The 127,926-nt window shown below is 46.1% G+C and overlaps 1 protein-coding gene across 2 annotated transcripts; it reads right to left on the bottom strand.

Moving 5' to 3' along the window:
* Window positions 1-22,472: 22,472 nt before the first annotated feature.
* Window positions 22,473-76,199, bottom strand: LOC141129508 (T-cell surface antigen CD2-like). Of its 2 annotated transcripts, none has more exons than XM_073617587.1 (5): window positions 75,846-76,199; window positions 53,734-54,057; window positions 39,240-39,485; window positions 30,586-30,846; window positions 22,473-24,142 (listed from the first exon to the last, which is right to left on the bottom strand). In XM_073617587.1, the coding sequence occupies exons 1-5, from the start codon at window positions 75,916-75,918 to the stop codon at window positions 24,105-24,107; spliced, it is 942 nt and encodes a 313-aa protein (XP_073473688.1). In that variant the 5' UTR covers window positions 75,919-76,199; the 3' UTR covers window positions 22,473-24,104. The 2 variants fall into 2 exon arrangements, with proteins under 2 accessions (XP_073473688.1, XP_073473687.1); XM_073617586.1 differs by having other exon boundaries at window positions 22,473-24,132.
* Window positions 76,200-127,926: the final 51,727 nt, after the last annotated feature.

The raw sequence follows: 127,926 nt of genomic DNA, 5'->3' as shown, positions 1-127,926 counted from the left end.
TTGTGCACAGTGCTCGTTCCTGTCCGCAGAATGATCAGATGACATTGTGCACAGTGCTCGTTCCTCTCCGCAGAATGATCAGATGACATTGTGCTCAGTGCTCATTCCTGTCCGCAGAATGATCAGATGACATTGTGCACAGTGCTCGTTCCTCTCCACAGAATGATCAGATGACATTGTGCTCAGTGCTCGTTCCTCTCCACAGAATGATCAGATGACATTGTGCACAGTGCTCGTTCCTGACCACAGAATGATCAGATGACATTGTGCACAGTGCTCGTTCCTCTCCGCAGAATGATCAGATGACATTGTGCACAGTGCTCGTTCCTCTCCGCAGAATGATCAGATGACATTGTGCTCAGTGCTCGTTCCTGTCCGCAGAATGATCAGATGACATTGTGCACAGTGCTCGTTCCTCTCCACAGAATGATCAGATGACATTGTGCACAGTGCTCGTTCCTGTCCGCAGAATGATCAGATGACATTGTGCACAGTGCTCGTTCCTCTCCGCAGAATGATCAGATGACATTGTGCTCAGTGCTCATTCCTGTCCGCAGAATGATCAGATGACATTGTGCACAGTGCTCGTTCCTCTCCACAGAATGATCAGATGACATAGTGCTCAGTGCTCGTTCCTCTCCGCAGAATGATCAGATGACATTGTGCTCAGTGCTCGTTCCTCTACACAGAATGATCAGATGACATTGTGCTCAGTGCTCGTTCCTCTCCACAGAATGATCAGATGACATTGTGCACAGTGCTCATTCCTCTCCTCAGAATGATCAGATGACATTGTGCACAGTGCTCATTCCTGACCACAGAATGAACAGATGACATTGTGCACAGTGCTCGTTCCTCTTAGCAGAATGATCAGATGACATTGTGCTCAGTGCTCGTTCCTCTCCACAGAATGATCAGATGACATTGTGCACAGTGCTCGTTCCTGTCCGCAGAATGATCAGATGACATTGTGCTCAGTGCTCGTTCCTCTCCACAGAATGATCAGATGACATTGTGCTCAGTGCTCGTTCCTCTCCGCAGAATGATCAGATGACATTGTGCACAGTGCTCGTTCCTCTCCGCAGAATGATCAGATGACATTGTGCACAGTGCTCGTTCCTCTCCGCAGAATGATCAGATGACATTGTGCTCAGTGCTCGTTCCTCTCCGCAGAATGATCAGATGACATTGTGCACAGTGCTCGTTCCTCTCCACAGAATGATCAGGTGACATTGTGCTCAGTGCTCGTTCCTCTCCGCAGAATGATCAGATGACATTGTGATCAGTGCTCGTTCCTCTCCACAGAATGATCAGATGACATTGTGCTCAGTGCTCGTTCCTCTCCACAGAATGATCAGATGACATTGTGCTCAGTGCTCGTTCCTGTCCGCAGAATGATCAGATGACATTGTGCACAGTGCTCGTTCCTGTCCGCAGAATGATCAGATGACATTGTGCACAGTGCTCGTTCCTCTCCGCAGAATGATCAGATGACATTGTGCTCAGTGCTCATTCCTGTCCGCAGAATGATCAGATGACATTGTGCACAGTGCTCGTTCCTCTCCACAGAATGATCAGATGACATTGTGCTCAGTGCTCGTTCCTCTCCACAGAATGATCAGATGACATTGTGCACAGTGCTCGTTCCTGACCACAGAATGATCAGATGACATTGTGCACAGTGCTCGTTCCTCTCCGCAGAATGATCAGATGACATTGTGCACAGTGCTCGTTCCTCTCCGCAGAATGATCAGATGACATTGTGCTCAGTGCTCGTTCCTGTCCGCAGAATGATCAGATGACATTGTGCACAGTGCTCGTTCCTCTCCACAGAATGATCAGATGACATTGTGCTCAGTGCTCGTTCCTGTCCGCAGAATGATCAGATGACATTGTGCACAGTGCTCGTTCCTCTCCACAGAATGATCAGATGACATTGTGCTCAGTGCTCGTTCCTCTCCGCAGAATGATCAGATGACATTGTGCTCAGTGCTCGTTCCTCTCCGCAGAATGATCAGATGACATTGTGATCAGTGCTCGTTCCTCTCCACAGAATGATCAGATGACATTGTGCTCAGTGCTCGTTCCTCTCCACAGAATGATCAGATGACATTGTGCTCAGTGCTCGTTCCTGTCCGCAGAATGATCAGATGACATTGTGCACAGTGCTCGTTCCTCTCCACAGAATGATCAGATGACATTGTGCTCAGTGCTCGTTCCTCTCCGCAGAATGATCAGATGACATTGTGCACAGTGCTCGTTCCTCTCCGCAGAATGATCAGATGACATTGTGCACAGTGCTCGTTCCTCTCCACAGAATGATCAGATGACATTGTGATCAGTGCTCGTTCCTCTCCGCAGAATGATCAGATGACATTGTGCTCAGTGCTCGTTCCTCTCCGCAGAATGATCAGATGACATTGTGCACAGTGCTCGTTCCTCTCCGCAGAATGATCAGATGACATTGTGCTCAGTGCTCGTTCCTCTCCGCAGAATGATCAGATGACATTGTGCACAGTGCTCGTTCCTGACCACAGAATGATCAGATGACATTGTGCTCAGTGCTCGTTCCTCTCCGCAGAATGATCAGATGACATTGTGCACAGTGCTCGTTCCTCTCCACAGAATGATCAGATGACATTGTGCTCAGTGCTCGTTCCTCTCCACAGAATGATCAGATGACATTGTGCTCAGTGCTCGTTCCTCTCCGCAGAATGATCAGATGACATTGTGCACAGTGCTCGTTCCTGTCCGCAGAATGATCAGATGACATTGTGCACAGTGCTCGTTCCTCTCCACAGAAGGATCAGATGACATTGTGCTCAGTGCTCGTTCCTCTCCTGCAGAATGATCAGATGACATTGTGCTCAGTGCTCGTTCCTCTCCGCAGAATAATCAGATGACATTGTGCACAGTGCTCGTTCCTCTCCACAGAATGATCAGATGACATTGTGATCAGTGCTCGTTCCTCTCCACAGAATGATCAGATGACATTGTGCTCAGTGCTCGTTCCTCTCCGCAGAATGATCAGATGACATTGTGCACAGTGCTCATTCCTGACCACAGAATGATCAGATGACATTGTGCACAGTGCTCGTTCCTCTCCGCAGAATGATCAGATGACATTGTGCTCAGTGCTCGTTCCTCTCCACAGAATGATCAGATGACATTGTGCACAGTGCTCGTTCCTGTCCGCAGAATGATCAGATGACATTGTGCTCAGTGCTCGTTCCTCTCCACAGAATGATCAGATGACATTGTGCTCAGTGCTCGTTCCTCTCCGCAGAATGATCAGATGACATTGTGCACAGTGCTCGTTCCTCTCCGCAGAATGATCAGATGACATTGTGCACAGTGCTCGTTCCTCTCCGCAGAATGATCAGATGACATTGTGCTCAGTGCTCGTTCCTGTCTGCAGAATGATCAGATGACATTGTGATCAGTGCTCGTTCCTCTCCGCAGAATGATCAGATGACATTGTGCACAGTGCTCGTTCCTCTCCACAGAATGATCAGATGACATTGTGCTCAGTGCTCGTTCCTCTCCACAGAATGATCAGATGACATTGTGCTCAGTGCTCGTTCCTCTCCGCAGAATGATCAGATGACATTGTGCACAGTGCTCGTTCCTGTCCGCGGAATGATCAGATGACATTGTGCACAGTGCTCGTTCCTCTCCACAGAATGATCAGATGACATTGTGCTCAGTGCTCGTTCCTCTCCGCAGTATGATCAGATGACATTGTGCTCAGTGCTCGTTCCTCTCCACAGAATGATCAGATGACATTGTGCTCAGTGCTCGTTCCTCTCCACAGAATGATCAGATGACATTGTGCTCAGTGCTCGTTCCTCTCCGCAGAATGATCAGATGACATTGTGCTCAGTGCTCGTTCCTCTCCACAGAATGATCAGATGACATTGTGCTCAGTGCTCGTTCCTCTCCACAGAATGATCAGATGACATTGTGCTCAGTGCTCGTTCCTCTCCGCAGAATGATCAGATGACATTGTGCTCAGTGCTCGTTCCTCTCCACAGAATGATCAGATGACATTGTGCTCAGTGCTCGTTCCTCTCCGCAGAATGATCAGATGACATTGTGCTCAGTGCTCGTTCCTGTCCGCAGAATGATCAGATGAAATTGTGCTCAGTGCTCGTTCCTCTCCTCAGAATGATCAGATGACATTGTGCACAGTGCTCGTTCCTGTCCGCAGAATGATCAGATGACATTGTGCTCAGTGCTCGTTCCTCTCCTCAGAATGATCAGATGACATTGTGCACAGTGCTCGTTCCTGTCCGCAGAATGATCAGATGACATTGTGCACAGTGCTCGTTCCTGTCCGCAGAATGATCAGATGACATTATGTTCAGTGCTCATTCCTGACCACAGAATGATCAGATGACATTGTGCTCAGTGCTCGTTCCTCTCCGCAGAATGATCAGATGACATTGTGCACAGTGCTCGTTCCTCTCCGCAGAATGATCAGATGACATTGTGCTCAGTGCTCGTTCCTCTCCGCAGAATGATCAGATGAAATTGTGCTCAGTGCTCGTTCCTGAGCACAGAATGATCAGATGACATTGTGCTCAGTGTTCGTTCCTGACCACAGAATGATCAGATGACATTGTGCTCAGTGCTCGTTCCTGACCACAGAATGATCAGATGACATTGTGCTCAGTGCTCGTTCCTGTCCGCAGAATGATCAGATGACATTGTGCTCAGTGCTCCTTCCTCTCCGCAGAACGATCAGATGACATTGTGCTCAGTGCTCCTTCCTCTCCGCAGAACGATCAGATGACATTGTGCTCAGTGCTCGTTCCTCTCCGCAGAATGATCAGATGACATTGTGCTCAGTGCTCGTTCCTGACCACAGAATGATCAGATGACATTGTGCTCAGTGCTCGTTCCTGACCACAGAATGATCAGATGACATTGTGCACAGTGCTCGTTCCTCTCCGCAGAATGATCAGATGACATTGTGCACAGTGCTCGTTCCTCTCCACAGAATGATCAGATGACATTGTGCTCAGTGCTCGTTCCTCTCCGCAGAATGATCAGATGACATTGTGCACAGTGCTCATTCCTGTCCGCAGAATGATCAGATGACATTATGTTCAGTGCTCATTCCTGACCACAGAATGATCAGATGACATTGTGCTCAGTGCTCGTTCCTCTCCGCAGAATGATCAGATGACATTGTGCACAGTGCTCGTTCCTCTCCGCAGAATGATCAGATGACATTGTGCTCAGTGCTCGTTCCTCTCCGCAGAATGATCAGATGAAATTGTGCTCAGTGCTCGTTCCTGAGCACAGAATGATCAGATGACATTGTGCTCAGTGTTCGTTCCTGACCACAGAATGATCAGATGACATTGTGCTCAGTGCTCGTTCCTGACCACAGAATGATCAGATGACATTGTGCTCAGTGCTCGTTCCTGTCCGCAGAATGATCAGATGACATTGTGCTCAGTGCTCCTTCCTCTCCGCAGAACGATCAGATGACATTGTGCTCAGTGCTCCTTCCTCTCCGCAGAACGATCAGATGACATTGTGCTCAGTGCTCGTTCCTCTCCGCAGAATGATCAGATGACATTGTGCACAGTGCTCGTTCCTCTCCGCAGAATGATCAGATGACATTGTGCTCAGTGCTCGTTCCTCTCCGCAGAATGATCAGATGAAATTGTGCTCAGTGCTAGTTCCTCTCCACAGAATGATCAGATGACATTGTGCACAGTGCTCGTTCCTGTCCACAGAATGATCAGATGACATTGTGCTCAGTGCTCGTTCCTGTCCACAGAACGATCAGATGACATTGTGCTCAGTGCTCCTTCCTCTCCGCAGAACGATCAGATGACATTGTGCTCAGTGCTCGTTCCTCTCCGCAGAATGATCAGATGACATTGTGCTCAGTGCTCCTTCCTCTCCGCAGAACGATCAGATGACATTGTGCTCAGTGCTCGTTCCTCTCCGCAGAATGATCAGATGACATTGTGCTCAGTGCTCGTTCCTGACCACAGAATGATCAGATGACATTGTGCTCAGTGCTCGTTCCTGACCACAGAATGATCAGATGACATTGTGCACAGTGCTCGTTCCTCTCCGCAGAATGATCAGATGACATTGTGCACAGTGCTCGTTCCTCTCCACAGAATGATCAGATGACATTGTGCTCAGTGCTCGTTCCTCTCCGCAGAATGATCAGATGACATTGTGCACAGTGCTCGTTCCTGACCACAGAATGATCAGATGACATTGTGCTCAGTGCTCGTTCCTCTCCGCAGAATCAGAACACAAGCTTTTCTTATTGCTACAAACCCCAAATTTTATGGAGAAGACCTTTATCTTCCAAGTGCTGCACCAAAAGCAAAGAGCGCACACAGAGCCCAACGTTACATATCAGTTCTGGCCATTTCTGGGCTGATAGGCAAGGATTGTAAAACAAATGCCATGGGGGCTGGGCACTGCCCTGGGGAACAGACCCCGCCTTTGTCCTTATTAGGCCGTATAAATTTGAATAAAATGAAAATTCTCCCTTTAATTTACATGTGTCGCTTTAACTGACAATGGCGCGGTCGTGTGACGTGGCTCCCAAACAAAATTGACGTTTTTTTTTCCCCACAAATAGAGCTTTCTTTTGGTGGTATTTGATCGCCTCTGCATTTTTTATTTTTTGCGCTATAAACAAAATAGGAGCGACAATTTTTTAAAAAAATGCATTATTTTTTACATTTTGCTATAATAAATATCCCCCAAAAATATATAAAAAACATTTTTTTTTCCTCAGTTTAGGCCGATCGTATTCTTCTACATATTTTTGGAAAAAAAAAAAAATCGCAATAAGCGTTTATTGATTGGTTTGTGCAAAAGTTATAGCGTTTACTAAATAGGGGATAGTTTTATGGCATTTTTATTAATAATTTTTTTTTTTTCTAGTAATGGCGGCGATCAGCGATTTTTTTTTTTTTTTTTTTTGTGACTGCGACGTTATGGCGGACATGTCGGATATTTTTTACACATTTTTGGGACCATTGTCATTTCTACAGCGATCAGTGCGATTAAAATTGCGTTGATTACTGTGTAAATGACACTGGCAGTGAAGGGGTTAACCACTAGGGGGTGGGGAGGGGTTAAGTATGTCCTAGGGGAGTAATTACTAACTGTAGGGGGGATGGGCTAGCAGTGTCATTACTCTGATCACAGCTCCCGATAACAGGGAGCAGAGATCAGTGACACTGTCACTAGGTAGAACGGGGAGATGCTGTTTACATCAGCATCTCCCCGTTCATCCTCTCTGTGAGGCGATCGCGGGTATCCCCACGGCGATTGAGTCCGCGGGACCCGCGACCCGACTCACGGAGCTCCCGGCCAGCGCGCGCCGCCGGCGGCGCACACGCAATGGCACGGCGGGGAATTCAAATGAACGTACCTGTACGTCCATTTGCCCAGCCATGCCATTCTGCCGACGTACATCGGCATGCGGCGGTCGGGAACCGGATACAGTGGAACCTCAGATTACGCGCATAGTCCGTTCCAGGAGTATGCTCGTAATCCAAAGTACTTGTAGATCAAAGCGAGTTTTCCCATTGAGAGGCGGGGCAGCGCCGGAAAGCCTCAGGAACGGCCAAAAAGGCCCAAGCACACTTCGGCTGACCTCGCCAAAACTCGGAAAGACTCCGTTCACGAGCCTTTCCGAGGTTTGCCGAGGTCAGCCGCACTGTCCTCGGACCTTTCCGTGCATTTCCGAATGGCGACAATTGGCTCCAGCACCCCCCCACCTCAGGCCAAAAGCGGTACTGCCCACCGCTTTGGCCTGAATCCTGCTCGTTTTGCGAGACAACACTCGCAAACCGAGTTAGGATTTTTAGAAATACAGTGCTTGTATTGCGAAACGCTCGTTAACCGCGTTATTCACAATCAGAGGTTCCACTGTATTTTGGTTGTTCCTCAGTTATGTTAATTATATTTCTGTACACAGTTTCCTTTGCATACGATAATGTGATCAGCCTCATCTGATTGTGTAGTATATAAATTCTGTGCTTTCAATAAACAGTTCCAGTTTTCATACAAGTTATTGTCGGCTAGTCTTGTATGGTCAGCTATAATATCTGGTTCCTATGTCCAGACTGGAGGAAGCTGTATACTGACGGAAGCACTCAGGCTGTGTGCTGGACAGTTCCTTCACATGTCCATCTTCTCCTGGTCTCCCTGCCTGACATGGAGAGGCTCCGGGCCTGGTGGCTGCGAGACATCCCAGAATTAGATAATGATGATTGGGAAGATATCTGGGACCTTCCTTTCCGTGTTTTGGTCTCCTTGCGGAATTGGCTTATTCAATTCAAAATAGGCCACAGAGCCCATTATACTTGTAGTCCTTATAGACTCCATAAAATGAGGTCCTCAAATTCGTAGAAATGTTGGAGATGTGGTCACTCTCCTGGGGATATCTTCTGGGTATGTCCCTTTATCACTAATTTTTGGAAAGAGGTGCTAGATATGATCGATGCTGTTACATCTATCTGCCTGAGGCCTATTATGGCAACTTGCTTATTAGGGCTGGTGGAAAATGTCATCCCCATGGTTGCTAGGAGAACTCAGGTCTGCTTGCTTCTCTTTTATGCTAGAAAGGCAATCGCATGTATTGGAGAAATCGGCCCCTCCTACTCCTGATTTTTGGAAACAATTAGTAAATACTAGTTTACCATTATATAAGGATACTTACTTTAATAGGGCCTGTCCCAAAAAGTATGACAAGCTGTGGTCTAGTTGATTAGGTGAGCTCACCACAGCTTCTGTAATGTCTGTGGCTTGAGTTAGTTCCATGTCTGAGGTTTTTATTTATTTTTTTGCATACAGACACATCTATAAGGCTCATACTGTTATGTACCCTATATTGTCAAAAGTATTGGGACACCTGTCTTTACACACACATGAACTTTAATGGCATCCCAGTCTTAGTCCGTAGGGTTCAATATTGGGTTGGCCCACCCTTTGCAGCTATAACAGCTTCAACTCTTCTGTGAAGGCTGTCCACAAGGTTTAGGAGTGTGTCTATGGGAATGTTTGACCATTCTTCCAGAAGTGCATTTATGGGGTCAGGCACAGATGTGGACGAGAAGGCCTGGCTCGCAGTCTCCGCTCTAATTCATCCCAACGGTGTTCTATCGGGTTGAGGTCAGCACTTTGTGCAGGCCAGTCAAGTTCCTCCACCCCAAACTCACTCATCCATGTTTTTATTTACCTTGCTTGTGTGGGGACCCCACTTAAATCCATTTGAGACTCCAAAGGTCTGGTATGTAAAGACACATGCCATTTTTTTTGGGTGACCTAAAGAAATGGTATGAATTATGGAGGAACCCCCACACCATTTTTTTTTCCCCCCACTCCTTTGCTTATGTGGAATTGGATTTCTGGCCATGTATGTTAGTAGAACAAAGCAGTGTCACTAGTTGTTAAGGACCTGGCGGTGCCTGCATCCGCCAGTATCCTTCACAACAATAGACTGCAGGAAGCTGTCAAGTGTAACAGTATAAACTGCTTTTATACGTGATGTTTGGTTCCCGCTGAATATTTCAATATTCGAGCGATCATCGGAACGCTCAAGTAGCCAAGGTTCGGTCCGCACTTATGTTCGGACCAAATCTTAAGCTCATCCATAATGATGGCTTGTACAATGTTCCTGACACTTTCACTCTATGGCTGAGGAGTCATTGTTATGATGGTTCTCACTCTATCCCTTGGGGGGTCATTGTTATAGTAGCTTTCACTCCTCCCCCAGTGAGTTATTGTTATGACTCTGACTCTACCTTTTGAGGACATATTGTTATGATGGCTCCCACTTCACCCTTGTGGGGTTATTGTTATGGTGGCTCTTACTGCGCTCTTGAGGGACCATTGTTATGGTGTCTCACTCCATCCTTGAGGGTTTATTGTTTTGGTGGCTGTTACTTCACTCTTGAGGGGTCATTGTTATGGTGGTGCCCACTTCACCCTTGAGGGGTCATTGTTATGGTGGCTCTTGCAGCACTCTTGAGGGATCATTGTTATGGTGTCTCTCATTCCACCCTTGAGGATTTATTGTTTTGGTGTCTGACACTTCACCTTTGAGGGTCATTGTTATGGTGGCTCTTATTACACTCTTGAGGGATCATTGTTATGGTGTCTCACACTTCACCCTCAAAGTCATTGATATGGTAGCTTTTCCTTCACCCTTGAGGGGTCATTGTTAAGGTGGCCCTCACTTGACCTCTGAGGGGTAATTGTTATGGTGGCTTTTACTTTAGCCTTGAGGGATCATTGTTACGGAATCCTCCAACCTTAAGGGGTCAGTGATATGGTGGTTTTTCCTTCACCCTTGAGGGGTTATAGTTATGGTGGCTTTCACTTTACCCTTGAGGGGTTATTTTTACAGTGTTTCTCTCTCCACCCTCGAGGGGTTATTGCTATGGTGGCTGCCACTTCACTCTTGAGGGGGCATTGTTAAGGTGGCCCTCACTCCACCCCTGAAGGTTCACTGTTATGGGGCTTTTACTTTACCCTTGAGGGGACATGGTTATGGGAGCTCTCACTCCACCCCCAAAGGGTCATTGTTATGGTGGCTGTCACTTCACCCTTGAGGGGTCATTGTTATGGGGGGCACTCAATCCACTCCTGAAAGTTCATTGTTATTGTGACAGTCACCCACTGACCATCTCTATTTACTGTAGCAATTCTACCAACTATAAGAATTTTTTGACAGTCTCTCAGGGCACATAGAAGTTTGGGAGGGGGTGAACTGACACAGCACCAGAGGGGTTAATGCATTAAAGCTAAAGAACAGAAAATAAAAATAAGCACAAAGTGGAGTTCTCAGGAAAGTTTAATTACTTTTTCTAGAAAATGAAAAGTGAAGCCTGTTCTAAATGGTCGGATCGTAAACATTCTGCAGAATTGCTTGAGCAATACACATCTGTGAGCTTGATTTTGTAACTAACAGAGCCAAACTCTATTCATATCCTAGAACGTCTGCTGTAATGGATTTACTCATAAAAAGTGTCCACAAGAATGTATAGGAAGATTCAAATCAGTTAGACACCTGTAAGTAGGTGATAGAGCAGGCCCCCCTAAGGTGCCCCCTCCTGCTGAGAGGAGACGAGGAGTTTAGGCAGGACCAGGGAAGGAGGTGGGAGTGAGTGGACAGCGAGAGAAGGGAGCAACATCTAGTTAAGTTTTTCTCAACCTTTTTACCCCAAAGGAACCCTTAATTTTTTCAGGTCCTGAGGAACCCTTACTAAAATTAATTAATTCGTGGTCAGTGAAATAAAATGCCCCTTACATTTTTGGTCATGCGGAATAAGGCAACCCTTACAGTGGTGGTCAAAATGCAATCCCTACGGATTGCTTAAAAGATTGTTGGCTTTATGCAACTGGCTCTACCAAGTGGTGTTAACCCCAGAATTATGCAAACACCTTAAAGCGGAGTTCCACCCAAAAATGGAACTTCCGCTTTAAGTGCAGGTGACCCCCTGATATGCCACATTTGGCATGTGATTTTTGTTGGGGGGGAGGAGCAGGTACCATGTTTTTATGGCCACCCAGCTCCCACTTACTCCCCTGGCTCTGCGGCCCCGGAAGGAAGTTCACCTCTCCCCCCTCCCTCCCTGCAAAAGATTGCCCGGCCATTTACAGCACGCAGCGCGGCTCGCGTATGCGCAGTGCGCGCCTGGCTGTGAAGCCACAGTAGGGCGCCCACAGTTAGAATGCCGGCGCCTCAGAGAGGAGGGGGAAAGGAGCGAGGCTTCCTGCACCCGCATTGCTGGACTGTGGGACAGGTGAGTGTCTGATTATTAAATGTCAGCAGCTACACTTTTTGTAGCTGCTGACTTTTAAATGGGTGGAACGCTTTAAGATAGGAGGTCAATCAGCCACAGCTCAAGAAAACCCCTAGCAACCTTTGGAGGATCCCTAGGGTTCCATGGAACCCTGGTTGAGAATGGCTGATCTAATTGGTGTGCTTCTACTCTTCCCCTTCTGGGGAGGGCAGGGTGCCTTGAAGTTCCCCCTGTACAGACCCTGCAAGAGGAGGTGTAGTGAAGCTATAGGGAGCAAGCTAACTATGGAGAAGACTCAAGCAGCCTCTGGCTGGGCCCAGATCAAATGTTCCTAACATGCTCTCTTTGAAACTGTGTTGGGGTCTTCGACCAGAGAAAGAGATATATTGGAGGTTTACAGTAAAGAACTTAACTACACTCAGCCTCAGTGTGCCTTTGTATGGTCATGAATGCAGCTCTGAAGAGACTGCGAGAATCCTACTGATGTCAACCTGGCTGTGGATACCGAGAGGGGTGAGGCCAGCATCTGGAATCCCTGGGTCCAAGGGGATGAAGGCACACAGCCAGGAGCGTGGAGAGGGAGTCCTAGCTCTGGCTGCCACCCACACATCAGGAACAGTCATTGGGCAAAGGTATTGTGTTGTCCAGAAGGTCAGTATATGTTGGGGGTTGGCTCCACTGCTTGCGATGTCCATGCACGAGGCAGCCCACCACCCGCCAACACATCAAGAACACTCCATAATATCCTTCTCCTATTTGGTGTCTAGCAAATCATAATTTCATTGTGTTAAATAATAATAAAAACTTCAGAATAGCTTTTGTCATACCTCTTGAACTTTTTGATTGAATGTAGTTAGTTCTGTACCCTCCCCTCCAGGACAACAAAATGCTGCTGCAATTTGTAGCCTTATCTCTTGTCTTGCCCTCAAAGCTATGAAGTCATTTATGAAGGCCAGTGACTCTGATATATCAGATTGGACCTACTTTGCAAGTGAACCAGACAAAAGACCATGCAAACTTTATTTAATATAATTTAATTTTAATTTAATTTATTTTACTGTTGCTAATGTTTGTGATAGATTTTCTGTGAGGCTCCATGCACACTAGCTTAAAAAAAATGCTAATTCTGAGCGTTTTTTGTACTAGCGTTTTAGGAGTGTTTAGCATTTTTTCTTCCAGAAAAAAAACACTCTAAAAAATGCCTCTACAGTAGACTACCTAATGGACATATGGATAACATTAAGAGGAACTGCAGTCTGCTCACATAATTTGTAATAAAAGCATCTTTGCTATTCAGAAGCTTCTCTCCAACCACTTTGCATATTATTATCTGCAATTCTGTACTTGCCAAATATGCTGTAGAAATCTCCCTCCACTGAGTCTGGCTGCAACCATTTTAACTGTGGGCAGCTGAAGCTGCTGCCTGTTCACTTCCTGGATTTACACAGACACACACCTCCAGCTCTGCGGCCCTCATTGACCCTTTTATGACTCATCCCCCCCTCCCTTGAGAGAGAGAGAGAGAGAGAGCTGTGCATGATGTCATAAGCCTAGGCTTTTTACCAGAAAAGAAAGAGGAAGTGGGCTGTATAAGGTATTTACCGGCAGGAAAAAAAAGTTTTACTAAAACAACAACAAGGGCAGAAGATTTAATAGATGGAAAGTTTAAAAAATGACTAAAGGTCCACTTTAGTTGCTTTTACAGGTAAAAAGCTAAACTCTTCTTCTAGGAGCAGTGTTTTTTTCAAGCCAGTGTGCATGAAGCCTAATGCTGGCCATACACTATACGAAAAATCGGCTGAAAAATCATCCGTATAGACACTTTGTTCATTTTTTGGCAAGTTAATGGGCACAAATCGATAATCGTTTGTGACGTTTTTGTGGAAAAAAAACGAACGGGAAGTTTGGAAAATTTCTGCCGAAAGTACGATAAATTGCAAGGTTAATGTGTTTCCCGTCCGAACTGTCTGCACCAGGTATATGTAAAAAAATGAACAAAAAATTATTTATTCATGTCCACTGAACAATTTATCGGTCATTATATGATGGCACGATTGTTTGCGGTCACGGTCGAACGTTCGTTTTTCGAAAATGGGTTCGGCCGATTTTCTGTATAGTGTATGGCCAGCATTAGTATTACCTGCATCATTTTTCTCATCTTTTCATTAAACCAATATCTGGAAATCAAACTGAATCTCTGAATGCTGCAATGCGAAATTAAAGAACTTTTGCCTCTTTGAAGAAGCTACAGTTATGTAAACTCTGTTACATTCCTATCTGGGTGTGCAAGCGTGTAACAGACATCTTCTTATTTAAAGGTGAGACTTGTAACTGCATATGCTGTGCACTGTTCGTGTTTCTGTTAAATCACATAGTGCCTACTGTTTCTGCATGTAAAAGGTTAACTGCTCAGGTGACCTGCCCCAACGATGAACATCTCAATCTGTTGGTGCTTAGATTGTTGTCCCAGAGCTACACCTATACCTCCTGTTTTGTGTGGCTGATTTGCACTAGAAGAAGCTCCGTGTGATGATTCTGAATCCAGAGACCCTCCCAGAAACTTCTAGCCAAGGAGTTCTAGGACTCTACCTGCTCTGCACTTCCGGTTTGCCAGATTATTGTGCTCTCTCCAGCCAAAATCCCACTTTTGTCTCTCCTGTTGCTGTCCGTATCTTCGCTACCATTCGTTATGACCTTGACTACACTTATGCTTAATCCCGACCTGCAACCACTTGTTGTTACTGACCTTCGGCTTGTTTACTATGCTTCTGCTTATCCCTACCTGCTATATCTGCTACTGGACCCCAGTACTGTGCTACTACTCCCAGATCTAAAGTGTCAATGAAAATGGTGGAAGCGTCACCAAGGAAAACAGTTACAGCTTTTTTTCAGGAATGAAATAGAAGCTTAGAGACCTGGGAATCGGGATCAGTAACAGATTTACGAGTCATGAATAAATCGTGAGATGAATCAGCCAATATTATGAGCAGGCAGGTGCAATACAACAGGCTGATCCTAATATCTCATGAAGAACAATGGTGGCGGTGGATGCTTTGCAGGCTTATCAGTCTTTTAACTGTATTGTCTGGCCCCTGAGGACCAGCTGTGATTCTCACCCATCAGTGACCAACCTGTGATATTATCCTCCTTCAAACTCCCACATAGCTGAGGGAGGTATAAGGCCAGCCACAAATCCTCCAATCCCTGTTCAATCTCCATTAGAGTTTCCATCGACTAGGTCTACTAGTGTGGGTGTCTGTCTGACAGGAGGTTTAAACTGATTGGATTTCCTGAGTAGGCTCTCCCCCATGGAGTTGTTGGATTGTAAAGGGATTAGATGATGAGATTGGAAGGATTGTGGCCAGATGATATCCAACTTTCATGGAGGACCTATAACAAATGTGCTGTAAAGAAAGCCTCTGACTCTGGCAGGTGCCCACTATGGTTCCCTAGAAGAAATAAACTAAGAATGAGGCAGGGCATATCTCTGTCCATTATTGGCCATCTATTGCCAGATAGAGCTAGGCCATGGGGTGGGGAGAAGTGGTGGCCACCTTGGGATCTTCAGCAGGTGGGGGGGGGCTGGACTTGCAATTTTTACTGTTGAATTAGTTCACAGCTCATGGGGAGCACCTTGGTTTTGTCACCTTGGGCGCTAAATGCCAATATTTCAGCACTGCCTGTGAGGTCTATCCCACTGCTGGTACTCTCATGGATTTGAGTAGGGCTGCACTTTACATATATGTGTCATTGTACACAACAGATCTCATCATTATGGTGTTATATACAGGTTGTATTTGGTTCCCCTAGTCGGCCGTCATTGGAGACACACAGACGTGGCAAGTCTCTTACATGGGGATGTTTGCTGTACATTTCAGTTTATTTATAAGTCCTGACTCAGAATCAAACCCATAGTGAGAGGAAGTGAGCGCCTAGCGATCAGAGGAGCGTGTCTACCATTAACTGTGTCCAACTGACAACTTTCACTTCTTCTTAACTCTGTCTGTGCTGCATCCCCCATCACCTTCACTCTTCCGTTACGGAACTACGGTATATATCAGAGTTAAATAAGTGTATCATAATAATGTGTGACTGTGGGGGGACAATAGAGTGTAAGCTCCTCAGATAGAGAGACTAATGTGACTGGCTCAGTGTTCTCTGTACAGCACTGTGGTATATAACAGAGCTATATAAATGTATAATAATTATAATAACATGTGACTGTGGGGGGGACAGTAGAGTGTCAGTTCCTCTGGTGCAGAGACTGATGTGACTGGCTCAGCGATCTCTGTACAGCGCTGTGGTATTTGTCAAAGCTAAAGAAATGTATAATAATAATCGTGTGTGACTGTGGGGGGACTTTAGAGTGTAACCCTCCACCTAAACACACCCTCGGGCTAGGAAACAATTACACACGTAACCCATGCATGCAGCCTTTTTTCAAAAATCCAATCTTATATGAAAATCTAGGGGACGTGAAAGAACAGAAAGAAAAGCCGCACACCCAGAGACTGACAGACAGCAGCTACGGAGACCTGACATTCCTCCATGCCCTTGTCCAGGCCCCCCCGGCTGCCACCTGTCCTTCTCAAGACCCCGAATCTTCCCAACCTCACCCAGAATGTTGTGCACCACCACCTCGACAGGAAGGACTTTTTTTTGAGTGGAAACCTGACACAGTGCATTCTATGTGAAGAAAAGGACTACTAAGCTAACTAGAAAAAGTGTCTCAAAATCAAAATTCCGATGTGTCTCAAAAGCCCCATACGACCACTCCGCATAACTCAAGTGGAAAAGAAAAGGAATACCCAGAGCCCCAACCACCCGCTTATAGACTTCTATATTGAAGGGGCACTGAAGCAAGAAATGATCCATTGTCTCCTCCACCCCACCACACTCCACTCCCAGACAACCACGGTTCTTCGCAGAGCGATGCTTCAAGTTGCCCTTCACATGCCTGCCATGGAGCGAGAGCCAGGCCAAATCCAATAACTTTAAAGTGATTCCCTCCAGATTAATCAAACGCAGACCCTCCCTGATTACTGGGCCTGGGCAATCCTTCAAGGCCAGTGGCTCGCTAAAGGCAGATCCAACAACCCTCCGCTCCAGGGCCTTCCTAGGAAGAGACTTAATTTCCTCCGCTGTCACTCGCCACTGCCGAAGCATTTTCAGGCACAGAGCAATATAAGCTGGCAGCTTAGCATGTTGGACCCTCAGGCTTTTCACTGGCCCACCATTCTCCCAGCTTTGCAGAAAAGGCCAAAACCAGGACTGAAAAATACTAACCCACCCTCTGCCAGCATGTTATCAAAATTCTGTTTCAAAAACATCTGAGAAAATAATACCACCGGGTTGACCATACCTAGGCCACCCATACGCCCGGGAAGGTAGGTTACAGACCTCCTAATGAGGTTCAGTTTGTTCCCCCATAACAGTTGGAAGATACAACTGTAGATTCTAGCATAGAGAGACACTGGCAAAACACAGACAAAGCTGACATACAGAAATACCGGAATCAGGTAAGTCTTAATCGGGTAGATCCTTTCCCTGTAAGAGTTTCCAATCCTTCCAGCTGGCAACGTTGGCATCGGCATCTTGTAGCCTGCTTTCCCAATTTACAAGGCTGTAATCGCCGGGACCAAATTTGATGCCTAAAACTTTAGTTTCCTGCCGGGGCTCTGGGAAGACGTCCGGAAGCTCAAAGCCATTGCCTTCCTCTCCCATCCAAAAAACTTCACTCTGATCCTGATTGATCTTTGAGCCAGATGCCTCAGCATACTTCTCCATCACTGAGACCACCTCCGTCGCCTCCTCTGTCCCAGAGATGAAAACAGACATGTCATCAGCATAGGCCACGACCCTCAGAGGCTCACCAGGAATGCCCAAAGGCACTCCACGCAACGGTCCGCTCTCTTACCTCCGGATAAGGGGACCGATTGCGAATGCATATAGCAGAGGACTCAAAGGACACCCCTGACGCACACCCGAGCCAACCTCAAAGGACCGTCTGATCCAACCATTCACAAACATTTCAGCCTCTCTGTACAAAGTCTTCAGCCAATTGGTAAAGCCCCTCCTCCAATTGCAGCAAGTACTTTCTCCAGCCTGCAGTCCTGCATTGTTCCAGGGCCTCCTGGACAGCTAACACCGCTGAAAAAGTGCTTCTACACTGAATGGAACAGTGCTGGTGGTGAGAAAGCAGATTGCCCCCTACAGACGACAAATGCCAGAAAATTAATATTGCCAGTATCTTCCTACCAACATTGAGAATGCTAATGGGTCGCCAATTCTCAATCCTCAAAGAATCTTTACCCTTTGACAGAAGAATCACCGCAGATTGTCGCATGGAGGGAGAGAGCGAACCCTCTCTCAGACAGCCATTAAAAACCTTCACCAAATATGGGACCAGAGTAACCTTAAAGTGCTTATAAAACTCAGCTGTCAATCCATCTGGCCCAGGCGACTTCTTAATGGAAAGCTTATCAATAGCCTTAACCACCTCATCTCCAGTGATGTCCTCTGTCAAACTCACGAGAACTGTCATTTCCCAGTCCTGGAATAAAATACAGAAAACTTGACATGCCTGCCCGATCGAGGTCCCTCCTGCCCAGAAGGCCAGTGTTCTGTTGAAGTGCCCCCCATCGAATAGTGCCCCGCACATGCGCAGGCCGGCTGATTTGCCGATCAGCTGGCCTGACGTAACCATGGCACAAGCGCACATCGTAGGAGGCATCTCTCAATGGGAGATACCATTTCACGGCCACAATTGAAACCTATACAAACAGCGGGGGGAGACAGTAGTTCTCACATTCTGCTTTGCTGTTGCGGACAGCTTTACAGTGTGCTGATGGTCAGGTTTTGTCTGTGTTGTAGGGCAGGTTTGCTGTGTTGAACATCCGGTTTTGCCTGTGTGAAAGGGTGGATTGCAACACAGAGAAGCCTGCAGGTCAGGTCCAGGCTTGATGTTTCCTCCAACTGAGAGCAAAGCAGACAGAGCCCACAGCACCTTGCAAAACAGCACCACCTGGTGGAGAAGCTCCTCTGGTGCAGAGACTGATGCACTTTCACATACCAATATCCTCCTGATCAGAGAGGAGATAGAGAGATACAAAGTAACATTGTTTATAAACATTGATCAGACGGGAGATAGAGAGATACAAAGTAACATTGTTTATAAACATTGATCAGACGGGAGATAGAGAGCTACTAAGTTACATTGTTTATAAACATTGATTAGAAGGGAGATAGAGATACAAAGTAACATTGTTTATAAACATTGATCAGATGAGAGATAGAGAGCTACTAATTAACACTGTTTATAAACATTAATCAGAAGGGAGATAGAGATACAAAGTAACACTGCTACTTTTGTATCTACTCTGTTTCATCTGTAGATGAGTTTTGATTTAAAATGTAGATGTAAAATGTTTTTATACATTTCAAAATGTTTGTTTACATTTCTTTAACCACTTGCTTACTGAACACTTAAACCCCCCTCCTGTCCAGACCAATTTTCAGCTTTCAGCGCTCTCACACTTTGAATGACAATTGCGCGGTCATAGAACACTGTACACAAATGAAATTGTTTTTTGCTGAAATCCTTTTTTTCACACATATAGAGCTTTCTTTTGGTGGTATTTAATTGCTGCTGGATTTTTTATTTTTTTTGCTAAATAAACCGAAAATGGACCGAAAATTTTGAAAGAAAAAAAAACTGTTTCATAGTTTGTTATAATATTTTGAGAACAGGTAATTTTTCTTATTCACTGATGGGCACTAAAAGGCAGAACTGATAGGCAGCACTGATGGGCACTGATAAGGTGACATTAATGGGCACTGATAAGCACTGATGAGTTGGCACTGATGGGCACTGATGGTTGGCACTGATGAGTGGCACTGAGGGGCACTGATGGGTGGCACTGATGAGCATCACTGATAGCTGACACTAAAGGGCTCTGATCACTGATGGGTGGCACTGATGGGCACTGGTAGGCACTGGTAGGTGACACTGATAGGCAGCACTGATCGGTGGCACTGATTATAAGACACCGATGGGCATTGATTGGCAGCACTGGTGGACATTGATGAGTGGCACTGATAGGTGGCACTTGTAGGTGGCACTGGTGGGCACAGAAAATGCAGCCACGGCTCTCTGTGTGAGGGATCGATGTCCCTCTGACAGAAGCCGGTGATCTGCTTTTTTCTTCCCTCACGCTGATGGAGTGAGGGGAAAAAATATAGATTACCGATCTTCTGTTTACATCACGTGATCAGCGTCATTGGCTGACAGCTGATCACGTGGTAAGGCGTCAGGATCGACCCCTTATTCTGATCTGTGATCAGCCGAGTCTCATAGACTCACTGATCACAGAGCGTGCCAGACAGCGCTTGCTCGGGAGGACCTTCATGGAGGCCCTCCCGGCAATTAAGGCCCACACTATAGCCGTCTTTCGGCTATAGTGTGGACGGGAAGTAGTTAAAAGAGTGTGTGTGTGTGTGTATACATATATATATATATATATATATATATTGTATGGCAGAGCTATATAAATGTATCATAATAATAGTTTGGGATTCTCTGTGGATCTTATCAAAGTAGGACACACACACATACATCATATTACCAAAAGTATTGGGACACCTGCCTTTTCACGCACGTGAACTTTAATGACATCCCAGTCTTAGTCCGGAGGGTTCAATATTGAGTTGGCTCCACCCTTTGCAGCTATAACAGCTTCAACTCTTCTGGGAAGGTCGTCCACAAGGTTTAGGAGGGTGTCTATGGGAATGTTTGACCATTCTTCCAGAAAAGCATTTGTGAGGTCAGGCACTAATGTTGGACGAGAAGGCCTGGCTTGCAATCTCTGCTCTTATTCATCCCAAATGTGTTCTATTGGGTTGAGGTCAGGACTCTGTGCAGGCCAGTCAAGTTCCTCCACCCCAAACTCGATCAGCCATGTCTTTATGGACCTTGCTTTGTGCAGTGGTCTAAATCATTTGGTGGAGGAGGGATTCTGGTGTGGGGTTGTTTATCAGGGGTCATAGGCTTGAGCATACGAAGACATTTTGGACAATTTCATGCTCCCAACTTTGTGGGAACAGTTTGGGGACGGCCCCTTCCTGTTCCAACATGACTGCTCACCAGTGCACAAAGCAAGGTTCATAAAGACATGGATGAGTGAGTTTGGAGTGGTGGAACTTGACTGGCCTGCACAGATGCCTGACTTCAACCTGATAGAACACCTTTGGGATGGATTAGAGAAACTGCGATCCAGGCCTTCTCGTCCAACATCAGTGCCTGACCTCACAAATGCTCTTTTGGAAGAATGGTCAAACATTCCCATAGACACACTCCTAAACCTTGTGGACAGCCTTCCCAGAAGAGTTGAAGCTGTTAGGTGAGCCAACTCAATATTGAACCCTACGGACTAAGACGCTATTAAAGTTCATGTGTAAAGGCAGGCGTCCCAATACTTTTGACAATATAGAGTACTTTATATATTATAATAATTATATGTTATGATGAAATGTTATATCGCATTACAATCACGTCGATTTGTAGTAAAATGTAATAGCGGACTCCATGGAAAGAAGAAATATGAAGGGAGACATTGTTGGTCTCATGAAGTTGCTAGTTCCCCCGGTTGTCTCTGACATTATTGGTTTTCTGAGTCCCTGACCTGAAACAAGCATGTGGCCAGTGAACAGTAAGGTAAAACCTCTGATCTACACAGATATACGGGGTAGCGATTGGGTAAGTATGGAAGCTGTAGGATCACCATGATGGCCATGGAAGGAGCTTTCTCGGGAGGATAGTTGGTGATGGCAGACTACAATGACAGAATACAGGGGAGTAAAGCTGAGGGAGGAGATCTTTCATACTAACTTATTTTCATTTTTAATTTATTAATGACCAAATTTGTAAACAACAAGCTTTTTCAGCAAAGCAGCTAAGGGGAGCCTGGCAAACATAAAACGATAAATACTTTGTAACAATGTATTTGTGTGTCCTGACCATAATAAATAAAATATATACAAATCACTACGGTACATGAAATAACTTGGAAGTAAAGTGTCTCCAGGCTTGGTACATGATGCATGGAAGAGGCACGCCATGGCGTATGATGGCGGGATGGAGAGAGACGGTGTGACAGACTCACCCGGGACAGAGGCATTTGGAAGGGAACTGAATGCCAGCCTCTTGCCTATCGACTATGGGCCCTGGCATTGGAGGAAGTGTTAAAATACCGTTTTTATGGTATTCATATCGATATTCTGTAAATTATATTAGTGAGGAAAGTTCCAAGAAAGTCCGTTCAGTTCTTGTGTAAAGACTCAAACATTGATTTAATAATAAAATAGCAAAATATTACAAGAACAATATCAAAATGTACAATGTAAAAATAAAAGGGCTGGTTTAAGGTTCTCATAGGCCTTGCAGTTCTACAGAAAACAGCGGGCTTTAACCCCTCACATAATGGTGGGAGTTGCTCAGTCTCTATGCATTGGCATTCCTGAGGAGTGGGCAAGAACAATGTGTGAAACCATTTGTGAAACCACTTAACGTATAGAATATAAGTTTCCTTTAACATAAGATCAAATACTACATATACGTGTGTGTGTATGTATATATGTGTGTATGTGTGTGTGTGTGTATATATATATATATATATATATATATATATATATATATATATGTGTATATGTAGTATTCATTGAAAACCCAATATTCGTATTAATATCCTAACCAAGAAATAATGTAGTATAAAGAACTTATAATCTTAAAGTGGTTGTAAACCCTGAAAAAACAAACAAAAAAAAACCAAAAAACCTGCAAGACAAAGGCATAAACTTTTACATCTTAAGAAAATGTGAATCTTTCCTTCTCCATCTGTGATGGGGGGAGGTAAGAACTAATTATTACCATATGTGAGCTCTAAAAAGAAATGCGTATGAAGCTTATAACAACATGTATACTTTCACAAGTATAAAAGTCTATATAAATTCACTTTTTCCATAACTAAAAGAGATATATATATATATATATAGATATATATCTATATATATATATATATATATACATACACAAGTGAATTATCCTGTAAAGATCTAATCCATTCATTAATTTGTTAATATTTGTTAACTGATGTATATTAGATATTAGATTAATGAAACTTTCTAACAGGGAGCTACAAGCATTTAGGAAGATATTCTGTTATTTAATGCAAAAGGACATTATTAAGGAGGCCATGATGGTCTCGGCCAGCTTGGGACTCAGTGGACAGATGTATGTGAAAGGAATGCTGTATAATGAGATCTGGAAAGCCCAGGTCTTTTACCCAATAGTTTATTGTGCTTATTAACACACCTTTGTCTCCTAGCAAACTATTGGGGGATGTGTTTATACTTATCTGTATTGTAAATTGTGAGTGAGGAGACGGCAAGTCTACCCTGAAAGGTCATATCTCTGAGTCACCTCGTCTGGGTAAATGATTAGATAACTAGCTCATGTTAATTAGGTTTCTGGTTACAGGTGTATTGTAATGCTGCGTACACATGATCGGACATTTCGACAACAAAATCCATGTTTTTTTTCCGACGGATGTTGGCTCAAAGTTGTCTTGCATACACATGGTCACACAAATGTCGTCGGAAATTCCGAACATCAAGAACGTGGTGATGTACAAACACGTTCGATGGGACTAGAAAAAGGAAGTTAAATAGCCAGTGTGGCTCTTCTGCTTGATTCCGAGCATGCGTGGAACTTTGTGCATCGGAATTGTCTACACACGATCGTCATTTCCGACAATGGATTTTGTTGTCAGAAAAATTTGAGATCCAGATCTCAAATTTTGTTTGTCGGAAATTCCGACGGAAAATGTCCGCTGGAGCCCACACACGGTCGGAATTTCCGACAACAAGCTCCCATCGAACATTTGTTGTCGGAAAATCCGATCGCATGTACGCGGCATTAGGGTAATATGAGCAGGAGGGGGGAACCTCCTCTTAAACTGTATATAAGACTGTATTCTTGTTCTAATAAACAGTTCATGGTGAGCATCCAAACGAGTATGGTCTTGGTTGTGGTTGTCGGTTGGATTATCTGATATCTATATTCAGACTGGGAGGAAGCGGTATATGATGAAAGCACTCAAGAGGAGTGTGGGACGTTTTGTTACAGATGGCACACAAATTATGTTGAGTCTTCACTGATTGGCTACGGCTGTGTTCCTTATCCAATATATGGTGCATACCAGCAAGGCATTGTACATGACAAAGAGAACCACCTTCACACAGTGCTCAGCGACTCCCAACGTTTTTTCTGGATCTGTAAGACACTGAAGGACATTATAATTAGACTGTCCTCCCTGGACCCTGTACACTCCTATCATGGCCACAGACCTGATTACAAGTGGACCTGTGACCTTATAAATGTGCACATCAGTCTACGACATCCTTTCATTTCAAGGCATTGTGGGTGTAAGGAGGATCATCTTCTATTCTGCATTATATTTTATGTCATGACCCCCCTCAAACATCCTTCAAATGTTCCACCCTTTTATCACCCATGATGCCTACATGCCCAGGACTATTTCGCAACATCATCAGCGTGTATCAGGTTACATTGACAATAACTTGACCAAATAGACATGTGCGATGCGTTTCGTTAAAAAATGTTTGTTATTCGTAGATTCAAATGTATCCGAATTTCCCAACTGCAATAGTAACGATGTTTAACGAATCAGAAATGAATTATGATGGAACATATTGGCATCAGTGCCGATACTAAACATTTGCACAAGTACCTGTACTCATGCAAATGCTCCGACACTGAGACAGATACCTTTGATTCAGGTGCAAATTCCATTGTCATACACTTTGACAATTCGCTCCGGAATCGCACCTGAACAAAGTCGCACCGGAGGGGGCTGAAATACCGCTGTCAATACCAGACCACACATATGTGAACCCAGTCTTACCGTTCTTCTAATTATAAAGAAACGGTAATACTGTCACATGACACTAAAAATAGGTATCGGTAATTGGTATCGGCAAGTACTTAAAGCGGAGTTCCGCCAATTTTTTTTTTTTTAAAGTCATCAGCTGCAAATACTGCAGCTGCTGACTTTTAAAATAAGGACACTTAACTGTCCAGGGCACCCGCGATGTCGGCACCCGAAGCCGATCTATCCCTCAGCCGTCGGGTGCTGCCGCCACCATCGTCGGTAAGGGATTCAGGAAGTGAAGCCGTGCGGATTTACTTCCTGGTTCCCTACTGCGCATGCGCGACTCACACTGCACTATCTCACTGGTCCCTGCTGTTTTCTGGGACCCGTGTGTCTCCCAAAAGACAGTGGGGGGGACGGGAAGTGGCGTAGATACCCACGGGTAGCTCGGGTATCTATGCCTGGAATAGGGATGAGCCGAACACCCCCCTGTTCGGTTCGCACCAGAACATGCGAACAGGAAAAAAGTTCGTTCGAACACGCGAACACAGTTAAAGTCTATGGGACACGAGCATGAATAATCAAAAGTGCTAATTTTAAAGGCTAATATGCAAGTTATTGTCATAAAAAGTGTTTGGGGACCTGGGTCCTGCCCCAGGGGATATGGATCAATGCAAAAAAAAAGTTTTAAAAACGGCCGTTTTTTCAGGAGCAGTGATTTTAATAATGCTTAAAGTCAAACAATAAAAGTGTAATATCCCTTTAAATTTCGTACCTGGGGGGTGTCTATAGTATGCTTGTAAAGGGGCGCATGTTTCCTGTGTTTAGAACAGTCTGACAGCAAAATGTCATTTTGAAGGAAAAAACTCATTTAAAACTACCCGCGGCTATTACATTGCCGACAATACACATAGAAGTTCATTGATAAAAACGGCATGGGAATTCCCCAAAGGGGAACCCCGAACCAAAATTTAAAAAAAAAATGACGTGGGGTTCCCCCTAAAATCCATACCAGACCCTTATCCGAGCACGCAACCTGGCAGGCCGCAGGAAAAGAGGGGGGGACGAGAGTGCGGCCCCCCCCTCCTGAACCGTACCAGGCCACATGCCCTCAACATTGGGAGGGTGCTTTGGGGTAGCCCCCCAAAACACCTTGTCCCCATGTTGATGAGGACAAGGGCCTCATCCCCACAACCCTGGCCGGTGGTTGTGGGGGTCTGCGGGCGGGGGGCTTATCGGAATCTGGAAGCCCCCTTTAACAAGGGGACCCCCAGATCCCGGCCCCCCCCTGTGTGAAATGGTAAGGGGGTACAAAAGTACCCCTACCATTTCACTAAAAAACTGTCAAAAATGTTAAAAATGACAAGAGACAGTTTTTGACAATTCCTTTATTTAAATACTTCTTCTTTCTTCTATCTTCCTTCATCTTCTGGTTCTTCTGGTTCTTCTGGCTCTTCTGGTTCTTCCTCCGGCATTCTCGTCCAGCATCTCCTCCGCGGCGTCTTCTATCTTCTTCTCCTCGGGCCGCTCCGCACCCATGGCATGGGGGGAGGCTCCCGCTCTTCTCTTCATCTTCTTTTCTTCTTCTTTTCTTCTCTTCTTCTCTTCTTCATTTTCTTCTCCGGGCCGCTCCGCACCCATGCTGGCATGGAGGGAGGCTCCCGCTGTGTGACGGTGCTCCTCGTCTGACAGTTCTTAAATAACGGGGGGCGGGGCCACCCGGTGACCGTGCCCCCCTCTGACGCACGGGACATGACGGGACTTCCCTGTGGCATTCCCCATGACGTCACAGGGAAGTCCCGTCAAGTCACCGTGCGTTAGAGGGGGGCGGGGTCACCGGGTGGCCCCGCCCCCCGTTATTTAAGAACTGTCAGACGAGGAGCGCCGTCACACAGCGGGAGCCTCCCTCCATGCCAGCATGGGTGTGGAGCGGCCCGGAGAAGAAAATAAAGAAGAGAAGAAGATTAAGAAGAAGAGAAGAGCGGGAGCCTCCCCCCATGCCATGGGTGCGGAGCGGCCCGAGAAGAAGAAGATAGAAGACGCCGCGGAGGAGATGCTGGACGAGAACGCCGGAGGAAGAACCAGAAGAACCAGACGATGAAGGAAGATAGAAGAAAGAAGAAGTATTTAAATAAAGGAATTGTCAAAAACTGTCTCTTGTCATTTTTAACATTTTTGACAGTTTTTTAGTGAAATGGTAGGGGTACCCCCTTACCATTTCACACGGGGGGGCTGGGATCTGGGGGTCCCCTTGTTAAAGGGGGCTTCCAGATTCCGATAAGCCCCCCGCCCGCAGACCCCCACAACCACCGGCCAGGGTTGTGGGGATGAGGCCCTTGTCCTCATCAACATGGGGACAAGGTGTTTTGGGAGGCTACCCCAAAGCACCCTCCCAATGTTGAGGGCATGTGGCCTGGTACGGTTCAGGAGGGGGGGGGCGCACTCTCGTCCCCCCCTCTTTTCCTGCGGCCTGCCAGGTTGCGTGCTCGGATAAGGGTCTGGTATGGATTTTTGGAGGGACCCCACGCCGTTTTTTTTTTTTTTTTTTGGCGCGGGGTTCCCCTTAAAATCCATACCAGACCGTCTGGTATGGAATTTAGGGGGAACCCCACATCATTTTTTTTTTTTTAATTTTGGCCGGGGTTTCCCTTAATATCCATATCAGACCTGAAGGGCCTGGTATGGAATTTAGGGGGACTCCCACGTCTTTTTTTTTTTAATTTTGGTTCGGGGTTCCCCTTTGGGGAATTCCCATGCCGTTTTTATCAATGAACTTCTATGTGTATTGTCGGCAATGCAATAGCCGCGGGTAGTTTTAAATGAGTTTTTTTCCTTCAAAATGTCATTTTGCTGTCAGACTGTTCTAAACACAGGAAACATGCGCCCCTTTACAGGCATACTATAGACACCCCCCAGGTACGAAATTTAAAGGGATATTACACTTTTATTGTTTGACTTTAAGCATTATTAAAATCACTGCTCCTGAAAAAACGGCCGTTTTTAAAACTTTTTTTTGCATTGATCAATGTCCCCTGGGGCAGGACCCGGGCCCCCAAACACTTTTTATGACAATAACTTGCATATTAGCCTTTAAAATTAGCACTTTTGATTTCTCCCATAGACTTTTAAAGGGTGTTCCACGGCATTCGAATTTGCCGCGAACACCCCAAATTGTTCGCTGTTCGGCGAACTTGCGTACAGCCAATGTTCGAGTCGAACATGAGTTCGACTCGAACTCGAAGCTCATCCCTAGCCTGGAAGTGGGAGTAAAATACCTGTATTAGACAGGTATCTGCTCCCCCCTGAAAGGTGTCAAACGTGACACTGGAGGGGGGGAGGAGCCGGAAAAGCGGAAGTTCCATTTTTGGGTGGAAAAAAAAAGTCAGTACTCGTACTCTGTCTTAAAAACTGGTATTGGTGTGTCCCTGAAATGGATTGTCCGAATTTGAAAATTGATTTGAATTCGAAAATGAATTTGTAATCGAAATGGAAATATATTGCAATAAATACAGTTGGGTATAAAAGTGAAATAAGATAATGATTCCCACTTAGGCTGCTTTATGGAATAGAACAGAATAAAAATTAAATATAATAGACTAAAATAAAAAAAAAATAGAATCAAATAAAACATAATAGAAAAGAAAGGAATATAATATAATATAATAAAAAATAGTTGAATAAAATAAAACAGAATAGAATATAAAAGAAAAGAACAGAATAAAATAGAACAGTCTTCTGAAATTTAACAGCTTTCAATTTGAAAATAACGAATATACAAAAATCCGAATATATGAAACAAATCCCAAAAAGAAATCATTCTAACATATGGAATAGGACAAAACAAAATTACAAACTAAATGAACAAATCTGAAACAAAACAAATTTCTTACATTGTGGGCATCTCTAACGACTAATTTGCAACTATAAGGCTTTTTTTTTATAATTTATAAGTTATACTGTTTTGTTAAAAAAAAAAAACCTTGAGAAAAAAGAACACAATTTGAATGTATTTTTTTTAATACCATAATTGTATCTCATAATTACAGTAATAAACAGATGAACACTACCACCTTCCGGTTGCAGTGGAATTTGCAGACTGAAGGCTGATTTTCCTAATTAAGCTTCAAGGCCCCTTTCACAGTTGTGCGACTTGTCCTGCGACTTGGGACTGCAAAGTCGCATGACAAGCCGTACCCCATGATTTCCAATGGGTACCGTTCATATCTGTGTGACTTCAAGTAGTCCCTGTACTTCTTTGATGCGAGTGGAGGTCCATAGACCTCAAGTTGACACAAGTTGACACAGGCATTGCCTGAAATCACGGCAAAATGTTTTCTTTAATAAAAATAACAAACATGCCTATACTTACCAGCTCTGTGCGATAGTTTTGCACAGAGCAGTCACCGATCCCCCTCTTCTGGGGTCCCCTGCTGGCACTCCAGGCCCCTCCTCTTCATCGGGTGCACTCTTGGGAAACCGCTTTCCCTGGGGGCACCCGTGCATGCTCGTTCCTGAGTCCCGCTGCTGTGTCCATTGACACGGCCAGCAAGTCTCGACCCTGCTCCCCGCTCCCGTGTCACAGGATTTGATTGAATGGTTCCTGCTGCTATAAATCTGTCCAATGAGGAGAGAGACAGTAGCTGAAGCACATCGCTGGATTGGATGGAGCTCAGGCAGGAAAAAGGGGGGGTCTGGGGAGACCTGCAGCATAGAAGGTTTTCACCTTAATGCACACAATACAGGTGAAAAACCTTAACGTGATTGTAAAGTCTACTTTTTATTTTTAGTTAAACATAACAAACATGTTATACTTACCGGCTCTGTAATGTTTTGCACAGAGCAGCCTGGATCCTCCTCTTCTCGGGTCCCTCTTTGGTGCTCCTGGCCCCTCCCACCTGTTGAGCGCCCCCACAGAAAGGAACTTGCTATGGGGGCACCCCAGTCCCAATTCCCTGTGTCCATTCAGACATGGAGCCGTGGCCTGCCCCCCTTCCTCTCCTCATTGGCTGGCTGACTGACTTTGACAGCAGCAGGAGCTAATGGTGCCACGCTGCTGTCTCAGCCAATGAGGAGGGCAGCTGAGACACTCCTACAACATCGCTGCATCTAGATGGGGATCAAGTAAGTATTAGGGGGGCTGAGGGGGGCTGCTGCACACAGAAGGTTTTTTATCTTTATGCATAGAATGCACCTTCTGCCTTTACAGCCACTTTATGTGATCTCTTATGTCATAGCTGACACAGTGATCACATGATCCCTACCAACCACTCAGACCGGATCTCAATCGTCAGGGGGAACCGTGGTTCTCAAACGAGATTCAGGATTAAAAGTCAGCAGCCACACAAAGTGTCAGCTGGTGTCTCACGAAGGTTGGAACTCTATTAATGTATCCCCAGCATAGACATCATGGTAGGGAACGGTAATTTACAAATTGTGGGTAGAAAGGAGTTAAAAATATTTGACACCACTTCTGATTTGTTCCCATTGTGTCTCTGAAGCCCTGTTGGTCCTTTATTAGCCGTTACAAGGTTTTGTGAGTAGTTTTCAGCCATCAAATGCTGCACGAGATGATAAAATAGCACTGTGTTCTACAATACTATTGTTAGGTGCTTGTGAGTTTCTCCCTTATGTCCTGTTTTGGTGACACCCATTATACCCTGACACACAGGGTGTCACCAGAACAGGAAATGAGAAATAGGGACATGGTCAACAATAAAAAGTTTTGTCATGATTCCACTGGAAGACCATACACCCCTGGCCAACCCTCCCACTGGTCCCTCGCTGCCCATTCCTGAACATTACTATCCATATAGAATGAGTCCAACACCTCTCACCTTGGCAGTGAATCACCTGCTGGGGAGTCCACACCTGGTTGAAGACATTCTGGGCCATGCAGCTGACATTCCATGGAGAGTTGGCGTCCCCTGTGATGTGATTCTTATTGACTTGCCATGAAGAATTGGTGTCGCTCTGCAGGGGCTGCCCATCTACAGTCCAGGAGTACAAAGCGTCTGCCCCCGACTTCACCACACAGGAGATGGTCACAGAACCGTTCACGTGGCAGGAAAAATCCAGACTTGGGTCCAAGAGAGCATCTGTGGAACAGAGAGGAAGATCTAAACCTGGATCCTTCACTGGAGAGAATTCATATTACTGCTATTGGTAGGACCTGGTGAGGATTGCATTACTGCTAAACCCTTTGAAAGGATGACCATCCCCTGACAATACTCTGACTGGCTTCAGTACTGTCTGACCCAATGACCTAGGACAAGAATACAGGTCGGGGAACTGAAGTGATCTTTATAGTTGTTCTTTATCAGTGACATAGAAAGTACCGAACCCCTTGGATCAGCATGACAAACTGGGAACTGGTATTTTCTGGAAAGATCAGTAATTAAATACTTCTCCAGGACAGATGTGGTGGGTACCTGCTGTATGACAGAGGTTGCAAGAGAACACAAGGCAACTCAGAGTTTCCTTTAACAGGCTTTTATCCGAAACAGGAACCAGCAATTACAAGAACACCATTTTCTTTTTCACGTACACCCAAAAATAACAGGACATGTTCTACAATGAACAACAATGTAGAGGCATGGGTCCTTAAATTTCAGAGACAGAAGGTTGTGCGAGGCATGTGCCCTAAAAGAAATCCAGGTATGGCAATTTTACATAGTTACATTAGTCCAGCTTGGATCAACTATGTATATACCATACCTGTGGGATGCCTCTAGAAACTGGAAATCACTGTATAGACAAAGCTACTACACTGCTACTCCAGTGATCTCCACTGGCTTCCAGGTTCCTTGCTGAGTGGCCGCCCTGATGCAATGTGAACACAGGAGGTTAGCTGCTTGGCATGGGCTCCGTTCAAAGATCACTTTACATGATCTAAATCAATGCAAATTGAACGATTGGATAAGGTGGGAAGTGTGACATCACTGGCTCACCTCTCCACATCATCCAATCAAAGGACACTTTGCATGCATTGAGAGAAGGCAAAGGGATTTCTGAATAGTGCCCATGCCAAGAGGCTGACCTCCTGTGTTCAGAATACTGCAGGGGAGGTACTGGGCATGGTGAGTGAAGTGAAGATCACTGTAGTAGGGGTGTAGTAGCAGTGTCTACTGTAGTGATTTCCAGCTTCTAGAGGGATCTCACAGCTATTGTATATACATAGTTACATAGTAGGTGAGGTCGAAAAAAGACACAAGTCCATCAAGTCCAACCTATGTGTGTGATTATGTGTCAGTATTACATTGTATATCCCTGTATGTTGTTGTCGTTCAGGTGCTTATCTAATAGTTTCTTGAAGCTATCGATGCTCCCCGCTGAGACCACCGCCTGTGGAAGGGAATTCCACATCCTTGCCGCTCTTACAGTAAAGAACCCTCTAAGTAGTTTAAGGTTAAACCTCTTTTCTTCTAATTTTAATGCGTAGCCACAAGTCTTGTTAAACTCCCTTCTGCGAAAAAGTTTTCTCCCTATTGTGGGGTCACCAGTCCGGTATTTGTATATTGAAATCATATCCCCTCTCAAGCGTCTCTTCTCCAGAGAGAATACGTTCAGTGCTCACAACCTTTCCTCATAACTAATATCCTCCAGACCCTTTATTAGCTTTGTTGCCCTTCTTTGTACTCGCTCCATTTCCAGTACATCCTTCCTGAGGACTGGTGCCCAGAACTGGACAGCATACTCCAGGTGCGGCCGGACCAGAGTCTTGTAGAGCGGGAGAATTATCGTTTTATCCCTGGAGTTGATCTCCTTTTTAATGCCAATATTCTGTTTGCTTTGTTAGCAGCAGCTTGGCATTGCATGCCATTGCTGAGCCTATCATCTACTAGGACCCCCAGGTCCTTTTCCATCCTAGATCCCCCCAGTGGTTCTCCCCCCAGTGTATAGATTGCATTCAGATTTTTGCCACCCAAATGCATTATTTTACATTTCTAAATTGAACCTCATTTGCCATGTAGTTGCCCACCCCATTAATTTGTTCAGATCTTTTTGCAAGGTTTCCACATCTTGCGGAGAAGTCATTGCCCTGCTTAGCTTAGTATTGTCCACAAATACAGAGATTGAACTGTTTATCCCATCCTCCAGGTCATCTATGAACAAATTAAATAGGATTGGTCCCAGCACAGAACCCTGGGGAACCCCACTACCCACCCCCGACCATTCCGAGTACTCCCCATTTATCACCACCCTCTGAACTCGCCCTTGTAGCCAGTTTTCAATCCATGTACTCACCCTATGGTCCATGCCAACAGAACTTATTTTGTACAATAGACATTTATGGGGAACTGTGTCAAATGCTTTTGCAAAATCCAGATACACCACGTCTACGGGCCTTCCTTTATCTAGATGGCAACTCACCTTCTCATAAAAGGTTAGTAGATTGGTTTGGCAAGAGCGATTCTTCATGAATCCATGCTGATTACTGCTAATGATACCGTTCTCATTACTAAAATCTTGTATTTAGTCCCTTATCATCCCCTCCAAGAGTTTACATACTATTGATGTTAGGCTAACTGGTCTGTAATTCCCAGGGATGTATTTTGGGCCCTTTTTAAATATTGGTGCTACATTGGCTTTTCTCCAATCAGCTGGTACCATTCCAGTTAGTAGACTGTCATTAAAAATTAGGAACAACGGTCTGGTAATTACTTGACTGAGTTTCCTAAGTACCCTCGGATGCAAGCCATCTGGTCCCGGTGATTTATTAATGTTAAGTTTCTCAAGTCTAATTCTAATTCTGTCCTCTGTTAACCATGTAGGTGCTTCCTGTGTTGTGTCCTGAGGATAAACACTGCAGTTTTGGTTACTGAAGCCCCCCGATTCACTCGTGAAGACTGAGGAGAAGAATAAATTCAATACCTTCGCCATCTCCCCATCCTTTGTAACCAGATGTCTTTATGGGGCCAATATGGTCTGTCCTCCCTTTTTTACTGTTTACATACTTATAGATTTTCTTTGGATTTTTTTTGCTCTGCTCCGCTATGTGTCTTTCATGTTCTATCTTAGCCGTCCTAATTGCACCCTTACATTTCTTGTTGAATTCTTTATAATGCTGCTGATGATGATGATCCCTCAACTATTCATATGCATTTTTACATTGGAATTAAGCCATCCAGGACCTTTTAAATTTATTACCCAATGGGATGCATTGGCTAATGCCCTTATTTAAAGCAAACCCATCTCTCCTCCGTATTCTTTGTTCCTAATATTTTATCACAATTTATGCCTTTTAGCAAGGTTTGTAGTTTAGGGAAGTTGGCTCTTTTGAAATTCAGTGTCTTTGTGTTCCCTTTATGTTTCCTATTTGTGTGATTTATACTGAAGCCAATTGGCCTGTGATCGCTGTTACCTAAATTGCCCCGTATTTCCACATCCGTGATCAGGTCTGTATTGTTGGTAATCAGTAGATCCAGTAACGCTTTATTTCCAGTTGGTGAGTCTACCATCCAAAATTGTCCTGCAAGACATTTAGGAACTGGCGAGCCTTAGTTACTTTAAAGTAGGGATGAGCCGAACACCCCCCGATTCGGTTCGCACCAGAACTTGCGAACAGACCAAAACTTCGCACGAACGTTAGAACCCCATTGAAGTCTATGGGACTCGAACGTTCGAAATCAAAAGTGTTCATTTTAAAGTCATGGGGAATGCCACAGGGAAGTCCCCGTCAAGTCCCCGTGCATCAGAAGGGGGCTGGGTCACTGGGTGGCCCCACTCTCTGTTATTTAAGAACAGTCAGAAGACGAGAAGCGTCACACAGTGGGAGCCTCCCATCCAATCATGGATGCAGAGCGGCCCGAAAAGAAGATGAAGAGAAGAAGATGAAGAGAAGAAGATGAAGAGAAGAAGATGAAGAGAAGAAGATGAAGAGAAGAAGATGAAGAGAAGAAGATGCCGCGGAGGGAGATGCCGGATGAGAACACCGGAGAAAGAAGCAGAGGATCGGAGGAAGAAGAAGATGGAGGAAGAAACCGAAGGAAGATAGAAGAAAGAAGATAGAAGATGGAAAAAAGAAGACTTTAAATAAAGGAATTGTCAAAAACTGTCTCGTCATTTTTAACATTTTTGACAGTTTTTTTGTGAAATAGTTACCCCCTTACCATTTCACATAGGGTGGGGGCCGGGATCTGGGGGTCCTCTTGTTAAAGGGGGCTTCCAGATTCCGATAAGCCCCCCGCCCGCAGACCCCCACAACCACCGGCCCTTGACCTCATCAACATGGGGACAAGGTGCTTTGGTGGGCTACCCCAAAGCACCCTCCCAATGTTGAGGGCATGTGGCCTGGTACGGTTCGGGGGGGGGCGCTCTCTCATCCCCCCCTCTTTTCCTGCGGCCTGCCAGGTTGTGTGTTCGGATAAGGGTCTGGTATGGATTTTTTGGGGGACCCCACGCCAATTTTTTTTTTTAACTTTGGCGCGGGGTTCCCCTTAAAATCCATACCAGACCTGAAGGGCCTGGTATGGAATTTTAGGGGGACTCCCACGTCATTTTTTTTTTTTTAATTTTGGTTCGGGGTTCCCCTGTGGGGAATTCGCATGCCGTTTTTATCAATGAACTTTTATGTGTATTGTCGGACTGGCAATTCATTTATAGCCGCGAGTAGTTTTAAATGACTTTTTTTCCTTTGAAATGTCATTTTGCTGTCAGACTGTTCTAAACACGGAAAACATGCGCCCCTTTACAGGCATACTATAGACACCCCCCAGGTACGAAATTTAAAGGGATATTACACTTTTATTGTTTGACTTTAAGCATTATTAAAATCACTGCTCCCGAAAAAACGTCCGTTTTTAAAACTTTTTTTTGCATTGATCCATGTCCCCTGGGGCAGGACCCAGATCCCCAAACACTTTTTATGACAATAACTTGCATATAAGCCTTTAAAATTAGCACTTTTGATTTCTCCCATAGACTTTTAAAGGGTGTTCCACGGCTTTGGAATTTGCCGCGAACACCCCAAATTGTTTGCTGTTCGGCGAACTGGCAAACAGCCGATGTTTGAGTCGAACATGAGTTCGACTCGAACTCGAAGCTCATCCCTACTTTAAAGTGATTGTAAAGGATGTTTTTTTTTTTTTTGTTTTAAATAACAAACATATCATACTTACCTCCACTGTGAAGCTCGTTTTGCACAGAGTGGACCCAATTGTCCATTTCTGGGGTCCCCTGGCTCCTCCCCGCATCAGATAACTCCCTAGGAGAAGCGCGCTCCCGGGGGATTACCTTGCGGGCGCGCTCCCGAGTCATTCATTTGGTGTCCATAGCCGTCAAATGTGCGACTCAGCCCCATCCCCGGGGCCCGCGTTATTCGATTGACAGCAGCGGGAGCCAATGGCTGCGCAGCTATCAATCTATCCAATCAAGAGCTGAGACCCTGTGGAGAGAGGGACGGTGCATCCCCGGGAAGGGAAATTCGGGGCTCAGGTAAGTAAAATGGGGAGGGGTAGGGGGCGGTGACTGCAAGGTGTTTTTTCACCTTAATGCATAGGATGCATTAAGGTGAAAAAACACGAGGGTTTACAAGCCTTTAACTACTTGCTGCCCGCCCGCCGTCATATGACGGCGGGACGGTGCAGCTGTTATCCTGGGCCGCCGTCATATGACGGCGCAGCCTTCCAGGCAGCCCAGGTGGCGCGCGCGTGCCCACCGCATCGCTCGGTCCCTGTGTGCATGTCCGGCGGCTGCGATGTCCCCCGGGCACCCACGATTGCCCGGTAACCAAGCAGGACCGTGGATCTGTGTATGTAAACACACAGATCTACATCCTGTCAGATGGGAGGAGACCGATGGTGTGTTTCTTGTACAGAGGAACACCGATCAGTCTCCTCCCCTTGTGAATCCCCTCCCCCCACAGTTAGAATCACTCCCTAGCAACACATTAACCCCTACAGCGCCCCCTGCTGGTTAACCCCTTCATTGCCAGTCACATTTATACAGTAATCAATACATTTTTATAACACGGATCGCTGTATAAATGTGAATGGTCCCAAAAATGTGTCAAAATTGTCCGATGTGTCCGCCGCAATATCGCAGTCACAATAAAAATCGCAGATCGCCGCCATTACTAGTAAAAAAAAAAATAATAAAAATGCTATAAATCTATCCCCTTATTTTGTAGACGCTATAACTTTTGCGCAAACCAATAAATATACGCTTATTGCGATATTTTTTACCAAAAATATGTAGAAGAATACGTATCGGCCTAAAATGAGGAAAAAATTTGTTAAAAAAAAAAAAATTGGATACTTATTATAGCAAAAAGTAAAAAATATTGTGTTTTTCTCAAACTTGTCACTCTTGTTTTGTTTATGGCACAAGAAATAAAAACCGCAGAGGTGATCAAATACCACCAAAAGAAGGCTCTATTAGTGGGGAAAAAAATGATAAAAATTTCATTTGGGTACAGTGTTGTATGACCGCACAATTGTTATTCAAAGTGCGACAGCGCTGAAAGCTGAAAATTGGCTTGGGCAGGAAGGGGGTGAAAATGCCCGGTATGGAAGTAGTTAATCCAAGGTGGATTAATATAAGTATTTAAAAATGACCAAATCTAGAATAAATGTTTAAGCTTCGGACAGGCTAATTCTCCTTGCTTCAGTAACCCTGCTAACAGCTCAACTGCTCCACCAAAACACATCCATAGACTTGGTCTTACATTTTAGGAATCTAGTAGATTAACTCCTAGGGCTCCAAACTGCTCTGACTGAGGAGCAAGGCCTAACTATCCCTAACAAGTAGGTACCTGTCTGTGCCTACTCACTTCCCTGCAACCAAGGACCTTCCTGTGTTCTGTATAGTCCTTCTGCTTCCAAGATGGCCGTTGAAATCTCAATAGAGCTCCTCTGTGTCATATTAGACACATGCTCTCTCAGGATGGGCCCTAGAGCCAAGTCATGTGACCACCTAGTTTACTACAGATTTACAAGACAAATTTAGAAGTAACTTTGTGATCTCCAGATTACTACATCACTTCCTGCACTGCTAGTTGGCACAGTGGTCTCAGCTCTCCCGAGGTTACCATTGGCTGCCGATACCACCTGCCGCACCTGCCTAGCCTGTTGTTTGAAGATTCTCAAAATATTCAACCAGTTCACTCCAAGCCGGGTTCTAACGGAAGTAAAGATTCACTCTATAAAGAAATCCTCAGCAGTTGACTCCAGGCATGCAGTGCAGCTGGTCCATCCCTATTACAACAGTGATGTCAAAGGATCCACATGACATCATTGCCCCAATAAGCAAGTTAGAACAGCATTTAATAATAAGTAAAGCTCTTGCCTATTAGGACAATGACAACATTGAATATGGGGACCTCATGTGCCATGGTGATTAACCTTCACCAGTTGGCCAAAGGGTCTTCTGTCTGGGGGTCCTCTGTTATTTATTTATTTTTTTGTATAGTGCAGTGGTCAGGGGCCCTTTAGACCACTTTTTTTCTGGTTCAATAATATGTCCAGCAGATTGAGTAATGGGGTCCACCCTCCCATAGTTTACAAATACATGTGCATTCATCAAGCATTTTTTTTTTTAGGAAGACCTGTTCACCTGCTTATATATGCCATTATCTAATCAGCCAATCATGTGGGAGCAGCGTGATGCCTAAAATTCGGTCAGGAACTTCAGTTAATGTTCACATCAAACACTAGAATGGGGAAAAATGTGATCTCAGTGATTGTGATGTCATTGTTTGTTTCAGACAGGCTGGTTTTGGTATTTCTGTAACTGCTGGTCTCCTTGAATTTTCACCCACATTGATCACCGGAGCAGCCATTCTCAATCAGGGATACTTGGAAACCTAGGGTTCTTCCAGAGATTTATAGGGGTTCATTGAGCCAGGGCTGATTGATCTTCCATTTAATAGTGCCTTCATGGTTTTGGCCAACATCACTTGGAAGACCATCTGCATGACACCAATAAACTTTGCAGGTGTCTGTAAGGGTGACTTTCTGACAGTAGGGTGGGCATTGTTCCCATTGGCCAATAATATAAGGGTATAGTTTTATCAGCCCTGAAGACTATTTTAAGGGTTCCTATGGGGTAAATAGGTTGAGAAAGGCTACTCTAGAGTTTACTCAGAATAGTGTGAAAAACATCTTGTGAGTGTCAGTTCTGTGGGTAGAAACACCATGCTGATGAGAGAGGTCAGAGAAGAATGGTCAGTCTGGTTGAAGCTGACAGAAATGCTCTGATAACTCAGATAACCGATCTTTACAATTGTGGTGAGCAGAATGTACAATAGGTGGAACCTTGAGGTGGATGGACTACTATAGCAGAAGACCATGTTGGGTTCCTAACAGCTAAGAACAGGAAGCTGAGGCTGCGGTGGGCACTGGATCACCACAACCAGACAGACTGGACAAATGTAGCCTAGTCTGACGAATCTTCATTTCTGCTAAGTTCCACATATGTTAGGCCAGTCAATGGATCTAAATATAAAAGAACACTTTTTGGCTATGTCAGATGTTGGACATGTTCTACTCACCTTGACAGGACTTGGGGAAGACATTGGTCATCTTCTGGCTGACCTTGTTATTTGCAGAGCAGCTAATGTTCCAGGGAGGAGGCAATGACGTTGTCACGTTGATGAGACCCATTTCAGACTCCCTGAACTCTTCTCTATTGATGGTCAGAAGGATTTGGGGTTTTGTCCCTTTCTCCACAGCACATGTGACCAGAAGGCTGTCATTGGAGAGACATTGGAGCTTCACAACAGGATCCGATACAACATCTGAGAGGAAGAGATGGAGGGAAAGATCGGGGAAAGGGAGAACAAGGAGGGAAATAAAGAGAGAAGAGACAATTAAATAAAGCAAAAAAGAAATTCCGTAAGTTGACAAAAGTCTTATGGGCATTGGGCTGAAAGCTGGGGGAGATTTCTACCGACTGTAAATTGGATCAATGTAAGTCACATTTGATCATGGAGAACTAAGAAAGAGTGTAAAAAAGTGTGAAGTTGTGTTGCTGGTCCTCTAGGCAGGAATCAATATTCCCAAAATGCCATCCACAAGGAGATTTTTAAGAACAACAAAACTCAAGAACAAAAATGTCATAAATTGCCATTTACCTGTCCTTAGATCCTAGATTCTTTTTCTTTTTAAGTTTAAAAAAAAAAGTTCAGGTTTAAAAAAAGCAAACATTCATACTCACCTAGGTGGATGCAGCATTGGTCTGATGCTGCATCTGTCCCTTGCTGCCTATAAGACTGAGAACTGAGCGATTAAACACCGCTGATTGCTCAGTTCTTAGTTTGCAGAGAGCCGGTGACTGGTAATCACCAGCTCTCTGCTGTGCCCCTCCAGTGCTCACTGGAGCTCTGGGATTTGGAGGGGGCGGGAGGGGCTGGCTCTGGCTCTCAGTGGCATGCTGAGAGGTTGAGCCGGCTGCTGGTCATGCTTCAGGTGGATTCCGGCAATATAGTTGGAATCCTGGATCGGCTCTGTGATGTCAGCCAACAGTGGGCCATAGGAGTGCAGAACTAAGTGTGTGATCCATAGAAGTATAGCTAAAATAGCTTTGGCCCTTGTTCTTCTTTAAATAATTACAAAACCCACAACAGTAAAATCAGTCTGTATATGCAGTAAAGCATGCTTGTCATACTCTCTGTGGAACCTAAGGGATTAATTTTCAGCACTATAAAAAGTCTGTTTGATCCTATCTTTGATCCTCCCCTTCTTCACCAGTCCCCAATTTATCTCCTGATAAGACAGAGACTTGGGGGCACTCTGCACATGCTCAGTTTGGTGTGTATTGCGAGAGAGTTTCTTTTTTCTTGGGAGGGTGCATGTGATCAGCACTGTCCAGACAGAGGGTCAGGGGTCATGCATCCTCATAGGCAGGGGCGGACTGACAACTCATGGGGCCCCCAGGCAATAGGAGATTATGGGGCCCCCAGGCAAAAGGAGATTATGAGGCCCCCAGGCAATAGGAGATTATGGGGCCACACACTATGTACACACACACACACACAGTATACACACACACACAGACACACAATATACACACACAGTATACACACACTGAAAAGATACTGGAGAGGTGGGGCAGCTATAATCTTGGGATTAAAAAAAAAAAAACACAGATTTTTACATACTGTCCCTGGTTTTATTGAGGCTGGCAACTCTGATGGGGCCCCTTAGTGGCATGGGGCCCTCGGGCAGTGTCCGAGAGCCCGAATGGTCAGTCCGCCCCTGCTCATAGGACAGTCAGAGGAGAATGAAAACCCCTCCTTCAAGCTTTAAGCAGACACTAATAGAATTCACAAAACTGTGGTATACTGCTGATGAGAAAAGGTATTTAGCAGTTTATATTTACTAAAATAATTGCATTTCCTTGTTCTGTGTACTGTGGGAGAGTGGATATAGTGAATGCAGGGTCCTGGGGAGACCAGATATAGTGAATGCAGGCTCCTGGGGAGACCAGATATAGTGAATGCAGGCTCCTGGGGAGACCAGATATAGTGAATGCAGGCTCCTGGGGAGAGCAGATATAGGGAATGCAGGCTCCTGGGGAGACCAGATATAGGGAATGCAGGCTCCTGGGGAGATCAGATATAGTGAATGCAGGCTCCTGGGGAGAGCAGATATAGTGACTGCAGAGTCCTGGGGAGAGCAGATATAGTGACTGCAGAGTCCTGGGGAGAGCAAATATAGTGACTGCAGGCTCCTGGGGAGAGCAGATATAGTGAATGCAGAGTCCTGGGGAGATCAGATATAGTGAATGCAGAGTCCTTGATTGGCTGTTTTCAGCCTTCCAGCTTCTTGCTGAGGTAGCCATATTAACTTTCACACATGGAAGCAGACCAGGTGACTCTAAGGATGCTGCATTTACAGCCCCGGACACCTGATGGGTCTGTGCAACTCACAGATTCCACCCTAGTTCTGGCCCAGTATAGCTGGGATTAATAATTCAACTTTAAGGACCCCAGAACGAGAAGAACAAGTGGTCCACAGGGGGCAACTTCTTATGAAACAGGACTTTGGAAAAGGTGATTATTTATGTCTGTCAGCCACTCTTTTCCCTCCAGCTTGACACATGGACCGTGTCATCAGTCACAAGCAGTTATGGCTGCCTTAGTAAATGAGCATGGGATAGAGCCAGGGTTCTCCACAGTTGTTTTACTAACATACCACTTCTTGTTTTACCTGTTACCAAAGGTGTTACCAAAAGCTGAACATCCCTTCCAGAGATTACAAAAAGATATATCCAGATGCCCAAGTCAGGATCTTACGAGTATGCATTTTGTCTGTATGGACATGTTTTTTGGATGTCCAGTGGCAAATGCTACTGCAAAGGCCACAGTAAAAAGTGTTATCAGAAGTAGTTTGTAAGTACAGAGTGCCAGAAAGTACAGAGAGTAACAGAGGAAATCATTTTTTATAGGAGAGTCCTTACTAGAAGTTTTGAGGTTTTATTTTTACACCCCTTACTGTCTACAATGTAGTGGGCAAAGTAGAGTAAGAAACTAGAAAACTTTTGCCTGAATGTTTTCTTATATTTTATGAAGCCCCTAAGGGGGATGTTGGACTCTCTCCCTATGAGATTTGGTTTGGGAGTGTGTTACTCACTTGCTTATATTTTGTCTCAGCAGCTGAAGTCCTCCATTCGGATCTCACAGAGAATGTTGCTGATCTTTTAAGGTTTTTTACAAACTCATTTATGTGTTTTCTCCCTAATTCCAGATCCTAAAAGTTTGGAAGGATCTAAAACTAAAGCCAGGTGACTTGTGGATTGTTAAGAGACATTTATATATAAGGAAATGTTTGGAGACTCAATACAGCATCTATTTCATGTACACTTTTTGCAAAACTTGAAGGAAAAGTCACCTGGATCCACACCAGACACTGCAAAAATGACTAAATGAAAGAAATCTCTGTGTTTGATTTGTTTCCCTCTTGTGATCACAGTCTAGGGTACTTTTTGATTCAATTACTTTAATTGTAAGGGATATATATATATTTGAAAAGTAGTTTAGCCATGTTGAAGTCATATTTGTCTTTTGTACGTCTTCCATTTTATGTAGAATTGTCTGTGTTTACATGTGCTGATAAGTCAGCATGCCAACAATTCAGCTAGAAGGCCATTCTGGCCACAGGAGTGTACAGCCAGTACTCTGTAAATATGTCTTATCAATCATTTGTTTTTCACAATGAAAAGTCATTTTGTAATGAAAAAGTTGCTCAGCTATTATTTTCTCCACAATGGAGTTTTTTGCCTCTTTGGCCAGGACTACCTCCACCTAAGTGTGTGGAGGTTCCAGGTTAAAGGTGATAGCAGGTATGGTTAGTGATCAAAATATTGATCAAAAGAGGGGAGACTGTAATGGAAATTTGTAAGTTCTGTATATAATTGTATTGTATTTTGTATGTATTGCACTCTGCCCTCACTGTGCACACAGCACTAATAATGTTTTCAGTAAATGTTTACATTCTTTTGAGTCCTGATTAGAATTAGCCTGCCTATGTAACGCCCCTTGTTACGATAAACCTACAATTGTAATATTAATGTGATACCTACGTAATCATGTGCATAAAAACCTTCAATTGCGTCATAATAAAGCAGAACAGTAATTTGGAAAGATGCTGAGCGTATCTTTTGTGTCTGTTCCCTACTGCAGTAGATATTATTAATTTGGAACCACTAATCAATATGAGGATAGGAGTTGCCTATCATCAATTTAACCGAGTTATGCACATGATTACGTAGGTATCACATTAATATTACAATTGTACATTTATGGTAACAAGGGGCGTTACATAGGCAGGCTTATTCTAATCAGGACTCGAAAGAATGTAAACATTTACTGAAAACATTATTAGTGCTGTGTGCACAGTGAGGGCAGAGTGCAATACATACAAAATACAATACAATTATATACAGAACTTACAAATTTCCATTACAGCAGATATAGTGAATGCAGAGTCCTGGGGAGAGCAGATATAGTGAATGCAGAGTCCTGGGGAGAGCAGATATAGTGAATGCAGAGTCCTGGGGAGAGCAGATATAGTGACTGCAGGCTCCTGGGGAGACCAGATATAGTGACTGTAGGGTCCTGGGGAGATCAGATATAGTGAATGCAGAGTCCTGGGGAGAACATATATAGTGAATTCCGGCTCCTGGGGAGAGCTGAGGATAAAACGCAGGTGCCACTCTAAGTGCAGTATAACAGTAGATTTAATTTCACAAGTGGATATAGGTACTCACAAGAGTAAGGTAGTAACAGGCATTTAGGCCGGTGATTGCCGATGATCACCAGTACAGCCCGTTCTGAGTCTCAAGCAAGTAGCTCTATGGATGCATCTACTTCACGGACGTTCAGCAAATTGCGCCTAAATGCCTGTTACTACCTTACTCTTGTGAGTACCTATATCCACTTGTGAAATTAAATCTACTGTTATACTGCACTTAGAGTGGCGCCTTTGTTTTATCCTCAGCTGTTCCAGAAGACCCTTCTTATCTTCCACTGGGCTGCCTTCAAGTTGCTTTTAGATGGACTTTATGGACTTTTTATGAGTCAGTTTTTTAAAATTCCCCCCAACCATTCCCTTCCCCTATGAGCAACTTAGGCTGTTTGGCTTACATTGAGCCTGGCGCAATCACCGACTTATTTCCTATGTGTAGGCAGAGCAGCCATATACATTACTATCTGGGTTATGCGCCACCTATAGGTGAATGGACACTGGTAGAATAACCAAATACAGGAAGTGATCCCCTATATAACCCCTCACATACAGGAAGTACTCCAGTTTTGTAGCAAGCAATGAACTCCCTAAAAGAGAAGGGAGGGGCCTCTGTGTCCCATGATGTACTCAAAGAAATGGATTTTACAGGTAAGTATGAAGAAAAAAATCACATTTTCTTTCTCGTACATCGGGGAGAGCAGCCATATACATTACTACCTGGGACGTCCCAGAGCAATAGCCTTGAGTGGAGGGAGACACACTGTATGAAATCACCATCAGATTTATACAGCAGCCTGTAAGACGCTTTGGCCAAAAGCCGAGTCCTCTGCTGCCTTAACATCACCTAATAAAATCTTGTGAACGTATGTACCAAAGACCAAGTATCGGCCTTGCAAATCTGCGCCACTGACACCTGATGGTGAAAAGCCCAGGAGGTTCCAACACCCCTGGTAGAATGAGCTCTAACCCCAAATGGAGGAGCTTTACCTTTCAGGCCATAGGCCTGAGTGATTATCTGGCGAATCCAAAGTGAAAAGGATGCCTTAGAAGCCTCTTGACCCTGCTTGGGACCTTCCGGCAAAACAAAAAATGAATCAGAACTTCTGATGCTTGCAGACCTTCCAAGGTACACTCTGACCACCCGCACCACATCCAGAAGGTGCAATTGCTTCTCTTCTGGCGAGCCAGGCTGAGAGAAAAAAGAAGATAGAACAATGTCCTAAATTTAAATAAAATTTAGAAACTACCGTATATACTCAAGTATAAGTCGATCCGAATATAAGCCGAGGACCTACTTTTACCACAAAAAACTGGGAAAACGTATTGACTCGAGTATAAGCCGAGGGTGAGCCTCACTGTGTCCATTGCATGCCTCTGTGCCTCAGTGTATGCCTCCTGTTTATGCCTCAGTGTATACATTGCCGATCTCCCTATCTAATCAGCCCGTGTCATGCAGTCAGACGGCGGCCATCCAGTGTTCAAAAGCCGTGCCTCTTCCTCGTCCTCGTCCTCTGTGATAGGCGGAAAACTCAGTTTCCCAGCAGTCAGTGTTCCCCCTATCACAGACATCCTCTCATTCTTGTCCGTGGGATGAGAATGAGAGGACGTCCGTGATAGGCTGAACACTGAACACTGACTGCTGGGAAACTGAGTGTTCCCTTATAACGGACGAGGATGAGCAGGAGATGTGGCTTTTGAACACCGGTCGGCTGCCGTCTGAGCATTACACAGTTGATCAGGTAGGGAGATGGCACCGTGACTCGAGTATAAGTCGAGGGGGGCACTTTCAGCAAAAAAAAAATGTGCTGAAAAACTCGGCTTATACTCGAGTATATTCGGTAGCTTAGGCAAAAAAGGACGGGACAGGACGTAACACCACTTCATCATGGTGCAAAATCAAATACGGCTCCTTACAGGAAAGGGCTGACTATTCAGAGATCCTTCTAGCCCAAGTAATTGCAAAAAGAAAAGCCAACTTCAGTGTCAAAAGAACTAACGGAACTTTGTCGATTGGTTCAAAAGGCTGCTCCTGTAGCACCAACAAAACCAAATTCAAATCCCAAGGGCAAAGAGGCGATTTAACGGGAGGCAATAAGTGAGTGACTCCCTGAAGAAAAATCTGAACCAGGGAATGTAAAGCCAAAGGCTTCTGGAGGTACACTGATAAGGCTGAAACCTGCCCTTGAATTGTTGTCAAGTCTACTCTTTTATCTAAGCCTGACTGAAGAAAAGAGAGAATTCTCTCTACCAAATATCCGTGAGGATGCCAACTTCTGGCCTCACACCATGCAATGTAAGCCTTCCAAACCCTGTGATAAACCTTCCAGGTGACCGCCTTTCTGGCATTCACCAATGTAGTTACCACTGGTTCTGAGACACCACGATCTCATAGCACCCTGGCTTCAATAGCCACGCCGTCAAATTCAGCGAGCGTAAATTCGGGTGGAATATAAGCCATTGTGACAGTAGATCGAGCTGGCGCGGAAGTGTCCAAGGCTTGCCTACTGCTAATCTCACTACCTCCGGATACCAGGCCCTCCTGGTCCAGCCTGGAGCTACCAGAATGACTGATGTCAACTCTCGGATCCTGTGCAAAAGATGTGGCAGAAGAGGAATCGGGGGCATGCATAAATCAAAGAACTGAGTCCAGGGAACTACCAGAGCATCTATCCTGATTGCAAGTGGATCTCTTGCTCTGGATACAAACTACTGAATCTTGCAGTTGAACCTGGATGCCAGCAGGTCTACATCCGGTGTACCCCACTGCTGGCAAATCTGCATAAACACGTGTGGGTGCAGAGACCATTCTCCTGGATGTATCTGTTGGAAGCTGAAATAGTCCGTTTTCAGTTCTCTACCCTCTGAAAGGCAGACAGCACTGGCAAATGCCTTTCTGCCCAGGATAAAACATGACTGACCTCCATGTGGGCCTCATAACTCTTGGTGGCACCCTGATGGTTGGCATTTTCTGTTTGTACCCTTACCGGGTGACCCTGTAATATTGTTGTCCAATAATTCAGCGTGAGGAGTATTGCCCACAGCTCTAGCACATTGATGGGCAATCCCTATTCCTTCAGAGTCCATTTCCCCTGGACTGTGGAACTTTCCATAACTGCGCCCCAGCCGGAAAGACTGGCAACTGTGGTCACTACATAGTTACATAGTAGGTGAGGTTGAAAAAAGACACAAGTCTAACAAGTCCAACCTATGTGTGATTATGTGTCAGTATTACATTATATATCCCTGTATGTAGTGGTTGTTCAGGTGATTATCTAATAGTTTCTTGAAACTATCAATGCTCCCCGCTGAGACCACCGCCTGTGGAAGGGAATTCCACATCCTTGCCACTCTTACAGTAAAGAACCCTCTACGTAGTTTAAGGTCAGAGGCGGCTCTCTAAATAGACAAATAAGGCGACCGCCTTAGGCCTCACAAATCCCAGGGGCCCCGCGGCTGCCTAATTTGCCTGTACTTCACCCTTTCCTGGCAAATCAAAGTCATGGAATGCCCGCAGCTTGTACGGCTATTTTTGTTCCCGCACGCCGCCCGCAAGCTCCACTTTTTACTGCAAAGAGAGCCAAGTCAGCTGACATCTCTCCCTGCAGTCCCCGGCTGCCTGACACACACAATCATTGCAGAGTGCCGTGGAGTGAACTGAACCCGCCCCTCCTTCTCCTGCTGTGTGATGTTTCCTGTGTACACAGAGGAGGAGGGGGAGGAGGAGGCTCACCACGCTGCTGAGACAATGCTGCTCGTCTGAGACTGCCTGAACTAATGCAAGGGGGAGAATAAGCCTACAGTTCACTTTGAGTGATTTTGGGGGAGAGGATATGTTTTAGGGGGCACTTTAGGACTTGTGCTACAAGGGGGCTTGGATATTAAATCCACCCCCTTAGCACATATCCTCTCCCCCAATCAAAGATATGTTGTCTGCCACAGAGGGGGTAGCCCTTGGCACCCCACAAGTGATGTGCACAATTGCTCCAGGTGCCCAAACTAGTGCCCCCCCTTCCAGGCATGTTAGTGCAGCAAAGTGAAAAACACAGGAACACATTGCACAATGCACATGTGACCCGGGTGCAATTTCGGCCCAATTATGTCCGCACACTCTCTGACCATATCCTGTAGTATTTCTGCAGTCTCTGACCATATCCTGTAGTATTTCTGCAGTCTCTGACCATCTCCTGTATTATGTCTGCAGTCTCTGATCATCTCCTGTATTATGTCTGCAGTCTCTGATCATCTCCTGTATTATATCTGCAGTCTCTGACCATCTCCTGTATTATGTCCGCATACTCTCTGACCATCTTCTGTATCATGTCTGCAGTCTCTGACCATCTCCTGTAGTATTTCTGCAGGGTCTGACCATCTATTTTATCATGTCCTCACAGTCTCGTAGTGTAATATAGGATGAAATGAGAGCCATCAAGCTGGAGCCTAGAGAGGACCATCTGACTGAGCCTTGCACGGTGCACCCGAGTGGTGGTCAGTAACAACTTGCTGATGTAGGGGGCAGTGAATACAGTAAGGTAAGGGGCCACTGATATAAAGGTTCCCCGTTACATCAGTAAGCCCCCCCCCTACCTTAGTGCATTCACTCTGCGGAAGGTGCTCTATGGTGACCAGAGTCCTCCCCACATTAGAGTTTCCATTTTAAATGCAAGTTGGAACTCTGTGGACAATGACATAAAGGGGAACTCTGATATAAGGTGATCTCGTCACCAGAGCCCCTCCTTACATCAGAGGTCCCCTTTACACCAAAGTCTGCAACATTCCCCCTTACATAAAATTTCCCCTTGCACTGTAAGGGGGAATCCTGCACACTCTGATGTAAGGGGGAAACTCTGTGTTGGGCTATATTAACCTGACCTTCATGTAAATGGAGGAATATGGTTTTGACTCTTGTTATACCTTAAGCATATTGCTAGTAGCAGGTGCACAAATGTTATCTATATTTGTGTGCGTGTAATAAAAAAAAATATATATATATATATATATATATATATATATATATATATATATATGTATGAAGAATTGCTTAGAGAAAGTTCTAGAAACTGTAAATTCATAGTTTTTAGGCTCTTTATATATGCAATTTATACTGTTAATTTTTATCGCTTGAATTATTTTTCTACATTGAACCTCATTTGCCATGTAGTTGCCCACCCCATTCATTTGTTCAGATCTTCTTGGAAGGTTTCCACATCCTGCGGAGAAGTTATTGCCCTGCTTAGCTTAGTATCGTCTGCAAATACAGAGATTGAACTGTTTATCCCATCCTACAGGTCGTTTATGAACAAATTAAATAGGATTGGTCCCAGCACAGAACCCTGGGGAACCCCACTACCCACCCCTGACCATTCTGAGTACTCCCCATTTATCACCACCCTCTGAACTCGCCCTTGTAGCCAGTTTTCAATCCATGTACTCACCCTATGGTCCATGCCAACGGACCTTATTTTGTACAGTAAATGTTTATGGGGAACTGTGTCAAATGCTTTTGTAAAATCCAGATACACCACGTCTACGGGCCTTCCTTTATCTAGATGGCAACTCACCTCCTCATAGAAGGTTAATAGATTGGTTTGGCAAGAACAATTCTTCATGAATCCATACTTATTACTGCTAATAATACTGTTCTCATTACTAAAATCTTGTATATAGTTCCTTATTATCCCCTCCAAGAGTTTACATACTATTGATGTTAGGCTAACTGGTCTGTAATTCCCAGGGATGTATTTTGGGCCCTTTTTAAATATTGGTGCTACATTGGCTTTTCTCCAATCAGCTGGTACCATTCCAGTCAGTAGACTGTCAGAAAAAATTAGGAACAATGGTCTGGCAATTAACTGACTGAGTTCCCTAAGTACCCTCGGGTGCAAGCCATCTGGTCCCGGTGATTTATTAATGTTACGTTTCCCAAGTCTAATTATAATTCTGTCCTCTGTTAACCATGGAGGTGCTTCCTGTGTTGTGTCATGAGGATAAACACTGCAGTTTTGTTTACTGAAGCCCCCCGATTCACTCGTGAAGACTGAGGAGAAGAATAAATTCAATACCTTCGCCGTTTCCCCATCCTTTGTAACCAAATGTCCTTCCTCATTCTTTATGGGGCTTACCTGCCGAACCTGATCCTTTAGGGCCTCTACCCTTCTTGGAGGCAAGAACACTCTTGCCTGAACTGTGTCCATGATAAGGCCTAAGTATTCCAGACTTTGGGCCGATTTCTCTGAATTTATGATCCATATGAGATGTTCCAGGAATTGGACCGTAAAGGTCATGTTCCTTATAAAAACTTGCAGCGATTGATCCCTAAGTAGGAGATCGTCTAAGTAGCAATCAGGATCCCTGTACGGGTGCTAGGATCTTTGTGAAGACCCGGGGTGTGGTTGCGAGCCCAAAGGGCAGAGCCACAAACTGAAAATGTTGTTCCTCTATGACAAAGTGCAGAAGCCTTTGATGAGATTGAAAATTTGGCACATGCAGGTATGCATCCCTGATATCTATGGATGTCAGAAAATCTCCTTCTTGGAGAGAGGTCATGACAGAGCAGACTGATTCCATTCGAAAGGGCCTGCACTGAGAGATAACGATTCAGTGCTCTTAAATCCAGAATTGGTCTAATGTCGCCATTTTGGCTTTGGAACCGTGAACAGATTTGAATAAAACCCTGTTCCCCTTTCGGGAATTGGGACCTCCATGATCACTCCCTGCCACCTTAAATGGTCTAGTGCTTGGAGTAATAGGCCCTTTCTTGAAAGGTCTGTGGGAACACTGGACCTCACAAATCTTTGAGGAGGGTAACAGTGTAATTCCAGTCTGTACCCCTGAGACACCACGGACATGACCCACCTGTTCTGAATTAGTGTTCCCCACAATCCCGCAAACTGCGGCAACCTTCCCCCCACCGGCAGGTGTGGGGGGCATCCCTTCGCAAGGAAGTTTTGGTGCCAGTATTAGCGGACCTTTAGACCCATGGCCTCTTTTGGGCTTAGCCCTGCTGTTTACCTTTGGCATCAGATCCCTGGTGCCGTCGGAACTGACTAGGGCCTGAAAAACCTGAGGAATTAGCGTGCGGCACCTTTAAAAAGAGCCGTGTAGCTACCCTTTTCACAGGAAGGAGGGAACTATTTCCTCCAGATATCTTTTGGATGTACTTATCAAGATCACCCCCAAACAAACGTTCTCCATGAAAAGGAAAACCAGCTAGCATCCTCTTACAAGGGAGCTCTGCTGACCAGCTTTTTAGCTGTAAAATTCTGCGCATGTGCACAGACAAAAGAGATCTGCTGCATGGAGTCTTTAAGGGCATCTATAGCAAAGCAAAGAGCCTGAGGCAGATCTGCTCCATCCTGAACAGAATCCTCCGGTCTATTGGGCCATCTAGCCTGATCCTTCAAGGCTTGACAGAGCCCAATTGCTGCTACTGTGGGCTGAATAGTTGAACCTTCCAGGGCGAAGGATGCCTTTAACAAGGCTTCCAGCTTCTTATCTGCAGGATCCTTAAAGACCTATGTATTATCCACTGGACAAGTTAAGGTCTTGCTCAGAGAGGAAACCTGCTTTCCTCCATAGGATATAACCGAGAAAATCTCCTTGGAGACACAAATATCCTGTCTGGGTGCTCCCAGTGGGAATATACCATCTGCTTCAAGAGTGGGTGAAAAGGAAATACCTTGTTCCTCCCTGGGTTCCTTGGAACCACAGCAGGGTACACAGGTGTTTCAGGGACCTCTACTGGAGGTAACTTAAAAGCTGTTTGGACCATCTGTACAGAGAATGGATGAGAAGCTTTTGTGATTGAGAGGCTGATATAATCTGAGCTTCTTCAGGCTCTGAATCACTTGAGGGAGATTTCTCTGCTTGGATATCAAATGCCTGACCGGCCATTATCCCTTCTACCTCGTCAACCCATTCTTGTTCCAATATAGGAGGAATAGGGGAAGGGGACCTGTTACGCTTCCTGCCACGTTGTGTGATGGAAGCGATCATTCCAGCAATTTTGCTCTCTAAACCAGCCAAAGCTGATGCCAGGTCCTCTTTAGTAATAAACTCTGATGTAGTAGTACTGGTAGTAGCCACAATGCCGGAAAGACGCAGCGGCTCAGATTGCCCGGTGACATCCGGTCTTCCAGGAGAGGCTATTGCAGCAGAGTTCCGTTTAGCCTCTACAGGGGCCTCTGATGGAATACATGTCCCCTTTTGCTGCAGCACTCCCCACAGAACGTTTCTTTGGAAGACATAGCTTGTTGAAGCAATGGTAACTGGCTTTGTGACAATACACAAGTTCCTCAGTACCATAATTCCCCCTTGGAAGAATCTTATACAATGAACTGTTCTTCCAGCTACTGTAACATAATTAGGCTGTGTCTGTAATCACCCATAGGACGCGCATGTCAGCCAGGACAGACTTCTCTGTGTCCCCTCCGCCGGCCAGCAACATTGTTGCAGAGGAAAATAGATAATAATTGGACCCTGGTTTTTCACAGGGCCCCTTACCACCTCTAGTGGGAAAAAATGAGCGTTGCAAGCAAAACTTTTTTTTTAAAAGCCCCCTTTTCCATTTCACTGCCTCCCTATCTATGCGCCCGGCCCCTTTCAGGACGCCAGACGCATGGACTCCTATGGTGGGGGGTGTTTTTTTTGAAGAACCTGATTAGAGGCAGAGGCTGATCTATATACCCTATCTGTGATGTTAATCTATATACCGTATCTGTAATGCTGGGCTATATATCCTATCTGTGATGCTAAGCTGTATACTCTGTCCTGTGTTGCTGAGCTGTATACTCCTGACACTATGGGTGGAAGCAAGTGGAATACAAGGGACAGAGTGGGTGGATTCTATAAGGGATGGGGCTTATGAGAAGTGGGAGGGGTCAAAAAGGAAGGGCAGTGTCTGGCGCCCCCCCATCCTAAAACGTCACCTGCCGCCACTGGTATAAATACTCTAAGACACAGAGCTGATGGGTTATTTGCTGCAGAGGATCAGTCCAGCCTGGAGGCTTTGCTGCCCTCTGGGCAGTGCTGCCATATGCTTCATGTTCGTGAGGCCTCGGGTGGGTGACCTGAGGGCCTGGATGCTGAAGCTACAGAGAGCTGACTGAGGGATTGCCTGCTGAAGATGCAGTCTGGTATCCCAGGAGAAAGGTGTGCCATGGATGTTGGAAGGAGGCAACCAACTTTCCTTGGACATTTGTGAGAACAGACTGATGAGAGATCATAGAGACCTTCGGGCTGCTGCCACGATTTGTGTTAGAGGGTCAGCTGTGTGTTTGCTAAAGGGGGCATTGGCTGGTGTCCTGAAGAGCTCAGTCTATCTAGTTCTCTGTGAAGGGACTCTGCTCTTGGTTCTCTAAAGAAGAAGCTTGTGTGCTTTAACTGCTTCTACCACAAAGCCAAGCCTACAGTTTGCTATATGAAAGGACTTCTGCTTTAGTCCTACAGAATGGCGTTCACTGTCCTCAACTTGTACATAGTTCTCTTTTAGGAGCATCCCACTCAATTCCCTCATCCCTATCCCAGTTACTCCAAATATAAAAAACATCAAAAACAACAGCCCTAGACTGGTTATTGAACTGAAGAGTGGCTGTGACCATGTGCCTGGCTGCGGGGCAATTACTGGGAAAAAAGAACCTGGACAATTTCCAGCGGCTCCTCCAGGGGTAGCGATGCACAGTACTTGTATAGCCGGATACAAACCCAGCATGGGTACAGTAAAGGGTGGGGGTGGCTCGGTTCTATAACTTATCCTCTATTGGGGTGCATCCAGAATCAGCAGACATCTGTATGTGCACTCACCTAATACGTGGAGATAAAAATCTTCCTCAGTATTTTTGTTATTATTTGGATGGTAAGTGATGATGTTATAGAGTCCGGAGTCCTGGTGGGTGACACGATGGAGAATCAGACTCCCGTTATTGGACAGGGAACATTCAGACTTCCTGCAGTCCGTCTTCTGGCAGATATCGGTCACCTCTGCAATGTGCTGAAGAAATCGATCGGCCGATGACTTATGCCTCCATACAAATCTATTACAGTGCGGTCCACTTGTATGATCTAGCCTCGTCTCCAGAGGGATCACAATCTTCTCTTCGACAGCAACATACAAGTCCTTGGAATTGGCTGGAAATACAGGAGGAGAAAGTCAGTGATCTATAGAAACATTCACAGTCATATTCAGACATCACTCCGACACCATTCTTCATTGCTCAGCAGAGTTCATGTCTGTTTCTGGAATCTTATTTTATTGAAATGAAATGAACTAGGGAGGAGCACAACATTGCATACAGTACCTACCAAAAATATGGTCTTGGTCCCCTGCCCATGTGTAAGCAGCCCTGATTTGCTGGCAGCCAAGCTGGCCAGGGGCTCCTCCCGTCTCCTTCATTCTCAGTGATTGAGCAGGGTACACACACATCTGTATAGGGAGAACCTCAGCCAATGCTACTCACATTCTCCTGGCCCGAGGTCCACAAAGTGAAGGAAAGTCCCCACAAGTAGCCTTTTAATGATTTTACTGTAACAGCAACATATCCCAAAACTTAACATTACATTCTCCCACTCCATAGCTCTATATGCAGTACACAATTTATCATCAGTCACAGGTACCTGAACACCAAATGTCCAACCAACTCTCCCACATCCCTCACTGTAGGTCCTCCACTAGTGATCTCTCTCTCAGTCTTCATGGTCTACCCTGAAGGGAAATCTTCTTCCTAGGCTATAGACTCTGCCTTAGACCCATCTCATACCAGATTATATAGAGGTACAATACTCCACCCACTAGCTCCACCGAAAGGGGGACATACCTTTGCTTGCACATGGTCCACATTTGGTCTGCCCGCTTTACAGGTTGATGCGCTCAAATCATACCAACTTTATGGGTTGGGCCATCCCAGACCCCCCACATCTAAAAATGCCGGAACCTTCCATGATGCTCAGCTTATGGGTTGATCCTGCCCATGTAGACCAGCAAAAATATAATCAGCATGTGGAGGCCCTGAACAGGACAGGAGGCCAGAGAGGAGTAGACCTGCACCCAGGAGAGTCAGCTGTACTGTATCCTTTCTGATCCTTATGGAGGTGGAGGCCAAGGTGGATTGCAAAAGGCCTTGTAGGCCAGGCCAAGAGTTCCCTGAGTGAGGGTCCTGGGAGAGGTGTACCTATGGAAGGGTGACTCCCGAGATCTCATTCCATGACCCAGGGTGAAAGGAAAGACTGCAACCAGGGTTGCCACCTCATTCCTTTAAAACCAAACACATATTAATTACACAGGTTCTGGGGCTAATTTAATGCAGATAAGACACTAAGTAAACTTAATTACCACCTTAATCAACCACAGAACCTGTGTAGTGAATGTGTGTTCGGTTTTAAAGGGATGAGGTGGCAACCCTAACTGCAACAGAGATGGCTGCTTAAAGTCCTGCAAATGCTTTTACATGTGACTACTGTGGACCGTCCACTAAGTGTGATTGACTATGTATTGTCAAGTGACTCTGGAGTGTATATCGATGTGACGCGGACATTCCTTCCTTGGGATATAAAGGCCAGAAATGTCATTGGGTGCCTCGGGCATGGAGAGGGCACAATATAGCAGAAGGTTTGGCCTCAGCAGGAGGAACAGTGTTCTAGCAAATGGACTAGAGGCAGAGCAGGGACTTGTGCCTTTTGAAGCCAATTCTAGCCAATCGCAAAGCCTCTCTTACACCAAGACCTCATATCTAAATATGCAGAGACCACCCACTTGTGGCCCCAATCTCTACAATTAAAGCGGGATTCCGGCCTGAAAAAAAAAAAATTAAAAGTCAGCAGCTACAAACACTGTAGCTGCTGACTTTAAATAAGTACTTACCTGTCCTGGGTGCCCACGATGTCGGCCGCCCGAGGCCAACCCGTCCCTCGGCTTTCGGGTCCCGGCACCGCCATCTTAGGTAAGGGAAACAGGCAGTGGAGCCTTGCGGCTTCACTGCCAGTTTCCTACTGTGCACGCACAGTTCCCAGAAGACAACGGGGCCGCTCACCGACGAGAAGAACACGCCGCGGAATAGGAAGAGGCAGATTAGGAAGACTGCTTAGCAACAAGGGTTTAGGCAAGTTTAAAAATGTTTTTTTTTCAAATGTTTTTTTTTTTATTTTTTTTTAGGATTTTTGGTGATTTTTTTTTTTTTTTTTTTTTTTAGGGTGGCCCTCCACTTTGATGACGTTTCAAGTTACGGTGCATGTGCAGTAACTCAAAAACGGTTGATACTGTGATCCTGGAACATGGCCAGGGAGAGAACATCAACTGGACAGAAGACCAAGATGCTGGACTGTCCCAGATAATCCGGGACAATCGCCACGTCTGAAATGTTATTTTCCTAAAATATTATCCAGACCTTTAGATTTTAGACTTTTCCCTGCAGAAAACATTTTTAATTGTTGCATAGAGTAGGAATAGATATAGTCCCAAGGCTTTTTTTGCCATTGGCGCCCAATTGGAAAGAACCATCCCACCCCCCAATTCCTGTACCAGATACCAATGTCATTAACACAGGAAGTTTGGGGACATCTCTGCAACGCAGTCATGGAGAGCAGTCATTACCTGTCAAAGGGTCTAACCCCTTCTTAGTCCGCCAACACTAAAAAAAAAAAAGCTTAAGCTAGAGTTCCACTTTAGGTTTAGCTGTGGTCTCCCTTCCCACAATTCCCCTGAGGAGGAGAACACCCTATTTTTGCACTGAACTATAATGTGTCACCTGGATAATGACACGGGAGCCCTGGGATGGGGAATTCTATTCAATCGACTTCCTGTGGGAGCTCCAGAATCCATCCTCCTCTGACCTACCCAGAGCCTTAGAGGAGAAGAGTCATCATACATTGTACTGATCAGATCAAACATAAGATTTTTAGATCTAACAATATTTTCTCCCAGCATGCATTGCAGTCAGTATCCTATGTTGATTTTTAAATATTGGGTTTATTATACACTATATTACCAAAAGTATTGGAACGCCTGCCTTTACACGCACCTGAATTTAATGACATCCCAGTCTTAGTTCCGTAGGGTTCAATATTGAGTTGGCTCCGCCCTTTGTAGCTATAACAGCTTCACCTCCTCTGGGAAGGCCGTCCACAAGGTTTAGGAGGGTGTCTATGGGAATGTTTGACCACTCTTCTGCCCTGTACACACGATTTTCCAACAACAAAATCCATGTTGTTGCTCGGAATCGAGCAGTGCGGCTCATCCATGTCTTTATGGACCTTGCTTTGTGCACTGGTGGGTAGTCATGTTGGAACAGGAAGGGGCCGTCCCCAAACTCCTCCCACAAAGTTGGGAGCATGAAATTGTCCAAAATGTCTTGGTATGCTGACGCCTTAAGAGTTCCCTTCACTGGAACTAAGGAGCCAAACCCAACCCCTGAAAAACAACCCCCCACCATAATCCCCCCTCCCCCCCACACCATAATCCCCCCTCCACCAAATGATTTGGACCAGCGCACAAAGCAAGGTCCATAAAGACATGGATGAGCAAGTTTGGGGTGGAGGAACTTGACTGGCCTGCACAGAGTCCTGACCTCAACCCGATAGAACACCTTTGGGATGAATTAGAGCAGAAATTGTGAGCCAGGCCTTCTCATCCAACATCAGCGCCTGACCTCACAAATGCTTTCTGGAAGAATGGTCAAACATTCCCATAGACACACTCCTAAACCTTGTGGACGGCCTTCCCAGAAGAGTTGAAGCTGTTATAGCTGCAAAGGGCGGAGCCAACTGAATATTGAACCCTACGGACTAAGACTGGGATGTCATTAAAGTTCATGTGCGTGTAAAGGCAGGTGTCCCAATACTTTTGGTAATATAGTGTATATATAATATAAACTTTAATATAACTGACACAAAAAAGCACCAGGTCCTGTTTAGGTGAGGATGGATCACTGAGAATGGTTTGTAGGAGATCAGATCTATCTGAGATGGAGCAGTGCCCTCTGCTGGCTGAACACACAACACGCAGTCACTGAAAGCATCATCTGTGAAGGCTGCGCATGCGATAGGAGATTAGAGATTTCCTTCCTCTTTTTCTTGTAGAAAAGATAATGCAGCAAACCTCCAGATAGACATTAAACAGACCATATGGGGAGTATTTACAAAGCAGTCAATGTGACTTTCACCAATCACTGCCATTTAAAATGATTGGACCTGAATGATTCACCACAGTTCACAACAAACCAGTGGGAAGGCTGCCCAGCCGGGTGGACTCGTAGTTTCTGGCCACGTGGAAAAAGCAGATTCCAGCTGGACTGAGAGGGGACAGAATGCAGCATGGCCGTCTAGTACCCAATCGGGAATGTGTCCAAAAGATAGGCAACTCTACGCTTTCCCCCCTCATCAGGAACCTCCCCCTAATGCCAATACTGTCCCTAACAGATAGGGTACCTGTACTCTGCCCACTCGCAAAATGCGTGCCAAATCTGAGAGCCAGGGCCCTAAATGGGCTCTGCCTGACCCAAGATGGCTGCTTGAGTCACATGGGGCGACAGCATCCAATTGGATCGCTTCTCCAGTGACCCAGGAAACCATACGAATTATGTTCCTCCTGACTTCCTCTCCGGGCTGCCAAATAGCGCCACCTGCAGGGGAGAGAGCAGACTGCACCTGCTTACTTGCAGAGAATGTTTGGTGAATGTCAGATTCTACTTTTTAAATATGCCCCTTAGTGTTGTCCTTTGAGAAAAGCAGCTCTAGGATCAGTGTTGTCACATGCAGGGGGCCATGCGATGAGTCCTTCTCCCCCATACACTCTCCAAACCAGGGGCTGGAAACCATCAGGCCGTGGATTCATGTCCGCTCAGACAGCTACTGTTTTCACACTGTGCTCCAACTTGCCTAGGGCCCCAACCCAGCCACCCTCAACTGACACAGAAATCACACCGCAAATGCACAACCACCCCCTCCATCTGTTAGAAGAGAAAACGATTAGCCACACGTGCTTCGCACGCTTCATGCCATCCATGACAGGTGGAGCAAGGTAGTAAAGTAAATAGAGGTATGTGGCGCTAACTCAAAGTGCATAAATGTGATAAAATAAATATAATCCAATTCTTCAAGTAAAGTGCATATGTGTAAAGAGCAAAATCACATAAAGTGACTAAGCATCCACTAAATTCATAAAAAGTGACATCGGATAAATAACAGTGAAATTCATGAAATATGACATCAAATAAATAGACAATTCAAATGAAGGTGAATAAATCCAAAAATAGTCTAAAAGTGCATCAAGATGAAAAAAATCACAAATTTAGAAAAAAAATTTTAAAAATCGCATGAGATAAAAAAAAGTCGCATGCAATAACAAAAATTGCATTAAGTGCAAAAAAGTGCAGAAACGCTATAAAAATAGCCACAAGTCGATCCAATTAATGTAATACAGTTCCAACGTGAACAAAGTGAGTCTTCATAAAACAGTTTGTGCAAAAAATAGATGAAAAAGGTGCATGAAAAAGTTGGAGCAAGGTATCAGAGAACAAAGAAGGAGAAGGTAGAGTGATGGAAAGGTGGGATACAAATTCCCAAGTAGATATAAGAAGCAGCAGGCGATTGCTCAAAAGAGGGTCAATGTATGCAGGGGGCAGTGTGAACAGGAGAAAAGAGGGTCAGTGTATACAGGGGGGCAGTGTGTACAGGGGAAAAGAGGGTCAGTGTATACAGGGGGCAGTGTGAACAGGAGAAAAGAGGGTCAGTGTATACAGGGGGGCAGTGTGTACAGGGGAAAAGAGGGTCAGTGTATACAGGGGGGCAGTGTGTACAGGGGAAAAGAGGGTCAGTGTATACAGGGGGCAGTGTGTACAGGGGAAAAGAGGGTCAGTGTATACAGGGAGCAGTGTGAACAGGAGAAAAGAGGGTCAGTGTATACAGGGATACAGGGGGGCAGTGTGTACAGGGGAAAAGAGGGTCAGTGTATACAGGGGGGCAGTGTGAACAGGAGAAAAGAGGGTCAGTGTATACAGGGGGGCAGTGTGTACAGGGGAAAAGAGGGTCAGTGTATACAGGGGGGCAGTGTGTACAGGGGAAAAGAGGGTCAGTGTATACAGGGGGGCAGTCTGTACAGGGGAAAATAGGATCAGTGTATAGAGGGCACAATGTGCACAGGGGAAAAGAGGGGCAGTGTACACAGGGGGCAGTGTGTACAGGGGAAAAGAGGGTGAGTGTATACAGGGTGCAGTGTGCACAGGGGAAAAAAGAGGGGCAGAGTGTACAGGGGAAAAGAGGGTCAGTGTATACAGGGGGGGCAATGTGTACAGGGGAAAGTGTAGAAGGGGGAAAAGAGGGTCAGTGTATACAGGGGGGGGCAATGTGTATGGGGGAAAAGAGGGTCAGTGTATACAGGGTGCAGTGTGCACAGGGGAAAAGAGGGGCAGAGTGTACAGGGGGAAAGAGAGTCAGTGTATACAGGGGGAGCAATGTGTACAGGGGAAAAGAGGGCCAGTGTATACAGGAGTGCAGTGTGCACAGGGGAAAAGAAGGTCAGTGTATACAGGGCGCAGTGTTCACAGGGGAAAAGAGGGGCAGTGTACACAGGGGGCAGTGTGTACAGGGGAAAAGAGGGTGAGTGTATACAGGGTGCAGTGTGCACAGGGGAAAAAAGAGGGGCAGAGTGTACAGGGGAAAAGAGGGTCAGTGTATACAGGGGGGGCAATGTGTACAGGGGAAAGTGTAGAAGGGGGAAAAGAGGGTCAGTGTATACAGGGGGGGGCAATGTGTATGGGGGAAAAGAGGGTCAGTGTATACAGGGTGCAGTGTGCACAGGGGAAAAGAGGGGCAGAGTGTACAGGGGGAAAGAGAGTCAGTGTATACAGGGGGAGCAATGTGTACAGGGGAAAAGAGGGCCAGTGTATACAGGAGTGCAGTGTGCACAGGGGAAAAGAAGGTCAGTGTATACAGGGCGCAGTGTTCACAGGGGAAAAGAGGGTCAGTGTATACAGGGGAAAGTGTAGAAGGGGGAAAAGAGGGTCAGTGTATACAGGGGGGCAGTGTGTATAGGGGAAAATGGGGTCAGTGTATACAGGAGCGTAGTGTGCACAGGGGAAAAGAGGGTCAGTGTATACAGGGGGCAGTGTATACAGGGAAAAAGAGGGTCAGTGTATACGCGGGGATGTGTACAGGGGAAAAGAGGGTCAGTATATACAGGGGGGCAGTGTGTTCTGGGGAAAAGAGGGTCAGTGTATACAGGGGGCAGTGTTTAGGGGAAAAGAGGGTCAGTGTATACAGGGGGCAGTGAGTACATGAGAAAAGAGGGTCAGTTTATACAGGGGCAGTGTGCGCAGGGGAAAAGAGGGTCAGTGTATATAGGGGGCAGTGTGTACAGGGAAAAAGGGTCAATGTATACAGGGGGCAGTGTGTACAGGAAAAAAGAGGGTCAGTGTATACAGGGCGCAGTGTGCAGAGGGGAAAAGAGGGGCAGAGTGTACAGGGTAAAAGAGGGTCAGTGTATACAGAGGGGGCAATGTGTACAGGGGAAAAGAGGGACAGTGTATACAGGGGTGCAGTGTGTAAAGGGGAAAAGAGGATCAGTGTATACAGGAGTGCAGTGTGCACAGGGGAAAAGAGAGTCAGTGTATACAGGGGGCAGTGTATACAGGGAAAAAGAGGGTCAGTGCATACGGGGGGATGTGTACAGGGGAAAAGATGGTCAATGTATACAGGGGCAGTGTATACAGGGAAAAAGAGGGTCAGTGTATACAGGGGGCAGTGTGTACAGGGGAAAAGAGGGTCAGTGTATATAAGGGCGCAGTGTGTACAGGTGAAAAAAGGGTCAGTGTATACAGGGGGCAGTGTTTAGGGGAAAAGAGGGTCAGTGTATACAGGGGGGCAGTGTGTACATGAGAAAAGAGGGTCAGTTTATACAGGGGCAGTGTGCACAGGGGAAAAGAGGGTTAGTGTATACAGGGCACAGTGTGCACAGGGGAAAAGAGGGTCAGTGTATACAGGGGGGCAGTGTGTACAGGGGAAAAGAGGGGCAGTGTGTACAGGGAAAAAGAGGGTCAGTGTATACAGGGGGGGCAATGTGTACAGGGGAAAAGAGGGTCAGTGTATACAGGGGGGCAGTGTGTACAGGGGAAAAGAGGGTCAGTGTATACAGGGGGGCAGTGTGTACAGGGGAAAAGAGGGTCAGTGTATGCAGGAGCGCAGTGTGCACAGGGGAAAAGAGGGTCAGTGTTTACAGGGTGCAGTGTGCACAGGGGAAAAGAGGGGCAGTGTATACAGGGGGAAAAGGGGTCAGTGTATACAGGGCGCAGTGTGCACAGGGGAAAAGAGGGGCAGTGTGTACAGGGGAAAAGAGGGTCAGTGTATACAGGGGGCAGTGTGCACAGGGGAAAAGAGGGGCAGTGTGTACAGGGGAAAAGAGGGTCACTGTATACAAGGGGGCAGTGTGTACAGGGGAAAAGAGGGTCAGTGTATACAGGGTGCAGTGTGCACAGGGGAAAAGAGGGGCAGTGCGTACAGGGGAAAAGAGGATCAGTGTATACAAGGGGGCAGTGTGTACAGGGGAAAAGAGGTCAGTGTATACAGGAGGGCAGGGTGTACAGGGGCAAATAGGGTCAGTGTATACAGGGGGGCAGTGTGTACAGGGAAAAAGAGGGTCAGTGTATACAGGAGCACAGTGTATACAAGGTCAGTGTGAATAGGGGAAAAGAGGGACAGTGTATACAGGGGGCAGTGTGTACAGGGGAAAAGAGGATCAGTGTATACAGGAGTGCAGTGTACACAGGGGAAAAGAGAGTCAGTGTATACAGGGAAAAAGAGGGTCAGTGCATACGGGGGGATGTGTACAGGGGAAAAGATGGTCAGTGTATACAGGGGCAGTGTATACAGGGAAAAAGAGGGTCAGTGTATACAGGGGGGCAGTGTGTACAGGGGAAAAGAGGGTCAGTGTATATAAGGGCGCAGTGTGTACAGGTGAAAAAAGGGTCAGTGTATACAGGGGGCAGTGTTTAGGGGAAAAGAGGGTCAGTGTGTACATGAGAAAAGAGGGTCAGTTTATACAGGGGCAGTGTGCACAGGGGAAAAGAGGGTCAGTGTATACAGGGGGGCAGTGTGTACAGGGGAAAAAAGAGGGTCACTGTATACAGGGGGGGGCAGTGTGTACAGGGGAAAAAAGGGTCAGTGTATACAGGGCGCAGTGTGCACAGGGGAAAAGAGGGGCAGTGTGTACAGAGGAAAAGAGGGTCAGTGTGTACAAGGGGGCAGTGTGTACAGGGGAGAAGAGGGTCAGTGTATACAGGGTGCAGTGTGCACAGGGGAAAAGAGGGGCAGTGCGTACAGGGGAAAAGAGGGTCAGTGTATACAGGGGGGCAGTGTGTACAGGGGAAAAAAGAGGGTCACTGTATACAGGGGGGGGCAGTGTGTACAGGGGAAAAGAGGGTCAGTGTATACAGGGCGCAGTGTGCACAGGGGAAAAGAGGGGCAGTGTGTACAGAGGAAAAGAGGGTCAGTGTGTACAAGGGGGCAGTGTGTACAGGGGAGAAGAGGGTCAGTGTATACAGGGTGCAGTGTGCACAGGGGAAAAGAGGGGCAGTGCGTACAGGGGAAAAGAGGGTCAGTGTATACAAGGGGGCAGTGTGTAAAGGGGAAAAGAGGTCAGTGTATACAGGAGGGCAGTGTGTACAGGGGCAAATAGGGTCAGTGTATACAGGGGGGCAGTGTGTACAGGGGAAAAGAGGGTCAGTGTATACAGGAGCACAGTGTATACAAGGTCAGTGTGAATAGGGGAAAAGAGGGACAGTGTATACAGGGGGGCAGTGTGTACAGGGGAAAAGAGGGTCAGTATATACAGGAGTGCAGTGTGCACAGGGGAAAAGAGGGTCAGTGTATACAGGGGGGCAGTGTGTACAGGGGAAAAGAGGGTCAGTGTATACAGGGGGGCAGTGTGTACAGGGAAAAGAGGGTCAGTGTATACAGGGGGCAGTATGTACAGGAGAAAAGAGGGTCAGTGTATACAGGGCGTAGTGTGTACAGGGAAAAAGAGGGACAGAGTGTACAAGGGAAAATAGGGTCAGTGTATACAGGGGGGGCAATGTGTACAGGGGAAAAGAGGTTCAGTGTATATAGGGGGACAGTGTGTACAGGGGAAAAGAGGGTCAGTGTATATAGGGGGGCAGTGTGTACAGGGGAAAAGAGGGTCAGTGTATACAGGAGCACAGTGTATACAGGGTAAGTGTGAATAGGGGAAAAGAGTGACAGTGTATACAGGGGGGCAGTGTGCAAAGGGGAAAAGAGGGTCAGTGTATACAGGGGGCAGTGTATACAGGAGAAAAGGAGGTCAGTGTATACAGCAGTGCAGTTTGCTCAGGGGAAAAGAGGGTCAGTGTATACAAGGCGCAGCGTTCACAGGGGAAAAGAGGGTCAGTGTATACAGGGGGAAGTGTAGACAGGGGAAAAGAGAGTGGGTCAGTGTATACAGGGGGGCAGTGTGTATAGGGGAAAAGAGGGTCAGTGTATACAGGAGCGTAGTGTGCACAGGGGAAAAGAGGGTCAGTATATACAGGGGGCAGTGTATACAGGGAAAAAGAGGGTCAGTGTATACGGGGGGATGAGTACATGGGAATAGAAGGTCAGTATATACAGGGGGGCAGTGTATACAGGGAAAAGAGGGTTAGTATATACAGGGGGGCAGTGTGTACAGGGGAAAAGAGGGTCAGTGTATACAGGGGCGCAGTGTGTACAGGGGAAAAAAGGGTCAGTGTATACAGGGGGCAGTGTGTACATGAGAAAAGAGGGTCAGTGTATATAGGGGGCAGTGTGTACGGGGAAAAAGAGGGTCAGTGTATACACAATGGCGACCCTAGGGGGGGGCCAGAGGGGGCCCTGACCCCCCCAACATTATGCTGGGCCCCACCATGTGCCCCCCCCCCCAAAAAATTTTTTTTTTTTTTTTTTTACAAAAAGGCAATTTCTTTTTGTTTGTATTCATATTGGATGTGCCACATCTTACTCGGGCCACCGCTGGGGTAACGCAGTCTCTATTGAGAGGGAGAACGTCCCCAGTCAGCTCCTGCAAAGTGATTCCTCCCCCCTCCCTCTGCTCGCTGACACTGCATAATGCAAGCACTCACACAACCACGGCCGCCCGATCTGCTCCTTCACCTGCATCCTCATTGGCAGGGAGAAGAGCGAGTTACAAGAAGGACTCCACCAGGACTCTCAGTTACTGAAAAAACAGACTGATTTCTCCCATCCTTAGGACAGGAGAACCAGCCTGTAAATTCCAAGAAATGCCAGACCAGCGCTGTCAATAGCAGGGGCAGGACAGCAAGAGGAGGCTGGGGAACCCCACAGTGGCAGAACACCAGGGCCCGGTGGCAAGACAACCTTTGCAACCCTGATAGTTCTCCCACTGCTTTGGACCCTTATATTTTCTTGGTATGCTGGTGACATATATCTCTTGTTTTCTGCCACCCTGGGGGGACCCCAATACAGTAGGAAGGGAACTCACTGCAGAACATGTGAAAGGGCCGTTGTGGGATCGTAGTAAAGGGGTAAAGGGCCCCAGGATAGATAAAATATAGATAGATAGATAGATATATCTATAGATATATCTATAGATATATATTTGCATTTTATATTGCCCCCTTATTTTTGTCCCTGCCCCCCCATGTGCCCCCCCTAAATATGAAAGCTGGAGACGCCACTGTGTATACAGGGTGCAGTGTGCACAGGGGAAAAAAGAGGCGCAGAGTGCACAGGGGAAAAGAGGGTCAGTGTATATAGGGGGCAGTGTGTACGGGGAAAAAGAGGGTCAGTGTATACAGGGTGCAGTGTGCACAGGGGAAAATAGGGGCAGAGTGTACAGGGGAAAAGCTCTAACATCACCTGACACTACAACAGAGGCTGGTATGGCTGCACACCCCGAAGTGAATATTACCAAAAAAGTTGTAGAAAGTCCCCGTGGGGTTTTTAAGCAGCAATTGTAATTGCTGCTTAAAAACCCCACGGGGACTTTGAGTGTAAAGGGGAAAAGAGGGTCAGTGTAAAGGGGAAAAGAGGGTTAATGTATACAGGGGGGCAGTTAGCACAGGGGAAAAGAGGGTCAGTATATACAGGGCGCAGTGTGCACAGGGGAAAAGAGGGTCAGTATATACAGGGCGCAGTGTGCACAGGGGAAAAGAGGGTCAGTGTATAAAGGGGGCAGTGTATACAGGGAAAAAGAGGGTCAGTGTATACAGGGGGCAGTGTATACAGGGAAAAAGAGGGTCAGTGTATACAGGGGGTTGTGTACAGGGGAAAAGAGGATCAGTATATACAGGGGGGCAGTGTGTTCAGGGGAAAAGAGGGTCAGTGTATACAGGGGGGCAGTGTGTACAGGGGAAAAGAGGGTCAATGTATACAGGGGTGCAGTGTGTACAGGGGAAAAAAGGGTCAGTGTATACAGGGGGCAGTGTTTAGGGGAAAAGAAGGTCAGTGTATACAGGGGGCAGTGTGTTCAGGGGAAAAGAGGGTCAGTTTATACAGGGGCAGTGTGCACAGGGAAAAAAAGGGTCAGTGTATACAGGGCGCAGTGTGCACAGGGGAAAAGAGGGTCAGTGTATACAGGGGGGCATTGTGGACAGGGGAAAAGAGGGTCAGAGTATACGGGGGGCAGTGTGTATAGGGGAAAAGAGGGTCAGTGTATACAGGGGGCAGTGTGCACAGGGGAAAAGAGGGTCAGTGTATACAGGGTGCGGTGTGTACAGGGGAAAAGAGGGGTAGTGTGTACAGGAGAAAGGAGGGTCAGTGTATACAGAGGGGCAGTGTGTACAGGGGAAAAGAGGGTCAGTGTATACAGGGGGGCAGTGTGTACAGGGGAAAAGAAGGTCAGTGTATACAGGAGCGCAGTTTGCACAGGGGAAAAGAGGGTCAGTGTATACAGGGGGGCAGTGTGTATAGGGAAAAGAGGGTCAGTGCATACAGGAGCATAGTGTGCACAGGGGAAAAGAGGGTCAGTGTATAAAGGGGGGCAGTGTGTTCAGGGTAAAAGAGAGTCAGTGTATACAGCGGGGCAGTGTGTTCAGGGAAAAAGAGCGTCAGTGTATACAGGGGGCAGTGTGTACAGGGGAAAAGAGGGTCAGTGTATACAGGGGGCATTGTTTAGGGGAAAAGAGGGTCAGTGTATATAGGGGCAGTGTGTATAGGGGAAAATAGGGTCTGTGTATACAGGGGGCAGTGTGTACAGGGGAAAAGAGGGTCAGTGTATACAGGGGGGCATTGTGCACAGGGGAAAAGAGAGTCAGTGTTTACAGGGGGACAGTGTGTACAGGGGAAAAGATGGTCAGTGTATACAGGGGGGCAGTGTGTACAGGGGAAAAGAGGGTCAGTGTATACAGGGGGCAGTGTGCACAGGGGAAAAGAAGGTCAGTGTATATAGGGGCAGTGTGTATAGGGGAACATAGGGTCAGTGTATACAGGGTGGCAATGTGTACAGGGGTAAAGAGGGTCAGTGTATACAAGAGGGCAGTGTCTACAGGGGAAAAGAGGGTCAGTGTATACAGGGGGCAGTGTGTACAGGGAAAAGAGGGACAGTGTATACAAGGGGGCAGTGTGTACAGGGAAAAAGAGGGTCAGTGTATACAGGAGTGCAGTGTGCACAGGGGAAAAACCGGTCAGTGTATACAGGGGGGCAGTGTGTACAAGGGAAAAGAGGGTCAGTGTATACAGGGGGGCAGTGTGTACAGGGGAAAAGAGGGTCAGTGTATGCAGGAGCGCAGTGTGCACAGGGGAAAGGAGGGGCAGTGTATACAGGGCAAAAGAGGGTCAATGTATACAGGAGGCAGTACGTACAGGGGAAAAGAGGGTCAGTGTATACAGGGCGCAGTGTGCAGAGGGGAAAAAGGGGCAGTGTATACAGGGCAAAAGAGGGTCGGTGTATACAGGAGGCAGTATGTACAGGGGAAAAGAGGGTCAGTGTATACAGGGGGCAGTGTGTATAGGTGAAAAGAGGGTCAGTGTATACAGGGGGGCAGTGTATACAGGGAAAAAGAGGGCCAGTGTATACAGGTGGCAGTGTGTACAGGAGAAAAGAGGGTTAGTGTATACAGGAGCGCAGTGTGTACAGGGGAAAAAGGGTCAGTGTATACAGGGCGCAGTGTGCACAGAGGAAAAGAGGGGCAGTGTATATGGGGCAAAAGCGGGTCAGTGTCTACAGGGGGCAGTGAGTACAGGGGAAAAGAGGGTCAGTGTATATGGGGGGCAGTGTGTACAGGGAAAAAGAGGGTCAATGTATACAGGGGGGCAGTGTGTACAGGGGAAAAGAGGGTCAGTCTATACATGGCGCAGTGTGTTCAGGGGAAAAGAAGGTTAGTGTATACAGAGGGGCAGTGTGTACATGAGAAAAGAGGGTCAGTGTATACAGGGGGTAGTGTTCACAGGGGAAAAGAGGGTCAGTGTATATAGGTGCAGTGTGTACAGGAAAAAAGAGGGTCAGTGTATACAGGGGGGCAGTGTGTATGGGGGAAAAGAGGAACAGTGTATACAGGGGGCAGTGTGTGCAGGGGAAAAATGGGTCAGTGTATACAGGAGGGAAGTGTGAGCATGGGAAAAGAGGGTCAGTGTATACAGGGGGGAATGAAAACAGGGGAGAAGAGGGTCAGTGTGTACAGGGAGCAGTGTGTTCAGGGGGGAAGAGGGACATTATATAAAGGGGGCAGTGTGTTCCAGGGAAAAGAGGGTCAGTTTATACAGAGGGGCAGTGTGTACAGGGGAAAAGAGGGTCAGTGTATACAGGGGGTAGTGTTCACAGGGGAAAAGAGGGTCAGTGTATACAGGGGGGCAGTGTGTACAGGGGAAAAGAGGGTCAGTGTATACAGGGGTTCAGTGTGTGCAGGGAAAAAGAGGGTCAGTGTATACAGGGGCACTGTGTTCAGGGGGAAAGAAGGTTAGTGTATACAGAGGGGCAGTGTGTACATGAGAAAAGAGGGTCAGTGTATACAGGGGGTAGTGTTCACAGGGGAAAAAAGGGTCAGTGTATATAGGGGCAGTGTGTACAGGAAAAAAGAGGGGCAGTGTATACAGGGGGCAGTGTGTACGGGGAAAAGAGGAACAGTGTATACAGGGGGCAGTGTGTACAGGGGAAAAGAGGGTCAGTGTTTACAGGGGGAATGAAAACAGGGGAGAAGAGGGTCAGTGTAAACAGGAGGGCAGTGTGTACAGGGGAAAAGAGGGTCAGTGTATACAGGGGGGGATGTGTACGGGGAAAAGAGGGCCAGTGTATACATGGGGCAGTGTGTACAGAGGAAAAGAGGGTCAGTGTACAGGGAGCAGTGTGTTCAGGGGGGAAGAGGGTCAGTTTATACAGAGGGGCAGTGTGTACATGAGAAAAGAGGGTCAGTGTATACAGGGGTAGTGTTCACAGGGGAAAAGAGGGTCAGTGTATACAGGGGGGCAGTGTGTACAGGGGAAAAGAGGGACAGTGTATACAGGGGGAATGTGTACAGGGGAGAAGAGGTCCGGTGTATACAGGAGGGCAGTGTGCACAGGGGAAAAGAGGGTCAGTGTATAGAGGGGGGCAGTGTGTACGTGAGAAAAGAGGGTCAGTGTATACAGGGAGTAGTGTTCACAGGGGAAAAGAGGGACAGTGTATACAGGGGGCAGTGTGTACAGGGGAAAAGAGGGTCAGTGTATACAGGGGGCAGTGTGTACAGGAGAAAAGAGGGTCAGTGTATACAGGGGTTCAGTGTGTGCAGGGAAAAAGAGGGTCAATGTATACAGGAGGGCAGTGTGCACAGGGGAAAAGAGGGTCAGTGAACAGGGAGGCAGTGTGTACAGGGGGAAAGAGGGTCATTGTATAGAGGGGGGCAGTGTGTAGAGAGGCTGGGACAGCATGTACAGGGGGTGAATTTAATTTGGGATAATTCCTAAGTTGTGTTTATTTGTTGTTTCTAATCAGACTGAAAAGCCACACCCAATACATAGCATCATTTAGCCACACCCAGTTTTTACCACGGCACGCATAGCGCCTCACCAGAAACCATCTCCATGGTAGGGGCCCCAGTGTATTTCTTTTCCAAGGGGCCCATGATACTTTTAAGATGGCACTGTAAAGGGGCCCAGCAGATCCCTGGCTCAGTAGTACCCCTACTTAGCAGAACCCCAGCTCATTAATACCCTCATTCAGCAGATCCCCAGCTCAGTAGCACCCCCACCTTTGCTGATCCACTGCTCAGTAGTAACCCCCAGTTCTGCTGATCCTCTTGATTGCTGTTCCTTCTCTCTCCAGTCCCCACTCACCTCCCGCTATATTGCAAACCACTGCACACCACGTGTGATATCTGCTAATTTCTTGCTCTGGTACCCCAGTTCTGCTTATCCTCTGCCACTCAGTCCTCTCTCTCCAGTCCCCGTTCACCTTCTGTTTTAGCGTTCCCACATTGCGCACCATGTGTGCTGTCTGTTAGTTGCTCCGCTCCAGTCTGGACCCGGCTCACCTTCCCGCTGCTCCACGCTGCCCACTAGATGTGAGGTCTGCACCAGACACTCCTAGAATATATACACATGAATCGGGAGTGACTGATGATGATGTCTTTCCTGTTTGCTTGTTGGTTTCCCAGTGCATCTTGGGATATCTCATACCTCCAATACAAAGCAAAACTTAGGCCACAGACCTAAGATCAGCCCCATTCATTGCATAAACCCCAGACCTCAGATCAGCCCCAATCATTGCATACACCCCAGACCTCAGATCAGCCACATTCACTGCATACACCCCAGACCTCAGATCAACCACATTCATAGCATGCACCCCAGACCTCAGATCAGCCACATTCATTGCATAAACCCCAGACCTCAGATCAGCCCCATTCATTGCATAAACCCCAGACCTCAGATCAGCCCCATTCATTGCATAAACCCCAGACCTCAGATCAGCCCCATTCATTGCATAAACCCCAGACCTCAGATCAGCCCCATTCATTGCATGCACCCCAGACCTCAGATCAGCCCCAATCATTGCATGCACCCCAGACCTCAGATCAACCCCAATCATTGCATAAACCCCAGACCTCAGATCAGCCCCATTCATTGCATAAACCCCAGACCTCAGATCAGCCCCATTCATTGCATGCACCCCAGACCTCAGATCAGCCCCAATCATTGCATGCACCCCAGACCTCAGATCAACCCCAATCATTGCATAAACCCCAGACCTCAGATCAGCCACATTCATTGCATAAACCCCAGACCTCAGATCAGCCCCAATCATTGCGTGCACCCCAGACCTCAGAACAGCCTCATTCATTGCATGCACCCCAGACCTCAGATCAGCCCCAATCATTGCATGTACCCCAGACCTCTGATCAGCCCCAATCATTGCATGTACCCCAGATCTCTGATCAGCCACATTCATTGCATACACCCCAGACCTCAGATCAGCCCCAATCATTGCATGCTCCCCAGACCTCAGATCAGCCACATTCATTGTATGCACCCCAGACCTCAGATCAGCCCCAATCATTGCATAAACCCCAGACCTCAGATCAGCCCCATTCATTGCATGCACCCCAGACCTCAGATCAACCCCAATCATTGCATACACCCCAGACCTCAGATCAACCACATTCATAGCATACAAAGCAAAACTTAGGCCACAGACCTAAGATCAGCCCCATTCATTGCATAAACCCCAGACCTCAGATCAGCCCCATTCATTGCATGCACCCCAGACCTCAGATCAACCACATTCATAGCATAAACCCCAGACCTCAGATCAACCACATTCATAGCATACACCCCAGACCTCAGATCAGCCACATTCATTGCATAAACCCCAGACCTCAGATCAGCCACATTCATTGTATGCACCCCAGACCTCAGATCAGCCCCAATCATTGTATACACCCCAGACCTCAGATCAGCCCCATTCATTGTATGCACCCCAGACCTCAGATCAGCCCCAATCATTGTATACACCCCAGACCTCAGATCAGCCACATTCATTGTATGCACCCCAGACCTCAGATCAACCCCAATCATTGCATAAACCCCAGACCTCAGATCAGCCCCATTCATTGCATGCACCCCAGACCTCAGATCAGCCCCAATCATTGCATGCACCCCAGACCTCAGATCAACCCCAATCATTGCATAAACCCCAGACCTCAGATCAGCCCCATTCATTGCATGCACCCCAGACCTCAGATCAGCCCCAATCATTGCATGCACCCCAGACCTCAGATCAACCCCAATCATTGCATAAACCCCAGACCTCAGATCAGCCCCATTCATTGCATGCTCCCCAGACCTCAGATCAGCCCCATTCATTGCATGAACCCCAGACCTCAGATCAGCCCCATTCATTGCATAAATCCCAGACCTCAGATCAGCCTCATTCATTGTATACACCCCAGACCTCAGATCAGGCCCCAAACCTCAGATCAGCCCCATTCATTGCATGCACCCCAGACCTCAGATCAGCCACATTCATTGTATGCACCCCAGACCTCAGATCAACCCCAATCATTGCATAAACCCCAGACCTCAGATCAGCCACATTCATTGCATAAACCCCAGACCTCAGATCAGTCCCAATCATTGCGTGCACCCCAGACCTCAGATCAGCCCCAATCATTGCATGCACCGGCCCAGACCTCAGATCAGCCCCAATCATTGCATGTACCCCAGATCTCTGATCAGCCACATTCATTGCATACACCCCAGACCTCAGATCAGCCTCATTCATTGCATACACCCCAGACCTCAGATCAGCCCCCAGACCTCAGATCAGCCCCAATCATTGCATGTACCCCAGACCTCTGATCAGCCCCAATCATTGCATGTACCCCAGATCTCTGATCAGCCACATTCATTGCATTCATCCCAGACCTCAGATCAGCCCCAATCATTGCATACACCCCAGACCTCAGATCAGCCTCATTCATTGCATACACCCCAGACCTCAGATCAGCCCCAATCATTGCATACACCCCAGACCTCAGATCAGCCTCATTCATTGCATACACCCCAGACCTCAGATCAGCCCCAATCATTGCATGCACCCCAGACCTCAGATCAGCCTCATTCATTGCATACACCCCAGACCTCAGATCAGCCCCCAGACCTCAGATCAGCCCCAATCATTGCATGAACCCCAGACCTCAGATCAGCCCCATTCATTGCATAAACCCCAGACCTCAGATCAGCCACATTCATTGCATAAACCCCAGACCTCAGATCAGTCATATTCATTACATGAAATCACGAAATTTCCATGTCTTATCACTGATGGGGAAGTGACTGGTATAATTTATTTCACAGAGATTTATGTATCACTGTGATTTCCACTGATTCTTATTTTTCAATGCATTCTTTATTTATCAGAAAGGTTTTCCTAAAAAAACACAGTTAGCGTTAGAATGTGCAAATAGCGATGAACACCAAGAGGTCGAGCAGTAATGAAAGACATTCTGAGTGAGGTACAAAGACCAAATATACAGGCAGAGCATAAGAGCGGTGCAAAACCACATCAATATTCTCTCAAAACCCACAACTAGTGGGGAGGGGGGGACCCAGTGAAAAACACCATTCTGTGAATTATGTCTGACATCAACATATCAAATGGCAAGGAAAGTGTATCTCAGAGAATAGAAACCAAATCAAGGCTCATAGAGAGCCTGAATTCTACTGTCTAGGTCAGGGGTCTCCTAACATTCTAAACAAAGGACTTTAGACTTTAGGGGGGTCAGACTGTGGCCAGCAGGAGTGGAAATTGTTCTGGCATCAGTGGGAGTAAGCAGTGCATCTTTGACATTAGGGGGAGGAATAGTGCCCCATCATTGGTGTTAGTGGGAGGAATAGTGCCCCATCATTGGTATCAGTGGGAGGAATAGTGCCCCATCATTGGTATCAGTGGGAGGAATAGTGCCCCATCATTTGTATCAGTGGGAGGAATAGTGCCCCATCATTGGTATCAGTGGGAGGAATAGTCCCCCATCATTGGTATCAGTGGGAGGAATAGTCCCCCATCATTGGTATCAGTGGGAGGAATAGTGTCCCATCATTGTTATCAGTGGGAGGAATAGTGTCCCATCATTGGTATCAGTGGGAGGAATAGTGTCCCATCATTGGTGTCAGTGTGAGGAATAGTGCCCCATCATTGGTGTCAGTGCGAGGAATAGTGCCCCATCATTGGTGTCAGAGGGAGGAATAGTGTCCCATCATTGGTATCAGTGGGAGGAATAGTGCCCCATCATTGGTATCAATGAGAGGAATAGTGCCCCATCATTGGAATCAGTGGGAGGAATAGTGCCCCATCATTGGTATCAGTGGGAGGAATAGTACCCCATTATTGGTGTCAGTGGGAGGAATAGTGCCCCATCATTGGTATCAGTGGGAGGAATAGTGCCCAATCATTGGTATCAGTGGGAGAAATAATACCCCATTATTGGTGTCAGTGGGAGGAATAGTGTCCCATCATTGATATCAGTGGAAGGAATAGTGTCCCATCATTGGTATCAGTGGGAGGAATAGTGTCCCATCATTGGTGTCAGTGGGAGGAATAGTGTCCCATCATTGGTGTCAGTGGGAGGAATAGTGCTCCATCATTGGTATCAGTGGGAGGAATAGTGCCCCATTTTTGATGTCAGTGGGAGGAATAATGTCACATCATTGGTATCATTGGGAGAAATAGTGCCCCATTATTTGTATCAGTGGGAGAAATAGTGCCCCATTATTTGTATCAGTGGGAGAAATAGTGCCCCATCATTGGTGTCAGTGACAGGAATAGTGCCCCACCATTGGTATTAGTGGGAGGAATAGTGTCCCATCATTGGTGTCAGTGGGAGGAATAGTGCCCCATCATTGATATCAGTGGGAGGAATAGTGCCCCATTGTTGATGTCAGTGGAAGGAATAGTGCCCCATCATTGATATCAGTGGGAGGAATAGTGCCCCATTGTTGATGTCAGTGGGAGGAATAATGTCCCATCGCTGGGACAATAAGGAACTGTTGTATCTTTTTAATATGTATATTCCTGTTGCTCCTCCTCATCTCTCTGGGTATAAATATGAGGAGTCCTTGGCCTTGTCCAATCCTCAGAGGTAGGCTGGCAGGGGGATGAGACCTCTCCATAAATACAGTAGACATGGGCCATGCCAGCAAGGGGCAGTCAGGTGGAAGATGGAGATGCTTGGTTGAGGAGGCTGTTGGTGGCCCTCAGGGGGGCCCCTCTAGTCTGGGTGGGGGGTGTCCTGCCTTGGGTCAGGGCTCGGGTGCTGGAAAGATCCTGCCATAACACACAGGAGGAAGTCTTTCCTGGAGGCACTGGAGTAAGAGAGGACAGGATGAGTAGAACAACACTGTTGGAGACTAGGAAAGGGGGAGACTGCCATATGTAGCCGGTCTCCCTTAAAGACATTGGTGTGCTTAAGTCTTCATCCTTCCCTGAGAGATCTCCTGAGGGTCAGTCGGGTGGGCTGGTGTGTAGAGACAGCCAGGAGGGTTGGTGAAAGAGGTTGGCAGTCCCTGAAGAGGTGGTCCTGGGATCAATGGCCACGGAGGAGACATTAGCATCTGTTTCACTGAATTGTGCTACACAAAGAGGGGCTGTGAGTTCCTGCCTGTAATAGGCTATTGATTATCTGACTGGGAGCCTGTCAGATCATTCAAGTGATTCAGCTGGATCCAGCAAATTATTGTGTAGGAGGCGAGTGAAGGAGGCTGTATATAGGAAGTCAAGTAGACATCCCATAATCTCCCATCCCTATCCAAGTTATTAACCCTCAATAAATAAAAACAAAATCACAGACTCTTCTCTGTCTCTCGATGTTTGTGAAAATTCGGTGTGCCTGGCTGTGCAGGAGTGTGGGGTCCAAGTTCATCTGCAACTCCTATGGGGGTAGTGCTACGTATATAAGACTGGATTGGACAACCCCTTCAGAATCGCAGAAAAAGCCCGGAATGTCTATACTCACCAGATGAGGCTTGGAGGAGGACACAGAGCAGGAGAAGAGCGGTCTGGGATCTCATGGTGAATGGGGCTCTCATGCAGCAAATGACACAGATAGAGAATGTCTATACTCACCAGATGAGGCTTGGAGGAGGACACAGAGCAGAAGGAGAGCGGTCTGGGATCTCATGGTGAATGGGGCTCTCATGCAGCAAATGACACAGGATGTATAGAGAGGAAATTATCATGTGGTTAGGTCATTTCTGGGGGACGAGTCTACAGGACAACCACACGTCACACCTAGAGGTGGCAGAATATCTCTCACCCCCTTCTATGTGCATTATAGAGAGAACAAACATTTACAATATCACATCAAGAAGCTTTCACTTCCTTCCCCAAGATTAATTTTAACAACACTGTTGTGACATTTTAGAGAGAACTTCTAATGGGTGGAGATTAAAGCGGTTCTAAAACCTAAAAGATTTTTTTGTTTACCGTAATGCATTCTCTACAAAACCGTATAACGTGTGTGTTATTTAAAAAAAAGAAAATCTGAAGCTTTAATATCACTTTAACCCCTTCAATACCGGACACTTTTACCCCCTTCCTGCCCAGGTCAATTTTCAGCTTCCAGCGCTGTCACATTTTGAATGACAATTGTGCGGTCATACAACACTCTATCCATACTACATTTTTATCATTTTTTGAGACAATTAGAGCTTTCTTTTGGTGGGATTTATTCACCACTGGGGTTTTTATTTTTTTGCTAAATAAACAAAAAAACAGTTTTTCTTAATCTCTCTTATAAAATTTGGTCAATAAGTAATTTTGTAATTCTTCTTCACTGACGGGCACTGGTGAGGCTGCACTGATGAGGCTGCACTGATGGGCACTGTGAGGGTGTACTGATGGGCACTGGTGAGGGTGTACTGATGGGCACTGGTGAGGGTGTACTGATGGGCACTGGTGAGGGTGTACTGATGGGCACTGTGAGGGTGTACTTATGGGCACTGGTGAGGGTGTACTGATGGGCACTGATGAGGCAGCAGTGATGGGCACTGATGAGGCTGCACTGTTGGGCACTGATGAGGCTGCACTGTTGGGCACTGGTGAGGGTGTACTGATGGGCACTGGTGAGGGTGTACTGATGGGCACTGGTGAGGGTGTACTGATGGGCACTGGTGAGGGTGTACTGATGGGCACTGATGAGGCTGCACTGTTGGGCACTGGTGAGGGTGTACTGATGGGCAGGGGCGGACTGACCATTCGGGCCCTCGGGCACTGCCCGAGGGTCCCATGCCACTAAGGGGCCCCATAAGGGTTGCCAACCTCAATAAAACCAGGGACAGTATGATAAAATCTCTGTTTTTTAAAAAATCCCAAGATTATAGCTGCCCAACCTCTCCAGTACCTTTTCAGTGTGTGTATACTGTGTGTGTATATTGTGTGTCTGTGTGTGTATACTGTATGTGTGTGTATACTGTGTGGCCCCATAATCTATTGCCTGGGGGCCCCATAATCTCCTATTGCCTGGGGGCCCCATAATCTCCTATTGCCCAGGGGCCCCATAATCTTCTCCTATTGCCTGGGGGCCCCATAATCTTCTCCTATTGCCCGGGGCCCCATGAGTTGTCAGTCCGCCCCTGCTGATGGGCACTGATGAGGCAGCAGTGATGGGCACTGATGAGGCAGCAGTGATCAGCACTAGTGAGGCCGCACTAATGGGCACTGATGAGGCTACACTGAAGGGCACTGGTGGGGCTGCACTGATGGATACTTGTGAGGCTGCACTGAAGAGGCGTCACTGATAGCCACTGATGAGACGGCACTGATAAGGCTGCACTGATGGGCACTGATAAGGATGCACTGATGAGGCGGCACTAATAGGTGGCACTGATGAGGCTGCACTGATGATCAGTGCTCTGATTATCAGTGTAAATGCCCCCTGTCAGCCTTCCCAGTTTTTGTCTCTCCTTTCCTCATACAGTGACAGCGCGTGAGGAAAGGATTGCTAATAACCGGCTAGTTGGTTTAAATGTGATTAGCTATGATTGGACACAGCTGATCACATAGTAAAGGGCCGCTGTGATTGGGCTTTACCCTGATCTGTGATCAGATGTGCCCAAAAGACACAGTGATTGGGATACTTACCTCCTCTTAAGGACCCATTTAATACAACCTAAAATGTTTATGTAAGTAACTTTATGTTGTGTAATAAGTTTGTGTTGATTATGCAAAATAAAAATGTATGAATTGTGATTATTACCTTTGTATGGGACCAAGCCTGTTGTGTATATTGTTTCAAGACACATGTCCCCATAAATGTAATTATTTTACAATTATTTTATTATTTTTCACCTACACATGGTTTAGTGAATTTTGGTCGTTTAGATTGTTTGAAGTTGCTTGAAAAATGGCTGCTGCGTATTCAAGTGGCCATGTGGCTGAGAGGGGGAAGGGCAGAAGCACTTACAATAGGAGCTGTTTCTTGAAAGGGCTACGCCCTGTGGATGGTCTCAGGTTTTCTAGACAATAGCATGGAGGAGTTCTTTTGTTTGTATTTCTCAATATCTTGTTCCTGTGGAAGCTGATATGATCTTTCTTTGGGAACAAGAGTGTAAGTTTGAATCCGTGTTATTTTGTGTTTTCTGTTGGCGGTTAGGGATGTGCTGTTTGATTGGATAGCCTGTGTTCTTATGGGCTCTAGTTGATGTAGCCTAGTGTGTGGAGAAAGTTTTTTGGTTTTCTAGTGAAGACATCTGGGTTTGTGCTGGTTTTGGCGGGATCAGCAACAGCATTTCATGTGTTAATGTCACCATGTGGTCCGATTGTCGTTGGCCATTTTGTTGTAGTCACCATGTGGCCTGGCTTTTTCGGCCATTTTGTCATGGCTTGATTTTCATTTGTTGCAACTGCCATTTCGTGTCTGCTGGGTTTTGGTTTTGGGTGGAATTGCTGTGCTTTTGGGCCAGGTTTCAGCGTTTAGTGAGGTTTGAGTCATCTTTTTGCAGGAGTTTCCGTGGTCTGACTGCCCAGGGGATATGGGATTCGAGAGGGCAATATGGGGGGGGGTTATTCCACCCTTTCCTGGACAAAAGGTTTTTAAAATTGTTGAAGTCTCCTATATGATGTTAGCCATAGATTTTTTTTAATGTCTTGATAGACATAATATGAAGTTCTGGGAAGATGAAGCTATTCCAGGCTTTCCCTCCCCCTCCCTCTTCCTGTCCATTGATATGTAAATAAACCAGTTAGATGGGTTTTTAGAGCTGAGCAGCAGATCTTTTGAAACAAGCATGTGGACAAAGGGACTTGTGTTTAAAAGGACAAAATCACTTTGTTTTTTAAATTTAATTTCAGTTGTTTTGTGAAGTTTTATACTGTAATACAGTTTTGGGTAGAGAGTAAACTGGAGGCATCCACGTTATTGTTGTAATATCGAGGTACAGAGAGAAGCCACATTGTTCTGTAGAGAAAGCGGAGCGTAAGTGTGCTGTGCAGTTTAGTCTAGTGACGCAGTGTACGGTCGTACAGCGTAACCGCTTGTGTATGCATAAACTGTGAGGGGTAGAGATATAATTCGGGGGGTTATCTGTGGTTGTTGAGTAATTGTTTGACATATTTAATAGTTGGTTGTTATTACGGGTATTGCAGTGTAAAAGAGTGGTACTCTGTAGTTCTGTGCCAAAAGCGTTGGGACAACAAGCCATAGAGTTATAACGCCTCGGTTAGGGTTTCTAGGTGGTGGACTGGACCAGATATAGTGGTTGTAGTTCGTCAATCCACCGTAAAAGAAGGCACCAGGCGGTGCTCTCCTCAATGGGTGCAATGGTTTCCCTGGATGCAGGGGTAAGAAATTAAGTCGATTCAAATCGCCATGGGCAATGAGCAGTCCATGCAAGGGAAGGAATGGAAGGCTTCCCACAGTCAGATGACTAAACAGTACATGAAGTCTAGTTTTGGGGCAAAGGCCAAACCCCTTAAAGATTGGTATATATGGTCAGAGGGTACTGTGAGGTTTATTCCTTTGGAATGTACTTTTGATGTCTGGAGGTACGAGACCCCAGAATAAAAATACCTTGGAAGTAGTCCAGCTGTGGCTTCAGAAATCTGTAATGATGAGTGGGTTGATGGTGTGTAGTACACGTTTGTGTGATTAAAATTCACATGCCTGTTTTTGAACTTTGTGTGGCTGGTCCATGCAAGGTTTGGAGCCGCTCTCGTATTTTTCCCATTGTATTTTTTTCTATCGCTAAAAGAGCGAAGGCAGCATTCCATCTGGTTGTTTTGTTTTTTCATTTTTGTTTGGGGAGCTATGAAATATCTCCCCCACATTTGTATCTAAATGTTTGTCTCATGTTTCAGTCTTCTTATTGTTTGTATGTAGTAACATGAATATGTTTGAACCTACCGCGGCGGCTCTCCTACACGTCGTGGCTGTTGTATTTTTGTAGGAAATGAAAGTAAGGGTTATAGAGGGTTTAGTTATTATCGGTTTTGAGGAATGTCAGTGACAATTTACCAATGTACACGAATGTTGTATTGTTTACAATTCTTTGCAGGTTAAATATGAAGGATAGAGTAATAACTTTTGTTTATAAGTATCTTTTCAGGTCCAAGGAGTTTCTGAAAGTGTATGTACATAGAAAGCAGGTGTATGTAGATACACCATTCTAAACCTGCGTGTCTTCCTCCAGTTTGTAATGAAGAAGAAAATGGGGGGGGGTGGTAAAGGTAAGAATGACAATTTTCAAACCAATAATACTAACTGCTCTAATTCTAGCCAAGTTTGTGACCTAGTAGGATGACATGTTCCACGACTGTCTTTCTTTGATGGAATTTGAATCAGCAAGCAGCAGTCCGGTGAAGGAGGCTCCCATCCCAGGTGCTAAGAACCTTTTTGTCAATGGCTCCAGGTATTACACCCCAGATGGTAAGCCACACAGTGACCAAAGTCATTGAGTTAGGTTTGTTTGGAGGTCAAGTGCGATGCACAGACAATCGTCTGGGGGGATGTGTTCACTCTGCAAAGACATTATTGGTTATGAGCAGATGTAGGCTTGTGTCACCCCTGTGTGCCTGATCAACACTTTTGTGGGGACCATGGCGTGCCCCTGCAGATAATCTCCCATCCACAGGAACGGTAGTATAATCCCGGGTATGCTTTGTTCTCTGAACAATGCAGAATAAGGATTCATACCAACGGTAAAAATGGGACCCTTTGGGGTCGGACAGCATCCATGATTTAAAGACCAGCCATGCGGCTTTCTTTGTCTAGCTTTTTCCAGTGCAATAGGATAGCTTTTCTACCATAAAATAACCCTATATTGAGCAAGGTATGGTGAGCCAGAGAAGGAGCCACCTCCTCCACTAATCCAAGGAGACAAACTCTTGGTGACATAGGGATTGGAACACTGAGAACCTCAGAGATACAGGAGGTGATCCCAGACCAGAAGCTCTGAATCTGCGAACAACGATAACACCAAATTTCACACACCTGCTTCCCATTCACACCTGAGACCTTGTAACACTAGAGTCACATGACACCAGGGAGGGAAAATGGTTTATTTGGCCCAATTTGGAGATTTTCACTTAGGGGTGTACTCATTTTTGTTGCCAGCGGTTTAGACATTAATGGCTGTGTGTTGAGTTATTTTGAGGGGACAGCAAATTTACACTGTTATACAAGCTGTACACTCACTACTTTACATTGTAGACAAGTGTCATTTCTTCAGTGTTGTCACATGAAAAGATAGAAGAAAATATTTACAAAAATGTGAGGGGTGCGCTTACTTTTGTGAGATTATATATATATATATATATATATATATATATATATATATATATATATATATATGCCCTAAATGAACCAGATGATATTCAAAAAAATGTGTGATACACCGACAACCAAAATCGCTGGTGTACTTAACTCCAAAAAGTTAAAGAAAAATAAAATAAAGTCTTATGCCTCATATAGTACAGTGCAATGATATTTACCACACAATAATAATTTTAAAAAGCATTTAAAGTGATCTAAAGTGAATAACACATGTCAATGAGAAAATAAATGAAGATAAAATGAGAATGGTGTCCTATGCTTACATACAGAAACCAATCCAATAATGATACAAAATGTTTAAAAAACAAATTGTCCACTTTAATGTATCATTGTTCTCTTCTGTGAACAAATATCATGCTTCTTTCAACAAAAAACTTTCCACCAGAGGGATAAATGTCCTCTTGTGCACCACCTCAGTACAATCCCCAGTAATCCCTTCCATCACAATGACCAGATCTGCACTCACCAGAATAAACCACAGTAATCAGATCCACTCTCACCAGAATAAACCACAGTGATCAGATCCACTCTCACCAGAATAAACCACAGTGATCAGATCCACACTCACCAGAATAAACCACAGTGATCAGATCCACTCTCACCAGAATAAACCACAGTGATCAGATCCACACTCACCAGAATAAACCACAGTGATCAGATCCACTCTCACCAGAATAAACCACAGTGATCAGATCCACACTCACCAGAATAAACCACAGTGATCAGATCCACTCTCACCAGAATAAACCACAGTGATCAGATCCACTCTCACCAGAATAAACCACAGTGATCAGATCCACACTCACCAGAATAAATCACAGTGATCAGATCCACACTCACCAGAATAAACCACAGTGATCAGATCCACTCTCACCAGAATAAATCACAGTGATCAGATCCACTCTCACCAGAATAAACCACAGTGACCAGAATCTGATCCACATTTACCAGAATAAACCACAGTGATCAGATGGACACTCACCAGACTAAATCACAGTGATCATATCTACACTCACCAGAATAAATCACCTGTCTCCTGGGTCCAGACTGGAGGAAGCTGTATATTGATGGAAGCACCCAAGCTTGGTGCTGGCCAGTTCCATCACAGACAGGTCCAAATTGCATGACAAGTCACACCCTATTGTCGGCAATAGAGCTGTACAAATCGGTGCAACATGGACTTTGCGGCATCGTTTTAAAAAAATGGTTCCTGCACTATTTTTTGCCACTTTTTAGGTGCGACTTGTATAGACATCTGTGCATGAAGTCACACAGATGTCAGCCAAGTTGCACCTGAAGTCGCAGTGACCTGCAGCTTTTGAAATTGTGTGACTTCAAGTGAAGTCGGATCATTTCAAAGTCAGCTTTGGTGTGAATAGGGGCTTAAGGATCTAAAATGTTTAATTAGCTCCTACCTCAGTGAAAATAACCTTCTTGACCCCTTACAGTCTGGCTTTCGCTCGCAGCACTCCAAGGAAACTGCCTTACTAAAACTCACTAACGATTTACTAACTGCTAAAACCAATGACCACTACTCCATACTCCTACTACTTGACCTCTCTGTGGCCTTTGATAATGTTGACCACCCGCTCCTTCTCAATAAACTCCATTCCCTTGGCCTCCAAGATTCTGCTCTATCTTGGTTCTCTGCCTATCTATCACAGCGCTCCTTCAGTGTTACAACTCTGTCTCCTCATCTCCATTGCCCTTTCCTGTGGGGGTCCCCCAAGGCTCGGTTCTTGGACCCCTTCTCTTCTCTATCTACACCTCCTCTTTTGGTCACTTGATAACTGCCCACGACTTCCAATTCCACCACCGATGACACCCAAATCTATCTGTCTACTCCTCACCTCACTCCTTCAGTCTCCTCTCGCATTACTAACTTACTACCTGACATATCAGCATGGATGTCGCACCACTTCCTTCAACTAAATCTCTCTAAAACTGAGCTATTAATATTCCCCCCCGCCCGTGCCCCCCTCCATGACTTTTCCATCAAAATCAACAATGCAACCGTTGGCCCCTCCCCTCACGCCAGGGTACTCGGTGTAATACTAGGCTCTGACTTGTTATTTCAGCCCCAAGTGCAATCTCTGTCAAAAGTTTGTAGAATTCACCTTCGTAACATCTCTAAAATTTGCCCCTTTTTTACGAATGAAACCACCAAACTCCTCATTCACTCCCTTGTTATTTCTCGCCTTGACTATTGGAACTACCTTCTCATTGGCTTACCTCTCCATAGGCTCCTCCCCTCTTCAGTCTATCATGAATTCTGCTGCCAGACTTATCCACCTTACCAACCGCTCAGTGTCTGCCAACCCTCTCCTCCAATCCCTACACTGGTCTCCATTCAGTGTCCGCCAACCCTCTCCTCCAATTCCTACACCGATCTACATTCATTGTCTGCCAACCCTCTCCTCCAATCCCTACACTGGCTCCCAATCAGTGTCTGCCAACCCTCTACTCCAATCCTTACACTGGTCTCCATTCAGTGTCCGCCAACCCTCTCCTCCAATCCCTACACCGATCTACATTCATTGTCTGCCAACCCTCTCCTCCAATCCCTACACTGGCTCCCAATCAGTGTCTGCCAACCCTCTACTCCAATCCTTACACTGGTCTCCATTCAGTGTCCGCCAACCCTCTCCTCCAATCCCTACACCGATCTACATTCATTTCTGCCAACCCTCTCCTCCAATCCCTACACTGGCTCCCAATCAGTGTCTGCCAACCCTCTCCTCCAATCCCTACACTGGCTCCCAATCAGTGTCTGCCAACCCTCTCCTCCAATCCCTACACTGGTCTCCATTCAGTGTCTGCCAACCCTCTCCTCCAATCCCTACACTGGTCTCCATTCAGTGTCTGTCAACCCTCTCCTCCAATCCCTACACTGGTCTCCATTCATTGCCTGCCAACCCTCTTCTCCAATCCCTACACTGGCTCCCAATCAGTGTCTGCCAACCCTCTACTCCAATCCTTACACTGGTCTCCATTCAGTGTCTGCCAACCCTCTCCTCTAATCCCTACACTGGTCTCCATTCAGTGTCCGCCAACCCTCTCCTCTAATCCCTACACTGGTCTCCATTCAGTGTCTGCCAACCCTCTCCTCCAATCCCTACACCGATCTACATTCATTTCTGCCAACCCTCTCCTCCAATCCCTACACTGGCTCCCAATCAGTGTCTGCCAACCCTCTCCTCCAATCCCTACACTGGCTCCCAATCAGTGTCTGCCAACCCTCTCCTCCAATCCCTACACTGGTCTCCATTCAGTGTCTGCCAACCCTCTCCTCCAATCCCTACACTGGTCTCCATTCAGTGTCTGTCAACCCTCTCCTCCAATCCCTACACTGGTCTCCATTCATTGCCTGCCAACCCTCTTCTCCAATCCCTACACTGGCTCCCAATCAGTGTCTGCCAACCCTCTCCTCCAATCCCTACACTGGTCTCCATTCAGTGTCTGCCATCCCTCTCCTCCAATCTCTACACTGGTCTCCATTCAGTGTCTGCCAACCCTCTCCTCCAATCCCTACACTGGTCTCCATTCAGTGTCTGCCAACCCTCTCCTCCAATCCCTACACTGGTCTCCATTCAGTGTCCTCCAACCCTCTCCTCCAATCCCTACACTGGCTCCCAATCAGTGTTCATCACCCCTCTCCTCCAATCCCTACACTGGCTCCCAATTACCCAGCCAATTAAATTCAAAATACTAACCACAACATACAAAGCCATTCACAACTCTGCCCCGAGCTACATCACTAATCTGTTGGCACTATATAAATCCTGTATAATAATAATAATAATAATAATAATATTATGTCTCTCAATTTGATAGGAGTCTCACCATTTCTCTCTCATATTCTTTCTATCCAAGTATAACTACACCTCCCCCCTGATCCACAGGGCGGGGAGCAATATCCTTCCTGATTTCTAAATATCAAATTCCTCATTTTATATAGCCAGGATGAAAATATTTATTTGGTGTTAACAGTTTGAATTCCTTTGAAACTGTACCTCTGAATATTTCAACATAATAATTCTTATTCATCTGGGGGTTAACCCTTGGTTCACACATATGCGTTTTTTAGTGCATTTTGTGTTTTGCAGAAACACACTACAGTCCATTTAGCATGGCTTCCTATGCATCTAGTTCACATCTGTGCATTTTTTGGAACAGGTCAGGGACTTTTTTCCCACAGCAGATTGCATTTTGCATGTAATGGACTTCAATAGACCCACACCAAAAATGCAAGTGTTGTGTTTTTGATGCTTTTTGCATTTTGCCTTTTTTTTTTTGCCTAATAGGAAAGTATGACAGTTCTGTTTATGAAGTGCAACTGATGCGACTTTACACCCTCTGGCACTCAAGTTGCATCAAAGTCAAATCAAAGTAATGCAGAAACCTTTATGTGTCCAAAAGTCACATGTTAGGGTTAGGGCTAAGAGCTAGGGTTAGGGTTAAAGTTTGGGTTAGCTGTAATCATTAGGGTTAGGCTTAACGGTAATTGTTATGGTTTAGAATGCTAACCCTAACAATTACTGCAAATCCTAATGATTAACCCTAACCATTACTACTAACCCTAACCCTAAAGATCACCCCTAACCCCTAACCCTAATGATTACTACTATCCCTAACATTTATCATTTACCCTAACCCTAATGATTATCATTAACCCTAACCCTAATGATTACCACAAACCCTAACCCTAACGATTATCATTAACCCTAACCCTAACGATTATCATTAACCCTAACCCTAACGATTATCATTAACCCTAACCCTAACGATTATCATTAACCCTAACGATTATCATTAACCCTAACGATTATCATTAACCCTAACCCTAATGATTACCACAAACCCTAACCCTAACGATTAACCCTAACCTTTACTACTAACCCTAACCCTAAAGATCAACCTAACCCTAATGATTACTACTATCCCTAACCCTAACAATTACCACTTACCCTAACCCTAATGATTACCATTAACCCTAACCCTAACGATTACCCCTAACCCTAACCTTTACTACTAACCCTAACCCTAACAATCACCCCAACCATAACAATTACCACTAACCCTAATGATTGCCACAAACCCTAAATCTAATTATTACCTCTAACCTTAACCCGAATGATTACCTCTAACCCTAATCCTAATGATTACCACTAACCCTAATCCTAATGATTACCACTAACCCTAACAATTACCACTAAAACTAACCCTAACGATTACCCCTAACCCTAACAAATACCGCTAACCCAAGTGATTACCGCTAACCCTAATGATTACCACTAACCCTAAAAATTACCCCGAATCCTAATGATTACCCCTAACCCTAATGATTACCCCTAACCCTAATGATTACCCCTAACCCTAATGATTACCACTAACTATTACCCTAAGACTTAACCCTAAATCTAGCCCTTAACTTTGATGTGACTTAAGTGCCAGAGAGTGTTAAGCCGCATCAACATTGCACTCCATGAACAGAACCCCCATAATTTCCTATTAGCCAAAACAAAAATGCCAAACGCATTAAAAACAAGTAAAAAAATGCATGTTCAAAAGCACAACATGCGCCAGAAAAATGCATCAATTGCAACATGCATTGGTGTGAACCTTTCCTAAACCTAGTGGATTCCTGATTCACAGCCTAATGTAGGAAAAGGGGTGGGGATAATGGTGACGTCATTGACCTAATATGGCCATGTGATCAAATTAAGTCAGTGATGTCATCAGCAATCCTTCCCCTTTGTTCAATGTGGCCGGGGGGAAATTCCACAATGGCAGCTGATCGAGAGAGCAGCCTGCCATCATGTGACAGTTTCTTGTGAGTTTGGCCCAAACCTTATCTCATCCCCAATGATGGGTGGGGGGGGGGTGACTCTTTTTGGGTTGACTGGAGCCTTTAGTCTTTTATTACTTGGAAGATAAGCTGACAATCTATTGCAGATCACAAGATGACCATCCATCACTATTGTTTAAGATGATTATTTCACACTCTTTTTGAAAAATTATGTTACTTGACAGAAAAGCTGATTGTTTTTTGTTCTTTTTTTATAATCATATATTTTTACTCCCACTGACACCAATGACGGGGCACTATTCCTCCCACTGACACCAATGATGGGGCACTATTCCTCCCACTGATACCAATGATGGGACACTATTCCTCCCACTGATACCAATGATGGGACACTATTCCTCCCACTGATACCAAGGATGGGGCACTATTCCTCCCACTGACACCAATGATGGGGCACTATTCCTCCCACTGATACCAATGATGGGGCACTATTCCTCCCACTGACACCAATGATGGGACACTATTCCTCCCACTGATACCAATGATGGGGCACTATTCCTCCCACTGATACCAATGATGGGGCACTATTCCTCCCACTGACACCAATGATGGGGCACTATTCCTCCCACTGATACCAATGATGGGGCACTATTCCTCCCACTGACACCAATGATGGGACACTATTCCTCCCACTGATACCAATGATGGGGCACTATTTCTCCCACTTACACCAATGATGGGACACTATTCCTCCCACTGATACCAATGATGGGGCACTATTCCTCCCACTGATACCAATGATGGGGCACTATTCCTCCCACTTACACCAATGATGGGACACTATTCCTCCCACTGATACCAATGATGGGGCACTATTCCTCCCACTGATACAAATGATGGGGCACTATTTCTCCCACTGATACCAATGATGGGTCACTATTCCTCTCACTGATACCAATGATGGGGCACTATTCCTGTCATTGATACAAATGATGGGGTTCTATTCCTCCCACTGATACAAATGATGGAGTACTATTTCTCCCACTGATACCAATGATGGGGCACTATTCCTTCCACTAATAACAATGATGGGGCACTATTCCTCCCACTGATACCAATGATGGGGCACTATTCCTCCCACTGATGCCAATGATGGGACACTATTCCTCCCACCACTCATGCCAATGATGGGGCACTATTCCTCCCACTGATACCAATGATGGGACGCTATTCCTCCCACTGACACCAATGATGGGGCACTATTCCTTCCACTGATACCAATGATGGGACACTATTCCTCCCACTGATACCAATGATGGGGCACTATTCCTCCCACTGATACCAATGATGGGACACTATTCCCCCCACTGATACCAATGATGGGGCAATATTTCTCCCACCACTCATGCCAATGATGGGGCACTATTCCTCCCACTGATACCAATGATGGGACGCTATTCCTCCCACTGACACCAATGATGGGGCACTATTCCTTCCACTGATACCAATGATGGGACACTATTCCTCCCACTGATACCAATGATGGGGCACTATTCCTCCCACTGATACCAATGATGGGACACTATTCCTCCCACTGACACCAATGATGGGGCACTATTCCTCCCACTCATACCAATGATGGGGCACTATTCCTCCCACTGATACCAATGATGGGACACTATTCCTCCCACTGATACCAATGATGGGGCACTATTCCTCCCAATGACACCAATGATGGGACACTATTCCTCCCACTGATACCAATGATGGGGCACTATTCCTCCCACTGATACCAATGATGAGGACACTATTTCTCCCACTGATACTAATGATGAGGACACTATTTCTCCCACTGATACTAATGATGGGACACTATTCCTCCCACTTACACCAATGATGGGACACTATTCCTCCCACTGATACCAATGATGGGGCACTATTCCTCCCACTGATACAAATGATGGGGCACTATTTCTCCCACTGATACCAATGATGGGTCACTATTCCTCTCACTGATACCAATGATGGGGCACTATTCCTGTCATTGATACAAATGATGGGGTACTATTCCTCCCACTGATACAAATGATGGGGTACTATTTCTCCTACTGATACAAATGATGGAGTACTATTTCTCCCACTGATACCAATGATGGGGCACTATTCCTTCCACTAATAACAATGATGGGGCACTATTCCTCCCACTGATACCAATGATGGGGCACTATTCCTCCCACTGATGCCAATGATGGGACACTATTCCTCCCACCACTCATGCCAATGATGGGGCACTATTCCTCCCACTGATACCAATGATGGGGCACTATTCCTCCCACTGATACCAATGATGGGACACTATTCCCCCCACTGATACCAATGATGGGGCAATATTTCTCCCACTGATACCAATGATGAGGACACTATTTCTCCCACTGATACCAATGATGGGGCAATATTTCTCCCACTGATACCAATGATGGGGCAATATTTCTCCCACTGATACCAATGATGAGGACACTATTCCCCCCACTGATACCAATGATGGGGCACTATTCCTCCCACTGATACAAATGATGGGACACTATTTCTCCCACTGATACCAATGATGGGGCACTATTCCTCCCACTGATACAAATGATGGGACACTATTTCTCCCACTGATACCAATGATGGGGCATTATTCCTCCCACTGATACCAATGATGGGGCACTATTCCTCCCACTGACACCAATGATGATGGCTGGGCACTGCTCTGGGAAACATGTACAAAAGAAAAAAATCTCCTTTGGTGGGAGTATTGATTCAAGAATGCTTAAAGGTCTAAATGCCCTTAACTTATGGCTGGGATGCCCTTGACCTGTGAAGTGGGACATCTGTAAAATATATACAACCTTTTCCAGCAACTCTGACCTTTGCAAAGATATAAGATGCCATTTAAATCACCAGCAAATGACCGTTCCCAACAGCTTACTTCAGTTTGTAAACAAATTGGCCGCATAATTCCTTTAATCTATCCCAGACCCTTATCCTGGATGAGGGTGTCACGTGGGGTTCCCCTTAAAATGACATACCAATTGTAAGAAAATACAATAAGAAATATATACTTAGGGAATGTATGAGATTAATGTATGGGATTCAGTAAACAGAAAAGTATATACAGTATGTGTGGCACCCAGAGTCTGAGCTGGTCAGGTATTTATAAGATTGTCTTCTGTTTCTCAAGAAAGATAAAGGATTTCCTGTTGACGACTTCATTAGTAAGCTAAACCCACACATTGCATATTATGATTAAGATCTATTTTTTTTCTTCAAAGGCAAAGACAGCTTATGGGGTTTAGTTATTGGACCGGTGTTTTCTCCATGAAGGTCTTATCGGTCTAGTAATGTAAGCTGGCCAACTGATAGTCTGAAGGTCCATGTGTGATGGCAGGAGAACACAGAACACTAATGAACTTCTGATTGTTAGAGACATCATTGGGGACAGAGTAGGTTCGCAGTCCAAGGACCACGGCTATGGAACGCTCTACCCGCGGACATCCGCTCAGAAGAAAACCATCTGGCTTTCAGGAAGAAGCTCAAGACAAATCTCTTCTGAAGACCCAGATGGACACTGGTGGCAAAAGCACGTTGAGGCGATTTAGTTCGCATATGTAACGCTATATAAGTTATTTATTCAGTTATCACATCAAAGAGGGGTCAGTCATTTTCTAATCATTTTCATATGGAGCAGCACAGTGGTGTAGTGGGTAGCACTTTCTCCTTGCAGCAAGAGGGTCACTGGTTTGAATCCCAACCACGACACTACCTGTCTGGAGTTTGCATGTACTGCCTGTGCCTGTGTGGGTTTCCTCCGGTTTCCTCCCACACTCCAAAGACATGCTGGGAGGTTCATTGGATCCTGTCTAAAGTGGCCCTACTATGTTTATGTATGTGAGTTAGGGACTTTAGATTGTAAGCTCCTTGAGGGCAGGGACTGATGTGAATGTGCAATTTATATGTAAAGCGCTGCGTAAATTGATGGCGCTATATAAGTACCTGAAATAAAAAAAGAAAAATAAGAAAAATATGATTGTCCACTTTGGACCAATCAGAGATTCAATGATAGTGAATGTTAGGAACAGGAGGGACGCTGGAGCACCTGAGAGGGATAGACACCTGGGGGAGGGGTCAGGCTAGTGGTGGCTGGTGCTCAAAATTTTTGGGGGTGCAAACAAACTGAAAAAAAAACATCAATTGCCCCCACTGTGCCATCAAACGCAGCCACTGTGCCAATCAAGTGCAGCCACTGTGCCCATCAAACGCAGCCACTGTGCCCATCAAATGCCGCCACTGTGCCCATCAAGGGCAGCCACTGTGCCCATCAAGCGCAGCCACTGTGCCAAATGCAGCTACTGTACCCATCAATTACTGCCAGTGTGCCCATCAATTGCTGCCACTGTGGCCATCAATTGCCGCTACTGTGCCCCATCAAATGCTGCCAGTGTGCATCGCCCGGAACTTACCTGTTTCACAGCGGGTCAGCAGCAGTGTCCTGCACGCACCTAGATGTCTTCTGTCCTCTCTATCAGGCGTCCAATCACAGCAACTGACGTTTCAGCCAATCAGGTGACTGGTAACAGACCCGAGCACCTGATTGGCTGAGAGGCGGTTCAGTGTTAGCAAATCGAATTCCTTCGCTTTGCTAACACACAGCTGAATGAACAGCGAACGCACAGTATTGCGCCCGCTGTTCACCTTTTTTGAGCGCCTGTAAGCCTACGCCTCTAATCAGGTGCTTCCAAAAAACACCCCGGCCGCTTTAATTCAGGTGCCTGAAAAGGGTCCGGACTCCTGAATAGGGGGTGTCAGCGGCAACCATAGATAGATTCATGCGATGCATGAATCTATCTATGGTGATAGAGCGGTGCCAGGAGAGAGGGGGCGGCACTCCTGCGCCCTTTATGGACGCACCACCACTGGGTCAGGCACATACAGTGGGGAAAATACTGATTGGCTCCCCTGCAGATTGTGTAAGTTTTGCCCCCTTACATAGAAATGAAGGGTCTATAATTTTTATCATAGGTGTATTTTATATGATAGAGACAGAATATCAACCAAAAATCCAGAAAAAACACGATGCAAATGTTATAAATTGAGTTGCAGTTCAGTAAAGTTCAGCCCAAACATCGCCTATTCACCCGTTCGGCGAACACCCGAATTTTCAGGGTGTTTGGTGGGTGTTAGCTTCGTGCAAATGGGGGCAGACAAGCGAACACCCCCCCTCCTGAACCATACCAGGCCACATGCCCTCAAAATGGGGGGTGCTTTGGGGCAGGGAGGGCTCTGCCCCCTCATCCAAAAGCACCTTGTTCCCATGTTGATGGACACAAGGGCCTCATCCCCACAACCCTGGGCGGTGGTTGTCAGGGTCTGCGGGCAGGGGACTTATCGGAATCTGGAAGCCCCTTTAACCACTTCAATACAGTGCACAATACACCCCCTTCCTGCCCAGACCAATTTTCAGCTTTCGGTGCTCTCACAGTTTGAATGACAATTACTCAGTCATGCAACACTGTACCCATATGAAATTTGCGTCCTTTTTTTCACACAAATAGAGCTTTCTTTTGGTGGTATTTAATCACTAATGGGTTTTTTATTTTTTGTGCTATAAATAAAAAAGTCCATACATTTTGTGAAAAAAATGCCTTTTTCTTTGTTTCTGTCATAAAATTTTGCAAATTAGTAATTTTTCTTCATAAATTTTGGCCACAATTTATACTGCTACATATCTTTGGTAAAAATAACCCAAATTAGTGTAAATTTTTTGGTCTTTGTGAAAGTTATAGAGTCTACAAACTATGGTGCCAATCACTGAAAATTGATCACATCTGATCACACCTGATGTACTAACGGTCTATCTAATTTCTTGGAACACTAACAAGTCAGGAAAGTACAAATACCCCCTAAATGACCCCTTTTTAGAAAGTAGACATTCCAAGGTATTAAGTAAGTAGCATGGTGAATTTTTTTAAGTTGTAATTTTTTTCCCACAATTCTTTGCAATATAAAGTTTTTTTTAAATTTTTTTTTATCTTTTTGCAAAATTGTCATAATAACAGGTTATTTCTCTCTCAGAGCATATGCATCAACAAATTACACCCCAAAATACATTCTGCTACTCTTCCCGAGTATGGCGATACCACATGTGTGAGACTTTTACACAGCCTGGCCACATACAAAGGCCCAACATTGAAGTAGCATCTTCATGTGTTCTACAAGCCTAAATGACACATCTCATTTCTCAACCACCATTTACACTTTTGAAGGCCCTGGAGCACCAGGACAATGAAATTGCCCCCAAAATGACCCCATTTTGGAAAGTAAACACCCCAATGTATAATCTATGAGGCATAATGAGTCTTTTGAACGGTTCATTTTTTTCCAGAAGTTTTTGGAAAATGTGGAAAAAAATGAAAACGTATTTTTTTTACACAAAGTTGTCCATTTATCAGATATTTCTAACACATAGCATGTATGTAGCAAAGATGAGACCCCAAAATACATTCTGCTACTCCTCCTGAGTATGGCGATACCACATGTGTGAGACTTTTACAAAGCCTGGCCACATACAAAGGCCCAACATTGAAGTAGCATCTTCATGCGTTCTACAAGCATAAATGACACATTTCATTTCCCAACCACCTATTACACTTTTGAAGGCCCTGGAGCACCAGGACAATGGAATTGCCCCCAAAATGACCCCATTTTGGAAAGCAAACACCCCAACTTTTATTAATCTATGAGGCACAATAAGTCTTTTGAACGGTTAATTTTTTTTCCAGAAGTTTTTGGAAAATGTGAAAAAAAATTTTTTTACACAGATTTTTCCAATAATTTACAGGGTTGGAAGCCTGATCCCCAGTCATACAGATATTCCTGATATCCTGATCCCCAGTCAGACAGATATTTCCAACATATAGCATGTACATAGAAAAGATGACACCCCAAAATACATTCTGCTACTCCTCCTGAGTATGGCGATACCACATGTGTGAGACTTTTACACAGCTTGGCCACATACAGAGGCCCAACATCCAAGTAGCACCATCAGGCGTTCTAGGAGCATAAATGACATATATAATTTCCTGGCAACCTATCATTTTTGAAAACTCTTCATATTTCTAACACATAGCATGCACATACCAAGAATTACAATCCAAAATAAATTCTATTGCGGAAAGGGTAAAAAAAAAAGTATTACCTGTGCTTTTAGTAGTATCCACAGAGGAGAGCACTGGTCCAGGCAGCAGTCAGGGATGTGCTTAGCGACAGCAATAGTAATTATCCAGGCAGCAGGCAGGAATATTGTCTATAGTCAGCACAAGCATATTGTCGGCACAGCACAGTCCATAGAAATTGTCCAGGCAGAGACAGCCAGCACAGCCATAATATTGGTCCTGGTACACTGTTACCTGCAGACACTCATTATTGTACCGCTCTCCAGCCCTTCATAAACATACTGCCTCTTGCTACAGCTAATTATTTGCATAGTCCAGGTAGCGGTGTGGTCCATTTATTCGACAGGCAGAGGCATGGTGGCAATAAGTCAGCAGCAGGCTGAGGGCCGCAATCAGGTAAGACCTGTGCACAGGGGCACAGGGGTAGAGGCTTTGACCCACCCAAATCTCTATGAAGCCTCCGGACTCCAGACCCTAATCTGCAAATTCCGAAACCCAGAGAAAACAAAAATTTTCTCCATCTGGAAAAACAATTCTGGAGCCCCTCACATATGTGAGACCCCTGTGTACTACAGTATCAGGGCAACAGATCAGTCCTAGCGGTAGGCAAAAGCATAGTCCATAAAACAGACCGTGGTCAGTTCACATGCAAGCAGTCCAAGCGCTAGGCAGAGGCATAGTCACAAAACAGGCCAGGGTCAGTTCACGTGGAAGCAGTCCAAACGGTAGGCAGAGGCATAGTCACAAAACAGGCCAGGGTCAGTTCACATGCAAGCAGTCCAAGCGGTAGGCAGAGGCATAGTCACAAAACAGGCCAGGGTCAGTTCACATGTAAGCAGTCCAAACGGTAGGCAGAGGCATAGTCAAAAACAGGCCAGGGGCAGTTCACATGGAAGGCAGTGGCATGGTTATTTGGGGAAGAATGGAAAATGGTCAGCACAGATGATGAAAATGGGGAAATGGTTAAAAATATGGGCTAATATTTTAGGGAAGCATTCACCAATGCAAAGGCCAGGTTGGGAGGGACACTGGGGACAATGGTAGCTGGTATCTTTTCTAAATCCTCTTTTGGTGCACACGCGACATTTTTTTTGCCGTCTTCGGCCTTCTTCAGAGGGGAAGTGGCACTCATGAAGTCGGCAAACAGCCTCAGAGTGAAGGTCTTCTGGGGGGGGGGTCTTTGGTGATAGATGAGGGACGTAACAACTTCTTCTATGAATTGTAGGAAGGGGGCGGGGCTTTCAATGGATTTGGTGTAGACTACGTAGGAATTGTAAATGGCAGGGCCGGATTAACATAGGGGCTGATGGAGCTGCAGCTCCAGGCCCCTGCCTTAAAATCGGCCCTCGCAGCCAGCAGTATAAGCCTGATTTCTCATGTCCATAAACTTCTCTGGGACAGGAGAAGCTGTGTGTAAATGTAGGGGTGTCTGGCTGCATCTGTGTTGGCTCACTGTGGTTATTACAGTGTCACAGTGCACAGTTCCCCCCCTACACAAATGGCTCTGCCTTCCCCCTCCCCTCTCTCCTCTCTCTGTGTGCAGTGAAGGAGCCGTGTGGGCTGGGAAACAGAGCAACTGCAGCCGGCAGATAGAAGGTGAACACATATCTGAGTGATGAGCTTCCCATCCAAGTGTGAGCTCAGTGACTGGACTCTTATCTCCCTTCTCTCCCCCTCTTTTACCTTTATCTTCAGCAATGGCTGTTATAACTGCAGTCAATATGTAGACTTGGCTCCTTGTGCTTTTAGGTGGGTTCACACTGCTTTGCTGTGTTTTGGCCCATTGCTGGTGTATCCGCAGTTTTCCTGCGTTTTACCCACAGTCCTATTGATTTCTAAACTGCAGATACACAAGCAGTGCGCCCAAACTGCAGCACACCAGTGTGAGCCCAAAGGCTGTACACACCCCCCTCTATAGAACTTGGTCTGATCAATACTCCTGGCATTCATTTTACACACAACCATACCATCCCAGATCAGGAGGGGTGGGGGCTTCAGGGATTTGTTTGACTATGCAGGCCCTGTCCCTTCTACCCATCCTGGAAGAGTCCTGGAGGGAGTGGCAGGCTGCTGGTGGCAAGTGGCACACTGTATCTGGTGGCAGGCTGCTAGTGGCAAGTGGCACACTGTATCTGGTGGCAGGCTGCTAGTGGCAAGTGGCACACTGTATCTGGTGGCAGGCTGCTAGTGGCAAGTGGCACACTGTATCTGGTGGCAGGCTGCTAGTGGCAAGTGGCACACTGTATCTGGTGGCAGGCTGCTGGTGGAAAGTGGCACACTGTATCTGGTGGAAGGCTGCTGGTGGTAAGTGACACACTGTATCTGGTGGTAGGCTGTGGTTGGCAAGTGGCACACTGTATCTGGTGGCAGGCTGCTGGTGGAAAGTGGCACACTGTATCTGGTGGCAGGCTGTGGTTGGCAAGTGACACGCTGTATCTGGTGACAGGCTGTCAGTGGCAAGTGGCACACTGTATCTGGTGGCAGGCTGCTGGTGGCAAGTGGCACACTATCTGATGGAAGGCTGCTGGTGGTAAGTGACACACTGTATCTGGTGGTAGGCTGTGGTTGGCAAGTGGCACACTGTATCTGGTGGCAGGCTGCTGGTGGCAAGTGGCATACTGTATCTGGTGGCAGGCTGCTGGTGGCAAGTGGCACACTATCTGGTGGAAGGCTGCTGGTGGTAAGTGACACACAGTATCTGGTGGTAGGCTATGGTTGGCAAGTGGCACACTGTATCTGGTGGCAGGCTGCTGGTGGCAAGTGGCACACTATCTGGTGGCAAGTGGCAGACTGTATCTGGGGTCAGGCTGCTGGTGGCAAGTGACACGCTGTATCTGGTGACAGGCTGTCAGTGGCAAGTGGCACACTGTATCTGGTGGCAGGCTGCTAGTGGCAAGTGGCACACTGTATCTGGTGGCAGGCTGCTGGTGGAAAGTGGCACACTATCTGGTGGAAGGCTGCTGGTGGTAAGTGACACACTGTATCTGGTGGTAGGCTGTGGTTGGCAAGTGGCACACTGTATCTGGTGGCAGGCTGCTGGTGGCAAGTGGCACACTATCTGGTGGCAAGTGGCACACTGTATCTTGTGGCAGGCTGCTGGTGGCAAGTGGCACACTGTATCTGGTGGCAGGCTGCTGGTGGCAAGTGGCACACTATCTGGTGGAAGGCTGCTGGTGGTAAGTGATACACTGTATCTGGTGGTAGGCTGTGGTTGGCAAGTGGCACACTGTATCTGGTGGCAGGCTGCTGGTTTCAAGTGGCACACTATCTGGTGGCAAGTGGCACACTGTATCTGGTGGCAGGCTGCTGGTGGCAAGTGGCACACTGTATCTCGTGGCAGGCTGCTGGTGGAAAGTGGCACACTGTATCTGGTGGCAGGCTGCTGGTGGCAAGTGGCACACTATCTGGTGGAAGGCTGCTGGTGGTAAGTGACACACTGTATCTGGTGGTAGGCTGTGGTTGGCAAGTGGCACACTGTATCTGGTGGCAGGCTGCTGGAGGCAAGTGGCACACTGTATCTGGTGGCAGGCTGTGGTTGGCAAGTGGCACAATGTATCTGGTGGCAGGCTGCTGGTGGCAAGTGGCACACTGTATCTGGTGGCAGGCTGCTGGTGGCAAGTGGCACACTGTATCTGATGGCAGGCTGCTGGTGGCAAGTGGCACACTATCTGGTGGAAGGCTGCTGGTGGTAAGTGACACACTGTATCTGGTGGTAGGCTGTGGTTGGCAAGTGGCACACTGTATCTGGTGGCAGGCTGCTGGTGGCAAGTGGCACACTATCTGGTGGCAAGTGGCACACTGTATCTTGTGGCAGGCTGCTGGTGGCAAGTGGCACACTGTATCTGGTGGCAGGCTGCTGGTGGCAAGTGGCACACTATCTGGTGGAAGGCTGCTGGTGGTAAGTGATACACTGTATCTGGTGGTAGGCTGTGGTTGGCAAGTGGCACACTGTATCTGGTGGCAGGCTGCTGGTTTCAAGTGGCACACTATCTGGTGGCAAGTGGCACACTGTATCTGGTGGTAGGCTGTGGTTGGCAAGTGGCACACTGTATCTGGTGGCAGGCTGCTGGTGGCAAGTGGCATACTGTATCTGGTGGCAGGCTGCTGGTGGCAAGTGGCACACTATCTGGTGGAAGGCTGCTGGTGGTAAGTGACACACTGTATCTGGTGGTAGGCTGTGGTTGGCAAGTGGCACACTGTATCTGGTGGCAGGCTGCTGGTGGCAAGTGGCACACTATCTGGTGGCAAGTGGCAGACTGTATCTGGGGTCAGGCTGCTGGTGGCAAGTGACACGCTGTATCTGGTGACAGGCTGTCAGTGGCAAGTGGCACACTGTATCTGGTGGCAGGCTGCTATTGGCAAGTGGCACACTGTATCTGGTGGCAGGCTGCTGGTGGCAAGTGGCACACTATCTGGTGGAAGGCTGCTGGTGGTAAGTGACACACTGTATCTGGTGGTAGGCTGTGGTTGGCAAGTGGCACACTGTATCTGGTGGCAGGCTGCTGGTGGCAAGTGGCACACTGTATCTCGTGGCAGGCTGCTGGTGGCAAGTGGCACACTGTATCTGGTGGCAGGCTGCTGGTGGCAAGTGGCACACTATCTGGTGGAAGGCTGCTGGTGGTAAGTGACACACTGTATCTGGTGGTAGGCTGTGGTTGGCAAGTGGCACACTGTATCTGGTGGCAGGCTGCTGGAGGCAAGTGGCACACTGTATCTGGTGGCAGGCTGTGGTTGGCAAGTGGCACAATGTATCTGGTGGCAGGCTGCTGGTGGCAAGTGGCACACTGTATCTGGTGGCAGGCTGCTGGTGGCAAGTGGCATACTGTATCTGATGGCAGGCTGCTGGTGGCAAGTGGCACACTATCTGGTGGAAGGCTACTGGTGGTAAGGGACACACTATATCTGGTGGTAGGCTGTGGTTGGTAAGTGGCACAATGTATCTGATGGAAGGCTGCTGGTGGCAAGTGGCACACTGTATCTGGTGGCAGGGAGCTGGTGGCAAGTGGCACAATGTATCTGGTGGCAGGCTGCTGGTGGCAAGTGGCACACTGTATCTGGTGGCAAGTGGCACAATGTATCTGGTGACAGGCTGCTGGTGGCAAGTGACACACTGTATCTGGTGGCAGGCTGCTGGTGGCAAGTGGCACACTGTATCTGGTGGCAAGTGGCACAATGTATCTGGTGGCAAGTGGCACACTGTATCTAGTGGCAGGCTGCTGGTGGCAAGTGGCACACTGTATCTGGTGACAGGCTGTCGGTAGCAAGTGGCGCACTGTATCTGGTGAAAGGCTGCTGTTGGCAAGTGGCACACTGTATCTGGTGGCATGCTGCTGGTGGCAAGTGGCCCACTGTATCTGGTGGCAGGCTGCTGGTGGCAATTGGCACATTGTATCTGGTGGCAGGCTGCTGGTGGCAAGTGGCACACTGTATCTGTGGCAGGCTGTGGGTAGCAAGTGCCACACTGTATCTGGTTGCAAGTGGCACACTGTATCTAGTGGCAGGCTGCTGGTGGCAAGTAGCACACTGTATCTGGTGACAGGCTGTGGTTGGCAAGTGGCACACTGTATCTGGTGGCATGCTGCTGGTGGCAAGTGGCCCACTGTATCTGGTGGCAGGCTGCTGGTGGCAATTGGCACATTGTATCTGGTGGCAGGCTGCTGGTGGCAAGTGGCACACTGTATCTGTGGCAGGCTGTGGGTAGCAAGTGCCACACTGTATCTGGTTGCAAGTGGCACACTGTATCTGGTGGCAGGCTGCTGGTGGCAAGTGACATGCTGCATCTAGCGGCAGGCAACTGTGGAAAGTGATACGCTACATCTGGTGGCAGGCTATGGTTGGCAAGTGACAAGCTGCATCTGGTGGCTAGTGACAAGCTCAGGTCCCACTGATTCTGCATCATGGTGAGTTGAACTATTTCACTATATATTACAATGTAGTAACTGAAATAATGGAATTTGATCATCCTGACACCATATCAAGCATGGTGTCAGGATGATTGATTTTATGTACTAACACCAGCCATTTGCCTGACAAATCACCTCCACCGCCAATTTCCCCGCCAACCTCGAGACTACACCCCCCACCCTCATCTTTTTTTGGGAAGAGGGGGTTGTCTCTGAATGACAGTTTGGAAATGTGGTCTCCCTATGTTGCTGCTGGTGAGAGACCGCATAGCAGGTGGTATTGGTGGTGTTACTGCTGCTCAGAGGCTGCACAGCTGATATTACTGGTGAGAGTTTATTTAATTTGTTTTAGCGAAAAATTGTTTGCATTTTCATTTTGTTACCATAAAAAGGCCCACCGAAATCCTCAGCACCAGGCCCATGATGCTCTTAATCTGGCCCTGGTAAATGGCCAAATGGATGAGATAAATTGCTACCTTCTTGTACCAGAATCGGGACCTCCTTATTGACAAATAGGGCTGAATCATTTGATCATTGAAATCCACCCTCCCATGTAGAGATTATAATCTTGGACACATGTTGGCTTTTCAATGGGACCTCGTCTTCTTTATACCTCAATTGTAGTGTCGTCATGGATGGTGGACATCATGTGCATGTCCCTTTTATCCTTCCACCTCAAGGCCAGCACTTTGTTGCATCTCGATGATGCTCTTTCCCCCTTCGCAGCTTTTTGTTCACTAGAGATTGTGGGAAGCCCTTCCTATTTTTTCTGGAGGTTCCACAGGCCAGGGTTTTGCAATGTATAAGTGTTTGAAAAGGGGCAGGCTCGTGTAAAAGTTGTCAACGTATATGTGATATCCTTTGTTCAGAAGTGGGTATGCTAGGTCCCATACAATCTTTCCAGTTGTGCCCATGTAGGAGGGGCACTCAGGGGGCTGGAGCTGGGAATCTCTTCCTTCATATATGTGGAATGCATACAGATATCCCGTGGCTCTCCCACATAGCTTGTATAATTTTACTCCGTATCTGGCCCTTTTGCTAGGAATATATTGCTTTACCAGGGACTCATCGACACATATATTCTGATCGGGGACATAGAGTTCTGCAAATAGTTGGGAAAAGAAATTTATCAGTGGGCGAATCTTGTATAACTTGTCGTAATTTGGATGATTGTGGGGAGGGCACTGGGTGTTGTCGCTGAAGTGAAGAAAGCGCATTATCATCTTGTATCGGGACCTGGACATTACGGCAGAATAAATGGGCATGTTGTGGATGGGGTTGGTGGACCAATAGGCATATCCTTCATTTTTTTTTGTAATCCCCATGTTTAGGGTGAGGCCCATAAACATTTTGAACTCCTCCAAATTCACATCTCTCCACTCAAAAGGACGGGCATATGAAGATTGGGGGTTGTTGGCAATATATTGCTGGGCATATAAATGTGTCTGGTCCACAATAAATTGCAGCATAGTGTCGGGCAAAAACATATGAAAGAAATCAATCTCTGAGAAACTTTGGGTGTTGGTCTGCACACCTGGCAGTGCTGTGAAAGGGGGAATAATTGGCGATGCCGAGTTGGAAGGCAGCCATGTTGGGTTGGCAAGTCCATCTGGCATGTATGTAGAGGCCCTGGCTCTTGGGGGTGTGACACTCCAGTAGTTGGATTGGAATTTCCTGTGCTGGTACTCAGGCATGATGTGGCAGGACTGGTACTGGCTCTGGGCATTTGTTCCTGGGGCCTATCGCCGGCGGCAGCGCTGGTACTGGGCATTTGTTCCCGGGGCCTATTGCTGGTGGCAGTGCTGGTACTGGGCCTGGGAATATAATCCTGGTTTCCAGAGTGCCGTGCCCTTTTAGGAGGGACCCATTCTTCCTCTGAATCATTTGCCGATCCACTATTCAGTTCAAATGCCAAATTTGATTCAGAATCAGAATTGGAATCTGATGAGAACTCCCCGTTGCTCTCATCGGTCATGGAGAGGATCTCTTTTGGACATGACGCTGTGTGACAGGTGGCAGGTGACAGTCACTGATGGGCTGTGTGATGGGTGGCAGCTGATGTTCACTGATAGGTGATGACGGTGTGATAGGCGATGGTCACTGATGGGTGATAGGCCAAGGACAGTGATGGGTGATGGGTGATGGGTGATGGCTGGTGGTCACTAAAGGGTGACAGGTGATGGGTGATGGGTGATGGCTGGCGGTCACTGATGGGTGACGGGTGACAGGTGCACCGCTGACGGTCACTGATGGCAGTCCCTTATGTGACAGGTGCACTTTATTGGGTGACTGTGGTGACTGTTGGGTGACAGATGACAATTGGGGGGGCGATAGGACAGGTGTGGTGTTGGTGCAGACACTACAGAACACAGATCGGTAACTCACTGCTTCTGGCTCTTCTCTCCTCACACTGGAAACGGTGTGTGAGGAGAGAAGAGCTGGCAACAGCTAGTTACCACTCTGTGTTTACATTTATGATCGGCTGTGAAAGGATAACAGCCGATCACATGGGTAAACAGCCGGTCAATGGCTGTTTACCGGCGTCGGTGACGAGCAGTGTTCCCGGGAACACTCCGCCATCGAGGTGCACCTGCGCATGCACCGTGCACATTGGGGTGGACCTATCTGTGATCGCCCGTGACTTCATCACGGCCGATCACGTGGTAAACAGCCATGTCCAATGGCTGTTCACCCCCCTCGGTGGCGAACGGTGTCTCCGTGACACGCCGCCACCGAAGGAACAGGGATGCGCGCAAACGATTGCACGCATTCCCTGTTTAAATGGGAGGCCGTCATATAAATGGGGGCCGTCAGCCCCCCCATGTGAATGAGTATGGGGTACATAGTAAAGGGGGCTTGTTAAAGGGGGCTTCCAGATTCCGATAAGCCCCCTGCCCACAGACCCCTGCAACCGCAGCGCAGGCTCAACATACTTTATGTGTTCTATGATTGTTGGAATGTTTTTAAAGAACACTTTGCATGGTCATGTGACCTAAGAACCGCTTTTATCTATATGTAATAAAGTTGTGTCTCTACTTTTTTTAACAGTTGGTTTAATTGTGTTACCTCACAGTCAACTACACAACCAGTAAAATCCTATTTGCCAAATAGGGGGTGTTCCCCTCAATTCTTTATTCTTATAACTATACTATTAGGATGTGGTTGCCCCAAGAGCTGGTATATATATATATATATATATATATATATATATATATATATATATATATCAAGATTGTATATTGTGGACATACAGAGCCTTGAAAAAGTATTCATACCCCTTGAAATGTTCCACATTTTGTCATGTTACAACCAAAAACGTAAATGTATTTTATTGGGATTTTATGTGATAGACCAACACAAAGTGGCACATAATTGTGAAGTGGAAAGAAAGTGATAAATGGTTTTCAATTTTATTTACAAATAAATATGTGAAAAGTGTGGGGGGCATTTGTATTCAGCCCCCTTTACTCTGATACCCTTAAACTAAAATCTAGTGGAACCAATTGCCTTCAGAAGTCACCTAATTAGTAAATAGAGTCCACCTGTGTGTAATTTATTCGCAGTATAAATACAGCTGTTCTGTGAAGCCCTCAGAGGTTTGTTGGAGAACCTTAGTGAACAAACAGCATCATGAAGGCCAAGGAACACACCAGACAGGTCAGGGATAAAGTTGTGGAAAAGTATAAAGCAGGGTTAGGTTATAAAAAAATCTCTCCCAAGCTTTGAACATCTCATGGAGCTCTGTTCAATCCATCATCGGAAAATGGAAAGAGTATGGCACAACTGCAAACCTACCAAGACATGGCCGTCCACCTAAACTGACCGGCCGGGCAAGGAGAGCATTCGTCAGAGAAGAGCCAAGAGGTCCATGGTAACTCTGGAGGAGCTGCAGAGATCCACAGCTCAGGTAGGAGAATCTGTCCACAGGACAACTATTAGTCGTGTTCTCCACAAATCTGCCCTTTATGGAAGAGTGACAAGAAGAAAGACATTGGAGAAAGAAAGTCATAAGAAGTCCTGTTTGTAGTTTGTGAGAAGCCATGTGGAGGACACAGCAAACATGTGGAAGAAGGTGATCTGGTCACTTGAGACCAAAATTCTACTTTATGGCCTAAAAGTAAAACACTATGTGTGGGGAAAACTAACACTGCCCATCACCCTGAACACACCATCCCCACCGTGAAACATGGTGGTGGCAGCATCATGTGGTGGGGATGCTATTCTTCAGCAGGGACAGGGAAGCTGGTCAGAGTTGATGGGAAGATGGATGGAGACAAATACAGGACAATCTTAGAAGAAAACCTGTTAGAGTCTACAAAAGACTTGAGACTGGGGAGGAGGTTCACCTTCCAGCAGGACAACGACCCGAAACATCCAGCCAGAGCTACAATGGAATGGTTTAGATCAAAGCATATTCATGCGTTAGAATGGCCCAGTCACAGTCCAGACCTAAATCACATTGAGAATCTGTGGCAAGACTTGTTAAAATGTTGTAAACATTTATCATTTTCAGTCCACTTTTATCACATAAAATCCCAATAAAATACATTTACATTTTTGGTTGTAACATGACAAAATATGGGAAATTTCAAGGGGTATGAATTATATTATTATTATTTATTATTATACAGGATTCATATAGCGCCAACAGTTTACGTAGTGCTTTACAATATAAAAAGGAGACAATACAGTTATAATACAATAAGATACAGGAGGATTAAGAGGGCCCTGCTCAGAAGAGCTTACAATCTAATAGGGTGGGGCAAGTGGTACAAAAGGTTGTAACTGTGGGGAATGAGCTGATGGAAGTGGTAGGAGATTAGTTGGAGACATTATAGGCTTTCCTGAAGAGATGAGTTTTCAGGGATCACCTAAAGGTAGCAAGAGTAGGGGTTAGCCAGACAGGTAAGGTAGCGAGTTCCAGAGGATGGGAGAGGCTCTGGAGAAATCCTGGAGACGAGTATGGGAGGAGGAGACGAGGGAGCTTGAGAGTAGGAGGTCTTGAGAAGAGCGGAGAGGTCGATTTGGGTGATATTTGGAGACAAGATTGGTGATGTAGCTCGGGGCAGAGTTGTGAATGGCTTTGTATGTTGTGGTTAGAATTTTGAATTGAATTTGCTGGGTGATTGGGAGTCAGTGTAGGAATTAGAGGAGAGAGGTGGTGGACACTGATTGGGAGCCAGTGTAAGGATTGGAGTAGAGGGTTGGCAGACACTGAGCGGTTGGTAAGGTGGATAAGTCTGGCAGCAGCATTCATGATAGACTGAAGAGGGAAGGAGCCTATGGAGAGGTAGGCCAATGAGAAGGGAGTTGCAATAGTCAAGGCGAGAGATAACAAGGGAGTGAATGAGGAGTTTGGTGGTTTCATTTGTTAAAAAGGGGTGAATTTTAGAGATGTTAAGGAGGTGAATTCTTCAAACTTTTGACAAAGATTGGATTTGGGGCTGAAAGGAGAGGTCAGAGTCTAGGATTACACAGAGTACCCTGATATGAGGGGAGGGACTGATGGTTGCATTAATGATTTTCATTTAAAAGTCATGGAGGGGGGCGCGGATGGGGGGAATATTACCGGCTCCATTTTAGAGAGATTTATTTTAAGGAAGTGGTGCGACATCCATGCTGATATGTCAGTTAGTAATGCGAGAGGAGACTGAAGGAGTGAGGTGAGGAGTAGACAGATAGATTTGGGTGTCATCAGCGTATAAGTGGTATTGGAAGCCATGGGCAGTTATTAGGGATGAGTCGAACACCCCCCGGTTCGGTACGCACCAGAACCTGCGAACGGACCGAAATTTCGCACGAACTTTAGAACCCCATTGAAGTCTATGGGACTCGAACGTTCAAAATCAAAAGTGCTAATTTTAAAGGCTAATTTGCATGGTATTGTCCTAAAAAGGGTTTGTGGACCCGGGTCCTACCCCAGAGGACATGTATCAATGCAAAAAAAGTTTTAAAAACGAGCGTTTTTTCGGGAGCAGTGATTTTAATGATGCTTAAAGTGAAAAAAAAAGTGAAATATTCCTTTAAATATCGTACCTGGGGGGTGTCCATAGTATGCCTGTAAAGTGGCACGTGTTTCCCTGCACAAAATGTCATTTTTAAAGGAATAAAAGTCATTTAAAACTGCCTGCGGGTTTAATGTAATGTCTGGTCCTGGCAATATGAATGAAAATCAGTGAGACAAACGGCATGGGTACCCCCCAGTCCATTACCAGGCCCTTTGGGTGTTGTATGGATATTAAGGGGAACCCCGCACCCAAATTAAAAAAGGAAAGGTGTGGTTCCCCCAGGCCCTATATACTCTGAACAGCAGTATACAGGCGGTGCAAACAAGACAGGGACTGTAGGTTTCTTGTTAAGTAGAATCTGTTTGTAATTTTGAACTGGTACATTTTTAAAGTCTAGCTCCAGCCAAAAAATCTATTTTAAGCTTTTTGGAAAACCTAGGGAAGGGTTATCACCCCTGTGACATTTGTTTTGCTGTCTGTGCTCCTCTTCAGAAGATTTCACCTCACTTTCTGTCCCAATGACAAATGTTTTTTGAAAATTTGGATTTTTAGTGAAACAAGGATTGGTGATAAAGCATCAGTGGAAAGGAGAAATGTTTTTCCCATATTAACTCTTACATGAGAGAATTTCCCTTCCTAGGGGTAGATTTCATCTCACTTCCTGTTGTCTCCTTCCGTTTGTAAGTAGGAGTCGTTTGTAAGTTGGATGTTTGAAAGTAGGGGCCTGCCCTATATACTCTGCAGAAATTGGGGCCTTAGGTGGTGGTGTCGCCACAACACTGTAAGCCCTCACAGGGCCCTGCTGTGAAATATTAGATCAAGAATTGTAATTACATGCCCCTGCTGAACAGGGGCAGAAAAATTGGGCCTTAGGCACTGGTGCCACAACACTGCAACCCCTCACAGATACTCTAATTGGAACGTAGGAACGAGCCCTGCTGCAAAGTATTGCATCAAAAATTGTAATTACACGTCCCTGTTAAACAGGGGCTTAAAAATTGGGCCTTAGCCACTGGTGGCGGTGCCCAGAACCAAAAATATCTTACAAGCTATCAGCGTGATGATTGAGGAGGAAGAGGATAATTACTCAGGGATAGTCACTCTGCATTAGCATAGGCAGTCTAGAAGGGATCTGAGATTTAAAAAAAAATGTATTCGGTTACATCAGCATCAGGTGCTTGGTATCTGGTGGTGATCCAAGACTGATTCATTTTTATGAAGGTCAGTCGATCAACCGAGTCGGTGGACAGGTGCACCCTGTGATCGCTTACAAAGCCTCCAGCAGCACTGAATGTGCATTCTGAAAGAACGCTGGATGCAGGACAGGCCAGTAGCTCAATTGCATACTGTGCAAGCTCTGGCCAGTGATCCATCCTCAAGACCCAGTAACCCAGAGGATTTTCGGTGGGAAAGGTGTCCAAGTCAGATCTTGCCCCTAGGTATTCCTGCACCATGTAAAACAGACGCTGGCGATGGTTGCTGGAACCGATCATACAGTGGGGCTGCGGACTAAAAAATTGTCTGAACGCATCGGTCAGACGGCCACCTTCTCCACCGCTCCTTCTTTGACTGACCGAAGCCTCAGCAACACGTTGTCCAGAAACAGGAGTTTATAACCTCCCAGGCTCTGGGAACACGTTGCACAGACCTTTCTGCAAGGCCTCCTGAAGATGTTTCATCCTCTGCTCCCTCTGCGATGGCAAGATAAGGTCTGCAACCTTACCCTTGTAACGTGGATCAAGGAGGGTTGCCAGCCAGTATTGGTCCTTCTCCTTGATACCACAAATACGAGGATCCTTCCACAGGCTTTGCAGGATCAGAGAGGCCATGCAGCGTAGGTTTGCTGAGGCATTCGGTCCGGAGTCCTCTGGGTCACTAAGGATGACATGATCTGCAGCCACCTCCTCCCAGCCACATACAAGTCCATGTGTTTCTTGGGACTGTAAATGATCCCTTAAAGACTGCTACTGATGCTGAGTGCCAGGCTCCACCTCTATGCTGACACAATCCTCCTCCTCCTCCTCCTCGTCCTCTTCCTGTGTGATCAGCGGGCATGCAGGAACACTGTCTGGATAAAAGAAGCCTTGAGAGCCAAGGAAGTCCTCCTCTTACTGCCTCTGTTCTGCCTCAAGTGCCCTGTCCATTATTCCACGCAGCGTGTGCTCCAACAGGTGGACAAGGGGGACAGTGTCACTGATGCATGCACTGTTGTAATGGATGTGATCATGGTGAACTGTCTATTCCAATACCTGCTTTATATACCTAACATATATAAACTCAGCTTCTATGCTTATTAAGCCTTAAGACATTTACAGATATTCTGCAAAGCTCAAAGCTTGCTTAGGAACTGGACTGACTGCAAAGAGTTAATCAAAAAGTTTGCGCCTGCTTCCCAGAATACATTCAGAATATAACAGCATAACACAATGGAGCAAGAGAATGCTGAAAAAACAATTATTCACTTCTGCAAATGTGCATCAGCTAAAAGCCAAAACTTTGTCACATATTTGTATTTTTGTATTTGTGGTTTGTACGCGCTGACTATGGACATTCACTGTACTGTTCATTTAAGCACAAGAGACTTCATTTTGTTCTCACTGTTGAAATGTGTTCTGTAACCTTCACCTAACACACAGACACATCTTCTGCTAAATGCTCTCTACTCCCCCCTCCCTTCTCAAGGTTTTACTTTTGCAATTTTTCTATTCGCTAGTTTTTAATAACATATTTCTATTTGTTCGTTTTTAGTAACCTCTCACACCACCCCTTTCTTATCTATGTATAAAATAACATGTAATAATACATTCTGACACTGAACGGACATTTTAAGCACAGTGATTGAGTCCTGTGTATCTGTTCCTGCAGCTATAGTATTACCTTTGTTTTAGAGTCCCAATCAGAAATCAGTCAAATAAGCTTGGCGAGCCAGCCAGGAGCAGGCATAGAATCTTCTGATCCGCAGTCAGAATTAGATTACATGGAGCACACAAAAGATGAGCTATGCAATGTAGTAGAGAGCAGAGGTTTAACAGCCCCATATCAACCTACAACAGATGATTGGCATAAATCAAAAGGCACCAGGGGCGGACTGACCATTGAGCCACTTGGGCACTGCCCGAGGGCCCTGGGCCACTAGGGGGCCCCATCAGGGTTGCCAGCCTCAGTAAAACCAGGGACAGTATGTATAAATCTGTGTTTTTTTTACATCTGTCTGTGTATACTGTGTGTACATGTATGTGTATACTGTGTGATTGTATACTGTGTGTGTGTATACTGTGTGGCCCCATAATCTCTGATTGCCTGGGGGCCCCATAATCTCCTATTGCCCGGGGGCCCCATGAGTTATCAGTCCGCCCCTGAAAGGCACATATGCAAAACTAGATCTCTCTGAACCTAAGGCTTTGGCCAGAGAAAGAGAGATAGAGTCTGAACTTCCGAAGCAAACCATAATTTCCAAATTGTGGTACCAAGATGAAGAGAGAAGGAAGGGAGATGCCACCCTTCTGCCCCTGGCACAGAGCAATCGGTTGTAGTTTATCCTGTCAGAACCCAATTGGTTTTTGAAGGTAATGCTGTTGACAGTAATGGCGCGTACACACGGGCGGACTTTTCGACCAGTCTGGACCGACAGACATTCCAGCAGACTTTCTATGGACTTTTGACGGACTTCCGACTAACTTTTTAACGAACGGACTTGCCTACACACGATCACACCAAAGTCCAATGGATTCGTATGTGATGACGTACACCAGACTAAAATAAGGAAGTTGGGGGCATTAGTGGTAGGTTAACCAAAGCACAAAAACACAAGGTGAGTATAGTAGCAAGTCCAAGTTGCAATCTTGAAACACCCAATACGAGGACAATATGCGACCAGTCTAAACTATGTGGCATGTTCACCAATGCCAGGAGCCTGGCGGACAAGATGGGTGAACTAGAGATACTGTTGTACAAGGAGGATTTGGATTTTGTGGGAATTTCAGAGACCTGGTTCAACAGCTCTCATGATTGGCTGGCAAACATTCAAGGGTATACCCTATACCGCAAGGATAGAGAGGGTAAAAAAGGGGGAGGGGTATGCCTATATATCAAGAATAATGTACAAGTGAATGTGAGAGATGACATCACTGAGGGGGCTAGGGAGGAGGTGGAATCTTTATGGGTAGAGCTCCAAAGGGATGAAGCTAAGGGGAAAATAATACTGGGAGTATGCTATAGGCCCCCTAACCTGAGGGAGGAAGTGGAGATGGATCTCCTATCACAAATTGGATTAGCAGCAAGGATGGGAAGTGTTATCATAATGGGGGATTTTAATTATCCAGACATAGACTGGGCGGAGGGAACCACGCATTCATTTAAGGCTCGCCAGTTCCTTAGTGTCTTGCAGGACAATTTTATGGGTCAGATGGTAGACGCACCAACTAGAAATAAAACATTACTAGATCTACTGATTACCAACAATACAGACCTGATAACAGATGTGGAAATACAGGGCAATTTAGGTAACAGCGATCACAGGTCAATTAGTTTCAGTATAAATCACACAAATAGGAGACATGAAGGGAACACAAAGACACTGAATTTCAAAAGAGCCAACTTCCCTAAACTACAAACCTTGCTAAAAGGCATAAATTGGGATAAAATATTAGGAACAAAGAATACGGAGGAGAGATGGCTTTGCTTTAAGAGCATATTAAATAAGGGCATTAGCCAATGTATCCCATTGGGTAATAAATTTAAAAGAGCGAACAAACATCCTGGATGGCTTAACTCCAATGTAAAAATGCATATAAAAGCAAAGGAGAAGGCCTTCAAAAAATACAAGGTTGAGGGATCATCCACAGCATTCAGAATTTATAAAGAATGCAATAAGAAATGTAAGGGTGCAATTAGGATGGCTAAGATAGAACATGAAAGACACATAGCGGAGGGGAGCAAAAAAAATCCCAAGAAATTCTTTAAGTATGTAAACAGTAAAAAAGGGAGGACAGACCATATTGGCCCCATAAAGAATGAGGAAGGACATCTGGTTACAAAGGATGGGGAGATGGCAAAGGTATTGAATTTATTCTTCTCCTCAGTCTTCACGAGTGAATCGGGGGGCTTCAGTAACCAAAACTGCAGTGTTTATCCTCAGGACACAACACAGGAAGCACCTACATGGTTAACAGAGGACAGAATTAAAATTAGACTTGAGAAACTTAACATTAATAAATCACCGGGACCAGATGGCTTGCATCCGAGGGTACTTAGGGAACTCAGTCAGGTGATTGCCTGACCGTTGTTCCTAATTTTTACAGACAGTCTATTGACTGGAATGGTACCAGCTGATTGGAGAAAAGCCAATGTAGCACCAATATTTAAAAAGGGCCCAAAATAGATCCCTGGGAATTACAGACCAGTTAGCCTAACATCAATAGTATGTAAACTCTTGGAGGGGATGATAAGGGACTATATACAAGATTTTAGTAATAAGAATGATATCATTAGCAGTAATCAGCATGGATTCATGAAGAATCGTTCTTGCCAAACCAATCTATTAACCTTCTATGAGGAGGTGAGTTGCCATCTAGATAAAGGAAGGCCCGTAGACGTGGTGTATCTGGATTTTGCAAAAGCATTTGACACAGTTCCCCATAAACGTTTACTGTACAAAATAAGGTGCGTTGGCATGGACCATAGGGTGAGTACATGGATTGAAAACTGGCTACAGGGGCGAGTTCAGAGGGTGGTGATAAATGGGGAGTACTCGGATTGGTCAGGGGTGGGTAGTGGGGTTCCCCAGGGTTCTGTGCTGGGACCAATCCTATTTAATTTGTTCATAAACGACCTGGAGGATGGGATAAACAGTTCAATCTCTGTATTTGCAGACGATACTAAGCTAAGCAGGGCAATAACTTCTCCGCAGGATGTGGAAATCTTGCAAAAAGACCTGAACAAATTAATGGGGTGGGCGACTACATGGCAAATAAGGTTCAATGTAGAAAAATGTAAAATAATGCATTTGGGTGGCAAAAATATGAATGCAATCTATACACTGGGGGGAGAACCTCTGGGGGGATCTAGGATGGAAAAGGACCTGGGGGTCCTAGTGGATGATAGGCTCAGCAATGGCATGCAATGCCAAGCTGCTGCTAATAAAGCAAACAGAATATTGGCATGCGTTAAAAGGGGAATCAACTGCAGAGATAAAACGATAATTCTCCCGCTCTACAAGACTCTGGTCCGGCCGCACCTGGAGTATGCTGTCCAGTTCTGGGCACCAGTCCTAAGGAGGGACGTACTGGAAATGGAGCGAGTACAAAGAAGGGCAACAAAGCTAATAAAGGGTCTGGAGGATCTTAGTTATGAGGAAAGGTTGCGAGCACTGAACTTATTCTCTCTGGAGAAGAGACGCTTGAGAGGGGATATGATTTCAATTTACAAATACTGTACTGGTGACCCCACAATAGGGATAAAACTTTTTCGCAGAAGAGAGTTTAATATGACTCGTGGCCACTCATTACAATTAGAAGAAAAGAGGTTTAACCTTAAACTACGTAGAGGGTTCTTTACTGTAAGAGCGGCAAGGATGTGGAATTCCCTTCCACAGGCGGTGGTCTCAGCGGGGAGCATTGATAGCTTCAAGAAACTATTAGATAATCACCTGAATGACCGCAATATACAGGGATATGTAATGTAATACTGACACATAATCACACACATAGGTTGGACTTGATGGACTTGTGTCTTTTTTCAACCTCACACACTATGTAACTATGTAACTATGTAACTATGATAGCCAGTATCCAATAGCTGCCTTTAGCGTTGGCTTTTGTTCGTCGGACTAGCATACAGATAAGCAGATTTCTGGGTCCGGCGGAGTTACGACGTAAAGATTTGAAGCATGTTCCAAATCTAAAGTCCGTCAGATTTGTGACTGGAAAAGTCCGCTGAAGGTCCGGTGAAGCCCACACACGATCGGATTGTCCGCCGGATTTGGTCCATCGGACAAGTCCGGTCGAAAAGTTCGACCGTGTGTATGCTGCATTTGTCTCAAACTAAATGGCATGTACCTTTTAGTCCCCAAGATATGAGAGCCATTTTAGAGGGATTGGGAGATCCTAGAAAGAATCCAATTGGGTTTGCAAACAAACTTAGCGCTGCACAGGAAGCATATGAGGCTTCTGCTACTGACATTCATCCGCTTCTTATTAAAGCAGTGGGAAGCAACATGTCTGGCTATATACTTAAAGAATGTGGTGTAGACGTCAAAAATCTAGGTAAGATGGTTAGTGGATGGGAGGTTTGTGAGAAATTGAAGGAAAAATTGCCCCAAATATATGGACAAACCAGACATGCTGAGTTTATGAATGCCAAGCAAGGGAAAGAGGAAGCAGCACGGGCTTATTGGAGGCGGTTAAGCGATATGGCTGAGGAAGCAGGCATTAAAATAGAGGAAGAGAAGGCAGGAGAAACTGCAAGTCCATCTAAACTGGTGAAACAAAGGTTTCTTGATGGTTTAATACCCCAGTTGAAAGAAAAGTTGTTCACAGCAAGGCCTGAGGCAGGCAATATGTCTATTCGAGACCTCCTGCCTATCCTGTTATCCATAGAAAACAGGATTAACCAAAAGACAGCAAACCCAAGGTTATGTACATGGGGAAGCAGAGAGGAAGAGGAAGTGGAAAAGGCAATTTCAGAAATCATGGCAATCGGGGACCAATTATATGCTACAATTGTGATGGGGAGGGACACATAGCCAAATTCTGCCATCTTCCTGACCGTAGACTGGAAAAGAGCTTAGAGGCCCCTCATGCTGATCCCAGTTCTCTGCCAAAAGCAGTGGATCAGGCATAGGAAAATGGCATGCCAGTATCAATCATGTTAAATAGGGGAGACAATGGTCCCGAGGCCAGAGTAAAAGTATTTTTACAAGAACTCCCCTATCCTGGAGTAGAAACAGAATTATAATACGTCCTATTATTTCCAAGAGCCCAAATGCGATCCTTGTGAAACAATATAAGTGGCGCTAAATACCAGTGATAGACCATTCAACACTCGAAGGTGATCTAGTGCATCTATCTACAAAAGGAAATTGGAATAGATAACGTGAATAAATCTATATCAAAGAAAAACTATTCAATATAAAATTAACAGTGAAAGTGTGCCATACACAAAGCAATATCAATGACACATAAAACAAAAGTGAGATCAAGTGGTAAAGTCCATAAAGTCCATAGACAGACCACCGTGCAGAAAATGTGATGAATCTGGAAACGGTCCACCAATTCACTTAGTGTCAGTGACTCCACTCCCCTTGAATTCAGCACTCACCGACTCAAAATGCCTCACACTCTCGTGTTTTGGCAACAAAGCATAGATGTAAAGCGGATCAGCTGAGGGTGTAGGCTCCGAATTCCTTGTTAATCCCAGTGTCACCTCAATGCATAGAAAAAACTCAACATAGTGTGATACCGTAAAGCATATAAAATTTATTGAACTTAAAACCTTCAATCATTGCACTCACATAAAAACTCTTGAATCAAGCCAAAATGACACTGCAAAAAAAGCTTCCAATACAATCCTCCTCTGTGAAACGCCCAGCACCACTGTGAAACGAGGGTCGCAGCGAACCCCAAAGAAAAAGTTTGGGTGGGTTCTCACCCCTCTTACTGACACTTTGCTGGTGTAGATCTCCTGCTGGCTTGTAAGCCCAAGACGTGACTCCTCTAGCGCCTTCGGAAGATCTCGCCGGTTCCCGGAGATACACCGCAACGTCCTTGCGGTGTATCTCCGGGAACCGGCGAGATCTTCCGAAGGCGCTAGAGGAGTCACGTCTTGGGCTTACAAGCCAGCAGGAGATCTACACCAGCAAAGTGTCAGTAAGAGGGGTGAGAACCCACCCAAACTTTTTCTTTGGGGTCCGCTGCGACCCTCGTTTCACAGTGGTGCTGGGCGTTTCACAGAGGAGGATTGTATTGGAAGCTTTTTTTGCAGTGTCATTTTGGCTTGATTCAAGAGTTTTTATGTGAGTGCAATGATTGAAGGTTTTAAGTTCAATAAATTTTATATGCTTTACGGTATCACACTATGTTGAGTTTTTTCTATGCATTGAGGTGACACTGGGATTAACAAGGAATTCGGAGCCTACACCCTCAGCTGATCCGCTTTACATCTATGCTTTGTTGCCAAAACACGAGAGTGTGAGGCATTTTGAGTCGGTGAGTGCTGAATTCAAGGGGAGTGGAGTCACTGACACTAAGTGAATTGGTGGACCGTTTCCAGATTCATCACATTTTCTGCACGGTGGTCTGTCTATGGACTTTATGGACTTTACCACTTGATCTCACTTTTGTTTTATGTGTCATTGATATTGCTTTGTGTATGGCACACTTTCACTGTTAATTTTATATTGAATAGTTTTTCTTTGATATAGATTTATTCACGTTATCTATTCCAATTTCCTTTTGTAGATAGATGCACTAGATCACCTTCGAGTGTTGAATGGTCTATCACTGGTATTTAGCGCCACTTATATTGTTTCACAAGGATCGCATTTGGGCTCTTGGAAATAATAGGACGTATTGCACTGTTTATTTAATAAGTGGCAGCTTTGGATTCACTCCATTAACTTCTCACACATTTAAGTTTTACACATTTGTTTCATACACGTTGTGCTTTAATTTTCTCACATCTCTCATAGGGGGGTGAACACCCCTTTATTTGGCATTGAGCGCAGTGGTGAGAACTCAGGAAGGGCGCGTTGTTTTGAGTTTTCATTTTTTTGATAGAAACAGAATTAACCTGTTTAATTGATACTGGTGCAAGCCGAAGTGTTTTTAATATAGAGGACTTACCTCCAGGATTATTATCTACAAATGTTATCTCTGGTATTGGCCTAACCGGGACCTCTATTGATTTGGTTGAGTCAAAGCCACTTAAACTCAGGCTAGGACAGCAAACAGAAATTGTCACTAAAGTGTTAGTTTCAGACACAGTTCCTACCAATCTTTTGGGAGCTGACATTTCGAATCAAATTTTAGCAAACATAGACTACACTCCTACAGGAGTCCAAGTGGTCAGTAGTCTATCAGGAGAAGTTTTAAATTCTGCCTGTGGAGTATTTTTAATCCAAGACTCCACTCTGCCATTTCCACCAGAATTGGAAGTGATTCCCGCTGAATTATGGGCCACCAGCAAATATGATGTAGGTCTGCTGGATTGCACCCCAGTCATGATAAAAATTAAACCAGGAGCCCATCTCCCACAGATTAAACAGTACCCCCTGAGTATTGCTCAGACTGAGGGGATAAAGGATCAAATCACTCAACTTAAAGCAGCAGGGGTTGTTGTACCAATTAAGTCCCAGGTCAATACACCCCTGTTCCCAGTTGCAAAGAAACCAGACCAGAAGGGTGGGCAGGTGACATATCGCATGGTGTATGATTTGAGAGCCATTAACAATATAATTGAGGCAGATACCCCGATCGTGCCCAACCCCCGCACTTTACTAAGTGGAATACCTGCTTCCAGCACCTGCTTTACAGTAATTGATCTTGCAAATGCTTTCTTTTCAGTGCCCCTGCACCCAGATTGCTGGCACCTTTTTTCATTTATCCATGATGCCCAAAAGTTAGCATGGACAAGATTGCCCCAAGGCTGTTGCCATCTTGAAGATAAAATGGCATGCAAAGGGAAATGACATGACAGCCAGAGGAAATGCTTTAGCGGACCAAGTGGCAAAGGATGCTGCCCTTATAGCATTTGGAGTCACACCCACTGTAGGGGTCGCCCAGGTAGCGGGGACAGATTCCCCTCATCAAGATCAGTGGGATGTAGAAACTCTCATTCAGTTGCAGAACCAGGCCCCTGATGAAGAGAAGGATAAGTGGATCAAATGTAATGCTACCCAAAATCAGCAGGGCCTGTGGAGCGCTGACAACAGGTGGTGGCTACCCAGGAGTTTGTACCCAGTTTTAGCACAATTGGCACATGGCGTCAGTCATCTTGCTAAGGGCGCGATGGTGGCACTTACTGACTGCTATTGGATAGCACCTGGATTTAGTGCATTTGCAGCCAGGTTTTGTGCTTCATGTCTCACTTGTGCTCTGTACAATGCAGGGAGGCCTGTCCATGTTCCCCAAAAGCATTCTCCTAAGCCAGATTTCCCTTTCCAAAGAATTCAAATAGACTACATTCAGATGCCCAGAATAGGCACCTATGAGTTCCCTTTAGTGTGTGTTGACATGTTCTCAGGTTGGCCCGAGAGCTGGCCAGTAGCCAAAGCAAATGCAAAAACAACAGCAAATAAAATTTTGAATGAAATAGTTTGTAGATATGGAGTTCCTGAGACTATTGAGAGTGACAGAGGAACCCATTTTACTGGGGAAGTAATGAAAGAGGTAATGGAAGCCCTTCACATACAGCAAGCTTTCCATACACCTTATCATCCACAAAGTAGTGGTAAAGTTGAGAGACTTAATGGAATTTTGAAAAACAGATGTGCAAAAATTAAAGCAGATACAAGAAAAGGATGGGTGGAAGCTTTGCCATTAGCCCTAGATTCTGTACGAACTACCCCTAAACAACCACATGGGCTGTCCCCCTATGAGATTTTATTTGGAGGGCCACCCAAAACAGGGCTATATTTTCCCCAACATTTGCAGGCTTCTCATTGTAATCTGTTAGAATATGTTCAGATTTTGCAAAGAACATTGAATAAAATACATGAAAGTGTTTATAAATCCAACCCGACCCAGATTCTGTTTCAAGTATTCACAGAATCCAACCAGGTGACTGGGTGGTGGTCAAGCGACACGTCAGAAAGCCACTAGAACCAAAATTTGATGGACCACATTTGGTGCTTTTAAAAACCGGTTCTGCTGTCAGGTTGGAAGGAAAGCCCACCTGGATTCACGCCAGTCACTGCAAGAAAATCCTGAAGTGATGATATCCTTTGAAAAAATGATGATGATGTTTCTTTTCTTTTTGTTGTTTGTGAGAACTGAGACATGGAAAAATAACCCTTTCATCCAAATGTTAAAATTGTATGCAACCCATAGCAACGCTAGTAACTGCTGGGTGTGTTCTCACTTACATCCCCAAACAGGAACAATACCCATGATAGCAATGCCTCTCAAATTCACTGATCTAAACAGGACCAGAATAAATGGCTCATACATCGTCTCCACAGCTAATGAGAACAGATCAGTAACTTTGATGGTTTCAAAACAGATAAACACTCCACGGATTTGTTTGAACATCACACGCCCGTTTAACACTAAATGTAGACGGTTGGGCAATTCAGATTGCAGCGGAGCAAAAATGACAGTTTATGGAGGAAACTATGGCCAATATTATTATATCCCAGATCCAGAACTAAAAAGAACATGGCATGGTCACGGTTCCCTTCCTGGACAGGATGGGGAATTGAAGCAATGAAAAGACTAAATAATTACACTAGAATTGTAGATGAGATTATTAACCTTACTACCACTGATATAGGTTTATTAAATGAAGAAATGGCTCAGCTTAAAAAAGTTGTATTAGAGCAACAGATTAACGCTAAATTATCTCACTGCAGCTCAAGGTGGGATGTGTAAGATATTTCACACTGACTGTTGTATATACATTTCTGATAATGAGGACATTATTAAAGGACATCTTGCTAAGATAAGAGAACTACAGAATAAGGCCAGAGATATTGCTAAAGATGGATGGAACCCCTTTAAGGGTTTAGGAGGTTTTGGTGATTTTTTATATGGCATAGCAACATGGTTACAGAAACTAGGCGCTTACATTGTGATGTTCCTATTTCTCATATTTGTTATTTACTTCCTCATCAGGCTATGCCTCTGTGTGACTACCCGCTGTACCAACAAATATACCACCAGCCCTGATGAACCCATTATTGTGAGAAAACTAGGAGAGAGCTGAACAGGACGCCGTCTCTCTGCACCAATGTAACAGGAGTTACCAGCAATCGGCTGAATGTAACGCGGAGAAGAATGGTGTCAAATAAACAAAAGGGGAGAAATGACATGGACATTCATTGTACTGTTCATTTAAGCACAAGAGAATCCATTTTGTTCTCACTGTTGAAATGTGTTCTGTAAGCTTCACCTAACACACAGACACTTCTCCTACTAAACGCTCTCTACTCCCCCCTCCCTTCTCAAGGTTTTACTTTTGCAATTGTTCTATTCGCTAGTTTTTAATAATATATTTCTATTTGTTAGTTTTTAATAACATCTCACACCACCCCTTTCTTATATATGTATAAAATAACATGTAATAATACATTTTGACACTGAACGGACATTTTAAGCACAGTGATTGCGTCCTGTGAATCTGTTTTTGAGTCCCAATCAGAAATCAGTCATATCAGCGCCAGTCTTGTTGATGTCTTGTCTCAAACTTGAGTGGAATTGTATAAAAATCTTAAGAAGTGGAAATATTAGAACAGGAGTTTTTATTCTGAACTAAGAGTCAGCTTGATTACTTCATGGCATGCATGAATCCCTGATCATAGCCCACTGGCGTGGGGAAAGAAAATCAAAGCCTGACCCTGTCCTGGTGCCATAGTCGCATAGGTACTCACTGATGGCCCTCTGCTGCGTGTGCAGCCGCTGCAGCATGGCCAACGTTGAGTTCCACCTGGTGGGCATGTCACAGATTAGGCGGTTCTTGGGCAGGTTAAATTCCTTTTGGAGGTACGCCAGCCGAGCACCGGCATTATATAACCTTCGGAAATGCACACAGACTTTCCAGGCCTGCCTCAGGACATCCTGTAAGCCCGGGTACGTGCCCAAGAACCGCTGCACCACCAAGTTAAGGACATGAGCCAAACAGGGCACATGGGTCAGTTGTCCCTGTCAGTGGGCGGAGAGGAGGTTGGTGCCATTGTCACAAACCACCATACCTGCCTTAAGCTGGCGTGGTGCCAACCACCTCTGAACCTGCCCCTGCAGAGCTGACAGAATCTCTGCCTCAGTGTGGCTCCTGTCCCCCCCCAAGCACACCAGCTCAAGCACTGCATGGCATCTTTTTGCCTGCGTGCTTGCGTAGCCCCTTGAACGCCTACGGAGCACCTCCCCCGGTAACACGCGGATGAAATCTCTCTACATGCTGGTTTTTAGCAACTCAAATGTGAGTGTTTTTTATCTATTGTAATAAATACTTTTACCATACATGCTGCATTTAGAGGGCACCGTCCTTCTCTCTCTCTTGTATTGCCCCCACGTACTTGGCTGTGACACACCTAATTCTACACCTTCATTCCTCTCAGTGCAGGTCTCAGAGAGGACTGAAGGTATAGTGGGGTTGGAGATCTCAGCTGATGAGGAGCAAGGAGAGGTCCTCTTTGTTCTTTGGTGTGGGTCTTTTAGGTACGCTTGCCAACGAACTGCATGGCAGGTCCACATATGTCTGGTCAAGCATGTGGTGCCCAAGCGGGAGATGTTTTGGCCACACGAGATACGCTTGAGACATATGTTGCAAATAGCAGTGGTGCGATCTGATGCACACGTCTCAAAAAAGGCCCACACCAAAGAACTTTTGGAATAACGTGCAGAGACAGCAGTGCCCTGCACATGCAAAGCTCTGCGGTATGATGCAGTCGGTGTGCTGCCCTTAAGCTAGCCCCTGGAGGGCATCCTGCCTCGTTGGAGATGTGCCTCCTCCTCTCTCCTATCAGGCACCCACATGGAGTCAGTGACCTCGTCATCCCCTCCCTCCTCATCACTGGAGCAAACCTGGCAATATGCTACAGCTGGGGGAATATGACTGCCAGATTGCTGTCTTTCTTGGGCACCCCCTCTCTCTGGGCTCACCTTACTGTCTTCCTCTAGCTGGGTACCATCATCGAAGCCTTTAAAACGCTGGGCATCCTCCTGGAGCATGTACCCAACACTGTAGTCAAACAGTTCGGGGAATTCCTCAGGAGGACATGGTGGGGCTAGGGAAGGAGTGACTGATGCCATTGAGCCGAGGGAAGAGGCTGAGTTGGCAGTAGGGATGAGCTTCGAGTTCGAGTCGAACTCATGTGCGACTCGAACATTGGCTGTTCGCAAGTTCGCCGAACAGCGAACAATTTGGGGTGTTCGCGGCAAATTCGAATGCCGCGGAACACCCTTTAAAAGTCTATGGGAGAAATCAAAAGTGCTAATTTTAAAGGCTTATATGCAAGTTATTGTCATAAAAAGTGTTTGGGGACCGGGGTCCTGCCCCAGGGGACATGGATCAATGCAAAAAAAAGTTTTAAAAACGGCCGTTTTTTCAGGAGCAGTGATTTTAATAATGCTTAAAGTCAAACAATAAAAGTGTAATATCCCTTTAAATTTCATACCTGGGGGGTGTCTATAGTATGCCTGTAAAGGGGCGCATGTTTCCTGTGTTTAGAACAGTCTGACAGCAAAATGACATTTTGAAGGAAAAAACTCATTTAAAACTACCCGCGGCTATTGCATTGCCAACAATACACATAGAAGTTCATTGATAAAAACGGCATGGGAATTCCCCAAAGGGGAACCCCGAACCAAAATTAAAAAAAAGAAATGACGTGGGATTCCCCCTTAATTCCATACCAGGCCCTTCAGGTCTGGTATGGATATTAAGGGGAACCCCGGCCAAAATTTAAAAAAAAAAATGACATGGGGTTCCCCCTAAATTCCATACCAGACCCTTCAGGTCTGGTATGGATTTTAAGGGGAACCCTGCGCCAAAAAAAAAAAAAAAAAACGGCGTGGGGTCCCCCCAAAAATCCATACCAGACCCTTATCCGAGCACGCAACCTGGCAGGCCGCAGGAAAAGAGGGGGGGACGAGAGTGCGCCCCCCCCTCCTGAACCGTACCAGGCCACATGCCCTCAACATTGGGAGGGTGCTTTGGGGTAGCCCCCCAAAACACCTTGTCCCCATGTTGATGAGGACAAGGGCCTCATCCCCACAACCCTGGCCGGTGGTTGTGGGGGTCTGCGGGCGGGGGGCTTATCGGAATCTGGAAGCCCCCTTTAACAAGGAGACCCCCAGATCCCAGCCCCCCCTGTGTGAAATGGTAAGGGGGTACTTACCCCTACCATTTCACTAAAAAACTGTCAAAAATGTTAAAAATGACAAGAGACAGTTTTTGACAATTCCTTTATTTAAATGCTTCCTCTTTCTTCTATCTTCCTTCATCTTCTGGTTCTTCTGGTTCTTCTGGCTCTTCTGGTTCTTCCTCCGGCATTCTCGTCCAGCATCTCCTCTGCGGCGTCTTCTATCTTCTTCTCCTCGGGCCGCTCCGCACCCATGGCATGGGGGGGGAGGCTCCCGCTCTTCTCTTCTTCTTTTCTTCTTTTCTTCTCTTCTTCTCTGGCAGTTCTTAAATAACGGGGGGGTGGGGCCACCCGGTGACCCCGCCCCCCTCTGACGCACGGGACATGACGGGACTTTCCTGTGGCATTCCCCGTGACATCACAGGGAAGTCCCGTCAAGTCACCGTGCGTCAGAGGGGGGCGGGGTCACCGGGTGGCCCCGCTCCCCGTTATTTAAGAACTGTCAGACGAGGAGCGCCGTCACACAGCGGGAGCCTCCCTCCATGCCAGCATGGGTTGCGGAGCGGCCCGGAGAAGAAAATGAAGAAGAGAAGAAGAGAAGAAAAGAAGAAGAGAAAAGAGCGGGAGCCTCCACCCCATGCTATGGGTGCGGAGTGGCCCGAGGAGAAGAAGATAGAAGACGCAGCGGAGGAGATGCTGGACGAGAACGCCGGAGGAAGAACCAGAAGAGCCAGAAGAACCAGAAGAACCAGAAGATGAAGGAAGAAAGAAGAAGCATTTAAATAAAGGAATTGTCAAAAACTGTCTCTTGTCATTTTTAACATTTTTGACAGTTTTTTTGTGAAATGGTAGGGGTAAGTACCCCCTTACCATTTCACACAGGGGGGGGGGATCTGGGGGTCCCCTTGTTAAAGGGGGCTTCCAGATTCCGATAAGCCCCCCGCCCGCAGACCCCCACAACCACCGGCCAGGGTTGTGGGGATGAGGCCCTTGTCCTCATCAACATGGGGACAAGGTGTTTTGGGGGGCTACCCCAAAGCACCCTCCCAATGTTGAGGGCATCTGGCCTGGTACGGTTCAGGAGGGGGGGGGCCGCACTCTCGTCTCCCCTCTTTTCCTGCGGCCTGCCAGGTTGCGTGCTCGGATAAGGGTCTGGTATGGATTTTTGGGGGGACCCCACGCCGTTTTTTTTTTTTTTTGGCGCGGGGTTCCCCTTAAAATCCATACCAGACCTGAAGGGTCTGGTATGGAATTTAGGGGGAACCCCACGTCATTTTTTTTTTAAATTTTGGCCGGGGTTCACCTTAATATCCATACCAGACCTGAAGGGCCTGGTATGGAATTTAGGAGGACTCCCACGTCATTTTTTTTTAAATTTTGGTTCGGGGTTCCCCTTTGGGGAATTCCCATGCCGTTTTTATCAATGAACTTCTATGTGTATTGTCGGCAATGCAATAGCCGCGGGTAGTTTTAAATGAGTTTTTTCCTTCAAAATGTCATTTTGCTGTCAGACTGTTCTAAACACAGGAAACATGCGTCCCTTTACAGGCATACTATAGACACCCCCCAGGTACGAAATTTAAAGGGATATTACACTTTTATTGTTTGACTTTAAGCATTATTAAAATCACTGCTCCTGAAAAAACTGCCGTTTTTAAAACTTTTTTTTGCATTGATCCATGTCCCCTGGGGCAGGACCCAGGTCCCCAAACACTTTTTATGACAATAACTTGCATATTAGCCTTTAAAATTAGCACTTTTGATTATTTATGTTCGTTTCCATAGACTTTAACGGTGTTCGCATGTTCGAACGAACTTTTTTCCTGTTCGCATGTTCTAGTGCGAACCGAACAGGGGGGTGTTCGGCTCATCCCTAGTTGGCAGCTGCCTTACCAGACAAAGTACCCTGAGCATGGGTGAGATAGGATGAGGAGGATGAGGACGGCTTGGTCATCCACTCTACCAAGTCTTTCGCATGTTGCGGCTCAACACGGCCAGCTGCCGAAAAAAAGGACAAGCGTATCCCACAGCCACGTGCTGATGAGGATGCACCGTCTCCATGACAGCACTGTTCCCTCTAGACACAGAGCCTGCTTGCCCTCTTTTATTGGCTTGTGACTGTCTGCCACTCCTTGTTGGCCTTCCAGACATACTAGTGAGATGTAGCTGCACAAAGCTGGGATGTATATATATATATACTGATACTGCAGCTAGCAGAATCAACTGCCTGCCTGTAGTATTATTAGTATGAGAACACCAGCAATTGTCTTCAGGTAGCTTTAGGTGCACACTGTGCAGAGGACACAGTACACTAACTGTAAATACTGTAGCTGCATGCCTGTGGTATTAATAGGAGCAGAACAACAGCAATTGTCTTCAGGTAGCTTTAGGTGCACACTGTGCAGAGGACGCAGTACACTAACTGTAAATACTGTAGCTGCCTGCGGTACTAATAGGATCAGAAGAACAACACCAATTTTCTTCAGGTAGCTTTAGGTGCACACTATGCAGAGGATGCAGTACACTAACTTGGAAATACTGCAGCTGCCTGCGATACTAATAGGATCATAAGAACACAACCAATTTTCTTCAGGTAGTTTTAGGTGCACACTGTGCAGAGGACGCAGTACACTAACTGTAAATACTGTAGCTGCTTGCCTGTGGTATTAATAGGATCAGAAGAACACCACCAATTTTATTCAAGTAGCTTTAGGTGCACACTGTGCAGAGGACGCAGTACACTAACTGTAAATACTGCAGCTGCCTGCGGTACTAATAGGATCAGAAGAACAACAGCAATTGTCTTCAGGTAGCTTTATGTGCACACTGTGCAGAGGACGCAGTACACTAACTTGGAAATACTGCAGCTGCCTGCGATACTAATAGGATCATAAGAACACAACCAATTTTCTTCAGGTAGTTTTAGGTGCACACTGTGCAGAGGATGCACTACACTAACTTGTGAATACTGCAGCTGCCTGCGGTACTAATAGGATCAGAAGAACACCAGCAATTTTCTTCAGGTAGCTGTAAATACTATAAAAACACCTGCCTGCCTGTCAGTAGGAAGAGAATAACAGGAACAGATCTAGTTAAACTGAATACAGTGTGTGTGTGTGTGTGTGTGTTTGTATATATATATATATATATATATATATATATATATATATATATATATATATATATATACACACACCTAGGATGTATTTATATACACAGTACACTGTAAGTGCAGCTAACTGACTCGCCTGCCTACTCTATCTAACTTAAATCAAATGACACTGTTTCTCTCTCAACGCCGGAACACACTACACAGGGCCAACATTCAGGCGGCCTTATATAGTGTGGGGCGTGTACTAAACCCCCTGAACCATAATTGGCCAAAGCCACCATGGCTTTGGCCAATTACGGCTCTCTGTACAGACGGCGCTGTGATTGGCCAAGCATGCGGGTCATAGTGCATGCTTGGCCAATCATCAGCCAGCAATGCACTGCGATGCCGCAGTGAATTATGGGCCGTGACGGCGCCACTCGAATTTGTCGCGAAAGGCCCATATCGTTCGTAATTCGGCGAACGGTCGAACATGCGATGTTCGAGTCGAACATGGGTTCGACTCGAACTCGAAGCTCATACCTAGCGGTTATCAAGTGACCAAGGGAGGAGGTGTAGATAGGGGTCCAAGCAGTGGCGGCTGGTGAAGTTTTAGGATGGGGGGGCGCCAGACCCCGCCCTTCCTTTTTGACTCCTCCCACTTGGTGAAAATGAGCGTGGTTTCAGCGAAATAGTGGGCATGGCTCTAATGTGATGTGGTTAGCATCTGAGATGAACGAGGGATGGAGGGAGAGGGAGAGAGGGATTGAGGGACAGCAGGCCCAGATCCTACACAACAACAGAAATATGTGTCTAGAAAGTTTAACAATCAGCAGATAAAGATATTCCAAACACCTGGTGTTAGCACTTCATTCATCCCGGCACCATGGTTGTTATGGTGTCAGGATGATTGAAGCGCATTATTTCTATCATTACATTGTAATATAAAATGAAATCATTCAACTCACCATAAAGCAGAATCAGTGGGAGCCCTGAGTGTGTCACCTGCCACGCCGCCTGCCAGCAGATGCCATAAGGTGTCCCCAGCGGAGTCTGTCCTTACATGCAGCCTGTGTCACACAAAATGCAGCCTGTGTCACACCAAATGCAGCCTCCTGTGTCCCCCAAATGCAGCCAGTGTCCCCCCAAATGCAGCCTTCTGTGTCCCCCAAATGCAGCCTCCTGTGTCCCCCAAATGCAGCATGTGTCCCCAAAATGCAGCCTCCTGTGTCCCCCAAATGCAGCCTTCTGTGTCCCCCAAATGCAGCCTCCTGCGTCCCCCAAATGCAGCCTCCTGCATCCCCCAAATTCAGCCTCCTGTGTCCCCCAAATGCAGCCTCCTGTGTCCCCCAAATGCAGCATGTGTCCCCCAAATGCAGCCTCCTGTGTCCCCCAAATGCAGCCTCCTGTGTCCCCCAAATGCAGCATGTGTCCCCCAAATGCAGCCTCCTGTGTCCCCCAAATACAGCATGTGTCCCCTAAATGCAGCCTCCTGTGTCCCCCAAATGCAGCCTTCTGTGTCCCCCAAATGCAGCCCCCTGTGTTCCCCAAATTCAGCCTCCTGTGTCCCCCAAATGCAGCCTCCTGTGTCCCCCGAATGCTGCCTCCTGTTTCCTCCAAATGCAGCATGTGTCCCCCAAATTCAGCCTCCTGTGTCCCCAAATGCAGCATGTGTCCCCCAAATTCAGCCTCCTGTGTCCCCCAAATGCAGCCTCGTATGTCCTCCAAATGCAGCATGTGTCCCCCAAATGCAGCCTCCTGTGTCCCCCAAATGCAGCCTCCTGTGTCCTCCAAATGCAGCCTCCTGTGTCCCCCAAATGCAGCATGTGTCCTCCAAATGCAGCCTCCTGTGTCCCCCAAATGCAGCATGTTACCCTTAAATGCAGCCTCCTGTGTCCCCCAAATGCAGCCGCATGTGTCCCCTAAATGCAGCCACATGTGTCCCCCAAATTCAGCCTCCTGTGTCCCCCAAATTCAGCCTCCTGTGTCCCCCAAATGCAGCATGTGTCCCTTAAATGCAGCCTTCTGTGTCCCCCAAATGCAGCATGTGTCCCTTAAATGCAGCCTCCTGTGTCCCCCAAATGCAGCCTCCTGTGTCCCCCAAATGCAGCCTCCTGTGTCCCCCAAATGCAGCCTCCTGTGTCCCCCAAATGCAGCCTCCTGTGTCCCTTAAATACAGCCTCCTGTGTCCCCCAAATGCAGCATGTGTCCCTTAAATGCAGCC

This window comes from Aquarana catesbeiana, linkage group LG02 (genome assembly GCF_042186555.1).
Source record: "Aquarana catesbeiana isolate 2022-GZ linkage group LG02, ASM4218655v1, whole genome shotgun sequence".
NCBI classification, from domain to species: Eukaryota; Metazoa; Chordata; class Amphibia; order Anura; family Ranidae; genus Aquarana; species Aquarana catesbeiana.
The sequence above is the reverse complement of the archived record's forward strand: the minus strand, read 5'-3'. Positions and strand labels throughout refer to the sequence as shown.

Coding starts and splice junctions, on each gene's coding strand:
- LOC141129508 (XM_073617586.1), bottom strand. CDS start 75,918: ATGAGAGCCCCATTCACCATGAGATCCCAGACCGCTCTTCTCCTGCTC. Junction 30,847..39,239: donor CTTCCCCAAGTCCTGTCAAG/GTGAGTAGAACA, acceptor TCTGTTCCACAG/ATGCTCTCTTGGACCCAAGT. Junction 24,133..30,585: donor GCAGGTGATTCACTGCCAAG/GTGAGAGGTGTT, acceptor AGTGTCTTACAG/ATCCAGAAAAAACGTTGGGA.